General features: G+C 40.4%; 2 protein-coding genes across 3 annotated transcripts; both read right to left on the reverse strand.

The window, feature by feature from the left end:
- Positions 1–14,007: 14,007 nt before the first annotated feature.
- Positions 14,008–15,915, reverse strand: KCNJ11 (potassium inwardly rectifying channel subfamily J member 11). The gene has a single exon (XM_035550152.2). It carries the CDS (start codon positions 15,877–15,879, stop codon positions 14,677–14,679), a length of 1,203 nt encoding a protein of 400 aa, XP_035406045.1. The 5' UTR covers positions 15,880–15,915; the 3' UTR covers positions 14,008–14,676.
- A 5,245-nt stretch (positions 15,916–21,160) lies between these two features.
- ABCC8 (ATP binding cassette subfamily C member 8) lies at positions 21,161–101,858 on the reverse strand. Of its 2 annotated transcripts, none has more exons than XM_035550369.1 (39): positions 101,577–101,858; positions 100,472–100,613; positions 97,759–97,880; positions 88,087–88,253; positions 85,818–86,060; positions 84,791–84,979; positions 79,236–79,400; positions 77,257–77,412; positions 72,149–72,283; positions 70,496–70,658; positions 64,765–64,805; positions 64,304–64,449; positions 59,720–59,825; positions 59,391–59,501; positions 57,610–57,685; positions 57,414–57,519; positions 53,608–53,643; positions 52,427–52,462; positions 49,317–49,415; positions 48,355–48,439; positions 47,057–47,137; positions 45,034–45,171; positions 42,481–42,606; positions 41,671–41,770; positions 40,840–41,087; positions 39,684–39,844; positions 38,487–38,556; positions 37,711–37,868; positions 36,332–36,424; positions 32,624–32,726; positions 31,085–31,198; positions 30,331–30,451; positions 30,045–30,175; positions 29,245–29,323; positions 28,223–28,331; positions 26,705–26,808; positions 25,761–25,894; positions 24,346–24,408; positions 21,161–21,809 (listed from the first exon to the last, which is right to left on the reverse strand). In XM_035550369.1, exons 1-39 carry the CDS (start codon positions 101,764–101,766, stop codon positions 21,672–21,674), a joined length of 4,785 nt encoding a protein of 1,594 aa, XP_035406262.1. In that variant the 5' UTR covers positions 101,767–101,858; the 3' UTR covers positions 21,161–21,671. The 2 variants fall into 2 exon arrangements, with proteins under 2 accessions (XP_035406262.1, XP_035406263.1); XM_035550370.1 differs by having other exon boundaries at positions 40,870–41,087; positions 101,577–101,834.
- Between the last annotated feature and the right edge of the window lie 16,161 nt (positions 101,859–118,019).

Consider the following 118,019-nt stretch of genomic DNA (forward strand, 5'->3'; position numbering starts at 1 on the left):
GACATCAACAATATGAGAGTCACTTAGTATTTTAGACACCCCAAGACAGCAGCCAGGAAAAGATACTGTTTACATTTACAGCTGAAAACCAGAGTCCTTCCAGAGTAGGAGCCTACACATCAAACAGTGCAATAAAAACAAAAACACTCAATGCTGCACTATTTCTGCCAAAAATACAGCTGGGGTAAACAGATTCCAAGTCATTGTCACTCCTGATGCTGCTTAAGGAACAGCTTCTTTGGAGGTAGTTGGTAAGTTATTGCTTTTTGTTTTCCTTTTTTTTTTTTTTTTTCATATTGGCTTCTGTTTTTCCCTTCAGGAACTCTGAACTTAATAATTGTATATATCAGAGCCAGCTTAGGGAAGCTAGTTCATTCAGGCTCTGAAGCTCCCATGGAAGAACAGTTACTAATGGACAGCAAAGCAAACCAGTAAAATCATGATGATAAATATAAGAACTGGGATAAAAGAGTAGGCTGTTGTGATCAAAACCTACCTTATGTTTATGATCAGTTTTTCTGTTTCTCTAGTTTAATTGTCTGTCGTTAGTGTTGTGCTACTTAGTACAACTAAGACTACAGCTCATTTTCAACTACAATAGTTTTACATTTATTTAAGTGCACGCCATGCATTTTTTCTTTTAGCAAGAAGGAAAATCTGCTGTAAATGTTCACTTATTCATATTGACTGAGCATTACAAAATTATCAAGAACTTAATTGCATATGCTATTTATAGTCTTAATATGTATTTTTGCTATGTTCTCACATATAAGAAAATGTTAAATGTAAAAACTCCAATGTCATCGTTGCATGGATCCAAGATTCAGCTAGTATATGCATACATGTACAGACCACTAATGCAAAAAAAAAAAAAAAAAAAACTGCCCATGAAGAAGAACAGGCTCACTGACTCTTATTTCCATGCAACTCGGCCATAACAAGGAAGTCACAATAGAGAGCAGCAAGGTGACCTTGACATGCAAAGTCAGAAAATACTAGCCACATTCACCTGACTTCAGGTGGATTAAGGTTTCCAAGGACAATCAGGTTACTATTGTGACAGGAGAAAATATCTCCCAAGAGGCCTTTCAACAAGTTAAGGGTTCAGCTGTCTTTGTAAAACAACAGCAGTGTTTATTAGATGTGGTGTGATCACTGACCGATAGCACACTGCTGGGTGCTACTTTGACAGTCATGGGTATTCCCACTCTCCAGTGCTGCTCCCCGCATCTTATGCTCATTCACGTACGCTCAACTCAGCTGTTAGGAAGCCGAACCATTTAAGTGCATGTATGTTGGCCTGGATGTCCTTCCCCAAACAGCTGGTGTTCCAGACAAGCTGGAGAGCAGGTGCCACAGCAGTACTTGTGGGGGGCACCGCTTAATGGCAAACATACTGCCAGAACATACTTCCTTTCTTCTGCCCACAGCTAAAGAAATTGTAGAAAGCAAGGGCTGACATGCAGCCATCTGTTTCTTAAGGAATATAGCACTTTTTAAAAAAAAAAAAAAAAAAATAGTTGAAGTGAGAAAAATTATGCTGAGCAAGTAGAGAACTTTTAGGAAGATTTTGTCTTGACTTGTAACACCTTCATTTCCTCACTGATAAGCCATGTTGTCTTCACAACATTTGTGGACACTTAAGATTTCTGTTGATTTAGACCTCTCTTCAGTAAAAGGCCTTTTTTTTTTTAAACCCCAGTTTTCAGTCCTAAATTTGCTGCAAATTTATAAGAACTCAGTGTCCTTTACTTGCATGCTTTTGCTCCCCTTTGCTTACAAGTTGTGGTTTTGTTTGGTACTTTGGTGGCTGCAGTGTGGTTATGTGACACTGCGCACCCATGTTGGCTGTTCTCAGGCTGGATCCCACAGCTGTCTGACACTGCCCACACAGCACCTGCCTCCCTGAGACCCAGGGATCACCCATTGGTATCATATCCCTTTGGTCTCAGCTGCCTCGTACATGCCTCGACGTAGCTCATCTTTCAGTCTAGCTCTGTCCTAAATGTTTCAGATGTCTCTTTTGTCCTTTATGATTTTTGCACTAATTATGTACTGAACATTTTAAACAAAAACCTGCAACATGTCAGTTATGAAATAGGAGAAGAACGGTGCTAGGATCAGATGCACTGCGTTCAGGTACTGCCACAGAAGGACTAGCTGGTAGGATGCAGCTTTACCCAAAGTGGCTCAAACACATTATCCTATGCACACCTGATAGGCTCATGTCACCAGCAGAACTTCAAAACAGTAACTCCTAGCTGCTTGGCATGATCTCTTCTTTATTAAGAAAGAAACAGTGACGTGGCATCTAAGTCACCCTTTCACAAGTAAATTAATGCAGAAGAAACTTCAAAGTTTCCAAGCCCCTCCCAGCAGCATGCATACTGCAGGGTGCAGGTAGCACCTGTGGAGAGGGACAACAATGAGCCTTCATTTCTTTCTGCTATTCATTGTAATTTAATGTGCGTCTAGAAATGTGCGTCTTTTTTTCCCTCCTCAATCTCCTTACGGTTACTCCAAAAACAGTAGCATTCAAAGGAAGTGTAGAAATGAAGCATTTGGAAGAAGCTGTTTTGAATTACCAGATTTTGGGCTTTCATCCTAAACAAGTAACAGTCATTTTATGAAAAGTTATCCCCAAGAGAGAAAGGCGCAAATTTTCTTTTCAAGTAACATACAATGTAATGCTGGAAGAAGCAGCAGCAGTTCTGCTAAAAGATCAGAAGGATCCACGGGTGCTTCCGTTTCAGGTACACGTGGAAGAGGAGAACAGCGCTTTCATGGTTCCACACACTGTTCATGTTTCTCCAGAAATATGTGAGCTCAACAGGGCAGAGCTTTCCACCGAAGTCATTCACAACACTCTTCAGTCACATCTTGAGCCAGCAATGCCACTGACTGCCATAGGTAAGCAAACTGCTTTGCCATGCAGTGAGGGGATGGTTTAATTTCTGGAAGACAGTAGCTGTCTGGATTTACAAATTGGTAGGACTACAGCTCGTGTTAAAACAAGAATTTTTTTTCCCCTCCCCCAAAGTCCACTTTAGGACTCCCAAATTTTTATCTTGCTGTGACAAGGGTGGGTGTTTCCTCATCCCGGAGTTGTGACAATCCTTTCTTCTACCTCAGACACCCTCACATGAATACACAACTATACCTGTGTGATCACACAGGATAGCTCTTTGTAACACTATGTATTTTTCTACATAATCATCATAGCACCCACACTCAGTTCTCTAACAGCTGGTCATTTTCCTCAGAGGCCCTCAGAAACTAAGAGGATGAAAAATATTTTGGTAGATGCTACTTAAGACATCTGGAAAACACTTCCCCAGAGAGGGCACGTTCTCTTTGCAGGAGGTGGCTATGTCCTGGCCATCGAGCTTTACATCCCTAGAAGTGCAGAGAGTTTTAAGATGGCTGATGCTAAGGAAGAGCAAAAGTGCTGCTCCTGGTGAAACTTCACAGGCCTTGTCACAAGCTATCTTAATTAAGCTTTAAAAAAAATAAATCATCCCACCCAGGTCTGATTCACATTTTCTCCCAATTTGAAACACCTACACAGCTCTGCACTTGCAAGCCAATGCATGCAAAGATAAGTAAATAAATAAAATCCAGATGCATATTTAAATCTAGCTGGAGGTCCAGATTGAGTGGGTGAACTAGAGCTAGCTTGGTAATTTCAAGTGTCTGCAGTATTTCCCCTTGAAATCAGGGAGACAGATCCCTTCAGCAGACTTGAAAGGTTTTAAGAGTTTTTAAGAAACTCTTACAAAATATGGAAAAGGCATAGTTATTGGAGTTTATGAAGTATTTTCTTGAGGAGATATTTTGAATAGTATGACACTGATGCTTTACCAGAAAGTAGATTGTTTGCAGGGAAAGTGCTTATACTCCATAATTCACCACCTTTTAAGTTGTGCTGGTGTAGCTGTTTGGGGGACTGTGAGAAGGACTAGCAGACAAACTTCATAAATCAGATTAATTTCCAAGGAAAATATAACATGTAATTACATATTTTGTTACAGAAGCCCTATAGCTGTTTAGTTACTAAATTACATGTACATTTTCTTATACAGAGGACTGGAAATTAGTATTTAAGCTGTCTACAGAACATCACGTCTCATGCTTATTGTATTCCTCAGTGAGACTGCAAGGTGCTTCCTGTATAAATACTCCAATATGTAAACACCAAGGCTGTGAAGAGCTTGATAAATGAGTTTGACCTCCTTTTCACATTCTTATCTGCTTATCTAGCATTAGCAAACACTATATCTGGTTCTTTTGATTATGTAGGTTTTCTAAAAGCCACAGATACTGTTCTTAGTCTGAGTGAGCCAGAGTACGAAAAACACCTGTCTTTGTGAAGTGATTCAAACCCAGTGGTTACTGGAAGAGGATATAATCAAGGATGATGTCAGCCAGGAGCTACTGGGCAACTCAGATGACTGTTTCCACTTTAAATCTGTGCTTCAGATAACTCCTACAGCTTTTAGGTTTGGCAAAAACATTTGCTTTCAAAGTCATGTATAAGTAACGTATAAAACCCTGGAAAAACCATCACAAAAAAAGAGATATTGCTAAGACTTCCAGGTATGTATAATACATCTTTGGGTCCTTTCCCTGTAAAGGAATTATATTTGATTTAACTTGAAGGGAAGTAATTTTGGTTCAGGTGTAAAGAATCATTTGGGACAGGAGAGTATAACTAATGAGTCACAGCACAAGCATGATTCAAGACCTCAGCTGTAGCTATTGAAGTAGTCCATACAGAGCTCAAGCAGATATATTCTCTTGGTGTGTTATTTTGCCACTGAGACTTCATAGAAGTTCCAATGAACAGCTATAAACAATGGTTGAATTTAAGCTTGGATTTTTTATTTCCGTGAATTGTTTCATTTCAAAGTGGTTTATCTCCCACTATTAAATTTGGGTAAAGTGGCTGGTTAAAAAGCAAACAAACAAAAACACATAAAAGAGCTAAAAATTGATGTTCTGTTATCTTTAAATCAGCTATTCCACCACCAGTTAGCTTTCTGTGAGATACCTCATCTCATAGAAACAATTTCAGTTTCCCCTCTCAAGTCCAAGATCTAATTTCACATTTACCCTGCTCTAATATTCTAGTATTGAGAAAATAATACTGATTTTAGATTTATACTTGAGAAGCATTAGCATCATACCCTTGTCTTGGGGTTACTTCTCAACTAGTTTGACACCAAACTATAGAGCTCTCTCTACTCTGACTTTATAGCAAGGTAAGTAACAGAATATTTTAGTTGGTGGAGGTGATGGTGAACGGGCTGGAAACAGCCTGCCTGAGACAAGTGCTTATGTTGATAGAGGATTCATACCTTTGGTCTTACTCCTGCTGCTGAGGTGGTGGAGTGACACACCCACCCACCAACCCACCCCTTAACGGAGAGCAAGATTTCTCAGTTTTAGTATGTGCAGTATCTTAATGAGGTATTGAGGACTCGAAGAGCAGCAGGCAAATACTTTTTCTTTTGCAATTCTTTCTTTTGTAAAGAACCACTCTTGGTTTAGTGTTCCAGGAATATTCTATTCCAGCAGCTTTCTAAAAGAAAGCTCTCTCACTTTAGCAGTCTCCTGTTGTCTCAAAGATGAGAAAAATCTGATACAAAGCACAGTTAATAAGACTGTCTTGAAGTTTCCATATCAAATTTTGTACCCAACAATATTGGAGTTGTATGATATCAAGACTGGACAGAGCTACCCGAAGCCAACCAAGTCAAAAAATTACACCAGAGAAAGTGGATTGTATTTTTTAACATGAGTAAACTACAGCTCCCTCCAAAGGCATACAGCTGTTATATTAGGATGAGAGGTTATTCATCCGACAACATAATACTATAAAGAAAGCTCAAGTTTGCAGGTAAACAGTTTTATTATTTGCTATCTTTCAAAGGTTAGTTTAAATCTAGATTCTAGTTTGCAAATACCTAAACTTCTTTTAAAGCACTTGGATAAGGGGATGAGACACTCCCCGGAGTTATTAAAGGTATTGGAGTCTTACTTAAAAGAGATTACATTTTAAAAGTATTTTTATAATATCATAATAATGTGGAAATCATAGAACTTTGCATCTCACAGTTATGTACTGAATGATCTAGAGCCACTCCTTAAACTTTAAGGAACAAACTGACAGCTTTTCCCTTATAACTCATGAAGGATCAAATCAAACCTCTCAATTAATGCCTATCAGTATTGGTTTTACTTAAGCCCTTTCAGAAAAGGAAAGGATTGCAAGTGCCAGCACATCGTTTTAATCAGACATTCTCTGAACTGCATCCAGGTTTTTAAAGTCAGTAAAAAGACATATGTTGAATTTAACATACTTTAGCATAGTTTCTCTGTGAGTCTATGTGAAAATCAGCAATCACTGAAAACTGGGGAATGAGAACATACTATTCAATATTTTGTGGACTGGTGGTAATTTGGCACTACTTTTTAAAGCACGATTGGGGATTTTTCTATGAATACATTAACTCCCTTTATGATAGGTCAGTAAAAGACTGTTGCTACTGTAAATCATTACAATTCTTCCTGCTTTGTAGGAGCACTTAAAAGTTTATTAGTAGCTTGTTAAGAACCTATCTCTGACTGCGAATCAGGGCCACACTGAACACATAAAGAACAAGTATTAGCTTTAAAATGGAACAAAGTTTAAAAAGGCCATTTCAATAACATCAATCCAGAGCATGATTTTCTTCTCACAAGGCAAACATTACCAGAGACATAAGAGACAAGATAACATATTCCTTTTTTCTTGATTGCCTTTTTTTCCCCCCTCAAGTTCTCTTATTCCCCTCCTTCCCCCCTTTCTTAAAGAAAAAAAATAAAAAAAAATCATAAATTCTGGTCCTTCTAGCCAAGAAGCATCTACCACTTCAAAGATACCATATGTCATTACATATCCAAAGGTTGGTGAGTATATTACACTGCAGTGCTGTGTATCTGGCAGGAACAGAAACAGCATGGGTTTTGTTAGCTGGTTTAAAGGGCCATTCCCAATTCAGAAAGAAGTAACAAATAAGGACTATGAGGACAGATCTAGTTTCATCTCCTGTGCAATTTTCACAGTAAAAAAGCAGAGCAAGAGATATAGTCTCAAATATGATGTTTCTACTGATGATCAAGCTTTTGATGAAACCTGTATATAAACTTGATTATTATCTCCACTTAACATAGGAAGCAGACTCCCTCCAGCAAAGACAGACCTGCACATAACAGTAGGAAGACCTGCGATACCACAGAAATATCTTGAATGGTAGTATTGTCCAAGTTCTGACTGCAGGTCACAGGCCTACGGCACGCCGTGAAACTTGTTTTCCCCCCCCCCTTAAGCTATTCAAGAACACAGCTGAAGTGACATACTTTGCAGGTCCATACAGTAACAAACAAAATAAGTAGAAAAAATCAAACAGAGGAATAAGAATTTATCAGGAATATTAAAAAAAAAAAAAAAATCACACACAACAAGAACACACCTTACAAGCTGCATGATCGTGTTCACACAGATTTGTACATATATATAAATTCATATTGAATACATCAATTAAAGGATGCATTGCAGGTAAATTTTGAATGTAAAGATTTCAGCTATGGATGTCTAGACAACACTTGATAGAAAAGAATCAGGAGAAAATAATGGCTACTTCCTACAGAGGCATTTATGAAGACAGAAATTGCCTTTAGAAAAACATCTGTTTACTGCCTGGAATTCTAGGTAAATGCTCAGCAAACACGAGCTATTCCCATGCTTGGTGAAGCCAACCATCAGTTCTTTCAAGTCAAGCCACCCTTGCGTGTTCAGCAAGTAGTATGCCTGCAGAGTATTTGCCATTCTACGAAAATGTCATTGGAACTAGTTACAGAGGGCAATTTCTTTATTTCCTTAGGGTCTAAGTTTATCAGGATTTTATGTAAAGGAAGCTCTTCTTAGAGCGCACTGCTCTAACAAAACCCACACCTTTCACACACCAGCCTTCCTACTTGTCTCACAGGTCTTCTTTTCCACCCATCACAGAATCATCTAGGTTGGAACAGACCTCCAAGATCACCAAGTCCAACCTCTGACCTAACACTAACAAGTCCTCCACTAAACCATATCACTAAGCTCTAAATCAAGAAGCATTAACTTATCAGCACTATCTCCCCTCAAGTTTTAAAGCTAAAATAGAGCTACCAACAGTTGAAAAGAACATCAGGGGAAAAGCAAGCTGTTGAAAAAAACGTTTCCATTATCCACCCTCCCTGGGAGACAGCAGGAGCTCAACAAACAGATCTCAGACTAAGTCATAAGCATTCAAGTACCTCAACAAATAGACTTATACAAGCTGCATAACATCCATATTTGCTCACATTAGAAAAGAGGAAATAAAACAAGACTTTTTTTTACTTACAAGACCCAGCAAGAAGTTCTCAGGAACTGCTGGATGGGAAGAAGACTTTTAACGCAAAACCTGGGGAACAGCACAGCTGTTGCAGTAAAAACACCATCAAGGCCTGTTTGGGTCAGCTGCATAATCCCACCAATTTAATAGTGCTCAACACCAAGAAGGAAATCCTGGTGCTAATGAACTCCCTGACAAACTCTTTTGGATTTAAAGGCTCAGGATGTAACAGGGGAGTCTGATTTGAGACTTCCTCAAGTCAAGGACTTCTGCTGCCACCACGGGTAGTCAGTGGCACTCTCTATGCCTCAGCTCTGCTCGGCAATAACTGATTACTATAACAACAACAATATTTATACGCTGTGCCAAACCTCTCTTTGACAGAGTAAACAACTACAAAATAATAAGCAGGTGTTTGCCACTTAAAATGGCAAATGCACGAGGGATGGCCAAGGAAAGCAATAGGGAGGAAAAGGGTGACCTACACCCCACGCCATCGTATGACATCAGGAGCAGTGGGACAGGACGGGATGCTTGATGCCTCCTGCCAGGGCTGGCCCCAGCCCTGAGGGGAGGAAAGTGGAGATCTCCTGCTGTAGGGCCACCATTTTGAGGCCTCTGGCTTCACTCCAGTTCATATGGGGTGCATATGGGGTTGCTGGCTTAAGGCTGCTACAGTAGAGGAGCCGATTAGAAAACCTCTCATGGAGTTGCAATCTGCATTTAAACTCAGTAAGTCAGGGACATAAAGCTGAAGGGGGAAGTGGCAAAGAGGGGCTGCAGGGGTTTCAGTATTTTGAAGAAAACTTTTAAATTGAGTCATTCCCCTGTGCTGATTGTTTAAAGTTACATTATGTATCAAAATAGCAGCATAAGTCAGAAAAACATGCAGCCTACTGTCCCCCATATGCACCCAGCAGGGCTGTGAGCAGGATGGAGGCAGCGGTATCTTCAGCCTCTCAAGAACGTCTTCTGCTCTTTTAATAGTTCTTCTTGGGGGGGGTGGGTGGAGGTTTGTATCATGTATCTTTCTCCTGTTGCTGAATCAAAAATAGTACACTGAGTCATTTGTTACAGGCAGCTAGAAAGTCACCAGCCACGCCGAGCACACGCCCCACCAACTGCTCCAGTCCAGCTTACCCAAGGCCTCCTTACACAAGGGTCTTCTCACCTCTACAGCAGCTTTGGTTGAGTGAGGTCTGCAGTACTGACTAAATCCATTTTGCTGCTGCGGCACGTGCTTGTAGCAGGTCAGCAGATTACATCCTTTGATTCAAAAATCCATTGAAATAGGTGGGAGTTTTTCTATTGCCTTACAGGAGCTTTGGGTCAGAGCTATTGAGTTTGAGATACCAGCTTGGAATGTGGCAGCTGGCCCTGGATGAATGCAGGGCAACACAGAAACATGAACTACAAAGAGCATCGATCCTTCCCCTTTTAGTGGCAACACCAGTATGACTCTGAGTGCGGGAAGAGGGAAAGGTGTGTGCCAAGAGTAACCAGGAAGCCTAAAATGCAGCATTTCTGAATCCTCTTCTCCCTCAACCCAAACCTGAAGGGCTAAACCACTTTCCCTTCCACAGGGACCTGCAAAATGAACAGTAAATAATCTACGGTAGTTAATCAATATCCAGTTCCTTGGAATAGGTATTTCCGTGCTTTGTACCAGAAATTGCTATGAAAGTTGCAGGCTTGTCAATTTCACAGACTTTTTGTGTGTGTGTGTTTCTAATATCTTTTTTTTTTTTTTCTCTAAGCACTGTTGTACTTTATCCCACATCAAAAACAATCAGTGCCAGCTGGCCTGCCTGCAAGAATTATCAAGTAGGGGTGACTGACATAAAGAGTGGAAGAGAAAGGAAAACATGAGGAAACAAACTGAACTGTCAGATGACTATTAATTATTCATTAGTTTGATATTATTAATAAGTAACTAACCACAAGAATCAGTCACCAGAAAGCCCTCCTGACACTGCTTCCAGAAGGGCTCTGGTGTGGCTGGTACCTTGCCCGACACACAGCAGTATTTACCCACCAGCTTGGGCAATGCTGATCATTCCCGGCCTGCACTCTTGCCTTACAGGGCAGCCTGAATTTTGACATTGGCCCTGTTGCCAATCTATCCTGGTATGGAAGCCCTGGTCTTGTTAAATACTTTTATGTGAGTCTCCCACATCTACTTTTTAGGTCTCTGCTGTCTCATCTCAGCGTCTTCACACCTTTGCTGGTATGAAGGACTTCAAATGAAAATAGTTTATTACTTCTTGACATTGTCTTCCCACCATGTCACTGGTGAATTTCAAATGCATTTACTTTGTGTCCCTGACCCTCCTTTGCCTCAATATGCAGCCTGTTGAGTTTGCTTCTGGTTTTTATCTGTTTTACAGCGAGGCTTTCCTGCTGAAATACACTGCCGTAATACTATATTTATCATATGCCTTGGGGGATAAAGAGACCAAATCAGCCCTTGTTATCCTCTACTTTCCTACACGTATGTCGCTTGATTTCATTAGGAAATGCAACATGAAACTGATAAGCTCAGTGGCTATGTTCTCACCAGAAGTCACTACAAGCATTTTAAAACTATGGCAAATAACATAAGTGCTCTTCAGCCTCTATTTCTCATTAATAAGCTCTGTGATCCTTTTGTCCATCCAAACACCTTAACAACCTCCAATCTGAATGCACCAAACAGTGTGAACTGTGAGTATAAACTGTTAATGGTCTCCAGACTGCAGAGCACATGAAAAGCAATTTCTATGGATACAGTTGGCTTCACCAAACCCTAAATAAGGGACCAGCGGGTCACTACAAAACTTACAGCTTCCCAGTTCCTCTCTCCATGTCCTCTCCCGGTCAGTGCAAGCCCCAAGCATGTAATTTGCAGGCTCCCTCACACTGGTTGCTGTGCAGAATAAATGTGGGCAGGGAGCAGCAGCGGGAATTGCAGCATGCTTTCCCGAGCTGCTCAGCAGGACCCCAGGATGCCACCCATCAAAAAAAAACGAGTCTGGGAGAGCAAGTTCAAAAGCACTCACTTTGAACTTCGCCTACAGAAAATGGAGCATTCACTCATGGCTAAGAATGAGGATTTTTCTACATCAAAAGATAGCACGTTCTTCAGAACACTTCCTACAGAGCATGTGGGTAGTCAGCATAAATATAACTTTAAGAAAATTTTCAGATATTTATATTCCCAAATACTTTGTAAATGGCAAAACGAAAGGGTACAAATAAGTACCATTCCCTTTTCTTCTTTGTTCTGCCCCTGAAATACTTTTGAATATTGAAATGATGAAGGAACAGAATAATTTAAAATGACAAGAATCCTGAGATTCAAAGTCACCAACAAACTGACTGAAATAATTAGGTACAGTGATTTTAACAGAACAAATCCTGCCTTCCTCATAATATTGTGGTGCCTTTTTATTGCAAGACTTCAGAAAATTAGGCAGATTCTTGTAAAAGAAGTGACTTAAAAGGTAGTCCTGAAACCAGCCCAACGAATACAGGCTGTTTCCTTCCACCTTTCCCCTTTCCATCTCACAGTGAACAAAAACTGTCTACCTCTCTGTAGCACAGATCTCCCTCAGGGAAAAGGAGGCTTGCATCAGTTCCTGAAAATAGTCGCATGGTAGTGCTGCTGAAATTGCTTCACATTTAGGTCAAATCTTGGAAAGAGCTTTAAAACACTATCAGATCTGAAGAGTTTTTAGGTGACAACATTGAATGTATCTTACACACTGATAGAAGGCACTAATGAGATTAAGGAGAAGCCAATGATTTTAAGTCTGTGGAAAGCTAACTCTAAGATTTTATCTATGGTTATTGTAAGAATAGAACAGTAGTATTGTGACAGCTGATAAAGAACAATGAACTTTCAAAGGAACAAGGGTATCTAGGAGAAGCATTTAGCTCTACTTTAAGTGCTCCTTGGGTAGGTGATGGAGCAGAGGCAGAAAAAGGGAAAGCTGGAAAATAATGTGTCAATTGAACTCAGAGAAGAAATTTAATAATCAAAGGCATTGCATAATTCCTTATTTTTTTAAAAAAATGATTTTTTACTATTACAAATGTAAAATATGCCTTTCCCCATTTTCCCTGCTAACTTCTTGCTAATGCTAGTTTCAGTGTCCTTTTGCTGTGAAACACAAAGCACATTTTAAGAGCTGTACACAGAATAGTACATTGGAAACCAAATAGACATTTCTTCACTTAACTGGCAGCCCGATAATGCTGACACAGGCCTTCATAAAACTGAAACAGATAAATATTGACAATATAACTACTATTTTATCATTTTAAAACAATCTGTGATTTTACCCCAATATTCATTTTATTACAGATGCCTGTAAATGTTCTATAGTTAGAAAGGATTTTTGTGACTTTTTTGAATGTTTGTCATATTTTTACACTGATGAGGCATTAAAAAAGTGTCCATATTATTGCTCCTACAAACCAGGAGTGTGTTGTGAACTGCATAACACACAAGAATTTGATACTAGGAACTACTTAAATAAATGCAGTTCAGTGGTGATTTGGTGACCATCTCTCTGCACAACTTGTGTAACCAGGTGTTAGATCAGTTCTGTAAAGCTTATTTAGGTTTTATTTGGACATTATCTTTTTTTTTACCTGAATGGCAGCTTGCCCTGTTAATAGCATACTGTAGTTAAGGCTGCTGCTGTCCCCTAATAACACTGAAATAAAATTGCTGCTGTTACGAACATCCCCAGCTAGAGGATTTCACAGAATCACAGAATCATCTAGGTTGGAAGAGACCTCCAAGATCACCCAGTCCAACCCCTGACCTTACACTACCAAGTCCTCCACTAAACCACTAAACCGTATCACCAAGCTCTAAATCTAAATGTCTTTTAAAGACCTCCAGGGATGGTGACTCAACCACTTCCCTGGGCAGCCTATTCCAATGCCTAACAACCCTTTCAGTAAAGAAGTTCTTCCTAGTACCCAACCTAAATTTTTTGCTGGAGTCTGTTAAGGGCAATCGCTCCTATTGCCCTAGTGGAACTGACACGGTGAACATGGCTCCTTTACCTTTGCCAGTGATCACCTGCTCTTGAATTCAACTAAAAACCATGGCAGGCACCTGCTGTGTAGAGAGGTCGGGATGTTAAATGAGGAAACCATTTCCTCAGCAGTAGTTTTTTGTGACACAGCATCCCTGAAGTGACCACGTTTTCTTGCACATCCCTCCTGTCCCTAAGCAGAAAACCTCTGCTTCTTTCATAAAAGGGAAAGGACTAAGCAGTTTTGCCTACTGAATGCAGATATATTCCAGCATACAGCACTGCCCTTTCAGCTAAAATATCTAATTCTATTTATATTCCCTGATTATCTAACAGAATTCACTCTGACCTAAAGCAGAGATTAATTTTTTTACTGGGTATCCTATTGCTGTGTGGCTCAGTGTGTGGAAGGAGGGGACATTCCTCCTCTCCCTTTAGACAATTAGAATACAGATTTTTTTCCTATTTATAATTAATCTCAGTTCTGCTGCTCTTTTTAAAGGCAACTCATTGCTTACTATCAGAAATATACAGTCCAAAAAGGTATTCTTGAATGTTTTATTTGGGAAGTGTAAAGGGTTTTAAAATAAACAAAATTAAATATTCAAATACATTTCATATTGCATGTAGTAGGAGTGGCTTCATACTATACAATATGGATGAAGCAAATCCACTAGTTAATTTCTTTAAGACATAGAGTGTAATAGCACAAACAGTCCTAGATCTGGTCTTATGTCATACATAGCACTGCCTGACCTTTTTGTTATCATTTAAATTCAGCTGACTTTATTAATTATTTTATTTTGCTATATTGATTGTTCAAGTTAGAAAAATACAGTTAAAATCTACCGACTTTAGGACATACACTGCAAGACCCTAAGTACTGCAATCTCCAAGAATAAATATACATTTATTTTTTGAGAAAAATATGTAATTACCTGCAGATTAATCAATACAAAATGATCGTGCAACTAAATACGACAGTCTGAACTGAAATTTAAAGCTGCAGATCATGATTTTCCTACTCATACAGTGCTGCTTGAAATCTCTTGCACCTTTAAAAAAATATAATTAGCTTTAAATTTATCCCACAATAAATAACACCAGAACATACCTTGTTCTACCAACCTGAATTTTAAAAAAAGCAACAGAGGCCACCTCAGTGTTTTGAGTTTATGAGATCTTTCAGACACAAAGCCCTAACAGAGTTTCCCTGTCAAAAGGCATCAGGAAGGCTCATCGGTTATGGTGAACTTGGGCTTTAGCTTGACAGACCTCTTCCTTATGGTGCCTTTCGGGGATAATGGCATGGTGTCCATGATGCTCCTGTCCTCCTCCAGCTGCCTGGCAGTGCATGAAGGGGTGGGCACTTTCACTGTGTTGCCAAATTTAGAATAGTCCACAGAGTATCGCCCATCTTCCTCTGCCACTATGGGCACGAATCTTTGGCCCCAGAGGATTTCATCTGCCAGGTAGGAGGTTCTGGCTTGAGTGGTGATGCCGGTGGTCTCCACCACCCCTTCCAAGATGACGATGATCTCCAGATCCTCATGGTGGTGCAGGTTCACAGGGGAGATGTCGTAGAGGGGGCTGTTCTTGTCTATCACGTGGTAGATGATGAGTGGGGAGACGAGGAAGATGCTGTTGCCCCCCACGGGGTTCTCCATCTGGATGTCGATCTGGTTGAGGGGCACCACCTCCCCCTCCAGGCTGGCCGTCTTCTTCACCACCTGCATGCGGATGGTGGCGCTGATGATCATGCTCTTCCGGAGGTCGCCCACCCTCAGCATGAAGCAGAGCTTGCCCTCCCGCAGGGCGATGACCGCGTGCTTGCTGAAGATGAGAGTCTCAGCACGGCGGTGGGCCTGCGAGGTCTTCATGAAAATGCAGCCCAGCATAATGGCGTTGATCACCAGCCCCACGATGTTCTGCACAATCAGCACCAGGATGGCGGCCGGGCACTCCTCCGTCACCATGCGTCCTCCAAAGCCGATGGTCACCTGCACCTCGATGGAGAAGAGGAAGGCGGAGGTGAAGGAGTGGATGCTGGTCACGCAGGGCACAAAGCCGTCTGGGGCCCCCTCTGCCCCCCTGGCCGGGTCCCGCTGCAGCCGAGTGCTGTGGTCCAGGTCTCCATGGGCGAAGGCGATGAGCCACCAGACCATGCCAAAGAGCAGCCAGCTGCAGAGGAAGGACATGGTGAAGATGAGCAGCGTGTGGGGCCACTTGAGGTCCACCAGCGTGGTGAAGACATCCTGGAGGAACCTGCCCTGCTCGCGGATGTTCTTGTGGGCCACGTTGCAGGCGCCGTTCTTGCCCACGAAGCGCGCCCGCCGCTCCCGGGCTCGGTACCGGGCGTGCTCCGGCACATCCTCCGCCAGCCGGGTAAGCACGTACTCCTCGGGGATGATCCCCTTCCTCGACAGCATGGCTCCCCGCCGCCGCTCCGCCGCTCAGCGCCGCCCCATGCCCGCTCCCGCTGCCGCCGGGGGCGGGGGCCGAACGGGCTCACGGCGCCGCCGCAGCGGGGAGGGGACGGGGCCGCCAGGGGGCGCCCCGGAGGCCGCGACCGGCCGAGCCCGGCCCCACACGCCGAGAATCTCGGCGTGTGGGGCCGGGTCTCGGCCGGTCGCGGCGGGGGGGCGGTCGGCGAGCCGGGAACGGCCTCGGGGCGGTGAGGGGCGAGGCGCTGAGGGACGAAGCGCTGAGGCGGCGACCCCTGCGCGCGCGCGGAGCTCCGCGTAACGGTCCGCGGGTAACGGGCGCCGCTCCCGATCGTCGTCCCGGGGGGAAACGGCTCCCCGGTGAGCGCCGGGGGCGTTTCTCGTTACGTTTTTACCCCGGGTTTACCTCAGGAAAGGGGAGCGCGGGCGGTGCGAGCGTCCCCCCCGGCCTCTGGAAGCTGTTTCTGTCAATATTTGCTCGAGGTCGGACTCGCCGCCAGTTGCTGGCTTCCATTAGCGCCGGCTACCCGGTGTGATTGCAGGTCGGGTGATAACTGGGTGAAACTGAGGGGAAAATGATTTGGGGGATTCTCTGTAAAATGAAATCTTCAACAGAAGGAAAAAAAAAGTCTCGAATTCCTGCAATTTGCCTATGCATTTTGGTGTAAGCTTTTAGCTAACGAGAAATTCGGGCAGGGAGTGGGAAGAAACTTGCTTGAAGAGGCCAAGGCCAAGGGTGTAACTGTTAAAAAGAGATCTGGAATTAAAGGGCTCATTCCCACTCACTCTCATGAAATTTGCTAGCGTTATTCAGCCTTACTAAGGAAGGATTTTTCTGAACCAAGGATCTGGTGAAATGACTTGAGCTGTAATGGCAGCTGACAGCTCAGGAAAATGTCTACTGCCTAAATAGTGGTAAAAGTTGCAAAGGAGTGAGCTGGCTGCAAATCGGTAACCCATGGTGACAAAGACACCAAAATTGCCAGAAGGCAAAACAAAAAGAGGCAGGACACTATAACTTGTGTGTAATGGTATGGTGCTGGTGTGCGTATAAGTACACGTATATATGTACAGATAAGGACATGTCTTTGGGACAAGATGGGTTATTTAAAAAACACTCTGACATTTTTGTCGTGCTGATTAAATAGCAGTATTCTCCATCACGTTTACTTACTCTGATTAAGTATTTTCTTTCTCTTTCAGTCTACACACCAAAGTTGTAGGTTTGCTAAAGCATTCTAGCATATTCTGGATAAGGGTTTTTTTTCTTAAGTGCTAGTGGATTTAATACTGTGTTTTTCTAATTGCGTATGTTGGTGGACTTTCCCTTCAGTTTTGGCTGTTAAGTGCTCTGGTGTACACCGTAAGCAGTTATTGATTGTGGGGGCAATGCAATTGCCCAGCTGGTGGCTGGGAGCCAGCCAGGTGAGGAGGTTGGAATTAACTTTCACCACCAACAGCTGCTAACTGTAGCCTACTAAGGGATATCAGAATTAGTATTTTCTAAATAATCATTTTGAGGTCTCTAAGCAAGCGTTATAGGACTTGTAATTAATTGCTTACTGTTATTTGAGGCTATTTCTACTACTACTATTCTACTATGACTAGTTGCATGTCCTTGGACACATTCTCTTTCTGACAGGATTGATTTCCCAATACCCCACTTTTTCTCTTGTTCTGGGTCATCTTTCTAGCTGCTTTGATAAATAATACTGAAATGACAACAAGGTGTCCTGGAACCTGGCTGCCAGGCTGCTGAACTTGGCCAAAGATACTTATTCTCTGTATTGTTTTCTCTGCTAGACACTTTGTGTGTTCTTGCTGTGAATGTGCCACCTGCACCAAACAAAGCAAAAGGCTAAAATTTAAATGCTCCAAGTACATGGTTTGTATATACAATTAAACTTTAAAAATGATCTTTTGTACTTTTTTTTCGAAACATTTGAAAAAAAAAAAAAGCCATCTGAAACATTACTTCTGAAAAGTGCGATTCTCCACCTGAAGGCAGTTCACAGTTATTTCCAGCACTTCTGAAGTGATCATAAAGAGGCTCTGCACCATCACGTAGAAATAGTACTTACTGGTAGCATGTCACTCTTTTATAGAGATGGAAATAGACATGCCTTTGCTGCACTTTTTTTCTTGCTTTTCTCTCAGTGTTATCTTATTCTATACCTCTTCCTCCAGAGGGCGGCAACTACATGAGTGTAGAATGAAAAAAATGCATCAAGGTGGCAGTGTATTTTAAAGCACATGTATCAGAAAGGTGAATTGCTTTCTAGGCTGGCGCTAGGAATGACCTGTGCAGCCTACTGCAGCAAGGAGTGCTGCATGAACATGTTTACCCTGTTGGTTTAAGAAATCCTGAACTCTATAGTGCTAGAAGGGTGTTCCCTTGTTTCCCCTTCTGTTCTTTATTGGGACTGTCATCTTCCACTTACCTTCTTTTCCTTCACTGTTTCCTATCCAGCACTTGTTGGTTTAGTTGGGACAATAAAGCAAGTGGCTTCTGCTGAAGAATTTCTAGAGCAGAACAAAAAGAAGCCCTGTCTTTGTGGATCAAGTGACATACTTAAAGGAGAAAAGTGACAGATCTTTGGTGTGAGCCAACATATTTGTGTTAAGAGCTGCTGAACAAATTGGGCTCACAGGAACAAACCCACACTTGAAGGCTGTAGTGTGGAATCATGCAGGGTACATTTTTTCCATCCATGAAATAGTTTTTACATTTCAAAACTTTTTCTTCTGCTTTTTCCTAATTTAATGACTACCAATAAGATATTACTATAACTATTAACTTAAAATTTATTTGGCACCTGTGGAAATAGACCTTTGTTTCAAGCGTTATGTAGTGCTAGCCTTACCTGAACTAAGCCTCACAAATGCCCTCGCTGTATGAGCAGGGAAACAGAGCAGCGATCAGAGCTGGCCTTTCAAAATCGCAGAGGAAGGCATGAGCAGAGATGGAAGAGGGCTAATGTAGCAGGCACGCTGTGCTTCTTGGCCTTCCAAGAAAACCGCATTCCCTTAGAAATGAGTGCAACAGGATGAAGTGGCTGTGGTGAGACAAGGGGATAAAGACAAAAAGATGTTTGTGGAGTGGAAGCCTTTATAGAAGGCAGCAGGGTGGAACAAGCCCTGGTTGCATTGCCAGGGGCAGCCTATCCTGCCAACATCTTTGGGACTGAGCCAAGCCCCATGCTAGAGGAGAAATAAGGTCTAGATGTGACAGCTCCCCATCCTCACATGGCTGCTCTGGGGCTGTCTTGTTCTCATCTAGTGCAATACTTTGCTTAGTAATGAGGTATTGCTGTGCTATGTATGTTTGAGAGCCTGATTCAACAGGGACTTCTGGACCATCCAACCCAAAGCAACAGGTTTAATGACCCAATAACAGCAGTGAGCTTTCCATTGTCTCTGACTTTACAGCTCCCACCATTGAATAATCTTTTTAGATATGGCTTCTGCTCACTGTTGAGATGCCAAGCCTTTGGAGTTAGGGAGCACAAACTCTCTGGGATTTGGCCCCATATAAACAGATAAAAAATACACTGAGGAAACATAAAATGTCTTCTGTCCAAGTGGCAGCTAAGAGGCCTCTATGTTCGCACATTTATCTGGTAGTGTGATACCATGAAAAAGACGTATAATCTTTGGCTACAAACCAACTCTCATACCCTGCTCTCCTGCAATGATGCCTTATGACATGTAAGCCCCATTTACAATGGAAACCTACCCCCAATTACAAAGTCACTTGCACTTTACGATCTTATGTTTTATAACTTCAAGATCTAATACAGTCTTCCACTTCCAAAAATCATGATGAGCTGTGTCTTTTGCTCCCTTGCATCCCTTTCCAGGCAAGTCCTGCAGAGGGGTGATTTCTTAAGTCTTCATGGGATGAGTACTTGCGTTAGGCTGGTGCTGGGCAGCTAGGAGGCAGCACACAGTGGCTGTAGTAGGAACCTATTTGGCACTCACTGTGCCCTCCTGCTGCCCTGGAAGGGTACAGTCACTTGTGTCCAATTTCTCCTTTCCTAGCTTTCACGAGACGCCTGGTGTCTCAGGGTGAACATACACCAATACTAGGGCAGCTATTTTTTCTTTGAAGCTACTCAGCAAAATGATTCCCAGATGTCTCCAGCTACCCCTTTTCTCTCTTCAGCTGGCAATGACAAGAGTTTATGCATTTTGTCTGCGTGACCATATTCTCCCTCTGCACCAGGAGGGAGCACTATTCTCGTGCTGCACCAGGAGTGTAGCACGAGCTACACTCTCCTATTGGTCAAATGTTCCCTGGCCCAAGTTTAATGCCCTTAGGTGCTGTGCAAATGACAGCATCATAGCATCATCTAGGTTGGAAAAGGCCTTCAAGGTCACTGAGCCCGACCATCAACCTGATCTACTCAGTCCTATCACTAAGCTGTTTCACCTGGGGAAGCAGTAACACTGCTTAAACAGCAGCAGTTCTTCTCTTTCCTCTACTTTCTGCTGCAGTGCTAGAAGAGAAGTAATGCATTAAAAATATCATATACCCCATGAGAACATGGAGATGTCTGCCTCTAGGAACTAAACTCTTAAAAATAGATTTCAAATTAATTTAGCTGGCTAAAGAGAGGAGAAAAAAAAAACACCAGAAAGTACTTTCCCCAAATGCTTTGAGTTCTTCAAATAGGGGAAGGCAAAAAGGGATGTGAAAGAAAATGCTATAAAAAGAATACCAGTAAAAAATTGATTTTTATCTTCCATTGGGTCACTGACATTCTAACTGCTTAGTCATTAATTACTCCTAGAATGATTGCCACAGTTAATTGATTGGACGGGAATAAGTAGTTGTCCAGCTAAATTAGGATAATTTCAGTGCTTAAAAGTTATCTTGAGTATATATGGGTGAGGATCACAGTGAATCTAGAAACAGTGTGACAGTGGGTGAATTATGTGAAATTAGGAGAGAATGAATCGAGTCCCTGTGGCTCTGAGCTACAGTGTAAGGTTTAATATCATTTGTTTACCATATTTGGAAGGATAATTTCTAGATGAATTGTTGTACCTGCAGTGCTTTGGAAATAGTGTGCATTAAATACTGATACCTTATCACAGCCTCCGGCCTCTTCGTTTCCTCACTATGTGGGAGGGAGTCTGGCCCTTGGGCATCAATACATGATTCAGTAGGGGTAGAGGCAAGGCAGCCTAAGAAAGACTAAGGGAATTAGACTGTGATTAATTTCTTAAAGGTATTAAAGAACAGACCAGGAGACACAAGCAGTATCAATAAACTGCAATAAAAAGTTTTATAGATTTTATATTTAGATATTAAAGCTTTACATAGTCATATGATTAAAAGAGATACAGGCTTTCCAGAAATACCTTTGGTATATAATTTCTTTCTGCATTAGTCAATAATAAGCATTATCTACAGCAGGGTTACGATGCATAAAAAATAACATGGTAATAAAATGACAAGAGAGATTTATGAGTTACACAGAAAGTCCATGCTGGCTATGTTTTTGTTTGATGTGTATCCTGTTGTACTTCATCCATGTAGGTTCTGTTAACCATATTTCAGGATTCTTTGGCAGCAAAATAGAAAAGAATAGTAGTATACAAAAGAGGAGAGTACATGGATAATTCATTAATGCTTTAGATGGAGAAATAGCTCATTTTATTAAAAAAGGAAAACCTCAGTTTTATTATGAAATAGTATTTATTTACAGGTATTTTACATTTTTAGAAAATAGGTAATACAATTTTACTTTAAAATGCTTCATTTATTTTTACTACTTATCTGCTTGTACAAAAGAAGCAAATACACTGTCTTCTCGTTCTAGCAGAACCTCAGGCTTGTCGTATTCCAAAATAACCCCTCTCTTCATTACAATAACCAAATCTGCATTCAGGATCGTGTGCACGCGGTGCTGAAAACAAATAAAATGCCAGTTCAGTGTACCTACCAAACACATTCCAGGATAAGACAGCCTTCCAGAAATTAATCTTCCCATCAAGTTTGATTAAGATGACTTTATCCTACGTTACATCCTGATTTACTATGCAAATATTGCAGCCAAATATGAAGATCAAGATCCATGTAGATATTCAAATACCTAAACACATATAATACCTGAGTATGAATGGTCACGTGAGTTTAGGCTAAGGACACCCCCAGTCCAGATGCCTGCTACCAAGCATTGCCACCAGAAGGCAGCCAGGAGGAGTGGGAATAGGGCAAGCTCGTGTGGTACTGCTCTCAAGTACTCTCCCAGTCCCAGAGTGCTTCTAGATCAGGGGTTTTCCTGAGCCTGGTGTGGTTTGTCCATTTGTAAAGCTGAAGGGATGTCTCTCCTACGACCCTGCCCATGTTTCCCCTTGAATTTTCATAAAGATTTTCCGTCCACATTCTTTCCACATAAAAATTTGATTAACTTATTTTATTGGGAAGAAACCTCCCCAATTTCTTCCACAGTGAATACTACAAATAATTCATTTAGTTTTTCTGCAATATCTTTCTCTTTCCTGTGTGTTCCTTTCATGTACTCAACATTAAATGGCCCTATAAACCAATGGGTTTCTTGCTCCTGATGTGTTTAAGGGATTCACTATCATTTTTAATGCCTTCTGGAAGTTGCTTTCATATGCTTTATTTTTCCTCTTTTTTTTTTTTTGGCCTGCCTTATTGTAATTGCTATATACTATTATCTGTTATGTATATACGCTTTTGATCATTTCTGTTTTCTTCATTTGGCTATGAGTTCAGGTTTTGCAAGAATGTCTCCTTGTTTCTAATAGCCTTCTTTATTTGTTTAGCCATACCTGCTTCTTTCTCCCCTTACTCAAGCCTTTCCTAATAAAAAGCACGCATTGGCTCTATGATTTTTGAATAAAATCCTTCAGTAATTTTCATGATCCCCATCATATTATTTTCTTCCTTTTTTCTTTTTTTTTAAATTTACAGCAAGCCTCCTAATTTTTACAGAATTCCACTTTTTAAAGGTGAGTGTAACTGCATTACATTTTTGGTTTGTATTCCTCCTGCAGGGATATTTAATCTCAGAACACTATGGTGCCTGTTACACAATAACTCTTCACCCATAAGGTTCTCAATCTGATTCTGGGCACCCTTAGGATCGAAACAAGTCTTCTATTTCCTTCTGTGGCTTCCTAGCCAGGTGTTCTATAAAATAATCACTGATGGCATTTACAAGTCACATGTCTGCTGCAGTCTTTATGTGACATTTATCCAGACCACAGGCAGGGGGAGGGGACCGAAATGTCACATTCCAGTTGTACTCACTGCCCTTGTCTGACCACAATCAGTGCTGCCATCCTGGTGAAGTAACATAGATGATAACATAGACCCAATACTACTTTTCTTCCTAAGCACAAACAACACATTATGTTTCTACCAAAGAACATTTCAAATACAAACCCACCTTCCATAGACTGCATTTACAATTAGAAGTAAAAACATTGAACAACTTTACTTTTACGATTTTACAAAATGCTGTTTGTTTGAATTGTGTGATTTAAAACTAAGAGAATGAAAGGCTAATAAACAGAACTTCCTCAGCCCATCTCCAAACAAAAAGATACACAAATGCACAATGCAGTGCAACTCAGTATTTTCATGCACAGAAACAAGGAAATTTTGTGCTTATTATTCCTTTGCCTTTCTTGTAAAGACACAATGAATGGATACCATGAGATAAATCAGGTTTTCTGTTAGATATCTGCTAAGTGTAAAGAAAAAGATGCTGTACTATTCTTGACCATACATTTTTGGCATTGTGCTTGATCTTTAAATATTAAGAAGCAAAATTACTGTATTTCAGCTCCCTGAAATGTGTATTTTTACAAAATAGAGGACAGAGATGTATTAGTTCTGACATATTTGTCAAGCCAACTGCTTTGATTCAGGTCAATAAACAATTTTATTTATAAATACTTGAGATCTTTGTGTTATCATTTCAAGAACATGCAAACCTAAATTCAATCACTGTCAACAGGGATGGAGTGGTTTTTAGAAGTCAGTAAAATTCTCCTTCGTTTGTTTAAATACTGAATCAAAATTGCTCTATCCTGTGGCAGAACTAATCACGTGATTTTACTCTTTCTTAGTTAAATCATTATTTTAGCTTGAGAAAACTTATATTTCACAATAGTCAAAGTCGTGTTATATTAGAAATTAGCCTAAAATGGGTGAATGAAAATAGACCACAAACTTGTATGCCTTTGCAGGTAATCAGAATTAGCACCAAGCAACACATTTAAGAAACTGTTGTTATGTATCTAAATAAGAAAGTAGTTTAGAATGGAAAAGAAAGCTTAAACACTGCAATAAAAAAAAAAAAAAGATTAATGGCCAAATTCACAAAGCTCTTAGTGTTGACAAGAATGAACAAATGGGGCCTTTCTGATTCTTGTTTGGATTAGAACGGCAGTAGAGACTATACTTACTGCTATTGTAACCACAGTACGGTCAGCAAATGCAGTCATGACTACCTTCTGGAGGATGTTCTCCTATGAAAAGGAAAACATTTGTTGCTTTTCATAGAACAGAAGTTACACAGTAGGCACACAGATACTCTGAAGAAGCCTTAAATAACCGCTGATTATTACATCCTTTGTTGCAGAAATGAAAAATTAACTCCATGCCAGAACTTAAGTCAGTGGTCTCCAGTTAGCCCTGCTTGCTCCTGCCACCTGCATTCCCTCTGGGCTTCTGTGCCATTGTGCTGTGTGCACATGAACTGCACTACGGCTCCCAAAGCCTCACTATCCTGATCTCAGTTTTAGAGTGTAGTAAAGACAAATTCAGGGTGCTGCCAGGCTGCATGCATGCTGACACCTCTGCAGTATATTCTTCACTCTGCTGGAAACCCAGGCATGTCCCCGCACACTGGGGACTCCTAATACCATGGGGTGGCAGGGATAAGCATGGGAGTGTGCTGATCCTGGCATATTTAACAGTGAAGAAGAATTTATGATAGTTTTAACGTGTAGTTCTCACTCAACCAGTACTCATCCATTCCTGTTTAGGAAACACGTTGTGTACCAGACTGCTTACACACCACTAGCAGAGACACCTTTGTTTGCTATCATCTGTTCTTTAGACACATATCCCAAGGGATGAACTGTATCCTTACTTCATCAAAATTCAAAATGCATTTTAACTGGGCTGTGTACAGTGTAATTCCCAACCGTACTGACATTTACCACACTAACATTTTACAGAATTAAAAATCATAACTGTTTTAATAACTGCCATCCAATTACATTATTCACTCATAGACTACTGTCATCACGAAGAACACTGAAACATTTCTCATAACAACATAACCAAGTAAAAAATCCTAAGAATGTACTGTTCTATTTGGCTAAAATCCAGTCAGTGTGCTATTACCATGTGGTTTAACCTCTGTCTAGCAATTTCAGGCAATTAATGCAATAATCCAGTATGTCTTTGTTTATTTCTTTGACCCTGCTTTCAAGACTTCCAACTTCCTGACTTGTCCTGTCCACCATGCTGGGAAAATTTGTCTGCTTGCCAATTTACCCTTCACTGACCACTGCAGCTGACCTTCCAAAGCTTTGTTTACTTTAGGAAATCAAACTGCCAACAAAAATAACACACTTCATTTTCCTAAAGCAAACAATGCTGTAATAACTTTTAAATTCCCAGAAAAAAAATGATTTAAAAGCACTTTAGACTAGTTTGCAATGATGCACAACTACCTGGACTTATAAACAAGTCTGCAATAAATATGGTATAAGCATGTTACAGCGTAGACAATCATCTTCTCAATTTCTTTTCATATTAACATTTGTCTCCCTCTCAAAGAAAAAAGAAATTGGAAACATTCCAAACTCACCGTTGCCATGTCAATAGATGCTGTGGCTTCATCCATGATGAAGATGCTAGTCTTCCGCACAAAAGCCCTTGCTAAGCAGAACAGCTGTCTTTGGCCCTGGCTAAAATTTTCACCCCCTTCTGTGACTATAGCATCTGGAAAGGATACAGCAAAAACATTATTTGTGAGGTGTGGATGAGAGGAATGGATCAGAGCAGAGCATGTGTCTCACCTTCAGCATAAAGATTTTCAAAGTAACATTCCCTACCCTCTGAAGCTGCTGATGGCCCAATTTTGTCTGCTTGTATCTACTGCTCAAAATAACCAGTACTTCTGCGTCACTATGTTCTTTATACCTATTAGACATCAAAGTAGCTAAGGATGTTTAAGAGCGAGTTTCTCTGAGATGCGTGCAGTCTAGAGCACTGCATCACCGTCCACGGGGCAGCCATCATTTCTTTACTCTCAGGCTTTCTAACTTAGCATTTTAAGGGTCTGTGGTTTTTGGGTTTGTGTGTGTGCATCTTTATTGTCAAGTTTTTGCTTGCTTTTGCATAACCAAATAATTCACACCTTTAAACTTTCATTCCCCCTTTGAATTCTTCTCTACGCAATGGAATATTGTAAAATGCAAAATAACATATTCTAGATAACACCTGACTTGTTGACATCTTATCTGAATGCACAAGACGCATGAGCCATAATACTTCATAACAAAGACATACTGAAATAAAAACATTTTACCATTAATTTGAAATAGAAACAGGATTCTGCCCCACAGGTGCAGTTGGTAAGGGAATTAGATGGATCTAGCATCTTTGCCTGCAGGCAAGCACTTTTTGTCACCTTCCAGAAACCTCAGAAGGTTTCCCTACAGCAACTGCCTTTTTAATAGATAGGCAGTGTGAAAGGCTGTTCTGTTGTAAACAGTGGATGCAATCTTCGCAAGAAGGAAGTCTTATTACCTAGGCCCCCAGGTAGCGCTTTCACCACATGCTTGAGCTGTGCTATTTCCAGTGCTTCCCACAGCATGCTGTCAGTGCACTTCTTCTCCGGGTCCAAGTTAAACCTACAGTTAGATGCAATTCAAGAACATTACTTAGTATCAACTTCTGCAATGTATTTCTTCTTTTGGTGTGCCCAGAAACAAACCCACAAATAACTGGAATCATATGCTAAAGACCTGCCATCTCTTACTGGTATAAATCCACTGAATTCAGCAGACTTGGTCAGCAGTTAACATCTCTCATTCTGCCATCTCTCCTTTTAAATCCAGTATGTTCCTTTGTCCCTTAGTGATAAGGAAGTGCTAAAAAGAACAATTAAGCCTCATAATGATTTATGAAATGCAAGTCTTCACTACAACTGAACAGATCTTGGATTTATGAACAGATGAGTGTTATTTTTGCTTACTGGGGCCCCAAATTGATAGTGACAAATGTGAATGTCAGATCATATTAATATACAGAATGATAATCAGAAATAAAAGATTCAGTGATATGGGACACTTTGTTTTTCTGTTTACTGCTACTGTATGTGCTCTGAGTAACCAATGATGGCCCTGAAATAAATTTTTGAATAGGTAAATTATTAAAACAAAGGTATACAGTCACCTTGTCATCTGACATAAATGAATCATGCTTTATTCAGGGAAGTTCAGGAGATAATCTTGGGATCTGTATTAGTCTCAAGTCAGCAAACTGCAGAAACCTCTATCATTTTCAGTGAACTCTAATGACTTTTCTTGTAGAAAATATAACTGCAGGTGATGCTACTCTGTACTGAGGATTATACTGTTCCTTTCTAAGGTGAATGACACTGAGATAGGGAGTGACATTTATTGGAAACCATGGTGTTTTTTTCCACTGTTTTTACTGCATCATCTTCTCAAAGAAGAAGGAAGAGGTGGAAAAAAAAAGCAAAGCATAAACAAGGCGTTTGATCTCGTAGATGAAAGAATATCTCAAAGACTGGAAAAGCAACAGAGGATAGAGGCTCCAAGACAAAACACCCTAGAAGTCCTGCAGTACTTCTCATATAGTTCTGCTGCTTCCCCTTTTTCTACTTTTTATTTAATTATTTTTTTTTTAAGTCTGCATTTTCTCCATCTCATTTTTTAAGGCAGACAGAAGCAAAAACACATAGGAGAAAAAAGGTTTCAGTAAGTGCAGAGCGGTTATGGGTGTTTGATGGTGTGTTTGTTAGTGGGCTAAACTGACGACTCAATCCTGAAGCAGTAGTTATGCTCCCTAGTTCCCAGGCATGGGCTGCCTTCTGCTGACAGTGTGCTGCCCAGGCTCAGGCACTGGGAAGGTGCACTCTGGTAGCAGCAGGTAAAAAGCACAGACAGAAAGCAGCGGTCCTGCCTACTCCAACTGAGGCGACCAAAACTGAACAGTTTGCTGTCAGCGGTTTTGTAGAAGTCATTACATGGGACAATGCAGATAGTCACTATTTTTTTATTGCTAGGGCTCAGTGCTTACCGGATTGTTCCACTGAATAAAATAGGATCTTGGAGAATGATTGACAGCCTGGATCTCAACGTCTGTAAGGGGAGCTTAGCGATATCTATACCATCAATGATAATTCTTCCTATTCAAAAGAAAATGGAGAGTCTGCTGGACTGTTTATCATGCCACACAGCTGCTGGCAAAGACATGGCTCACTTTCAGCTTGCAATACATTACAGCAGGAACAGGCCTTGAATTGCATATCCCTTCATTCACTAATGAAACAAGTTTTGGTTAAGCAGCATGCACAATTCTCTTAAGACTAAGACTCAGCTGTGAAGAATGTGAGGTAGACCTGTACTATTTTAAGGAATGGTTAGACACACTACTTATCTGCTTGACCATTAATAAAAATGTAGCAAACAACAAGGTAAGACTTCACTTCAATTAAGGACTTGTTACCAAGGGAAATGGTCATTTCAGAAAGCCGAATTACTATTGAGCACTTTGAAATTTTATCTTCAAGTACAACAACTGTCTGGCTTCATGTAAGGGCCCTGTAGGCAATGTGACTGGGAAACTGAGGCTAGGATTCTTAAGATGCACAGGAAGACACCCTCTGAGGCACATGGCCATGGCACACACAGCAGCAAATATGGCAGGAAATTCCAGGGCAGCAGGCCAAGCTGCAATCCCCAGTGGAGGAGTCTTCCAGACCCAGTGAATCCTCTCTATGCCTGGTGTTCAGATCCTTGCTTATACTTGAACACTTTTCTCCTTTTATGCTTTGCTCCTACTGCTGTGATTTAGCAGCACAAAAGGCTGTCTTCTGTCACTCCTGAACTCTTGCTTCTGTTATGTAGAGTGAGAATTTTTATTGATCCAGCTAGTCAATGGCACAGCTGTTAGATGACAGATGACACCATACTTAAATGAGGCCAGAGAGTGTATCTCAGATTCAAAAAGTGCACTTCAAAGCTGCTGCTATTCGGGAAAGGAATATCAACGCAGCTTCAGGAACTAAGCTTGACCAACACAAAAAAGTGTAATCTTACCCTCAAACGTGTCAACCATTCTGAAAAATGCAAGAGAGAAGGAAGATTTTCCACTGCCTGTTCGGCCGCAGATCCCAATCTGTGACACAGAAAGAAGATGAACATCAAGTGAGTGGAAATGGACAGTGTCTATATTCGACATTTAAGATGGAGATACTATTCCAATCTACATGATCATCACGTACTCCTGACAGTTCAGTCAAACTGTACTGGCCATAACAGCATCCCTAATTACAGTCTTTGTCTTTAAAGGTCTGAGCATTTAGGGATAAATCAAGGCCAGTCCTATGTACAGAAACAAGTGGAGAGTGACACAGAGGAGCAGAAGGAGGGCTGACCAGTGCTGCCAGCAAAGCTTAGGATCTGGAGGTGGCCTTGTTGAGCAGGAAGGACGCAGGCAAACAGGATTAAGGAGGAGAAAAACAACTGAGAGAAAAGAGACACAACCAGGCAGAAGAGCAACGATGGGAATAACTGCAGGGGGAGCCACATGGGAATGATGGAAAATAGATCCAACACAATAAGGGGTCATTGTCACTTCTTTCATCACTGTGTGCTGACAGCAGTGCACTGGGATACTGATAAGCAGTGTGTAGTTCTAACTTCTCACTGTAATATACTCCTAAGCACAACAAACTAAAAAACCCACAGATCTCTCTCCAGTGCACTACATTCTTTTAGAGAAAAAAAATCTGTAATTCAGTCATTAAAACATACTTTTTTTTTTTTTCTTTTCCAAGTCTGTGGTTTCTATGATATACTAGTCTAAAAAGCTTTTCAAAATCAATTCAGTTATTTACCTTTTGTCCTGGAGAAATGTGGGCATTGACATGCTTTAGCACTGGCTTTAAGTTGCTGTCATATCGGACACTGAGGTTCTGGATTTGGATCTCGCCTCTGTCTGGCCAGTTCTGGGGAATCTGTGAGGAAGCTGTACCAGGAGCATAGGGGAACAAATACAACCACCCTCTCATGATGAATTCATCATCTCATTAAGTGATTTACTGAGTTATTCATGGTAATACACTGCAAAATCATTAGTATTTCAGCAAGCTCTTTCTGCATGCTGCACAAAACTGCACTTACAAAGGAGCCCTTCATAATTTTCAGCTTCTGTTTTGAGAAGGCCATGGATTCTTTTCACTGCACCCAGCTGGATCTCCATATCAGCCAGGTTACGAACCATCCAATTCAGATAGTTAGACACCTGATATAAAGCAAACAAACTCCTAAATTCCAGATTTTTAGCAGTTTGCATCATTCGACCAGCATGCACCTTATATTCCTGAACACTTGTTGAGCCTTAGTAAGCTGAAGTTGTGAATGAACTTCACGGTACACATCAACAGGGTGACAACAATGACTTCAGGTTACATTTCCTGACTGCAGAGCACAGAGAGATTGATACTATGGAGATCTACACCAACAGCAAACAGGAAAGAAAACAGTAAAGACAAGTGGAAAGACATCATTTGGTAACTAAAAAGGTTTGACAGTCTGGAATGATGTATTTGCTCATAATTACGATTGATGCACTGAAACAATATTATTATTCACAATGGAAGACATTATAAAAATATGATGCAACTTGGCAATATTTGATTGACATAGTTGAACTACTGCTTCTGTGAATACTTCATCCTTCATCTAGAAAATGAAAAACAGTACTCTCAAATATGTCAACCACTGAATAGAAATTGAAGTTAACACTTGGTTTCAGTGATGTTACAGTACTGATGGATATATATAGAGACACCTTTGATCTTCTTGTTCATCTTTGCACCCTGAAGAATTACAAAAAAATGTTTGGGAGAGACAAGAAGGGTCCCAATATTCTTACCATAAGAGCATAGGTTAGTCCCAAGCCTACAAGTCCTGAAGAGAGTTTTCTATACAGGCAACTGGTAATAGAAGTGACAGCTGCTATGAGTACCACACATGCTCCAATGTACTCCTGAAGGAATATGAATAAGCTCCATCACTGTAAGTCTACAAATGACTAACATGTTCTCATAACTTTGCATACCAAAAACCAAACCCATTGCACAGTTTGAAAATAGAGGCAGAAGACACCACATAACTCCTCTGACCCTGCCCGTGAATCCATTCGCATTGCCTTTAGCATAGCTGTGCTGTTTGGGAATGCTTTTGTACACAGGAGTTGCACCAGCACTCCTGATCTTCTGGAAAAGTCAACACAGGTATCTTAAGTATGTCATGGAGAAGGCTGAAACGATGCAGTTGTTACCTGTGGTAGGTGAGAGAAATGCTCACATGATCCTCTGTGAGCACAGCCTCTCCATGGCTGATGACAAACTGCTGGGAGGCACGGCAGTTGCTTCTGGGTGGCTACCATCACATTTGTTCAGACAAGCTGTTCTTGCACAGCACGTAACTATTAGTTGGATTGTGTCTACTCAGGATGGACTTTTGTCACTTTAATTAAAATCATTAGTGATTTGACTTCTCAAAGACAAGACTTTGAGTAGAACTATGTAACAGACTAGAAAATGAACTTTTTTGGAGGGAAGTTGTTATTTTTCTATGTTTGTACTGTTTCGTGACACAGGTATTAGAGACAGAATTTGAGACTTCAGATCATCTATGACTGAACATGTAAGACTAGTAAAATCTTATTATACTCACTAGCAGAATTTAAGTAGCAAAAGACATCAGCTAACATGGAGTCCAAAATGGAGGTAGAGAAACACAAAATATGACTTACACTGAGAGCACATAAAGAGCCCACATTACCATTAGCAGCAATACTGCACCTGTATCTATCAAAGCCTGGTACAAACATCATCATCTACAAGATAAAACTCCTTGACTGAACTTCAAAGAATTATTTTTAATAAATATTTTTTATGCCAGTCCACTTTACCAAGCACTCTGAGGAAATGAGCAACTGAGTATGTTTAGCATTCTTCAGATGACCCAAAACAGGCAAAAACCTGTCTGCATCCTTCTGCTTATTAAGAGAGCTTCTGGGATGTTGAAATGTTCCTGGGGGACTGACAACGCAAAGGCCTGCAGTGGCTAACAGTCTCACAAATGCATTCTGGCTGGCAACACAGCCAGAGCAACTCTCTGATCACTCTTCCATACACAAAGGAAGAAATATGACCTTTAAGAATTATTCCTGTCTTGGAGAAACAGCTGCAGGCTACAGGAAAAATTCATACTCCATTCAGTTTTCTGGATGGTTTGGGCACATGTTCAGTGCAGATATCTATCTATCTATGTATCTATCTATATATCTATCTATTTATCTATGGCAAAGAACACAGACAAGGCTGGATAACTGTGGGTGCTTCATCAGATTGCTTGGAATGAAGTTAAATCAATTCATTGCGTATACAAAAAAAAAAGTACTTGCCATGCGAACTTCTAGCCATCGATTAGCAGCTGTAAGGAAAAGGGAAGCAATGTTGTTGGAATCTGTGTATTCAAGAAGCTTTTGTCGAAATTTAGCTTCATACCTTAAAGAAGAAAAAAAAAAACAAAAAAACCCAGAAAACAGTCAGGCCTTAGAATATTGTTAAAACAGTAAGTAATATTTAATTCTGGGGGACCTGTGTTCATGGGGAGTTTGACACAGGTTTAAGTCAGCCTGTCAGTAGTTCAGAGTGACATCACTCATAGATTTGTATTAGACACATGTAAACTGTAGTGTCCTCAGGAGTAAACGGATGTTATTGCACTGATGAAACTCTGTGTAGGACTTCTGATTCACAGGGGGCAGTTTCTAACTGCCTTTTACTACATACTAACTGTGAGAAAGACAAATCTGAGATTAAAAACAAAACAAAACAAAAAAACAAGAGAAACAACACATGCATGTACTTGTGAAAAGAAGTATTAGCACATGCAGAATGTAGTTCATCTTCTCAGTTTATCATATAAGCTAAGGTTTTAAAATTTATATTACTGTAGCGCCTAGAAAATGTAACCATTTTAAAAGCATAAACTCAAAGTACCTCTGGTAATGGTAGCCCTAGTGTTAATTACATGTTTGTCCTTATTACTAATGACTGGAGCACTTTGGAAAACAAAAGGCCAAGCATACGGTGCAACAAAAAGTAACAGAGTGGAAAGAACCATTTTTTTCCTCACAAATGAGCTAGCCAAAAAATACAAAATAAGATTAATGGTAAAAAGTTCTGTTTACAGTTTATTATAGAGGATCTGCACCCACTTATACTCATGAGAAAAACTGCATGAATGAATTCTGCCTTGAACATAACAGATAAGGAAAGTGATTCCCAGCTACATGTATTTAAACTGAGATCTTGGCAGGCACACAAGTCAACCAGTCACTCCTTTAGCTGGGCCTATTTATTTGTACAGGTGTAAATTAATGTGATGTTAATAAAGCGTGTCAATAATTACGCCTAATAATAAAGGAGGAGGGTGGCACAAAAACCTTTTTCAGGGTAGTAACAGAAGCTTGAAGGCCTGAAGATCTAATTTATGCACCCAGAAGCTTGCCTTTTTCCCCCTCTATTACATTAGAAAATTTAAAAGAACTTGCTAACCTCTCTATAAACTTTGCCCTACTTACATCCTTTGATATTGTGGTTGCAGCAAGCAGTACTTATTTATAAACTCAGCTCCCTGTATACTGGTATGAAAGAAAGATATGACAATGTTTTAATATGAACTACATGTCTTAGAGATGCTTTCAGATTCGTCCACTACAAAGTATCTTAATCCTTCTTTTGAGTACAGTATAATAAAGTTCCGACATAAATCATTTATGCTTTTCAGAAAAGGAAGTGTGACTTTGTGGAAATAATTTAACTGTTGACAACTTAGTTATGTGCCAAGACATAATAGACATGTCTGCTGTATGCAACAGAAAATGGTTCTGAGAAGCCAGGGCTGGCTCCGACCATGTTGGTGTGTTTGCATGGCGTAGAATGGTCGCTCCTGAAAGTGAGCACTAGCATCACCCAGTGCAGAGCTAGTGATCCCTGCCTTTCCTCAGGACTAATTATTCTCGGCGCCCTACCATATAGAAATGGCTGTACTGCTTCCAGAAGTCATTCAGTCACATTTAACTTTGGCATCTCCACACCATGAGACGTTATGTGATGTAGGTATGCCTTAAAAGATGCGAGGTATGCATTACGAGTCAGTCATGAGCATGCACGTGGAAAGGCAGTGCAGACAAAGTTACCACTGTTGGTGGGGTACTGCAGAAATACCAGAATTTCTCTTCAGAAAATGTCCCCAGATTACCAGTCTCTCAGAATACAACCCAGTCTTTGAAGAACATTCACCTCTACGTTTATCAATTACTTGGCACCAACCAATACTTTCTGAAGTGCCACAGAGCACCTGCAAACTATAAATTAGGCCTGGGCATCTGCGTGAGGTGTATTTATAGCTGCAGCAGTAGCTGTCTTTCTGACCTCCCTCTGGATTTTTTTGTACATTTCTTCCCTTATGCATTCTGAGTAAGTGCAGGATGGAGAATTGCCAGAGTAAGGACACTTCAGGAACAACTGGCACCTCCTAACTATATGACTAGATTCCTGAATTAGTGTTATTTTTAGGGATGCTCAAGCTAGCAAGTCTGAACTCCACTCCTGCTAATATGTTAGGCAGCTCAAAAGCTTCACAGTCCTAAAAATAGCTAGGTAACCAGCTGATGCAGGAGGCTGGCAGGCAGATGGAATACAGAACCTACTGAAAGCACGTAGCTGTTTGGGTCAGAGACGCATCACTTAGTGCAGGGATTAAGAAAAAAGAGGCACTAAATACAATTCTTTGACAGAGGAATTCATCTTAAGATGACGGGAAGAATCAAGAGGGAATGGTCCAAATGGCTGAAAATATTAGCTAGATAGCATTAAATATAACTTATTATATTAACAATTGAAAATATACAGCCATAATACCCTAAAGATCCTTTTGATAAAGTAAAAGCTTATATGGGTAAATGAGAAAAGCAACAATTAAAATATAAATTAAGTATTTTTAAAAGTGAACATAGACATAGCTACAAACTAGAGAATAATGTTGGCACTTAAGTTAAATATATAATAACAGCAATTAAAAATGGAAATTTGCTGTTCTACCACTCTTTAGGCAGCTATCTTCAGCCAAAAAGAAACAAGATTTTACACTGGTTATTCTTTTATTGAGCTCCTGATATCCCAGTTAGAATTGTTTAAGAATAGTATAATTTTGTGCATTACTTCTGTTATAAAATTAGATCTACAGGTTAAGAAGAATAAATATTTCTGTTTCACAGATAGAATAGTAACAGTATTAACTTGCAAAAGGTGTATACATCTAGATGAGATGGGTGTGGAAGACAGTTGACTGCATTTGAGTCAACTGGAAAAGACAAGAATAGCACTAGTGCAAAGAAAGCATCTGGTTAGCTCAGCAGTGGTAACTCTACTATTGTCAGTGTGACTGCCATTTTTGTAACACAGATACACAACCCAGGCATGTCATCAGGTATTCATAGGCTGCTCCTGTGATCTTATGCAGACAGAAAAATGAATCAAAACAGGTGATAGAAGACTGTGTCTCCAAGTCACATATTTTCAAAACCAATATAAACAACCACATTTTCAGCTAGCAACCTGGAAAATAACTTAAGGTGTGACTGTAGCTTCTGAAGTTGCTAGCATGCACAGTTTATCTTACCAGGACATCGAACCATACACAAATTATTCTGGCACAACACATTACTGCATATTAGTTGTTCCATGGAAACTGTCCAAACACAAAGTCTGCCACACTGCATGCTGCGGTAATTGCAAGCCAATTTAGCTTTTTAAATCACATTTGCCCAAAAAGATTTTTTCAGGCTGCGTGCGACTGTGTGGAGATTTACTGCAGGGCAGCTGACACACATTAGGGTTTTTTTCTACAGTAACTCCTTTACATGCAAAATGCTTAGTGGTAAAGGTCCTTAGCGTCTCACAGTTTCCATTACCAGTGCTTTTGGGACTGTGGATTTCCAGGTGATCCAAATGACAGATTCTTTTATCTACACACTTGCAGAACAGAATCAGAGATGGATATTCAAAAGTGAGGTGATAAATGTTTTCTTATAAAACTATACCTGAAGGCTCGGATGGTGGTCAGACCTTCAACAGTCTCTGAAAAATGGGAAAGTAGTGGTAGCTGAGTGCTGTCATCCAGCTGCTGCAGATCCCTGGAAAGGGTTATGAAAAGAATTTTGTAAAAATCAGTTTTGTTGTGCAGTTATTCTCCTGAAGCAGTTTCAGAAAGTGAAAGGTAACAACATCAACACAAGAATTACATATGTAACATTCAGATGCCTTGAAAGTGCTACCGGTCTCTGAGCAGGAAATGAAGTCTCCAGGAGGACTTTTCTGTTTAAATTTTAGTGCACATGACCCTGGAGTTCTTAACAGGTCTCCTCCTTCACCGCCTTCCCTTGTTTCTCCTATATTACTATGTCTTACATTCAATTGTTTATTCATTTAAACACAATTCTCATTCTATACTGAATATGAATTTAATGGGACAGCTCCATTTAAGAAGAAGGCAGAATGCAAATTCCTCTCTGTTCCTTCTCTGTCCTCAAATGACAGCACAACTTCATACTGAGCTAACAACAGAATTGATACACTCAGTAAATAAGAACCTGCACTGATCTTGCTTCTCACTTTCATGTTTTGTCATCGAATCACTGGAAGCACATGTTGGGTGAAATTCTATGTGGTCTCAAGTCCTTCCAGCAGCAAGTAGAATTGGTTGCAAAGACTCCCTCTTGATCCATGCATAGATGAAGGAAAAAATGCAGTGTTGCTGCAAAGGCTTGTTGAGCACTACCGTGCGGGAAGTAGCACAACCATAGGAGGAGAAAATCACAGATACGTCAGAAATTTTTCAACTTGTTAAAATCTCAAAGACTCCAAGAACAAGTGAGGATGTTCCTGCATGCAGGAGCCACCAGGAACCATGGGCAGCACTACTAGCAGGGTAATGTAATGCTCCATTCTTCAGCCTCTCTCCCTGGCTCTATAGACCTCCATTTCCACTTGGATGGGCAGGTGGAACACCATGTTCTCTGCTCTGTCACCACGTTTCCTTGGACATGTCCATCATGCAGCCCTTGGGGAGGACAGAATCTGTTGTATTTTTTGTTTTGTTATTTTTTGTTTGTTTGTTTATTTTGTGTTCCATGAAATCTAAGAAACTTTGATCATGGACAAAGACCCTGCTCCTGCCTACCAGAAGTTTTGCTCGAAGAGCTGCAGACAGAAGGCACTTGTAAAATGACACATTTTCACTGCAGACAGAAGGCACTTGTAAAATGACACATTTTCACTACAGTGGATTTGGCTTGCTTTCAGACAGGGCCATGTCTTTGACAGGACCAAATGTAAAAATAAAGTTCCTTAGCACTGCAATTCTGCAACTGTGCATTGCAGACGTTTCAATTTCCAGAAGGACAATGGTCTATGTTCTTACCGTGATGCGACTCGGAAGTACTTCTGTATGAAGTAACACATGATTGCAAGGGGAACCAGGGCAATGAGAAACATCGGTGTGACGTATGAAATTACAGCAAGAGCAGATACACACAGCAAAGTGGAGCGACTCAAGCACTCCAGGGTAGCAGGGATATGCTAGATAGATAAAAAAGCACACAGGTTCAGAGAAATAAACACATAACATATCAACTAAAAGATAACATTATTTCATATACTGGTCTCCTAATAACACAAGGAAAAAAAAAGAAGGATCTGAAACACTAAACCTACAGGTCTGCTTTTGAATTGACTGCTGGGTTTGGGAGAGCAGTGCAGTCTGGGGTAAATACGGGCAATTAGAATTTTAGTCATTAATATTTCAGGCCTTTTTCTCATTTCATTTTCTCGTATGTCTCAAATTAATATGTTTACCCACTCATTAAAAAAGTAGAGTAGATGCTCTTAATTTGGGGATATTAATATTGATCTACTTTCTCTTCCCTTTTCACTAAGATGGAAAAAAATTAAGCAAGGCCCCTGCAGGGCATCTTAATCAAATAAGTGTTTTTTCCACTTATTAAATTCCACTTATGTGCATTTAAAGATGAGGAATTCATCCTGAACCTAGAATGTTGTGATACAAATTGATATAATATTAAAAATTACAGATCATCAGTAAACTTCACCTAAATAACAGTATAAGAAATGAAAATCCAATCTTTCCAACTGAGAAAAATAAGATAGCTTGGGAGCTTGAATTTATTTATTCAGTACCTGGTCAATGGTGTTGCAATCAGCTGAAAATCTGTTGAGTATACTTCCCAGAGGTGTTGTTTCAAAAAACCTGAAATGAGAAAATGAATGGGAAAGGTTACAATACTTATATGAGAATATTTTTTCTCTTTCTTTTCAGCTAGGCACTGTGCCACAGACACAATCAACAACCACAGTAAAGTTACTTATTTTTCGATGTTAACCATGGGTTTCCAATAAAACGGCAGTCTTGACTGTACCCCAACAACAGCAAACATCTCCTCAGCTCCCTTTACTGCCTAAGAGCTGTAATCATGTGATTTGCATAGAACAGAATACTTCCAGATTTGCAATCTGAAATCTCTTCAGTTCATGAAAAGCACAAGCAAAATTCAATCGCAAGTCTTGCATTTTTCTGGGAACAGAAATGCATAAGAACAACTCCTGGCATAATACATTAAAAGGCCTTTCCTTTACGTTTGCATATGCAAAATACAAACTTCATTATTGCTTTATTGTTAACTGTCCAATAGCTTATGCTGAATCTGAAGTTTGAAAAAAAAAAAAGTTTTTTACAAAAGCAATGAAGTTCTCCATATTTATACTTCCTTCATGAATTCTGGGTCAAATATCGGTAACTTAAAAATAAGAAGGTCTTTTTCCTAATGTTCAGTAACAGTTGCAAGTTTGAATCAAGCTAAAACTTTAATGTGACAGCATTAGAAATAAAACTTATGCAGGACAACAAAGGCCTTTACTGCTATCTGTGCAATCCCAGTATACACTATTGATGCCTGTGATGACACTTGTCTAGGCTCATTATCTTTCATGGGCTTGCACAATCATTGCCTGACAGTAAATATTTCCAGTGATTAAGATTATGAAGCACACTCTGTATGAACTGCACAACATATTCATCAATAATTGTGTTTTCTCCTTAATTAAAAACAGCAAAGAGAAATGAAAGATGCTAGGAAGTTAGTATCTGAAGTCACAGTCAGATGGGAGAGGCACTTGACTTATTGTCCAGGAACTTGAGCAGCCTGGGTACCGTTTTCAAAAACTGCTCCGTAGTTTGGTACCTGGTGATTATCAATGATGCATTATAACATGTGATTCAGAGTCGCTTCATACTAAAAATGGTGCTTAGAAAGACTGCCTTGAACTAAGGAATACAGAATGTCTACAATACAGTCTGTATTATAATCAGAGGAATACCTCATTGGTGCCAAAATTATCTTATTTAGTAAAGAAGAGTGCAGCTTTTTGGTGACTTTCAAGCCAGTCCACTCCACTGCTATGGATGTGACAAGACATAATACAATTCCAAGACAACAGAGAACGCTGAAAATTTTTGAATATGGAGAATGGTCGAAAATCTAAGAAACAAAGAAAGAACAACCAATTATTCATTGTAAATTATGCTTAAAAATTACTGTAAAAACACAAATGCAGGACTGAAAAATAATGTGAGCAGTAAATCCTTTTTCCTTCCCCAAATCCTCCCTAAATTAAATTGCCAATGATTTTCAACCTTGTTAAACCACAATTTGTTAATCCTTCAGAGAGAGGAGCGTTTGAATGAAAAATAAGAGAGAAATTAGAAGTTTAAAATCACAGAATACTATAAAAAATATTAATATTTTTTGGTAATTTCATCTGAAGGAACAAAACACATCTTTGAAGCATTTATTACAGCTTGGGGGTTGGGTCTCATCTTTGAATGAGAATAGAATACAATAGCTTTTATTTTGAAATATTAATTTCATATTCAAACCAAGCATCAATAAAACATCTTTTAGAGATGATAAAAACGATTCCAGTGAAATCAAACAAAAACCTCCAAACATTCCTGTAGATTATTGGAGGCACTAATTTCCTGTAAACAAAGCAATCCCAGTTCTAATAAAATCCCTCTGCTATTACTTTGTACATACAGAGTACCCTGCTAGGTAACACCGGAGTCAGTTCCATGTGAAATTCACACAAAGAACAACCAAAATAGCATGCTCATCATAAAAATCTGGTTTACCATATATTCCAAAACTTGAATGCCCTACTGCAGTGAGAATGCTGCAGTACAGGAGAAAGATAAAAGAGCTGCAATATCAAAATCACTTTAGAGTCCAAGGTCTAGGCATATCAGTCAAATGATGAAAACATAGGAGAACAGAACAACAATGAACAAAACTTAATTGTTAGCTTTATTGCACTGTGTTCCCAAACATGCATTAACCTTCAAAATGGTTTTGAGTAATAAAGCCACTCCAGTGTGGAATATAGCATGTTGCATACAAACCTTGGAGTAGATTCTGGCAGTGGGAGATTACCACTGGTTAAGTCACAGGAGAAAGGTGAACGAGACTTTACATACCGCACACTGAGAGCAGTTTTTCATCTCTACCTCCGTTTTCTCAGAAATGGCCTCTGAGGTCCATCGCGCCAGGCAGTAGTCAATGGCCACCATCACTGTGTGCTTCAGCAGCTGGGACAGAACCAGCAGTGGCAGAAGGAGGATTCCCGCCGCGCTGAGGTATTTTCCACAGGCTCTCCAGGGCATCTTTGCTCTCTGATGAAGCACAGAAGACAGGTTGTCTTCATCATCACTTTCTGTTACTTCTTCTGCAACATGCAGGAAAAAAAAAGTACAACCTCACTGATTTACTTTTACAGACTTTTCATAGGAACTGGCAAGTGGCAGCTACAAAAGATGAGTTATAATAAAAGATAAAGAATGGCTTAAAATGAAATTATTTACTCAGGCAAACACATATGACTTTGCTAAAGTTAGTAGTAATACATGGTAACGACACAAAAAAAATGTTTTGTCAGTTTAAAAGTGTTGACTTGATTAAAGAAATGCATTTTTTTTTCTAGGTAAAACCTTAAACAAGTGTGCTTAGCTACTGATAGGTTTGAAGCTCACCCAGCATACCAACATAAATTATTCAACGTTAATTCATCTCTTGTTACCAAATTGTGTTCAAGTATAATAAAAAACCCTCAGAAGTTTGACGGAAGCTATGACTTCTGAATGTTCAAAACATTGTAGTCTAGATGTAAACTCAATGGATACAGCACTCTTACAAATCATGACCCACCTAAAAAACAATTCTCTTGCCAGTTTACAAGTTGTTAATTCATTCTAATATAATTTAAGTGTAAAACAGTAATGTAGTGGTACTGGGCCTAAATGGCCTTTTACCTTCATCTTCTTCATCATCTTTCAGCAGAGCTTCACGGGAATACATAGTCCTCCGGAGATTTGTTCTTTCCAGAACAGTTTTTGTTTCAATTATAGTCTCCTAAAAAAGGAAGGGTTAGTGTGCTTTCAACCAGAGAATTAATCAAAAAATTACTAACTGTGAAAAAGCTTGTTTTCAGTCAGAACATCAGTTAAAGATAAAATTAGTGGGAATCTTACAGAAGGCAGTCATAAGTGACTGATATCTTACCACCATGTAAAACCAAAGGGCATAAATTATATAACTGACATTAATTTCAGGTTGTCAGTCCCAGCACTCTCAGAGTCTTGGGTTCCTAACTTGGACAGATATCCCTGCATTAAAAGAACTAAGATGAACATCTTGTTAATTTTCTGTTGTAGTATTAAAGAGATTTGGGATTTGGAGAGCCTGTTACACGTACATCTGGAAAAATTTCACCTAGTGACGTGAGTAAATTCAAGTGTATTTTATAGAAACGGTTGTCAGTATCGCACATTACCAATGCTTTTCCCCTAAAATGGCCCAATTTAATATTCCTTAGACTGGAATATTTTGATAGGACTTCACTATAAGAATAGGCCAGAGTCAACAATATCAATGAAGTGTGAGAAGTCCAGATGCAGGAATTTTCTCTTAATAAATAAAAGATAAAGAAAATGGTAACAGTATAGTACATTCATACTAAGTTAGAAATCACACACAGAATGTCAATCCTGGCTAATATTTTCAACCTAAAAAAAAACTGTTACATTTTTTCACAAATGTTAATTGCCTAGCCCATCAAAAACCTTCTCCAGCTCTTGGTCTTGTCGATTCATTAGCGTCTTCCAGTGTTCAAAAAGCTCAGTCTCAGATTTCTGAATGTCCTTGAGTGTTCCTTCTCTCTGGATGTTTCCATCCTTCATTGCAATTATCTAAAAAGTTAAAAACAGAAGTTGTGGAGTCACGTATATCTCTATTTATTTTAAGGATATGTTGTGCGTGGACAGAATTTCTCTTTTATAAGACTATTTATATGAACAAATTAGTCTTTTGAAAACAGATAGTTATCATTCAACTTTATCCCTTTTACCTGAGGTTCTGCAAAACCAGAAGCTTCCTGCGCTCCAGACTTTCTGAAAGGAAGGTTGCTTTTAAGTAAGAAAAAAGAAGAATGGTGTCCTCTTCAGCAGACAGGAGAATGCATTACTCTTTCTAAATACAAGTCATTAGCAAGATAAGATTTTAGAGTTCTCTTACCTCCTAAAAGGAAAAGGCTTTTAGCAACACACTGTGTGCAATAAATTTTGCCCTCGTTCAGGCAATTAGATATGAGCGTGCTGGCTCCACCGTCTGTTTGATATCATGGACTTGATAAGGAAAAGCTAGGGATTTTGAATCCCTAAAGCTTTTAAAAGCATAAATGGTAGACACAGTCTGAAAAAAAATAATTATATATGCAAGACAAAGTCTGAAGGGTGTGGTTTCCAGGTTTATATCAGTGCAACCACATTATACACATAATGTAACTAACAACTTTAGATCTGACAAGCAGAATTGGAAAATGAGGCGTGTGGATTGTAAACTCATGTGACATCATTAGAAAATGTTTAATACAGTGTTTATTTTTCTCTCTCCCTGGAAACTCAGAAATTTCAATGGAAGAAAAAAAAAGGAAATATATTCCATTTATTGCTGAGAATTTGCACCAGAGGAAAGGAAGAAAAGCAAATGGATCTTTTTGTGGTCTGTTTATTCAGGAAACCCCCAATTGAATAGGACCCTAAACTCTTCTGAGGATGTTGCTATAAAGCTTTAGGAAGGCCGTCACACATACTTCAGATCATATTTTTATTTAAGATTCCTTAAAATAAAACAGAATAAATTATTCCTGCTGCACCACATTGCGTAAAACTTTCTAAGGCTTAATAAGACCTTTGCTTCGGAAAAAAAACACTGAACTCTCTCTTAATAAGCTATTATATTTATAATCTATTAATTATAAACTTAATTAATGCAAACTCTTCCTATCCTACAAGCTGTTTGGAACAGTTTATTTCATAACACATTACTGAAACCCAGTTAGAAGATACTAACAACATTCTCATTGAGTATCTCATATAACAAGAGCACCTAGAAATAAATCTGACATTTGGAAAAGGAAATGAAAAAGCTTATGCTGACACAATATCACAGTTGTGCATATTGAAAAAAAAGAATGCTAACAATTAAAAAAGAGGAAGCTAAGCCAGAACCTCAAATGTAGGGGAAGAAGGCAGAAAATTCCTTTATTCTGAGAGATGTTACAGCAAAAGCAGAACTGTGTTGGGAACAGCAGTAATTCTTACAGGTGTACAACTGAGGGACAAGGTCACGGAAGACACCATAAAGGATAAATGCTTCCCACCAAAAACATGACGAAAGCAAGATTAATGTCTATCTGCAACTTTACAGCAAGCCAATATGAAGAACAGAAAGCAGCTGAAATATGATTATTGCTTGAGACAGAATAACTGCTGCTATAGTCTGTGCAAGCTGAAAATGACAGAGAATCCCTGCTAGGAGGCATAACTGCAGTAATCAATCCTTGTGGGCAAGAAAACCTGTGACACTGGGGCTAGATAACTGCAGGGGAAGTACAAGGCCAGTGTGAACCAATGAACTAAAAAAAAAAATCCAACAAACCAAACAGCCTTATCCTATCTGATTTACTTCATCTTAGACATTTGCAATAGCAAACTGTTAAGAAAGCATACCCTCATTTTTTTTCCTGTAAAACACAAGATACAACAAAGAAACCTAACAAAACACCTAAGTAATAACCATTTCTTAAAAGTTTGTCAACATACAAAGAGGAAAATAGTTATTAATGTTATCTACTGCTACCAAATGCATGGAAGTACTTTTTTTCCTTGAATTTCCCCACACAGCTCACTAACCATGAAAGCGCCTTTTTCTGTGACACCACAGACAACTTCATAGTAACATCACAGCCAGAGGCAATTAATTATGTTACTCCAACATTTCACCATTCTGAGATCAAAAGATGAACATAGTTTTCCAATATAACAATTGGTTTTGGATACTTGATGTATTTTAAATGTGGCCCATTTTCATGAGATTATTAAGTATCAGTTCGAGGAAAATCAGACCTGTTTAGGTGTTTTATAAAATGGGAATTTCAAAATTAAGGCACCCCAACCCCCCTGGCTAACTTTCAAAAGACCTGGATTATACCAAGACATCTTCTCACTAAACTACCACTTGGTAGAAAGATGAAGCGAGAGCCTTGTGTGTAGCAGAAGACATACTTGTGTCACTTTCCTGCCTCCTAAAAAAAAAAAAGGGAAGAGCATTCTTACCCAGTCAGCGTGGGGCAAGTACTGCAGCTTGTGAGTTACTAGCACAACAGTGCGCTTGTCTTCCCGTAGCATTTTCAGTATTCCTTCTTGCATGAGATGGTCACTTAGGTGGATATCCAGTGCAGAAAATGGATCATCCTGTCATGAGGAAAACAGACCAGCTTTTGGAGTCAACATTTATAGGATTTAAGGAATCTTATGGCTTTTAGTACCAGTAAAACCAGTTAGATCAATATAGAAAATCAGAAGAGGTTATCAGAAGATCAAAATTGTTCTGCGGAGCAGTTTTCTTAAAATACCTAACAACAGACCTTGAGCTGTCCTTTTTGCAGTGAGTACTCTACAATGACATACAGTAACATTAGTTGTGTAAATGCCATGATTTCCTGAGTCTTTTTGGGAACTGCTCCTCTCAACTGCCCATGTAACTGCAATATGCGATTTCTGTTAGACGAAAGACAATGGAGCAATGTGCACTGATGGCGTATATTACCCAAACTGCTTCAGGGACAGTGACAAACAGCACATTTTTATTTTCTCTATACATATTTCCTTCTGATGACTTTTTTTTTTAATAATCCATATAATTAAAATCTATTAACAAAGCATCACAAAAGGAAAAATCTTGGTCTCTTTGATGATCCTGTTCAGATACTTGATTTATGCCTATATTAACTTCATCTTATTAAAGCAATGAATTATATGCAATTAATTTAGGAATAAACTAATCTGTATTACCTTTTGTGAAACTTTTTTTTTTGTACTTAATCCTATTTATATGAAATTACAAAGACATTATTTCTGCTTGCACTACTGATAATGGCTGTAGGATTTACTCAGTATTAGTATTTTATGTTATGTTATGCTAATACTAGAATTTCTTAAAGATCAATTTTTGTTTTCTTTTGTCCAGATATTTGCTGAAAATGTAGGGTTGAATTTGGATAAATTCTGCTTTCTTTGACTGAATGATCACAGAATCACAGAATCATCTAGGTTGGAAGAGACCTCCAAGATCATCTAATGATGATGACTTAAAAGAACTGGATGTTTTCAAGTACTAATGTACAGGATTCCTGATTATTTTTGAATGATTAACTGGAAAAATAAGCTTATTTGTAAATGCTTTTATATTGTCAAACCATCAGAGAATCTGCTACTATGATATTATTGAGTGTCCTGTACAAAAGTTCTGGTGTAAAGTAACAATGGAAAAAAACAAGTTAGGGTCCAATAGCGGCCCTTGCAGCGCCCAGCTGCTCTCTACCTCTGCGTTCTCATCATTGCCTGAAACGCCCTGCCTGTGAAACATCACATAATGATCAGCCCAGCTACAGGGAAAGGTCTATCTAAGTAACCTCCCAGACTTTTAGGTATGACTTCAAACGTGCACAGCTTTTCTAACTAATCCCATGTAACTCTCATGTCTGGCTGTCTGTTAAACTGGCTGTCCCTGTTAAAACAGGGTTTAAGAAGGAAGTCCTGATTGGAAAGCCAGCAAGCTCACTAGTAGTGACTGTGTAGGATGCATCTGTTTTCCTACCTACTAGGCTTTTAGAGACTGCTCTCACTCCTTTTTCCATAGTACTTCTATTGAAGTTTGGGCAGGATATACAAAGAGCAGTTCAGGGTGGGAAGAAAGCTTAGTTTGTTGCAGAAAGGAAACACCTTTGACACAGGCCAACATTAATTTTATGCCTGAGACAGCTTAGGAATTTTATAAATACTGCTGAGACTATTCAATTTTTGGTAACAAAAATAAGCACAAGACTCAAAAAGAAACTTCAACAGACTGAGAGGGAAAGCATCAACATTTCAATTTGTATACTAATATCCACCTGTCTGCAGTACTTACAAAATTCTTCTTACCTGCAGGCTAGCTAACAACAGCTATAAAATAAACAGGGGACACTTGGCTCAGCTCAGTGAAGCACAATGTTCAGTGTGTGTTATCCATGAAATACTCTAAATGCTTACATCTTGTGCTTCTGTTTGCAGCATAAGCATACTGGCACCTACTCACCAGGAACACAACATTTGTCTGCTGGTAAAGTGCTCTTGCTACACTGATACGTTGGCGCTGCCCTCCAGACAGATTAATTCCCTGGAGATAAGCAGGAAAAAAAAATCAATCAATTATAAAAACATCAACAAAATATTCATATTTTCATTGAATTATCTAGAAAAAAAAAAAAAACAAAACAGATTTTTTTTCAGAAATGTGGGCCTGCAATTCAGCTAGGAACACAGTATACTAATTGTTAGAGAAGCCAGAGGACTCTGAGCTCCATACATAACAGGGGGTGAGAAATGTGTAATGGTTTGTGGTGACACAATGGTGTAGGCAGCATAGATGTTCTGTAGGCAGTCTAAACTAACCTTCTACTCAAAAGTTATAGTCCGAAGTCTGACTAACCTATTTTTATTTTATGCTTCTATTTCACCATACTGTATTAGTTCCATTGTATACCATATTTGTACCACGACTACTATAGCCAGTCATTGTGAGCTGTGAGATCAGACCACGCTGAGGTGAACATTATGTGCTTGCTACTGCACTTGTTTTCTGCCCTTAGTCCTGCTACCACCCTGCTGAAAGTTACTTATCCTTCCTGTGGTCTGGACGCAGCTTCACAAACACCTTAAGCTCTCATAAGCCAATACTGTTGCCAAAGAAGCTACCACCCCTGCCCCCCTGCCTCTTTTGCTCACCCCTCTACTTTACTCTTTTTGCCAAAAAACACATTTGTTTAGCTACACAATGAATTTTGTTAAGAACTAATGCATTTCAAATCAACATGGTAGCCAGTGTGGAGATTACTCATGGAAACGTATCCTTGGTGGTTGCTGTTGGTTTGGTTTGCTTCTGTGTGTGTGTGCAAGTGCCGCTATATGCTAGAGCACATTGTTTATGGAATTGTGACTTCTGGTTCCTTTCTCATCACGCTCTAGTTTCCCCAGTGAGATAAGGCTTGGTTTGCTCTTTATTAAACAATTTGCCATTTTTTAAATGAAGGTGCTATAAAAAATCGATGAATTATTTATTTTTAGGTTATTCACAAAGAAACCAAAATATGCACTGTCTGCAGAATTAGTCAAACATTCTGATAGCAGCACATTTAAATCATGGCATCTCACATAAATGACAGTGTTTCTATGTTTACCAAGCAACAAGCTTTCAGACTAATGACCCAAACGTACACTTAGCTAAAAGATTACCTTTGTTGCCAAATAACCGGTAAGATTTTAAGAACATGACAAAATAATAAAAAAACTCTACATATTTAAAACAAAAATAGAAGCCCGTAGTTGTTTACTGACCCTCTCTCCAATCTGGGTTTGGTCTCCGTGAGGGAGAATGTCAATATCAGGCTGGAGGGAACAAGCATCAATTACTGCTTTGTACCTGCGGAAACAAAAAAGGTAACACAAAATCCACACAGATACTGCTAAAGAAGCACATTTCCTACCTGCAAAGGAACAAAAATTAACCAGCTGGAAAAATCACACAGTGGAAAACGTATTTGTTAGCCACTAATTGTTCTAATGGGATCTCTTTCAATCGCAGGCAAGCAAATACCATTTCGGCTAAAAAAAAGCATCTTAGGTCAGCTTCCCAACTAAATACATTTAATAGCTAAAAACAGGCAAAACAAGAACAACTTCTCCCACAGTGAATTTTTATTGTTTAGCATTTAACTTTCTTTGTGCCCAGAGCATTTCTTGCTTCTATGTCCAAGGACGACAGAAACAAACAAACAAAAATGTGTGTAGGATGTGAATACATAGTAATAAACTTCTTTCTAGGGTGGTGGGTGGGGGCACAGAATGGAATACCAGCAACAACTTTTGAATCCTTTAGAATGTTTTTGGTCAATTACACAGAATAAAAAGACAGCCCATTAGTCCTTCATGATACACCAGATGTTGAAATCTTAAGGAACAATATTCCCACTCTCAAACTGTTAATATCCTTCTAAGTTAAAATTTGTCAACTTGGTATAAAAAGAAAATACTGCATGCTGCACAAACATGGTCCTTGGAACTGAAAACACTTCCATACTTAAGGTCAAGTGAGTCTCAACCCTCTCTCTTGTGTCATTCAAGAAAACCACAGTCAAAGGGGGACCACCCAGGACTCAGGGTCTTCTGCTGTATTCCAGCAGGTGGATTATGTTTGATGCTGGAGTGAGATGGAGACCCACGTGTGAATGGAGGGGTATGCAACACCATTATTTAGCTAAAAGAAAAGTAAAGCACATAACAGTGCTGAAACCTGTTACCTCTGTTTGTTAAAAGAGCTTTCAAATGTGATATTCTCTTCCACCGTTGCGTTGAGCAACCAAGGCTTCTGTGATGCATACGCTACTGATCCTCTTTTCCTGGAAAAACAAACAAACCAGGAGTTCCCAGCTTACCAGTGCAGTAGGGGTAACTGGAAACCATTCTTCTTGTAAAGGAAGAAACTTGTAATAGATCTTTAAAAATGCTGACTTTCATTTCTGTTCTTTAGGACAATTTCCAACAGAATACTGCAATTGTTCACCTAACTCAAGAGTTGGTTCTTTTGAATTTCAGTTTGTTCCCCCATTTTCTGCTGTGAAGTGGGTTTTGCAGAGGCTAGCTCCATAAACCTGTCTCTTGAGCAGTGCAGATGGCAGGAAGAAAATTACCGAAGACTAAATCCCAGCTCTTTTTGGACAGACTAATAAAAATCACTAGTTAGGCAACACCTTTCAGGAGAAGTGTTTAAAAAAGATATTTTAAAGTATTTTAAAAAAATGTAACAACTCCACACATACACAAAGGCAATTCTCCCCCAAAATGCATTTATTTTCCCCACTACAAGGGGAACTTGAGTCAGAAGGATTCCATGAACAATACTTTTCTATGTCTACGTGAAGACAAGTAAAGAGAACACAGGCAAAAAATACTATTTTCCCTTGTGGAATTGCCCCCATCATGTACCATGGAAAGGAACAATTTATCAGAGAATGGCCTGCAGGATCTCCCCATGCATATTTTATTTCATATGTATTATTCTTATTACTACTTAGGAACTATCTGCCTACTACTGAAGTACTAGTGCTTTTGTGGCTATCTATGCTACCAAGGACCTCTAACGGCAGAGCTGGGAGAAAGGCACGATTTTTTATTAGAGCAACTGACACTGTTGGAAAAAATGGACAAACCCATTGGCATATCACTGTTTCTCAAATAAAAGGGCCAAAAGAGGGATCATATACCTTAAAGCATATCCAGTTTCTTTCCAGTTATACCAGCTAATCCAATAAAAAGATACGACCTCTCACCCAAACAAAGCCTTTGTCTGCTAGACAGCCATTAATTACAGCAGCCTCTGTCTAGTTGGACCAGAATGCAATTCAAACAAGGAGCTGACAAAACAAATTGGGTGCTTTATTTATCTTTTTTTTTTTTTTTTTTAATCAGGAGTTAAGGTCACTTGCCCTGCTCATTTTTTCAGGCTTTCACCAAGTTTGCTTAGAAACCATTATAGGATCCAATTTTCTTTGATGACCTGAAAGAACACACAGTTATGCTATCCTGGTAGCATGCTTCCAAGTTCAAATATCTGATCGCTCATTAGAATTTAATTACGCTTTATAAATTCTCTTACTGAAGAATGAAACACAAACAAACAAAAAAAAATCCCCTATGCAGCCCAGCCTGTAGTCCCAAAATCTAATTCAAAGAGCATTAACTTCTGCCCCAGGAGGAAAGTATTTTTTCAATTAGTATGAAATTCTCATCTCAGTGACTGAGAAAAAATTGCTTTGAGCATTCCAAGATGAACATGTATTCCCTTGTCCTTCTTTTTATTGCTTGAAACTGTGCCTTTGCTACTATTAATTCCCAAAGTGATTGAAAAGTTACTTCTAATTTATTTTTTATTTTTTGAAAAATAATAGCAAAGTTTTGAGGAAAAAGTTTTTAAAAGTTTTGTAAAAAGTGTTCTTTCTTTCAGCGAAGATACAGGTACTGCCTGTAAGATGCACTCCCTGCTGAGAACCAGCACAATGGCTGGGAACACCATTCACACTTTGGCTAAAATTCTGCTTTTAGGCCATCAGTGAGAATTAATTACTGCAAGGAATTTGGGAACAAGCAATGAACTTGCCAAAATTCATTAAAAAATTTAGAATTTAGTAAACCCATCTAATATAATCTTAGGTGCAAATTGACACTTGGATGACATATCAGGGCAGGTCATATTTTGGCATAAATAGGGAGCTTGCAAGTGCTTGATTGTATAAGGAATCTACAGCACATCTACAGTGCTTCGTACAGTAAACAGGCAGTCAAACAAAATTTCTACTGAAACAGTACAATAACAGTGTCAAACATCCAGAGAACAAAACATTCTGAAATGGAGCGTGCAACACTTTCTCTGAAAGCCTGCCATGAATCTACCTAAGATTTCACGCTCAGAAGACTTCATGCAAACAAATGGTTTAGCAGACAAAGACTTACAAGGAATTTATTTTGCAGGTGGAAGTAATTGTCTCTTACCTCTGGACTGCATAAACAAACATATTTTTATCAGTGGACTGTAATTGTTCTCCTTTGATAACAAATGATAAACTGACCTTAGCCTCTTAATTATCACAAAGAGACGGATGGCAAAATCCAACCTTAGAATAAGCAAGGAAACCTTCCCTGAGCTCCCTGGAGAATAAGTGTTTTGACGGGATCAATCCAGTTCATTAATTTAGAACCAGAGACAACATCGTTAAGGCTGCTTGTTTGAAGCTACTAATCTTTCTTCACATTTCACTTTGTAAGTCCAGGAGGCTCAGTATGCATTCAGGATCACTGAAAAAAGACTAGTAGTTGGACATTCAGGCGTGTATCTTGGTGCCTTGATAAACCTATCAACAAGGCTGAAATGTTGGTAATTTCTAAAGGAAAACAGACACACTTTAATGAAGTTATAATGATGGAGGAAATAGTACACTGCAAAGCCTTTCCTATGTGTGTTGGATTGATGACTACAGTTTTACCATGATTATTTTGCACAGTTCATGAATTTCTAGTATCAAACAACAACTCAAAACTGACTTTCTCCAAACACAAGAGAAACATGTCCTATATTATTATTGCATCTACATAAACCAAAAAACATGCTTCCATTATTTTCAGCCTGATGGTAGGTAATGAAACATTCTTATGTTGGCATGCCTGACTATTAAGGAGCATATGTTTTTGCCGTTATTAAATGGCAAGGGTCACCTGCTTGTTTTTACTTCTCCCAAACCTCATGGCAGCTGCATACACAGAGACAGAGACAAACCATTTGGCTTCTAAAGAGGAACAATTCATTACAAGCGGACACTTTTGAAGACTATTCACATTAGTTTTTAAAGAGTTATACCTGAATTCCATCTCAACAGGAGATTCTTTCTCTGGGCTACAGAAGACAAACACAGGTTATTATTGCTGTAAGTAAAAATACAACAATATAACTGCGTAACATAAATAAAGCTCTGCTAAGTGTGCTAAAGCTCTGTACTACATGATATTGATCTAAAACCAGCATGGTTAAAGCTTCAGTTTTGAGAAGTGTTTTAAACAATACTGCAGAAAGTATTCAACACCTTTGAGAAAATGCTCCAGACCTTACAACATTTTGGCTTGAAATAGTCTGTTCTGAGAGCACCAAAAATATTCTATAGGATGCCAGTGCAACAAAACCACTATCCTAGTGCATATAACAAACATGACTAGGACTCCCAGAATCTATGATAACGCAAGCAATTGTTTCATATAGTCTGATATTTCCTCTTTTTTTTTAAATATGATTACCACACTGTTTTCTACGTTATCTTACTGTTTGCTGTATATCCTCGTAACGGTTTCAAACATGTAAATGTCTAATTCTGATCATATTTCTTTTGTACCTTAATACGTTCAAACAGTTTCACTTTTACTCAGCCCATGAACTGTAGTCTCTCTTATGCAGGAAGAACTATGAGATTTCCAAGAATCCTTTACCATGAGATTTAGCTGTTACGCATATGAAAGTCCCTCTATCTACAGGCAGATGGGAAAATAAATTTTGCAGGACTCAGTCTGACAGCCAGGTAACAAATCTGAGACGCATGCTAAGCAGGACAGAAGAGATGATAAATCCAAAGAAAAGGCAGTAAAATAGTTGGTGCTTCACAAGAAAATATTCTGGCCAGTAGAAGACATGCACTTTAGCATCAAGTCAATAAAAGGGCCACCAGATGACATTTTTTCCTCTGCTGATTTTAGTAGGGGGAATGGTTTGAAACTAAAAGAGGGGAGATTTAGATTAGATGTTAGGGGGAAAGTCTTTAATCTGAGGCACTGGCACAGTTTGCCCAGAGTTGCTGTGGATGCCCCATCCCTGGAGATGTTCAAGGCCAGGTTGGATGGGACTTTGAGCAACGTGATCTAGTGGAAGGCATCCCTTCCCATGGCAGGGGTTGGAAATGGATGAGTTTTAAGGTCCCTTCCAACCCAAACCATTCTATGATTCTATTGCGATTGACTTAGTAGAAAGACCAATAATTGCATATAATACCATACCTGACATCTTCCCCAGTCTCGCTGTCAGAAGTACAGCTGCATCACAAACAGAAAGCAAAGATTGTTTACTTAAGTAAGCAAAAGCAATCTGCCCCTGAAAGAAAAACTATTATATTCCACTTAGTGCACAGACTGCAAACAGTATTTATCACAGAGCTGCAGCACAGCATCTGTTCCTTTTTCAGAAATTGCCTTGATTTTAGCAGTCAAAAACTTGGCAGATTTTTTTTCCTTATAAACTTGTTAACTTGACTCAACAAATAAAATCACCTCTACTCTTTCCTAGAAGTGCTAACAGAACTGAAAAGTTCAAATGTGATAAGAATGGAGTTCCACTAAAAATGACGACATTTTCAAGTAAAACCAACAGATAATTTGTGATACTGTTTTTCCATGACAGTAGCTGCACCTTTGCAGTTCCTGTAACAGGTTAGTTTGAAACCAAAATCAGATGACTTCAGCATGCTCCATTCTGTAGCAGCACTAGTCTTTGGAGATGCGTCTGTGTAAGGAAGTGTGGGCAGGTCTGAGGGATGAACAGTTTTTGATTTTGCTACGTTTCAGCATGTGCCAAGATGCTCACAGACGGAGCTGTTTGACAGGATGACTGACCATACTTATTACTGAAGCTAAAATCGCTTCCACTGAAAAAGAATGAAAAATCTGTCTTGAATGATATAAACAAAACGAGGAGGAACACAGCTCTTCATGTTTTAAAGGGAACAGTCTCATTAACTTTATACTAGCACAACTTGTTCGTAAATCCCCAGGCTGGAGAACTATACCCACAGTTTAAAAGGTCAGCTTGAGACACTTCCAAAAAGTTAATGCATAGTAAAGCAATGACTGAATCTAAAATCAGTTTACTGTAGAATGAGAGCCAGCTCACACTAGTACCTTTATTCTGAAGGTTAGAGTACTGAACAAAGCTATTCATTTAAATAAAATCAAATTAAGTTTTTGAAAACTCCAACAGATACATCTTTATAAAAATCTATGTACTTTTTAGGCATCAAGATCACTTCAATATGTTGTCATTTGATGAAAATGGTCAACTCCACATTGAGTACAGAAGGAAGAAAAGCTACTGTGAACAACCTTAATGAATCTACTACTTCCTTCACATTATAAGGACTCCAGATTCACATGAGCGTATATGTTTTGTTTAGAAACAAATAACATTGAGCAAAATATTTCTCACTTAGGTCCACCTTCTGATATTATTTACTCCAAAAAGACTAGTATCTTATACTACTTGAACTGGTACTATTTAAAGTGTGATACTGCCCAGAATAAATCAGCATGGGGTACACTATTATTTACTCAGTAACCAGTCAAATCGATACTATTTACTATGTGTTCAGAATGTAAATAATGATTTCTCTATTTTTATAATCTCTAACAGTATTATAAAATATTTATGCCACAGATGCGCTCAGCCTGCTTTGGAAAATGGGCAGTAATCTGAGTTGGATCTTCCAGGCACACACTGCAATACAAATAACTAAATACAATAAAAAATGAGCCACTGCTAACTTTCAATTAGCCAATTCCTAGCCCAGTAACAAATTATTACTGTACATTTTTAAAGGTTTTGAAAGAAACCATTTTACAGCAAGCAAATAAAGATGATATACTGTTAATCCTATTTTATTGATAGAGCATGGAAGCACAGAGGAGGAAAATGACTTGTGCAAGGTTATCCATTAGACCAAGGGAAGGGCCAGGAATAGAACCCAGATTTCCTGAGCACTGAGTGACATGTCAGCAGGATATATCCTTCACATTCATAGCTATGACCTTGGAGGAAAGGAAGGGGAAGGAAATTTGAAATGAAATAATTCATGACTATTCTGTAACAGGAATTACTACACCTAAGCATTTGTCTCATCCCAAAGAAATAAACGTAAGAAGGATTTTACTGATTTTGGTGATACATGTTATTGGATGAGCTAAGGCTACAAGGTTTGGTGATTACTTGATAAAATCACTCGCCTTGAATCTGGGATAACGTTGCATGTACCTGGTCAGGCATTAGTATTTTCTTATCAAATTAAGGGAGCTCTCATCTGGCAGCTTTACAACACAGGTGTGCAGCCTACACCGAATACATCCATCACTCTGATTAGACCACTACACATCATAGCAGCTCTGGAAAGTGACAAAAAATAATCTGTCCCAGTGCAGCCAGCAGTTACAGTGCTAAGATTGTCTCAGCTGCAAGCCCCTTTATACTTATCTGACAGCTAGCAAAGCAAATGTGATAACAACTGAATTTTACCTTGTGATACTTTGGCACACACAGAAGATAGGAAAACCCATTCTGACCTTTATGCTGTTGTGAAACACATGCTTCTAAACAAATGCTATTTAAAAACACAGTCTGATCAGAACTATCATGTCATCTGTTTTAGTTTAGCATCAGACATTCAAATTACACTTCTTAATCATGTTATGTCATCTATAAAAAATTGCAGCCTTGCGGAAATGAAATTAGTTCACTTAATAAGGCTGCAGGGATTCTGTACTGTTCCTATTATTCCTATTCCAGCCATATTCTGATTTTCTGTTTAGGGACCTTTGTTTTGATGGGTACATCACCATATTCCAGAACTTTGGCATCTGTTCTTCTCTCTCACAAGCCAAAAGGGTCACCTTCCTATGTTTCATTTCCCCCACCTATAAAATGGGGGACCCTCCTCCCTCGTACTAGTAAACTGTGTGAAGTTCTGAGCTGGGTGACCAACTTAGGCATGAAGGCTGAATATAAATAATATCTTTACAAGCACTCAAGGAATTTTTTTGAGAATTGTTTCAAAATCAGTGCAGAAAACATTAGGTGACAATACCCCTCTGTCCATCAGAGTAACTAAGGGTTGTATTGTTGCCATTCCTTCTTTCCCATTCATTTGGAAATAAAATTCTTTCTCTAGATTCTTCTGCACTTCGTCAAGCTTTACCAACAAATAATTGCAGATTACCCATAAATTGCAGATTATTCTGCAATTTGTCAAGCTTTATCGACAAATAATTGTATCCCAAAAGGTAAAGATCAGACAATGGGCTAGAGACGGCAGCAATTACCAGAAAATACATACAGGAGTCGCAATACATTATACAATCTGTCATTTAGTGTAAGGGTTAAAAGAGCAAGCCCTAGCAGCACAGCTGTTGGAGTTTAGTAGCATTTTTCCTCCCTTCATGGCCAGGACAAAAGTTAGACAGAAGTATAGGCTATATCTGTCTGTTGGAGCACAGCTGCTGTGTCCCCTTGAGGAAGGAGAGAAGGACGTGACTATCTCCCTCTTGTCAAATTAAGCAGGATGATACTGGGGGGGTATATCCTGAGATCACTGCCACTTATAAAATGTTCTCCATTTCTCACGCATTAGACCTGTGCTGGGATGGAGTGCACATCTAGAGGCACAGCCAAGGACTACTCCTAGTGAGCCGGTGCCTCTTAACAGTGCTTTTCAAAGTCTTGCTGCTCAAGCCTTAAAGTAGAAATGCCATTCTGTAGCAGCACAACATTTCAGATAATTAATTCTGTTTCTGAAGTATGATTTCATGCACGTAATTTTGCTGGAGTGCCGAATGCCCATCTATTCCACCAAGAGGAATGGATGGCTCATTTGACCCTGGCTGGGGGTTCTTTCTGATGTGCTCTCCTGCTATTAGGGCAAGTTTTTTTCCTCTTGCCTGTGCACCTATAAAATCCTGGATTCCAAAACCAGGTTCCCAGGACAGATTTTTGGTCTTTTGTGCATTACTACTCAACTCAAGTTTGAATTTTTAAATAGTACTACCTGCTCCAGAATATGTTGCCAGAGATCTTCTGCATCTCACCAAGTATGGCTAGCAAGAGAGATGACTTACCACAGCCAACCTGTCCTACAATCATCGTTAGCTGACCTGCAAGAGAGGGGAACATACATAAGCTTCGGATTTTCCAAATGTTCATGAAAAAACATCTTACTCTGTATATCTGACGTCATTTTGTACCTTGAGGGATTCGGATATCAATGTTGGACAATGCTGGAGGACCTTCAGGTGTCCAAGTGAAAAATCCATTTGTGATCTATGCCAAGATGGAGAGAAATACGAAACAGAAAACCAGCTTTAGACTGACTTCTTTTTCTTCAATGTACAAAGACACATCTATTGCTTACATTATACTGAGCATCAGAACAGTTAGCCTTTACTCAGTGAAGGAAACAGATTTTCAAGTGACTGATTTTCTAGAGGTCTGTATTCTCCTGTGCAACAATCTCTGAACTCAAGAAAGCACAGCAATAAGATAATTGTGGAAAAGGGAGAAAAAGTTGCTATTTGGGGTTTGTTTTGTCATTCGTAAGGTGGGCACATGAAATAAGTGAAATGGTGACTAAATTACATACAGGACCATGGTTTGCACTCTGCAAAGCACTGAATGTCAGTCTAGACACATTGCAGCATATAACACAATTATATGGTCTGCATTCTGAGTTGATTTGCGGAATTGTCCTCAAAAACTGCATGTTGCTGCCTATTACAATATTTTCCTTTATATTTCTGATATGATTCTGAGATGATGTAGTCTTCTTTGGATATAAGCAATCTTTTTATTTAAAAAGACTACCAACAAGACACAAGTCTGTTCAGGATTTTAACTGGAGATTTCCACTGGATACTGTGAAAAATGGGAGAGGAAACAATTTTACAGATCTGTATTTATACAGCACTCTATTCTCTCACTTTTTCAGAAGCACTGAAGCTCTCAAAGCCTTCCAGCAACATAAGGTACAACATTTTTTGATATGAGAAAAGAGTGGAATGGGACACTTCTATCCTACCCTGGAGCTAACTTCCACTGAAGAAAAAACGATGGCTTTATCTTGGAAAAAACAAACAAACAAACAAACTTGAAAAAATAAGCAGAAGAAAATATTGCACTGCTCCCTCTAGATTAACGAAACCAGCCAGAGAATCCCCTCTCAAAAAGTGCCCCCTCATGGGCAATAAGCTGCAGACAGACAGCACTCAATAACTGCAGAATTCCTGGCCCCAAGTGCAGCCTGTGACAATGATGTCAGCAGATGGAGCCAAAGATTATATCTGGTCCTCAGCTATTCAAGATCTTAAAAGTACTATCCTCTCAGAGCTTACTCCTCTGGCCCTCCTTTGTCATCACTCCAGGCTGATCTTTTGATCTACCTGTCTATTCCTCCTCCCCACCCAACAGCAATATTCCTTACACTTTCCTGCACCAAAGCAGGATGTCAGACAAAAGCCTCCAAAGAACCCTGAAAGCACTAACCAGTTGTCCTACTTAGACCCAAGAAACCGAATTATTCATTCTTTTGTGCCAGAAATGCAAATGTAATAGGAGACTTCCTAAATAAACAGTGTCATCTGTATAACAACCATCAGGATTTTTATTATTTCTGGCCATTTCTATAGATAATTAAAAGTATCAGTCTTCCAACTGGCATGGACAATTTTAACTTTTCCTCAAAGAAGTTGGAAATTCTTGTCATGAAAACAGGGCTAATAATGTAAACAGTGCCAATGTTAATTTGCTGAGTGAAATCTAGAGGGATATACATAACTAATCACAATATAAAGGCCAGCAGGCAGTTCTGAGAATGGAAAACAGAGAGAGAAAGGTGAGATTAATCTTTGGTACAAGTGTCTGACAGCTTCACATCAAAAGTTGGTTCTTGAATTTGAAACTCAGCTATCAGAATACAAAAGTGACTATTAATGAGCTATAGTAACTGTTATTAGAGTGACCTTCATATCACCTTTACACAAAAATCATCTGCTTCTGTGATATTAATCGGTCTTCTCATATGAGAGCTGTAATTGTTCCAGTCCTCCCTGGCAGGCCTCTTGCGGTTAACAACTTTGAGTGGCTGTGAAAAATCAGAAAGACAGAAATACACAGTAAGTGGTGGCAGTACAAGCAAAGTGCCCTAAACATGAGCAATCATGTTATCACCTATGTAGTACAGGGTACTGAAATGAGTTTTTGCAATTGCACAAAATAATCAGTAGGAAGTAGAAAAGCAGAAAAACTACTCTGGGTACAAATGACTACCCACTTCACCTGCAATTAAACATTATTACTTACCACTGCCTGGTATTTGCTGTGATTATCTGCACTTCTTAGCTCTGGACATTTATCATGCTCTTCTCCAATCTCTTCACTTGACAGGAATTCACTCAGTTTCTGCACACTGAGAGGGAAAAAGAATTACAGCTCAATCCAGAATGCAAAACTTTTGTTCGCTGCAATGTTTATTACGGAGAATCCCTTCTACTACTTCAGCCATTGTCTGCTGTATGGTTTATCTGTTTCCATTTTGGCCTATGTTTTCCATCCAGGCCTATGAAAATATTCCATGAGATGTCACTGCATGGAAGTTGACAAAACGTGCTCTGTTGCCTACTAAGGACTATGATTCTTCAATGGTTTATGCAGGTGCTTCTCAGGTCTTTCCTCTTGTGATGCCAACAGACAAATTGCACAAGATTTTTTCAGGTATTTGGTGTGACAAAGACTATCCCCAGCCGTAGCTGGTTTTGAAGCCATGTGCAGAAGTAGAATTAATGTCATTTACGTTACCAAAATACTGCACAGCCATTTCTTCTGAACAAACACTAGGAGTCTGAAGAAATCTTTACACCCTGAGCTGAAATCAATCCTTCACAAGGAATATAAAGTGTATGAGATAACATGAAAAAGGAGTATACCTTAACATAAAGCATTCAACACATGAGATAGAAAAGGAATGCTAACAGCAGCCCCAAAGAAGAACATATAAAATCTTCCCAAGCTGTTTACATTTAATTAGCTAAGAGATAATGTGTCTGTTTTATGATATTTAACAGAGCATAACAACATTTTCATCTCTTTACCTGACTTTATAAAATTTATGTCTAATCTACTCACAGGGCAAGCAAATGAAATTTGTAAAGTGGGTTGAACATTGAACTTAGTGTCAAAGAGGCTCAATTAGCTGCAAATAAGTTAACTATCAGTATTCAAAACTACAAAAAAATTTTAAAAAAATAAATTTATAGAGGATGACTGAAATAACTGATTATATATATATTAATATATTAATATTAATATATTAATAACTGATCAATATATAGCCTTCGGATAATTGGAGAGCAACAGGCAACATATGCCACTGCAGCATAGTGCGATCTGCCTACCTGTTGGTATGCAAGTTAAAAAAATAACAGTAATAATCAGCATTTATTTTCCTCTACTGGGGATTCCTTCTTCAGAAGGAGATTTAGTTTCTTCTGAGAGCCTCATGGGATGCTCTGCTGGTGCAAAAGCAGTGCTTGGACCAAGGCATTGTAAGTAGAGACTGAGGGCAGCAGGGGCCTTCCTAGGGAAGAATTGGTTCTACAGGTTTTCTGTCAATCCACTGTGGGTAGATTTGCCGAGAAAATGAATTACAATCTAAGTAAATAAAGAGGGGGAGTAACTATTTGGGATGGGACAAGAGGAGTAATAAGTAATTCAGGCCCAATGTTGGACCACAAATTTTTAATGTGACGGTCTGTTATACCAAAAGAAGAAACTAGAAGCCTCAGAGATACTCTTACCTATTTGCACAAAGCTCTAGACCACGGGGCTAGGAACGATCTTGACTTTCTTTGTTCAATGAGCCAGATGTTTAACAGAACATTTTGAGTGTCTTTAAATGGATCAAATGATGGTTTAGCCATTGCCTACACGGGATTGGGATGCAGCTGCACCTACGTTCTTTACAGGCAAACTACACTGACATTTGAATAATTGCTCTGAAGTTGTAAAGAGCAGATACAGAAGTCTTCTATGTATCTGCTCCAGAATCTAGAAAAGGAAGAAGAAAAGACAGCCAACATATTCTTGCACCATGCATATCTAAACAAGACCGGGTCTTTATTAAGCCACTGGATAGATTGATTTGTGCTCTCTGGTTGTGTAGCAAGGTGGCTGTACTCTAAATGTCAAGACTTTTCTCTGCAAGCACTCTGCCTAATTCTCTGCTTAAATCCAATATTGCTGCTCCTGTGGCTATTACTGAAGGAATGCAGTGACTTACAGCTGTGAGAGAGAACTGTTTGTTAGAGGCATCAACTCACACTTCAGGGTGTCACACCATTCTACACTCTTAAAAAATAGTAATAAAAAAAAAAGTATGTTCTCTGCAGAACTTTAGCTGACACAGCAATTTCACCAGAATTCCAATATTTCCACTGAGGAACTTATTTTTAACTCACCCACTAGAGGTATTGATTAAAACACAGTTATTTGCACAGCTGACTGAAAAAGCAGTTTCATATTAAAGCCAGTAAAATATATAATGCCACCCTCGCTACTTGACCTTTGCTGATGGGAAATTGTACACTGTAGTCTTTGTCCTTGAAGACCTCACATTTAAGAAATACATCAATTGGCTGCTTAAATTTTCAGTAGCACAAATACGTACTAAAAGTACTTTTCAGAGAGAACAGAATTTCTTACCTTCCTAAAGACTTCTCAGCAGTTCCCTCCCTCAATCGGAAGTGAACACCCTGACCCCATAACTTGGAAATTTTGTAGTGGCCCTATGTGGAACATAAGCTTTAAGTCTCTTCTATCACTGGAAAGAATCACACCGTTGTTCCAATAGCGTCAATGGCAATCCATGATGATGCTTTGCAATTGGGCACATATGTAAGGATAAAAAGATACTGACAAGTTTATTTGTAGAGATTCTTCTCTTTATGAGCAGCTGGCATCAGAGATTCTGGCCAACATTAACAGAGCAGTGATTGTGAAGTGCCTGAGATGCAAAGCCAGTAACACACTCTCAACATCCTTTTACGTGCGGGTTCCGCTTCTGGTTTATCTCCTGCTTTACTTAGCTGGTTCCTTTCTGTCAGCACAGGATAAGTTGCATTGTATGCTTGCTAAAACCAATTAGAATATCTCAGCCTAACAAAAGCTAAATTATGGCTTTTTAAAGTTAGATTACCTTTATCTGATCTTATTGTTCAGCTAGTTATTAGCAGCAAGGTGTAACAACAGGTATAACATTAATTGTACTCAACTGGCACAAACACAGCTTTTTAGTATCTGTTTGCTTTTTCACATTTACCAAACTATTTAAGCAAGCATGTGTTTGCATAGGTTGAAAATATCTGACACGTGCTTCCAGAGGACTGCACTGAAGGTTGGGGTACGCAGAAGACCCATGCAGAGCAGCACCAGTAGCACTGGGGAGCTATGCACTCTGGAACACTAAGTGAACTACTCAGATACGGATAGCCAAGAAGACAGGGCTTTTGTCAGTTTTGTCACACAGATTCAACTAGGTGGCTCCTGCCTGCATTCCAAATGCCACGGCAATAGCCTGCTTACAAGAAAGTAACTGCGGAATCACTCATGGCTAGCAACAATTAATACTTGGTTGATACTAATTGATTTAGCATTGATACTGTGGCATTAACAGGCACAGAACTGGTTGACAAAAAAATCCTTACACAAGCCAAAATAAATGCCCATTACCAGTATCGGCCCCCAGATACTTTACTGGCTGCAATCTTAGCCTGACAATTTGCCATGGCTCTAGGGACCACCACAGTGCCTGCAAAACGTTTCCTGCCAGCCACTGATGCTCTCAGGTTTCACACGTGTTAGGAGAGAGGATGCAGCTGTGACTTTGCACCGTCAGGGAATTTCTAAATAGTGAGGGCAATATCAGCTTCCTGCTGTAGTCTCCTTTACATCTCCAAAGTGACACAAAGGCAATTAAGCTAGGCAATTAATACAGCTATCTGCCCCATACTTTAGACAAGCTTTTAGACAAGCTATATTTGAGATCACACAGATGTATAATAAAGTAAGAAGCCCATACTCTCTCCTCATTCCTTATCAGTCATGTAGAGTTACACTGAATAACAGAAGTATTAGGAGTTACGTTTTTTTTTCTTTTTTAAGCACAGATTTGCTGATATTCAAAGAAAAACTCCCAGTAAAACACAAGTGCTACCAAAAAAAGACTCAAGTACTGGTTATTATTTCAGGTTTTGAATGCGCAGGCTAATGTGCTCGTAAGAGAGTCAAAATTCATCCAGTCTGGAAGAGACATTCAGTCATTAGCTTACTCCTACACTTAACATTGGAATTTTTGTGTCTACAGTGTTGTGGTTTGGCTTCTGTTGTTGTTTTTGATTTTGTTTTTTAAGTCTAACTTTTGACCAAGAGGCCACCTCTCACATAGACAGGTGGTGGGAGAGCACTGCCCAAGTGATACACACTGAAATACAGGTCCTTCTGGGATTATCTTTTTCCTTTCTACATGCTTCATGTGGGTGGAAACATTTGGGTAATTTACAAAATGAAACCTTCAGTAAGCTTTCACCTCCTTTTTCTGTTACCACATACACGTTGCATGTGGTATTGGCACATCTCAGCCCATTCCACATAATGGAGCAGTAACCATAGGCCATAAAACGTTGCTTGTGACAACTGCACCAGCAAAGAAACTGGCCTGCATGCTACAACCAAGGGCACCACACAAGGCAAAAGGTAGGGAAGCAAATTACAAAAACCACTGATAAATAGTTGCCATGTTATTTCTTAACTTATAATTGGATGACGGAACAATAGCCATAGCTTCAAAAGTCAGAGAGATGGGAACAAAGACATTCATTTTAGAGTTCTCACCTTACTAATGCTTTGACAGTGGATCTAACCACACTGGAGAGCAGGAACAACGGAGACACAAGAATGTGAAACAGGGAGATGGAGGCAAATGCCACAGATGGGGAGAAGTCAGCCTTTCTTGTCAGATGAGCATGGACCACAAATGTCTACAAAGATACAGACGTTATCATCAGCATTTAGCCATAAAGGAAATGCACAAAGACTCTGTATTTCACAAGCATTTCATGTAATGCCTCTTATTTAAGAACTGTAATTTTTGTTCTCTTAACAGTCTGGAGGAGTGCTTCATACTCCTTGCTGCTTCTGGTCACAGACAACAAGTGGGCATTTTCCACTCTCTCCCAGAGGAATTGCAAATGTGCAGGAGCTTTCCATACCTTCCTTCTTCTTCCTCATTTCCACATCACTTACACTTGAAAGCATGGTTGTAATTAAAATTACTTAGAAAAGTCCATACTTACTATAAGTACAGCTGCAATTGGTATTGCTGCATTCATAAAGACTGTGAAGGAAAACATGTAGGAACATTTAGACACAATTTCCATTCAGCCAAGATAAAGACTAAAATACTACTAACTAGCACTGTCTTATAATGGTATTTTCTATGCTTAACATAGCAAAAATGCACAACTATTTACACACAGCATTCTTCTAAATACCTACAGTTTGATTCTCCAGTTACCTCAAAACCCAACTTCTCTTCAGTTACACAGAACCCAGCAATGCACCCTAGAAGAGATGACCAATCTATGCATTTTAAAGTGTGCTCAGCTCACATACAGATCAGGCATGGGGCACTTGCAGGTCTCTGTCTCGTGGCGGACAAAAATGCTGAGCCGATACGAGGTCTGGCAGACAACTTGAACGCCTGACAATGAGAGGAAGGGAGACCCAGCAGAGGCTGTACAGGTCATGCCCTGTGTGTGGCTGCACATCCAGCTCCGACCCATCTCATGGCAAGAGCTCCTGGGAGAGCCACTAGCATATACGTCAAGTTGTGACCTACTTATGTGACACCACTTCTGAAGCGCACGGCTTTGTGGCACTCTCAGGTCTGGGGATGCAGATCGAAGGGCAGTGAAATATTGGCATCTCTGTAGTGCAGCACTGGACCAATGACAAACAGTTTATTCTTATGGAGAATTTACTCGATATATGCTTTTGATGTTGTTGTTTTCCTGGTAGAGTTTGTGCAACCGTGGTATGACAAGTGTTGTACATTTCACTCATTAAAATCTCAAGGTCACAGTCAAGGCTCCTGGTTACTGCTACCCCTAGTTTCACAGTAAAAGCTGCTTCTAAGCAGCTTTTTGTGTGGAGGTAGTCATCCTGAAGCTGAAAAGAAAAGGTTTGGACTGTTTATTCCAGAAGAGAAAGTGGATCCACAGTTACAGAGATGGAGCTAGAGTCCAGTTCAGCTAAGGAATAGAAGATGGGCTTGTGGTAAGGGCAAAATTTCAGGGGCTTGCACATCAGTCTCCACCAAGTTATTTTTTGACCTTGTGCAAGTGACTTATTTTGTTAGAAGGACCTAACAGATTGTGAAACATCCACATTTAGGCTAGTTTTAAGGTAGCTGATTCAAACTGCTAACTAGGTATCAGTCTAAGCACATCACTTCAAGCTGGGAACCTGTGCAAGACCTTGCGCTTCTACACACTAAGGCTATAGAAAGTTAAACTAGGTGGTTTATTCTGTTTAGTTAGGCATAATTACACTTGCTGTATCAGGCTTGGCTACTTAGATTATGATTATCTTCAGGAGACCGATACAGGTTTTAACTCGTAAGCGTGACAGAGCTTTGATTTCAGCTGGGCCTTGAGTTACTAAAATGCAAACAACAAACCAGTTTCCTCCCTGACCTTGAACAGCATTTGTTATGGTGCCCTGGATTCCGCTACTATAGCTCTTCATACACTATTGCATTTCAAGTTTATTAAACAGATGGAGGGGGAGAAGGAAGCAAATAAAATTTGTATATAGGGATCTCTTTGAGGTGGGGCAGGAATATGGGTTGACAATACAATAATAAACAGCTACCCCTGTAGGAGCCTGACTCAGAACCGGAACTATGGTCCTGTCCCACACTGCTGTCCACTCTGTCACATCGTGAGAATATTATTTAACCATCCACCCTTTCGTTTTGATCTTTGCTCAATTTTATTCCATGAAGTAAACAATACAGAGAAAGACTACAGAATCTGTAGATAAGACAGAATTAAGAGATTAGTACATGTTTAACAGAAAAGAAAGAGGCTAGTCACTTTTTAAAACAAATGAAACATCTTTGCTTGTCCCTTTTTGCTGTCAGGTATAGCCAAAGTTCAGGCAGGAAAAGCACTTGCCAGTTTCTTCATCTGAAGTGGAGTGCCATCATTTGACCCACAAATACTTCTAGTGGAATGTATGACCATCCTTTTCTGGGCACAAACTCCATGAATAACTTAACATACTGTCAGAGACTCCTTCTTCCTACGTTTAGAATATTATTAATAAATCCTGTAGTGTAGTTGTAAACTCTACTCAAGCATAAATAAAATAGGTGTGTTATTTCATGTAGCTCTAATTCCTTGACGGATGGGACTGAAAACATAGGTGTATTTATACATAGATTCCTGAGGTAAAAGCTTAGCTTTTGAAAGCTTTCAAGGCTGAGAGATCTGGGGATGTTCAGCCTGGAGAGAAGGCGGCTCTGGGTAGACCCCGTTGTGACCTTTCAATACTTAAAGGGGTCTTATAAAAAAGATGTAGAATGACTCTTTACTCGGGTATATGATGATAGGACAAGGGGGAATGATCTTAAACTAAAAAAAGGATAGATTTAGACTAGACATTAGGAGGAAATTCTTCACTGTAAGAGTAGCGAGGCACTGGAACAGGTTGCCCAGAGAAGCCGTGGATGCCCCATCCTGGAGGTGTTCAAGGCCAGGCTGGGTGGGACCTTGGCCAACCTGACCTAGTGGGTGGCATTCCTGCCCACGGCAGGGGGCTTGGAGTTAGATGATCTTTAAGGTCCCTTCCAACCCAAGCCATTCTATGAATGACAAACATGTATTAAAGCCTAGAAATTCATAGTTTACTACCCACCTTAGAAAAATGTTAATAATTTTCTGAGAAAAAATGTTCTTTTCTGTGTTGGAATACAAAGCAGTTTCTCCTGCAGAGTTGTCACACTTTGGATAAACTTGAAGTAGTTACAACATAGGAAGACTGGAAAATAAAAAGTAAAACTTGCTGCCTGTACCTGTGGAATTCTTAATTCTATTAAATCCTTGCATTTGTGGTTTGCCTTTGAGGCTGCTGCAGTACATGATTTCTCTTTTATGTATGTATCAAATAAGAGAAACTACCAAAGCTGATAAACTTGTCAAGAGAAGGACCATGCTCTTCTGCTGGCAGTATGAGATTATACCTTCTAAAGGTGAAGTTGGAGGGATTAAACATACTGTAGGGCTGGCAAAGACTGCTGTGGTTATGACAGCATGGGTCAGTTGGTGGCTCCCCAGAAGCTGATCTGAATCTTGCTGTTATGAGAGATCACAGGCACATCCAAGGACATCTTATTTTAAGTAAACAAATGCTTATTGAGCCACTGGAATTTCTGGTTTGTTAGTTTTTTGTTTGTTTGTTTTCAATTATGGAAGTGTCTAGTATAATAAAATGATTTCTAAAATGGATTTATTTTGCAGCTAAGATTTTTTTTTCCCCAATTAGATTCTGTCCAAAGTACTTTGTTACTAGAAAAGACAGATAGAAAACTAGCAAAAACTATAAGCTACATGAACTGTTTAGAATAGTAACTACTGTCAATTTCCTGTGAGAAAGCCTGGATTTACTTACTTTCTGACAGATTAGACAAAAATTCACAGAAATAGGAAAACCATTCCTTGCTTTCTCTGCCTTTCCTGAATACATTATACATAAACCCTTATACATAAACCTACAAAGCTGAACATAAGATAATAATAACTGCAAAAAAATGAAAGTCTTCTTGGCCACAGTTAAAGAATACACTGTTGAAACTCGAAAGGTTATCACTATCAACTTTGTAATCCAGTTTTGATTCTGATGGGTACATTTCATTAAAATGATGGTTAATTTCTATAACAGCTTTTTAAGTACGTACAAACAATTTATACACCTACAAACTATATCCAGGCACAAGGGTGAGGCAGATGAGATCCAAATTTCACTCTGTCTTGAAATGGAATTTTCTTGTGGTCTGCTCTGAAACGCTGCTCTGAAATTTGTAGGTATATTTTCTGTAATCAAATGCAAATCTGTTCCTCATGAATAAAAGCAGATCCAGCCACATTCTTCCATTCATGCTAATAGCTAAATATACTTAGAAAAGACTTCCAAAGCCCATTCAAAATGGCACTTAAAAATACATAAAGTTCTCCTGTTTTCTTACTCTTCTAGGACGTCTGCCTTCCTGCAAAATCTTGGTCACCTTCTGCCATTATCTTAATCACAAAAATGAAATCTTAAGTTCACTATTATATCAGCAAGCACACTTTGTGCTGATTATGCCTATCACTCCATTTATACTTATGATAATAATAACAGCAAGTTCTGTATTTATAATCTCTACGCTAATCTGCTAACATGCAAGTTTGTAAGAACCAGTGAACCTTCTGCTACAGACAAAAGGGTGCAAAGAACTCCTAGGCTGAAATTAGAGAAAACCTTTAAAAGCCAAAATGATATGCAATATTGGCATAATAAATTAGTACTGGTTTACCCCAGCTGAAAAACTAATCTATGGTGTCTTACAGACACATAAATATTACAAAGTAAAAATAAAAATGCAAATGTAAACATTGAATATTTCAACAGTTTCAAATAGTATGTATTCAGAATTGTGTGGAATAATACTGTTTCTTATTTATCATGTCACTATTTCTTTACAGAATATTCAGTACAGTTTTCCTAGCTGTTACAAATGAAACTCTGAGGATTTAAAAAACAAATAAGACTGTACGGCTCCTTCAGTCCTATAGCTAAACCTGTGGCCTTGACTATAAATAGACTTTAATGCAATGTGAAGCCCTGCAAACAAAAGGAGCCCACCTACCCTGATCTGGGTGTAGAACAGAGTTTACAGTCATATAATCTACTTCAGCTAAATTCTCTTTTATGCTGAAACGCAAACTACTCTACAAGCACAGAAAGCTCAGGTTCCCCAGAGAGAAAATCTGGTCTCAGAAGTCAATGAAAACCTCAATCTCAGTCAAATTCAGTGGGTACAGGATCTTGCCCTCAGAGTACATTACTCATGTGACTGTTTGGCAGGAAAGAAAGTCAACTACGCACCTCTTGGACAAATGTAATCAAATAATACTACCCAGACTGGAAGTTACTTTTCTAAGGAAAAATCTCTTTTATTAGTCTAGAAGGTACTTGTACAGGTAGCTTGTAGCATTTGATACTTCTTGCTAAAGTTTCCAGTGCATTAATAACTTACAGAATATATCAACAGTATTCTTCAGTATGACTTGACTAATTATTTCCGAAGTACTACAATAGAAACTATAGAGGTGTTGCATATGATCTGCTGAATTAGAGTTCAACTGGCCTTAGATGTTTTTAAAAGGGAAGATAAATGCCTTGAAGCAGCTTGAAATGAGACAAAAGAAGAAATCTGGTTTTGGAAAGATGAAATTGCCAGCACTGTCATATTTTCCTTTCTAGTACATAGTAATGGCCTTAAAAATCACTTGTTTTCATAAGAAATCCAAATTTTGAGTAATAAGTTGTAAGTACCATCTGTTGGAGCTTCAACGCAAAGACATTTCCCATCACATGATATCGTGATATATAGTATTGTGCAAAATGCAGGAGGAGGGTAAAAAGATAAATATCAGCAAGGGCTTCTTCCTGAATGCTATGTCATAGAGGAGAATATTGCTGGGTGGAGCCAGCCTGTGAAACACTTGTCCCTTAAAAGCTTCTCTTGAGAAAGTTAATACTATGAAACATTAATCTGACCTTCTCTTTTAGGCACATTTCCTATATAGGCAAAATTCTACTGAATTAAATGGAACGTCTGACTAAATGGAGAGTGAGAAGTATGGAATCAGAGCCTAGAGCAACAAACAATCGCAACAGAGAAATGGTAAACTCATTAGCACCTAATAATGCAGTGGCACTTCAGCTGAACAGTGGATTAGAATGAGGGAGAAGACTTACTGGATATGGAGGTATAAAGGGCAAACGACTTTAGGCTAGTCATTTCTTTTTGTCTGGTTTCTTCTACACTGCTGTGAAAGATGTGTTCCCAAGCATAGAGTTTAAGGAGCTTAATGCCTCGAAGCATCTCATTTGTTTTCTTCAGTCTCTCATTGGAGTACTCCTGCAACATTTACATACACGTTTAGTTAAAGAGCACCTGGCCCTTAAACTTAAGGATCACACAAAAATTGCATGCAGCCCCTTGTAATCAGTCAGGCATTCTCTACTATGGAGAGATGCTCTGCCCATTCAAGATGCTTTGATGTTTTTTGCGAGGGTTAGACTTCTTTGGTGAATCTCACCTTGCAAAGGCAGGAGGCTGAGTGAAAAGCCAGTAGGTCTGTAATCACCTCCTTCTAAATCACATACCTTATACTGAAAATTTTATTCCTGTTGGCTTTCTGATCACTTGCAAAGAAGCCTCTCATGACTTCTACTGCTCAGCACATTGATTTTCAATAGGCACACTCAATATGTACAGAAGAGATCAGAACAAGCAGACAAGGTACAACTGGACACGCTGCTCTACCCCAGTCACCATGACGTGGAAACAATGGTGTCAGGCGCCAAAGCAGCAACGCTGCAATAGCAAGAAACTGGGACCCTATAGGGAGCCTCGACTGTGCAGGGACAGTTGGCTCTGGCACTACAGAGCACTGGTGAAGTGATCCTCCTTCTAGTTTTCAGGTTAATTCAATGATCTTTGTGCTGCGCTTTACTGCAGAGCAGAGACAGTCCAACCAAAATGCACTGCTCCCATCTACAGGAATTTCTAGGCGATGCTGACTGTCTGCTTGGATGCTACAAGGATGAATGCTGTCTAAATGTCTAGAAGGGTGTATACTGTTGATGTGAAAGCAATACTTTCCCCCCAGGAAGGTGCACAAATTTCACATTACCACCCATGATCTGTGTAAGAAGAGATTTCAACAAGCAAATCCTGCTGTCCAGCATCATTACAGGTTCCTACAGCTTCCTGGGCAGTGTAACAATTGCTGAGTGTGAAGAAAAGGTTCAGAGCAGCTGGGCAAGGCAACTTTCTCAGCACTGCTACAGGCAATTCTGACAAATTATAGACAAGTCAAGTGAGGGATCAAGAAACAACTCATGACTTAGTAGACCTCAAAGTTCACCAGCATACTGTGGGAGAGCTAGGACCATCTAGAGTTATTAAATGAGCCACTTCCACAGATTTCCACATCTGTGATGTATCTGTGATCTGAGGTCGGATGCAGCTTTCCTACTTCATACTTACTTGGACAGATTGCCCTGCATGACTCATTTATTTCTGCATCATTTGGCTGCACATGGCCATTTTAGTCAAAGATTACTGACCATTTACACTTGCAAGTTAGAAAGATCTTAAGTTTTTTCCTGTTAAGGAAACACACACTGGCTGAAAAATATAAACCCCAAGACAAATTGTATCTTTACTACTTAAGCTTATGTTTACACAGTCTTGCATTTGACATTCTTGAGCATCATCAAGTGTTTGAGAATCAGTTTTTGGCTTTGTAATTTGGCTTTTATAGCTTTGCAATTCTAAATACAGGCCGATGCATAAATATCAGAGATGATGTTAATATCATGTGTGAGTGTGAAGACACTTACCAACGTGCTTCTCTGGGCCTGTGACAGTTTTGTTGCTACAAAGTACTGAACAGGTGCAAGTACTATGATTACTGCTGCTCCAATTAAGGCACTGATTCCTAGAAGATAGTAGAGCAGAAGAACTCCTACAATTATCTGTTGGAAGAAAAAGTGAGAAGACGACTTGGGATGACTTCACTTTGTGTACATACCACAAAAAGCAATCACAGGGTAACTGTGCAGCACATTCAAGAACAACCATTGCATCCAACCCTAGCCCAAAACCTCATATGCTCTGCATCACTGCCACAGTGTGGTTTGATCAGCAAGGATATTCTGTCAAAGGATCAAATACACCTAGAGTGTTTCTCCCCAGCTTGTGGATTCTGTGACTTGAATCACACTGCAAGAGATTTAGAAAACTGCTAGCTAGGATTTTCTGTTTCATGGAATCCCCACGGTGATGAACAGTAGACAAGGGTGTACAGGTTTGTATACACCCTTCTATTTATGTTCTATAAAAATCCCACGCCTAAGTAAAGTAACTTTATTTTAAAAGGAAATATATTCGTAAGAAAACTTGAAATAAAATTTATTTTAAAAATGTTTCCAAGTAAGACATTGGGCTACTCCTTCCACAGCTGCTATTAAATATTCTTCCCCATTGACCAGATGACATAGCATGCATTTGCTTTGATTTTTTTTTTCCTTCTTCAACATTTAAGCATTTTTAAACCAAGACAAGCAAATACCTCTCCCAGTTTGATCAGAACCCACTTGTCTACAACACGCTGGAATTCCACAGAGGAATGTTCTTTGCTTACTACAAAAATTAATACGAAATACCAGTAGAAATGCAACTGATATTTTGTAAATGTTAACTTTCTTCAACGTTCATGACATTATTGCGGAAGAGAAAAAAAGGAACATAGTAATTATATCAGTAAGAACCTCCGCTTCAAATAAACACTACAATAAACTCGAAAGAAACTGTTTCAAGGACACACAGTACCAGACAGGCAATGAATGTTAAAGAAGACTAGAGAAGCAGTTTAAAAAAAAAAGTTTGACTTTGAAAAGATAATTTAGAGAGCAGGTCAGAGCCTGGGTAGAAAGAGTGAATATAAGTAGCAAACAAGATGTGCAAGCTACCGATGTTAACTACCACTATTCTAACATCTGACTCCTGAATGACCTAAAGCATTGACACTCTATTATGTAAAATATAGTATAAGCTAATAAATTAGACAAGACACAGCAATAGAAAACTAATTTCATATATTGTTTCCCTTAAGTTAATTAAAAATAATGTAAGTTACAAAATTTCCTTAAAGCATTATCTACTACTCTTGCTACATTTGTATACTCATATAACCCTCCCAGAAACACTACCTTCCGTCATTTCAAAGTTCAGCAGTCACCCATTCCCACAGATATTCATGGGAATTGCGTGCTTCCATGAAGAAAACCAGAGTCCATAGTTTACCCACTTCTATGTCAACATTTTTGTGAATTCAAAAAGAACACAGAGAAAACTATTTTTTCTTAACAATCCTTTGATGACTATCTGCAGATAAACTAAACCAAAATGTGACTCTTACAATGAGTCACAGTATTTATTTAGGAAATATGCGGCATCATGAAAGTAAAGCCCTATTGTACATACAGCACAGATCTAGTAAGAACAAAGGTTAAACGGTAATTTAAAGATCTCTCTATAACGAGTGAGTGAGCAATCTGCTTCCATGTGAAGTTAGGAAATTCATCAATGTGTAAAGCCAATGAACACATGCAAGGCCTCCACCAGAGAGCCCTGACAGAGCTCCCCTCCAGAACAGGAATTGTCTTTACAGATCAAGATATTCATTCCCAACTGCTTCGTCATGGGCAGACAACTCAGGCACTCAAAATACAGGAAAGCACTGAACAGCGTACAGCTAACAGATGCTCAAAAACACGAAGTCAACATGGAACAGTGACTCCCTGCTTTACTGCTACCCCACTACTGGTTGATTGCCAAGGTCATTATGGGACACACTAGCTGTTTCAACAGAGCCTCAGCTTCTCACAAAAACAAGGGTAAATTCTGGCAACTGGATTTGGAGGGACTTGCTAGCACTTGGCTCTAGTTTTCTCCATCCTGGCTACTGAAAGGGTCAATCTTTGCAATAAAAATTCTGTTCTCAATAGATTAAAAATGATCCCATTTGCATCTTCTCTTTTGTATTGTGATAAGGGAAAGCCTTTTTAATATATTCATCATGTGTGGGACAAAAATGTATTCTCAACAGAAGTACATGGATAGAAATATCTGAAAACTGCCAAAACCTATAAACATTTCTGCAAGTGATTCCGTATTTGTCAGATGCACACAACAGTCAAGAATAACCAGTAAGCGGTAATATTCTAACTGCTAGAGGACAGTAACTGACAGATGGGAAGGCTCTCAGTATTTCTGAGAAGGTAATGATCATATTTTTAAACAACTGTGCAATGAAACATTTCGCTTCCTTTTCATCAAAATCCCAAATGCTCTTATCTGCCAGAAATATATCACGAACAAGAAACTTACTGATACCTGTTTGTTATTAAAAATAAATCTACTGTCTAGTCATTTTTTTTTTAATTGAAGATGGAAAATACTGTCAGACAGAAACTGCTTTGTGGCCAGTTTTGAAAGAGACAGATGTCCTTTCATTACCACTGTACACTATCCCTGCCAATGAACCCAAGACATGAGAACACCGGACCTTTAAAAAATGATCACAACGGAATCAAACACAGGTGTTTATAAAACGGAGAGGGAAAAAGCCTTTACAGTGTCTCATTTTGCTCTCAGGGTTTGAGCCAAACCTAACGAGGGCATCTTTCGATTCACAGGCATCCCTGGGCCCCTTTTCATTGATTTCATGACCTTCAAACAGTAACTTAAGGCAATGATCAAGTTCCTATTGACTCCAGTCACAGCAGAGATGGGATTCAAATTATCTGGACTGTATAGAAATGTGATCAATGACTAAGTCTTCTAGTCAAGGACAAATAAAAAATTCACACCAGATGATGAAATACTAATAGGTGATGAGCTACAAAAACACTAAGTCTGTTTTAAATAATACTGAAGCTTGTTCAACTTTTTATTTACCATCTCTGAAGTATCCAGTAATTGCTTTCACTGCCTCATGAAACAGGGTACTGAATGAATGCTGCAGAAACTTGTTTGGGAGAAAACTTTGCATACAACATGACTCATTGGTTTGTATCTTGCAACGCATAAGCCATCCGCAAAACAGGAGCATACTCTGACACTGATTGTCTTGATCTGCTGAAGAGCATTGCAGGATGAATTTTAATGCAAATATAATCAAATTTTCATAAGACTGTCATGAAATCTTTGAGTCCGTGACTTCTGGCACATTAGAGCAAAATGTTGTTAGAGAATATGCAACGAAACTGGCTTAATTCTCAGTTACACTAAAGCTCTCCCTGCACTGAACTGCTAGTGATCTTGGAAAAAGCCCATATGACATTGGTACCTCCCATATAGGTTGTTTTATTAACATATTTACAATGGACACTAAGCATAGGGGATAACTGGACACTAAATATTACCTTTAAAGGGGTGGACTCCTCTAAATGCCTCCTAGCATTTTTTCAGTATGTAACTCACCGACTTCTTACTGCATGGTACTTCTAGTAAATAGACAAAAAATAGCCTGATAACAAGATTAGTACTAACAAACTGCCAACTTGTAGCCACTTTTCATATCAGTTTCGTTTCATTATATTTGTCTTCTCTTTTGCAATTAGAAATTAATATTAGCATATGTTACTTGACTATTGCTTTTTTCACCTACTTCCCCACTTTAAAATAAACTGGTTCCATTTTTTTTTTTTTCCCCTTCATGATTTCAGGGAAAGCATCCTGATGCTAAAAACCTAAGTCAAATCTCTTTCTGAAAAAGATCTGCTGGTAATTGCTATATTCATCGGCCTCTTTCAACTCTAGAAAGTCAAAGGTTTTGAACTGCCGTATTGAAAAAATATGAGTGTCTCCAGGAAATGTGGTCTATACCCCAATGCAGTTAATCCTGCACAAGAAAGAAATACACGCATTTATTGTATAAATGCAGGCACACTATGACTTGTAAAAATATGACTGTAATCTCTGAATCTTTTACTGTAATGGGTATAGTGATATATAGCTCACACATGTAGAGTGAATGCAAACTACAGGCTAAAAAAGCACGGTTTAAGAAAAAGTCATTGTCTAGTAAACAGTCTAGTCAACATTGTCTGTTGACTGTTTACACTTCCAGGTGCTCACTATCCTGACTCAAGGCCTTATACAACTCTCACTGGAGTAAGCCAAAGTTTTACAAAAGATTCAGACAGATTTCTCCTTCCTGCAGGTCCTGCTGCAGTCTCAGAAGCAATCTATCCCTCATTACCATGGAGATACCAGACAGCATACACTAACATACCAGGTTTCAAACACATACAGCACAAGTGCAATGACTCGCAGAGGACACTATCTGGTTTTGCAGAGAATACTCTCCAAAGATTGAAGCTACACAAGAGGAAAAGACATGTTCAAAAACTCAGTCACTGACAATGAAGAAGGTCCTGTTTTGCCTGCACTTACCCTGCATTTTCCTCACTAAGGAAAAAGCCAAATCCAGGGAAAATAATTAAAACAGGTTGTTGGGTTGTGGTTTTTTTTTTTTTCCTTCCATTTGGTCCAAAGGACCATCTCTAAATGATCATGTCTTTGAATCTACTACTGTTTCTCTTACCTCTTCTACTGGGATTCAGAGGACAAATGATTGTAATATATTCCAGTTAACTCCCCTGAGCAAATGAAGCAAAATGAACTGGAATAATATAAACTACTATAAATTCTTGTTAAAAATACAAAGTATGTTTGGCAGCAGTCAAGATCAGTGTCGTAACACAGTCTTAAATACCTAGAGTCCTGTCAAAAATATGAAGTTTGTTACATATGTTTCTAGATATTTGTATCTGTTCTTTAAGTTCTTTGGTATATTTACTTTCATAAAATTCCTAAGCAAACCATCACTACAGATTTATGCACATTAATAACAAAAAGGCACACTGCTCAGTCTCCTTACCTGTACTGGCATAGCCCAAAGGTTAGGGCAGAGGAAAAAGAACCACATCAGCTGGTTTGTGTCTATGGCAACCAGGTTACAGATCTGGCCTGCAGTCATCTCCCCCATAGACATGTTTGAAGTTGAAAGCTGCATAATTTTGTTGTATATTTTTGTCTGGAAGATGGATCAAAAATTGTTAGTATAGAGAAATAAAATAAGACTTCTAGTTCCAACTAAAACGCAGGCATGCTAAGGGAAACCATAAATCCCAGGAACTTGAATGAAGAGACTGAAGTTTGTTCTTCTGTGTTACGATGAGAAATTTTAAGCTACTATCCTATTGTCATCCCACCAAAACCACAGTGCAATTAGGTCCATAATGGTTGTCTAATTACTCCCTTTTTGCATTCCTGTCGATTGGCAAGAGAATGAAACCTTTATTCCCCAACTGGTCCAAGAACAATACCCATAATTTATGCCACGGAGTGCACTTGCTGTAACTAGTGCTAATAAAATAACATTATATCATTATATTAAATATTGAATAGTCAATATATCATAATCCTTTTAATTTTTCTCTGGCAATTAATTTAGGCCTCATCCAACTTCGAAACCGTATTCCTGGCTGAGAATGTTGCTACATATTGGCTAGAAAGCCCAGTCCCATTGCAAATATTAGTTCACAGGCAAATAATGTTAACAGCTCTGATTCTATACTGAATTAGTTACCTCGGTACAGAACCGGGCACCATGTACAAAAATAACTTAATTACACAATATGCAGTAATGAAGGGGTGCTATTACCAGCTTGTTTGGGAAAAGCCTGCCCAACAATGCTTTACAGTCATGAGACTTAACTGATAGGAGGCACCCTGATTAAGGGTCTTCTGGTAAATATCAACCAGCCCTCATGAAGCATAAAGTCATATTGGGCATGCGGAAAAGGTGCAGGTTTATACAAGGGAGTAAAACAGGTAAAAGGTTTAAAGAAAACTGAAAAATTTTAGGAAGAAAGAATTTGTCTATAAATACTGGCAATAAGACTGCCATTAACATTAATTCTGCTGAACAATGGCTAGAAATTTTCTGATTTGAATGGTACAACTGAGCCTCTATGTAATACACAGTGCACAGAACACACAGCTTTTCCTAAACAAAACTGATGGGAATGTAACACCATTTTCTTGCAATTCCCCTTTTACCATTTTCTAGTTGCTGTGGTCCACGTATTTTTCAGTTAGTTGCAGCACTTCTGCTTGATATGTTTTGTACCTTGTATATCTTAGGTCAAATTTTTATTTCTTTAGAAATTTTCTACTTCACTCTAATAGAGAAAACCAACAGACATAATCCAGAAGTCTGGCAGCTGACAACTGTTTCCAAGTGTATGATCAAAAGATGATTAAATAATTATGCTGCTATTGGAAGCATCCAGCTATATCAAGACTCTCACAGGATCTATGCAGTTCAGTGGGTAACCCCTGTTCACATAAGGTTAGCTTTCAAGCTGTCAGAGGATAGATTTCAGCCAGTGCACTTGGCAGTATCCCATTGTAACGTAACACCTAATTCTCTTATTTATTCATCTTTCAGGCACAGATCTTTGTATACTACATACTTTGATCTGTTCATGGTTATGGAAGAATTACAGGCTCCATTTTACCAATCTTACATTCAGTAATTACAAACTCTTCAGTGCCTGGTTATTCTAGGGCATGACCCATAGAACAAATCACTACTCCAAGCACTCAAAATTCAACCTATCCTTTGTCCAAAGTATATCTAAATATTAGTAAGTAATTACAAAAACATCAAATAAGATTTAGATGACAGAGAAATTAGGTCTACATTAACGCAATCTTTAATGGTAATGTGTACATTGAATTTATTTCAGGAGAATTCTTTCAGTTGCTGTAACAGAATTGAACTGCTACAGTTGTATATTCACAAATACAAGTGTGACTGTAAGAAAACAGGTTAATTAATATATTGGCTACCTGTATTGCACCTCTCAAGTTAATTCCTGTTTCAATAGCAACATAGTATGATGCTTGGAGAAATGTCCTTTGCAACAGAAGGGCAAAAAATAGGAGTACAGCCAAAACATATGCATTGGACAGGAACTCTTGAGATGAAATAAAGAAAACACCAAGAATTTTAGTCTAAAAAAAAAAAAAAAAAAGAGAAGTTAGAATTACGTGCAATTGTAATTTAATTACCACTTTTGCATAATTAATAAACAGAGACAACCACAGTTTATTACTTTGAAAATACTCCCAAACGTGATCTGAAACCTCACCATTTATCAGTTCAATGAGACAGCCATATAATGTGCCAACTCAGTAAGCTTAATTTAAATGCGAAATTACATTTATAGGATTTTTGATATCCTTCCAAAATTCTAGGTCACTGAGTAACTCAGTATCATCATTTGCTACCGACATGCACTGCCAGTTGTCAGAAAGGACTAGTTAACATTCATTCAGAGAAATCTGTCTCCTTATTTTGACACCTCAGGCTACTGAACATTAAAATGACCTTCACAACTTGGTGGAAAACCCATCCTCCTTCCATTCTCCTGGAAATACACACATTATTTTTGTTTGCAGCATCTAACAGGTTTGTTCAGCATTGGTTTATTTGTGGTCTTTACCTCCTAGGAAGTTCATGAGATCACTGGAGTGCATTTTGAAACATGTCAATAGTTCCCTAGGACAGCAATGCATTTATTCCAAGTTATATTTAACAAGCAGACACCTTGAGTGCAACAATTAGTTCAGAGTCTGGCTCACCTTGGGAAGCCTTCTGAAATAAAAAGGCCTCTGCCTTTCCCTTTCTCTACTTGGTTCCTTCAAAACTTTGTTGACTTATGCTGCCATTAAAGGCAAAAGGTGTAACCCATCTCTTTCTATTCCCTCTCAGAGGGCTTCTTTGCAATTTGCATTCCTGTTGAGCACACTTCTAGCCTAGACAGTTTCTTTGCCGTTGAATCTTTTAAGACTGCTACAACATTTAATAGATCACATTTCACAAACACTCACTGCCTGTACATTTTATCAGAACCAACCTTGCTATCAATTCTTTATAGAAATCCCACATGACAAATTAATACAGAGGCTAAACCTAGTTTTCAAAGCTGTGGTTTTGCAAGATGAGGCAAGCCAGCTAAAAGAGAAACGGGCTTCTCCTTACCCTTAACTGCACCTGGGTTGCTCCAAGCTGCATGCTTCTGTTGCTTACTGTGTGCTAGCTTGGGACCTTATCGGATCTATCCCTGAGCCAATTCAGATCACTGACAAGAAAATCAGTCCAGGAGAAAAACAACAACAACCACCAAACAAAAAAACACGTGCTGCTAGCTTTTAGTTTAACGGGCCAAGTTAGACCACAAAGGTGTCTGGTGGGTGCCAGAGCTAAACCAAAGGAGGGAACGGGTGCAGGGCCAATGACAAATGTGAAAGGAGGAAGGGCAAGTCCTTTTTGCAGTGGTAACACAGCAGATCACTTCATCTTCCTCAGAAAGCAGAGCTTTAGGGTACTTTTTCCATGTCTTTTTACTCCATCTTCTGACATCCGTGATGGCTACTGCCATTGCTGCAAGAAGCACGCTATCTATCCCCTTGACAACAGTATGGTAATTTACAGTCTTAAAAGCAGATAAATGTATGCTTGCCTTTGCAACAAGTAAATGAAATAATAAACAAAACAGTTTTTGGAAAGATTCCGTGTTTTTCTCTGTGAGAAGAGTGCACACTTTAAAGAATACAACCAGCACAAATTTCCTGACAGTATCTCCCACCTCACATAAGAATATCACTTCTCATAAGAAGAAACTACTCTGACCTGTCTCCACACCACCTTAACGGCCTGCTGAGTTGCATGGGAGATCATCCATGGACACCTCTCCATAAACATCTGGGCACTTCAAAATGAACTGCAGTCGACTCTTAAAACACTGGCTAGACTAAGGAGCTGTTAAAGCACTTCTGTCTATTATGCGGCACAGATGTGTGTAGTATCTGTTCTCCTGGTTATGTGCTATTTGTTACACACTGCTGAGATTCAGACCAAGGCTGTACACAAAGTAAAGCAAGTAATTATGACTGCATTTCTGTCTTTGTTCATGCTTCCTATTTACATTAGGAGACATCTTGATGGCTGTATACTGCACGAATTCAAAAGCCACCTGTTGTTTCTTGTGCAGCATGTAGATACTGAAAGACAAAATAAAATATAACTGCAAAAGTCAGAGTTCTGGGGAAAAAAAAGAAAGAAAGAAAAGGACATTAGGGATTAACATGGCGTCATTTGCATTCGTGATGTAAATTTATGATGTGGCCCCAGGCATATCTTAACTTTCAACAGTGAGAATCTTTCCTCTGAGTTACCCTTTCTCAGGCCAACTATTATTTTAGTTGTCCGTCACTGGAATTTCTTTATAATTCAACACAGGCTCATCCAGGAGAGTGGCATACAACATAAGAACAACATATATCTCTGCAACACTGGAAGACTGTCAAAGATATCCTCTCTCTTTGCTGTCATGTTACTAAGTATTATCACAGCAATGAAGCTTGCAGATTACGTAGTATTGTATCAAGGGCAGAGACTAACCCAGCACAATTTTAATGCTGTCCTACGTACACACGTAGCTAGTACTGCTAATTACTGCAGCTAATACTGCTTTTTTACTGTATGTTAAAAAAAACATTTTTTACATGATCAGATTTTGACAAAACATGTTCTTCTAGCAATGAGATTTTGGTGCAGTGCGGATTCACATTAAAACATTACACAATAGAGGAGCAGGGATGAAAATTGAAACGAACTTGTTATCCTAGTATACAACTTGAAAGAAAAAGAGGACTTGCACTTATACACATAAGCATCACACAGACAGGGACACATTTCACCAAGATATTTACAAGGTTTCATGTGCAGTATTAGGCCATTATGGTTTACAAAGTCAACGAACATCTATGTGACTAGGCTACAATAATCGTCTAAGCACACTTGCAGCAAATATAAGGAAGTAACAGAACATCTACTGAACCTTTCAAACAGAAGAAAAAACATGAGAAGTTGATGGAACTACATTTTGTTTTCAAAAAAATGGCTTTGGGGACATTCAGTATCCCACCTTCCTGATGACTTCAGGATAATATCACTTCTTAAAGTATCAGCTGGCTCTAGCCAGTAAAAGGCTGAGCAAAGGTCACTATTATAAATACTTACAGACCCTTTATTACCACAGTCTAAAGTGTTGATACTGGGCCTTTGGCTACACTGGGACCTATGCCTTCTAGAGCTTTTTAAATGATTCTGCAGATTTGTTGTATCATTTGAATCTGTTATGTCAGCAGATACCTAATGCTAAAATGACCAATCCTAACACTGTGACATGGAAGATGTTACCAGCAAAATATAATCATTCTGCCAGTCTCTTCTTCAGTGTGAAATGGTTGACACTCAGAGAAATTCATGCCATGGGAACGTTCCAGAGGTGGCCATAAATATTGATACTGGAGTTATAAATATACATGAAGAGAGTGACAGAATTTAAGATGCTGTCGTGCTCTGACTAATTGTGGCACTAACTAAAGCAGTTAATACTGCCTGTGACACCCACATGATCTCAGAGTTCCAGCTCCATGACAGTTTTTATCTGTCACTAAGGACCTGAAGGATAGAACAAATATATCTTATGATTTATCTCTTTGCCTTCAGTTTCATAGACAGAATTTCTGTTTGAAAGATACAAATTCATTATGACTTCCCTCCATTCAATTTACAAACAGTTCAAATAGAAAGCCTTTGTAAATTACAGAAAGATATTTCATCTAATTCAACGAAACCTTTCAGATATAAAGATGTATTAGCCTTTTAACAGAAAAACGTTGTATATAAGTCAGGTCAAAACAGAATAAAATGCGTTTCCAGACTCCTTCTATCCGAAGTAAAATACACCCTTAACTGTCACTCAGGGACTGTCACCACCACCAAATACTGCTGTTATGTGATCCTCAAATGGTATCAATTACAACAACCATGAGGCTACCACTTAGCTAGACATGGTGACAATGTCACGGCAGGAGGAGACTCCTTTCAGGGCCTATCTGGACCAGACCTGAGCATTTCTAACAGCAGAACGCTAGCTGACACTACAATAGGAAAATTAAACAGGATAATCTGTTAATAGAGATTTGGTACAAATTCATTTGAAACAATAAGCATTCCAAACAAATTATTAAGAAGCAGCTCAAAAGCTTCCGTAGTACTTTGCCACAGTGTAGCCTCTAGCCTATATAGTTTTTTGTTTGTTTTTAAATTTCCTGCTTTAGCTAGTTTCCATAAGATCTACTTGCTATATTGAAGTCTCCAAATATTAGGATAAAGATTGCAAAATGTATAAATAATTCATTTCAGCTTGAGGCTTTAGTTAATTTTTCTACAATGTATTCAACGTTTTTCAATATGTACTTCAATGGACCTAATCCAAAGCGTACCTGGGTGAACGGGTATCTTTCCATTAGTGTCAACAGACTTCAGAAATCAATCTTACATCAAACAATAAGTGAGTTGAAAAAATAAAGCGATAATTCTCATAAAAATGAGGCCTGAGTGACTTTACCTTTTGAGAAGATGCTTCCTGAACTTTTTTTTTAATGCTTTTAATTTTGTTATTAATCAAGAAGTTTCTTCTTGTGGAGCCTTCAATTAAATAGCACCTTTTAAATAATTATTTCAGTTGATCTTTCAAAACCAATCTGCCCAGAGACACGAGTGGAAATTCTTCGTCAAGGCTAAATCAGTTGGCATAGTATCATGATAATAAAAGCCTGCTTTAATCCTCTTAGACATCCCTCATTTCTGGAAATGAAAAGCCAAGCCTCTTAAAAATACACTTTTTCTTCTCTGAAAAGCACTTACTCACGTACTTGATTAAATCTCTAGTCACAGCTGTACCTAAAATACTTATGATACTAGTGAGATTCTGAACGTGTTTCACCACTACTTTGAACAAGGTTATGTTCCTGAATAACCCAAAGCCTGACTAGATGCGTATGTAACACATTTTGTTCATCATCCAGGTATGAATGTCAGCAGTAGGTAGTAACACACATGCCGTCTCTTCCAGCATTAAAAAATACATTACAGTTGCTTTCTTTACTGAGGAAAAATAATACATAGTTTTAGCGCTGCTTCTTTTGACTCCTTTTGTAATAGGATTTTGACAGTGTGGTGGTTTCACACAGACAACTAAGCTCTGCCAGATCGTTCTTACTCCCCCTCCTCAAAAGGACAGAGGGGAGAAAATATGATGAAAAAAGGCTCATGGGTTGAGACAAGGAGCAGTTTAATTAAAGGAAAAAAAAAGGCACGCGGAAGCAAAAGGAGAAACGGTTAATCTTGCCACTATGGCAGCACTGCTCAAAGTCTATTATTAGTGCGATATCAATGCTGTTCTAGCTACAAGTGCAAAGCACAGCACTATAGGAGGTGCTATGGGGAAAGTTAACTCTGTCCCAGCCAGACCCAGTACAGACAGTACCTGTGGGCGGATGGTGTTATTTCCTTTCCCAACATTGTGAACAATCCCAGAGATGCAGAGGGGACCAGCAAATCCAAGCAAGTCAGCCAGAATACGGAATGTGCTGCTGAGAAGCAAGGGTCTTCCAAAAGCACAGCAGAGAGCACGCCAAATTGATCTGGATCCTTGTGGAGATGGTGACCTTTTGTTCTGTCCAGAATACGAAAAGCAGATATAGTAAAAGGATTATATTATGTATAAACCTCAGATATGAGAAATTATTTTTCCCTTGCTCTAATTCATTGACAGTAATTGCAACCCGTGAGCTAGAACTCAGGTACTACAATTTTTCTTCCATTTGTTTTTATAGAGTCAGAACAAAGCATTAATTTGTATTCTCCTCCATTTCACAAGAATAAACTGTTACCTCTTTCCTATCCTTAGTAGGGATCCATTTAAGTGTGTTGTTTGTGGTTTGCTGGGGGAACAGGAAAAAAAAAAGGATGGGAACTGACAGATTTTGTTTTCTTTTGAACACGGAGACTGAAAAGCTATACTCTTTTAGATAGGCTGCAAAAGACTTCTCTGAATACACTAAGTTCCCGCCTGAAAACTAAGCAGAATCTGAGCTAAGGTAGTTTCAGACCTTGAATTCTCTTACGGACAAACTGTAACTGAAATAACGTTGAAAAATAGTCCTGTGAGACCTCATTAATATTGACTCTGTAATTGAATGGTTCCAGGGTCTTATTAGGAAAAATGATAATGGTGTTTAGTGAATACAGTCCATAATTACTTTCCACATCGTAATAGAGACCATATGGATTTTACATGTCTTTAACTAGTAAGATGTTTGATCTGCATGCTTAGTTAGAGAAAATTCATTATTTGTAAAATGGTTTGATCTCTTTGTTTGTGGAAAACTGTTACTGGTTACTTGGTTTGCATATCTGCTTGCACGATTTTATATCATGCTCATAGCATAAAGAAGCAATGAAAAATGTAAATAGTGAGAAATCAGACTGACATAATTCCATGCTTTGCATACCTTCTGTGCTTCAAAAGCCTCATTAAGGCGAATATAATTGGTCAGAGCTCTCATGGCAATGGGAAGCTTGCCTATGGTTTTCAAGTCTATTGGTTTTTTATGGGCAGTCTTGATGAATGTATTCATCCACCAATATGTTCCTTTGGATAACAGGTTCACAAATGGCTGTAGGAATCGAACACCAAGGTCCTGGAGATCCTCAGGAGGTTTAACTTCTTTAGGACTTTTGAAGAAAACATATCTCTGAAATTCAGAAAAATCCCCCAAAAGAATCACACTAAACATGTAGAAAATAAGTCTGCAAAGTATAGACAAGAGATAAGGACACAGCAGATAATCAATGAATTGAGAACTGCTTGAATTGATGAACTGCTTTCTCAGAAGTACTCAAGGAATTTCAGCATTCAAATTTGACTAATACAACAATCTAGTTTCCTGAGATACTGGGGGATAAGAAGCATCCAACATAAAAATATATAATCCTAAACATTTAATATTATTTTGTTTAAGGGCACAAACTTTTATACCGCAGGAAAAACAAATCACCTTACATTTTGCATAGTACTGACCCTGCCTCTTGCTCTGTGCCAGACAGCACAACACAGGACATAAAATCAGAGAATGGTTTGGGTTGGAAGGGGACTTAAAGGTCACCTATAGTTCCAACCCCCCTGCAAGGACGCCACCTTCTAGACCAGGTTGCTCAAAGCCCCATCCACAATCTGTTCCATGATCTTGCTGGGCACAGAGGTGAGACTCAGTCACATACTTCACTCAATGTCTACTCATGACTGTACCTAAATCATATTGATATTAGTAAGATATCTGGATATGCTTCAATGCTATCTTTCCTCCAGCCATATCTGGAGAAATAATTCTTGTATCCTAGGAAAAAAAGAGTGATGGGTTTGGGAACAAACATTTAGAGGAACAATGGAAGGAAAGGAGAAAGAGTTGGAACTCAAAGTCAAATAAATCAGTCTTCTGCCTTCTGGAAGATCGGTAAGGCAGCAGAAAAAAGCTAAGGCCAATGTCTTCCATTTCTGCTTCATAGAGGCCTTCCCCTTTATTTTTATTTTCTTCTACTTTTTCCCCCCAACTCTGCCTGTTTCTCCACCTATCCCAGCAGTGGCCAGCTCTCCGTTCATCCCAATCCCTTACAGTAGCAGCTGAAGCAACAAGCCTGTGTCTCCTAAGTCTGGCATAGACACAAGAGGCAGTAAAAAAAAATCGATACTTCTGGCTATTTTATTTTATGCAAAGACATCCTTTAATAATTAAATCCAAACAAACAGAAAATAAGAAAGATGACAGTAGGCACTGAGTTTTTTTATTCTTCTTTGTGGCCTATAATTCCACAATGGTCTAACCTCATTTAATTTTGCAGTTTTATTATAAGGAGGTTTATGAGCAATTCTCTTGGATGCTGTATTTGTTTCACTTTTCCCACAAGACAATCCACTGTTTTTCATTTATGAGACAAATACTGAACTTCCAGCACTGAGGCTTTTACTGCACTTATTTCAAAAGTATTATAGCAAAAAAGCTACTTTTAGCCCTATTTTTGTCCTAAATTACCAAATAAACACACAGACACAAACACACACACATAAAAATCACAGAAGAACAAGTACATGACACATGCAATTCATGTTGCTTAATGCATTACTGGAAAGAAATCATATACTACTATCAAGAAAGGAGCAATAAAGTTTACATGGAAAAAATTACTTCCCTCCTGAGACTAAGTTTAATTTACGCACACAATTAAGCAAGGGACAGGTGAAGGCAAGAACTTGGGCAATTATCTATCCAGCAGGTTCCAAAGCCATCTCTCAGTTTGGATTATGACTAAAGGCACTGTAGAGGAAGAAGTGTATATAGCTGGGAGGCTAGATAGCAATCCTATTTGCTCCAATAAATCAGTTACTGTGATTGTCTCCTGGAAAATGAGAGATGTTATTTGTGTCTAATACTCTCTCTTAGAGCAGATGATTACTTTCACCCAGTCTTTCCTTGCTTCAAAAATACTAATTTCTGATGACTGAAACTGTGAATTATAACATACATTTAAAAACACATGAAATTAATCTTAATTTATCTACAGTGGAGTCTGACATTCTTAAATTATGGCCTAAGAAAATTGGGTTAAACTTTAATTCTCAAATATATTTCTAACCGGATTTTCTCTCTCTCCTTTAGAGATGAATTTCATACTAAGTACCCAGTAAGATGAAAGAAAGAACAGGGACTTAGAGTACTAACTTACCCTCACCCTGATGACATTTATTTCTACAGCTAGTAGCATTCCATATAGAACAACCAGGAGTCCCGTGAGGCAAAATCGAAGCTGAGAAAATCCAACCCCATTATCACAGAACTTTACAAATTTGATGGTTTTAGTTATGAAAGCTAAAGTCCAGTAGAATAACAATGCTGTAGGGAGGGAAAAAAAAAGTCAATCAGCTCCACAGTTGCAAAAATATACAATAGTGATATTTATTAAATAGTCATTCAGAAAGAATGCAACACGAATATATAAAACTAGAGTGGCCTTTCTCTTGTCAAAACAGAAGCCTAATTCATTTCTGCTGACACAAAAACATTAAGACAATGTTTATTCCAAATTCCTTTCCCATTAGATTTGGTGATCTTTGGAAAGTTTCACAAAGTGATATCTGCTGAAGGAAATTTCCATCTGTTGTAAACATGCATCCACATGATGAGTTCAAGGGGGAGAGCTGCCTCACAAGGGAAGGTGGGTCTGAATGATGTTCTTCAATTCAAATCGGGTTAACGCTACAAGACTGCTGCGAATTTGGCTTGAAGGAAAATTGACCTTATTCCCCCTACAGATCTCTGGTGCGTATGCAGGAACAGACATTAAAATATCTTCTCCAAACTACTGCTGCTCTTCATTTCTATTGTACCACAAAAACTCCATTTACGTAATTTGTAATGCAGATACACAAGCACATGGAAGAAGTCATGTTCTTAAAATTCTAACTTTTTATAGTTTCTCCTGGAGTGGTTTGGGTTGTAAGGGATCTTAAACACCATCTACTTCCAACCCCCCTGCCACGGGCAGGAACACCTCCGACCAGACCAGGTTGCTTAAAGCCCCATCCAGCCTGGCCTTGAACACTTCTGAGGACAGGGCATCCACAGCTTCTCTGGGCAGGCTGTTCCTGGGCCTCACCACCCTCTGAGTGAAGATTTTTTTTCCCCTTATAAGTAGTCTAAATCTACCCTTTTTTGTTTAAAGTCATCTACCCCTTCTCCTATCACTACATCCCCTGACAAAGAGTCCCTCCCCAGCTTTCTTGAAGGTCCCCTTTAGGTATTTGAAGGCTGCAATAGACACAGACACAGATTTCTAGGTTGGAAGAGACCTCAAGATCATCGAGTCCAACCTCCGACCTAACACTAAGTACTCCACCAAACCATATCGCTAAGCTCTACATCTAAACGTCTTTTAAAGACCTCCAGGGATGGTGACTCCACCACCTCCCTGGGCAGCCCGTTCCAATGCTTAATAACCCTTTCGGTAAAGAAGTACTTCCTAACATCCAACCTAAAACTCCCCTGTCGCAACTTTCGCCCATTCCCCCTCATCCTGTCACCAGGCACGTGGGAGAATAGACCAACCCCCACCTTGCTACAGCCTCCTTTAAGGTACCTGTAGAGAGCGATAAGGTCGCCCCTGAGCCTCCTCTTCTCCAGGCTGAACAAGCCCAGCTCCCTCAGCCGCTCCTCGTAAGACTTGTTCTCCAGACTCCTCACCAGCTTGGTCGCCCTTCTCTGGACTCGCTCGAGCACGTCCATGTCCTTCCTGTAGCGAGGGGCCCAAAACTGAACACAGTACTCGAGGTGCGGCCTCACCAGAGCCGAGTACAGGGGGACAATCACTTCCCTAGCCCTGCTGGCCACACTGCTTCTTATACAGGCCAGGATGCTGTTGGCCTTCTTGGCCACCTGAGCACACTGCTGGCTCATATTCAGCCGACTATCAACCAATACTCCCAGGTCCTTCTCGGCCAGGCAGCTTTCCAGCCACTCAGCTCACAGCCTGTAGCTCTGCTTGGGGTTGTTGCTCCCCAGGTGCAGGACCCGGCACTTGGCCTTGTTGAACTTCATACAGTTGACCTCAGCCCATCGCTCCAGCCTATCCAGATCCTCCTGCAGAGCCTTCCTGCCCTCGAGCAGATCGACACACGCACTTAGCTTGGTGTCATCTGCAAACTTACTGAGGGTGCACTCAATCCCCTCATCCAGATCATCGATAAAGATATTAAAGAGGACCGGCCCCAGTACCGAGCCCTGGGGGACACCACTTGTGACCAGCCTCCAACCAGATTTGACTCCATTCACCACAACTCTCTGGGCCCGGCTATCCAGCCAGTTTCTAACCCAGCGAAGCGTACGCCAGTCCAAGCCCCGAGCAGCCAGTTTCTTGAGGAGAATGTCGTGGGGAACGCTGTCAAAAGCCTTACTGAGGTCAAGGTAAACCACATCCACAGCCCTTCCCTCATCCACCAAGCGCGTCACTTGGTCATAGAAGGAGATCAGGTTCGTCAAGCAGGACCTGCCTTTCATAAACCCATGCTGACTGGGCCTGATCGCCTGCTTGCCCTGCAAGTGCCGCGTGATGACCCTCAAGATAATCTGCTGCATGTGCTTTCCTGGCACTGAGGTCAAACTGACAGGCCTATAGTTCCCTGGGTCTGCCCTCCGGCCCTTCTTATAGATGGGCGTCACATTGGCTAGCCGCCAGTCGACTGGGACCTCCCCCGATAGCCAGGACTGCCGATAAATAATGGAAAGCGGCTCGGCCAGCTCCTCCACCAGTTCTTTCAGTACCCTCAGGTGCATCCCATCCGGCCCCATCGACTTGCGCACATCCAAGCTCCTTAGCAGGTCGCCAACCATTTCCTCATGAATAGCGAAGGCCACATCCTGCTCCCCATCCCCTTCCACCAGCTCAGGGCACTGGGTAGCCAGAGAACAACCGGTATTGCCGCTAAAGACTGAGGCAAAGGCGGCATTAAGCACCTCAGCCTTTTCCTCATCCTTAGTAACTAAGTTTCCCCTCGCATCCAGTAAAGGATGGAGATTCTCCTTAGTCCTCCGTTTCGCATTGATATATTTGTAAAAGGATTTTTTGTTGTCTTTAACGGCAGTAGCCAGGTTGAGCTCCAGATGAGCTTTGGCCTTTCTAATTTTCTCTCTGCACAGCCTCGCTACACCCTTGTAGTCCTCCTCAGTGGCCCGCCCTTTTTTCCAAAGATTATAAACCCTCTTTTTTCTGCTAAGCACAAGCCGCAACTCTCTGTTGAGCCAGGCCGGTCTTCTTCCACACCGGCTCGTCTTTGGGCACGTGGGGACAGACCACTCCTGTGCCGTTAAGATCTCCTTCTTGAGGAGCGCCCAGCCTTCCTGGACTCCTCTGCCCTTCAGAACCGCCTCCCAAGGGACTCGGCCAACCAGCGTCCTGAGCAGCTCAAAGTCAGCCCTCCGGAAGTCCAATACAGCAGTTTTACTGGTCCCCTTCCTGGCCTCGCCAAGAATAGAGAACTCTACCATTTCGTGGTCACTCTGTCCAAGACAGTTTCCGACCACCACATCTCCCACCAGTCCTTCTCTGTTTGTGAAGAGAAGGTCTAGCGGGGCACCATCCCTGGTAGGTTCACTGACCAGCTGCGTCAGGAAGCTATCTCCCACGCTCTCCAGAAACCTCCTAGACTGCTTTCTCTGTGCCGTGTTGTGTTTCCAGGATATATCCGGGAAGTTGAAGTCCCCCACGAGGACAAGCGCCGACGATTTTGCAACTTCTGTCAGTTGCCTATAAAACTCCTCATCCGTCTCCTCATCCTGGTTCGGCGGTCTATAACAGACCCCGACCAGGATGCTAGCCTTGCCGGCCTTCCCGCGGATCCTAACCCACAGGGATTCAACCTTATCATTCCCAGCCTGGAGTTCCACAACATCAAAAGATTCTCTAATGTAGAGAGCCACGCCACCACCCCCTCTGTGCTGCCTGTCCCTCCTGAAGAGCCGATAGCCAGGCATTGCAGCACTCCAGTCGTGGGAACGGTCCCACCACGTCTCCGTGATGGCAACCAAGTCGTAGCCTGCCTGCTGCACAATGGCTTCCAGCTCCTCCTGTTTGTTACCCATGCTGCGTGCATTAGTGTAGATGCACTTCAGCTGGGCCATCGCCTTCTTCCCCAGCCTAGCCATTGTTTCCCCCAGCACAGCTCCAACAAGCCTTGTTTGAGCCCCGTCCCCCTTCTTACCTAGTTTAAAGCGCTCTCTATGAGCCCCGGCAGCTCCTAGCCTAGGATCCGTTTTCCCCTTGGAGATAGGGACCCGTCTGGGGCCATCAGGCCGGGTGCCGAGTAAAGCTCCCCATGGTGAAAAAACCCAAAATTTCTGTGCTGGCACCAGCCTCTGAGCCACCTATTAACCACGTGAGCTTTCCATGTCCTCTCCGTGCCTCTCCCTTCCCCCGTAGGGATAGACGAAAACACCACCTGCACTCCCGCTCCCTCCACCAATCGTCACAGCCCCCTATAGTCCTGTTTGATAGCCTTGAGGCTTCTCTTTTCAAGATCATCACTGCCAGCCTGGACTATCAAAAGCGGGTAATAGTCAGAGAGGCGAACCAGGTTTGGAAGCTTCCTGGTAACGTCTCTGACCCTGGCCCCAGGGAGGCAGCAGACTTCCCTATGTGTGGGGTCAGGCCGACAAATAGGGCCCTCCGTTCCCCTGAGGAGGGAGTCGCCCACAACAATCACCCTTCTTTCTTTCTTGGTGGAGGCAGTCCTGAGGCGTGGAGTCAACTTCCTCACCTCAGGCATCCTCCTGGGTAGGCTTCCTACCTCGTCCTTACCCACCGGTCTCTCAAGCTCCAGGGTCTCAAACCTATTGTTCAAGGGCACCTGGGAAGGCGGCGCTGGAAGGGGAGGGCATCTCCTTCGAGGTCGAGAAGGGACCTGTCTCCATTCCTCCTCAACTCGCAGGTCCCCTCCCTCTGCCCGATGGCGACAGGGCAGGGGGTCCACCCCCCTTTGGGGCGTCTCACCCTGGTAATAGGTCTCCCTGGAGTCTTCTCTTCCCCAGGCTGAACAACAAATCTCTCAGCCTTTCATCAGAGGAGAGGTGCTCCAGCCCTCTGATCATCCTTGTGGCCCTCCTCTGGACTTGGTCCAACAGGTCCATGTCCTGCTTATGTTCGAGGTCCCAGAGCTGAATGCAGTACTCTTGGACAATAAGTTCAGTAGAGGCCTAGAACTTAAAGTGCTCATGCTACTGTCAGTTATAGATAAGTTATCCCTGCAATAAGCTCTGGTGATTTGGGAACGCATTCCATGTCATTCACCACACTGTAAGCCACCTCACGTTCCCAATTCTTAAGGAAATAGCTTATAGGGTTATGCTCTTTCACATGAATTTTTTGTTGCTGGTGTATTTGCCATGGCACTACAGCTGGAATGTGCTGTAACTGCCAAGAAAAACATTGATATGCTTTCTCAGTGTCTTGCTGCAACACCAGGGAAAGTCTTCTACCAAGACACTAGTAATTACAAGTCTATTGCAAATATGGATAACTATCAACAGCCTGCACAACCTCAAATGATGCGTGGTGTTCCAGCTACTCTAAGGTACCCTAGAAAGCCCCATGGGGATGTAGAACAGGGCTACCCTTTCCAAGCCAAACTAAATTCAGCATGGATGGTCCTCATGGGATTTGGGTTGTGGGGGGTCTTCTAATTCTGGTTCTTTGGAAATCTGTTGTAAAACTCTCACTTAAATAAGGACAGTAAAAGGAACAGTACTGCAGTTCCTGTTGGGTATTGCTTGTACAAATGTAGCATGCTAAAAGTTCGCACCAGCAGAGGATACCTAAAAAACAATCAGGCCAACTGATTCCTATGTAGAGCTCTCGGATGAAGAAGTAAGAACTAGCAGAGCCATTCTCCTATTTGGAATTTAACTAAGCGTCTATATGACCAATGGTTTTGATTAGAGAATTCATTTAGTAATGACTACTTGTCTAATCAGTGTTGGAGGGTGCCAAATGCAACATCCTCGGGTGACAACACATCTCCCACTGTTCTACCTCCTAGAAGCATTTGGCCCTAACTACCTTCTCTGTTTCAACAGTAAGTACATATAACCCAACATGGTGAATGTTCACAGGCTCTTCAAGATAAGGTTCCTCCAAAAATATACGTATGGCACCACTTTCTTTTAAGCTGTGTTTTTATCATCTCACTGATGCGTGTATATTGGCTGAGAGTTCCTAAAAACTATCACCCATAACTTCCACTGACCCAAGCTGCCTGGAGACCAGCGCACGGGGTGTACTTCAGTTTATTTCGTCAAGTTGGATCTATTATAGATGTCTGCAGCCTAAATGACCTTGCTTTTTCTTGGACTCTGTAAGTGAGCTCAACCCATACCACCCGTTTGTAGATTCTCACCTGGGGGCCAGATTGCTTAAAATATGGCAATGTAGAACTCACTGTTTTATACCTTTACTGGATTAAGCCCAAGATCTTGAAAATCACACATGGGATTTATTAACTAACCTGTGTACGTTCAGAGAAAAACTTTGTGCACTGAGCACTATAACACAAAGTTCCGCTTTAAACAAATTCCAAAGGAATTAACTATAATACTAAGATACAATACACTTAAATTAGAAAACTAGATTACTGTCAGGAATGGTGAGTCAGTGCTCCAATTAAGATTGGTAAAAAAAAATAAAAAATAGTAGTGTTCCCACACTACTATCCCTGTCATCTTAAAAACTCAGTCCCGTTATTTCACTTTTCTCCTAATGTTTAATTTCTGAGATTTATCTACAAAACAAATATTAATTCCAAAAATAGTGCAATCAGATGCTACTAATCAATTACATATTTTGAACGTCAAGAAAGTTAAGAGATTTTCCATTTCCATATGAAAACTATTCTAAAACATATCGTTATGCATCCATTCTGGAACATTGTGCAAAGAGTACTAAAATGAGCATTATTAAGGGAGCCACACTGTACCAGCATTACATTGGAATAGCTACATTTGTTGAAATACAATTACAAATCAAAACTATACAGAGAAAACCTGACTCAGATCATATCAACAAAGTGTTCCAGTAGTTGGAATGGACACTCAGCTGGGATCCTGGACTCAATCATTCGCTTCAGAGCATAAATACTCTAAACCTTGACAACTTTTTTGATAGGAGATAACGAGAATGACTACTTCAAAATAGCCAACAGCCTGGGCATAAAGCTGTGAGGTGGGATCAGTATAGGAACTTGGCGCCCTTTTCTCACATACCCCAAGGCAACGTGCTAATCCCCAAAGTTGTTATGGTATCTGTCCCTTGCTTGTTTATGAAGAACTACAAATGGTCTTGTTTTCTTTAAGATACAGAGTGAAAAATATTTCAAAAAAAAAAAAAAAAACAAACCTCAAAAGTTTCACAGGATCGGAAACTTTATACTGATTAAAGTTAATGAACAGACCTTTAAGGACCTTCTGCACTGCATCAATGAAGAGTTTCCCTGCTGAATTTAGTAATTTTTGGATGAGGCTTGTTAGCCAAAGAGCCTTAGTTTTATGCTGCTTCCAGTTAGCCTGCTGCTTTATACTGCTACCAACTGCAGCTGTAGGCATCAATCCTCCAGCCGAGGTGCATGATACCCTGCAATTAGGTGGAACCTCGCTAATGCTTGAAGCAGCAGCAGATGCCACACCAGGTCATTTACTGTGTGAGTGTGGAATATTAGATCTCTGCAACACTTTACTAAGGAAGAAACCTCTTTCAGTTTCCTTAAACTTTTCCTCATGATTTCCATTTACTTTATTCATATTAGGCTCTACGAGAAAGCTACTTCACAGCTAAGCTGCGCTCTAGTCAGTTAATACCTGACTATGAGTATAATTAAAACTATCTCATTCTGGACTAATTTATATAAAATTATCATTGCCTGGTCTCAACTGTCAACACAAAGTAGCTTCAATTAACACTGAAAGATGGTGATCCTCAGGGTTGCATAACAAGAAATTTGTGCAGTCAAGAAAACACAATAGAGACTTAAAAACATGCTTATTCAGTATTCTCACAAACAAATGGCAGTGAAAAGAAAAGCAAAAAAAAAAAAAATTAAGACCCTCATCTTATGAGGACCCTGGATTAAATTTCAAATCACATTAACTAAATAGTAAAGAATGTTGTTAGATTTTCTTTTCTTTCTTTTTTTTTTTTTTTTCCCTAAGAGTAAGCTACTAAGATTAGATTTTCTAAAGCAGTCTATTCCTTGGAAATTCTTGCAAAATGAAAATTCCTAATGATTAACTTCAGTACCGTAGTTACTAGCTACATAGTACCAATAACACTTGAGTGTTAGTATTCATTGGCATATCTGATTATTATTCCAACATTGTCCAGAGCTCATCCAGCATCAGCACTCTAAATACTGAACAGAATTATCATAAGGGAGATCTCTAAAGGGAAGAGATTATGCAAAAATAGGTAATCAACTACTAGCTCTACATTTGTGCTACTCTTTGCAGTGATCTAACAGCAGGAATGCGACACTAAATTATTAAACACTGCATTACACATCTGAAACAAACAAAAAATAACCACCACAAAAACACAACAACAGCAAACCCTGCTTGCTTTCTGTACTTGACTGTAACATGCTAGCAATGCTTCCCTGAAATGTAACATCTAAAGCTTTGATAAGGCATTAAATGGGCTCTGCTGACTAATCAAAACATGACTGTATAACCCCACTTGGTCATAAAAGAAAAAAAAGATGTTACTTATGAGAAAAGCACAAGAAAAAAAAAGTCTCAAATGAGAAACCACAGAAGTTGCCACACCTGCACAGAAATCTGAATTTATTTTCCTATTTTCTTGTAGTTGCCTTATTTTTTATCAACAAAATCAGACCTTTTGAAAAGACTTTTTTTTTTTTTTACAGAAGTAACAGACTCCTTCTGCAGGATGCTTGCATATCACAATATGCAGTTCAAAATCATCTTGAGTATTAAAAAACTTTCTCAAATCAAGTTGTTACTTACATTTTACCAGCTGACAAGTATTAGAACAGAATTCCGAGAACAGAGCCACAATGACACAAGACAAACCTTAGCAGAATCCAAAAGTGAATTTGATGAGCCAGGATCAGCCAAGAAATAACAGCTAGCAGGATGGCTAAACATGTATACATCCATTCTGTGATCTACCCTGACAGCAGAGAGCATATCGCCAGCTGCATGACTGTCAGCAGCAACAGATTTTCCATAGCTAGCTATGGCTTATTTACAATCTTGCAGAACGTATTTAGTATACAAGTAGTTCTTACACCTTTCCAATAGCAAAATGCCATGTCTTAAGGCAGTTTAGAAAGGAGGTTTTAGGAACTGGAAGCAAGAACCAGCAGGCAAAGTAACATATTCAAGGTCATACTGAGTCAGTGACATCATTCATTTCCCCTGACTCCGTACATATCTCAACACACACGAAGACAACTTCGATTTTCTATCGTGCTTAAATGCAACATGCTGACAAGTAGGGGGATACAGATAGCTTTTACAGGTAGAGTTTGATTTCTAATGTGTGCTACTTTTCCCACAAACCCAGCTTTTCCTAGGAAAACCTTTGGCCCGATGGATCCCTGAGAACACCATACAGAATTCTACAGGAAGTTAAAAGCATTGTAAATAATGAGCTGTTTCAGGAAAACTCCATTATTGTTCAGAACTGAGTCTGGTCACGGCAACCAGCAGGCCTGCACACAGATGTAGCTTTTCCCCATACAAGTTAGTGCCAAGACTGCAGTGACCTGTCACAGAATGAATACACACACACAGTCATACCACAGTCACAATTCCATGTCTTGTAAGTTGCAAAACGTACCGATCAATAACTTTGGGAAATTGGATGTTTCGATATTATGGTAATAGACAACAGATGTGATGGCTGCCAAGAATGCCATCCCAGCCGGCATGTACAGGTGTAAATGACGGGATTCTGAAACCCTTAAAAAAGAAAAAAGTGAACATCAAATAAAATCAAATATTTACTACTTAAACGTTTCCCTTTTAATTTATGAATTCTGTCCTGTATGCAGCACTGAGATGGGATTTTCTAAAATGTTTTATGGAAGTAAAGTTCTCCAATTTTCAATGGGATTTAAGCTCTTAAATAACATACTTAGATAACAAATTCTTCCCCTGTGCTAAAAATGAAAAGTGTATATCCTTATTTCCTACTGAAATCAACTGAACATTGTTTAAATTAGAATAAGCAGCTCAGCTCCAAAATGAGGGAAGTTAATTTCAGCTAAACTAGTTTGGGAGCTGTCCATCAAAATACGTAGATAACACCAACCGACAGCATAGCTTAAGATTTTCTATAGAAACATTTGGTGAAAATGTTTTTCTTTTTCCAGTTTAGGGAAAAAAACAGCACAACAGCAAGGAACTTACAGTGAGTTCTGTTTTCAGTAACTACTAGCCAACAAATAAAACCTACAACAAAATCATATACCTTGAAGTTTTGTCCTATAAAGCAAAACCTCCGACACTTTTTTTCAGGAAGCAATAGATGGGATCTTTCCAACTAAGCCCTTTGGGGGTACTCTTTGCCAGTGTTGTTGGCTTAGGCAAGAAATAAAAAGGTTTGGGGGATAAAAATCATGTTTTCTTCCTCTTCCCTCCTACTTGACATTTTCCCCTCCTCCCATTTTCCACCTTTTACAAAAATTAATGGAGTGTCCTGTGCTGTCAAGAGGTACAATTTCTTCCATCCCCCATCCATCTCAGTGAGAAGAAGCACCAAGAGGAAGTCTCTAGGGCACAAACACCTGGGGAAATTCACACCTTGTCCTCTGAACCTCATGGAAAATAAATTAGCATCCTTGCCTAAGCTCTTGCTGCAGCAAAAGCTGTTTTTGTGTAGCCAGTAAAGATAAAATGGGCTGTGCAGTAAGGGAGCTGGAGACTGTCACAGGACTTCACCTGACTTAGAGCTGAATACCCCAAACATCAAATCCACAGGAGCTCAGAAGGGCCACCTCCTGCGTCTGTACCTAGGAAAGGGAAGTCCTCCCTCACGTGAACGCTAGAGTGAATTCCACACAGTTGGCTGGAGCCATGCTGACAACCTGTGGCATAAACACTTAACTTCTCTTATTAACAATGACGATTGAATCAACGAGGATACAGAAAAATGAGAAAAGACTCTCCAGTCTCTGAATTCCTAGCAATGACAGGGTTTTTTGTACAACAGGGTTGAATTCTTGGCAGGCAAAAACAAGTAACAAGAACAGATCAGACACCCTAGGCTTTAGAAGGTAACACTGCAGGAGTGGGAGGTGTTTTGCTGTTGTTGTTTTGGTTTAGTTTTAAATTTATTTCACACACAGAATTAAGTTGCTAGAGTTCTCCTATATGAGCTTATCTCCAGCGGACTGCATGTATTCCTGAGGTGCAAAAGACTTAGACAACCAATCACTGTCAAAAGGTCTTATCAACATGACACATTTTGGTCTTAGAAAGCTGGCGAGTCTCAAAACCTGCTTTTATCCACTGCTGCACTTGCTAGCCTGCTGAGTGCTCGGGAGGCACAATTGTGGGTTGGCACTCCCCCTGTATAGCTAGGAGCTTTGATTCTTGTCAGGTGACACTTAACAGCAGTGTTCTGAGCCAATTTAAATAGCAAATAAACATAATGTGAGAGTTTGCTAAAGAACAAAATAAAACAGAAAACTCAAGGCAGGAGATGCTGCTTTGAGCCTCCCACACCCTGATAATTCCAAATAAGCACGAGAAAAACTCTTAAAAACCTGGCACTGAGAAACATTCTATTTATATATATTTAAGATAAGTTATTATTATAACGATATCAGGTTCTACAACAGAATTCTGCAGTGCCTCTCACACTGGCTGGTGGATACTTGTTATATAGGTGGCTTAACAGAGAGATTTTGTTCTATATAATGAAGAGCTTCAACTTTATAACTCAAATCAAGCCACCATCAGTACTGACCAGATCAAATTAAGGCTCTAACACATTTTAATTCTTGGGTAGCCAAATTTTTTCATCAAAGCAGTGAGCTGCCCTGCTTAAGATTACAGATTGGATGTACTGCAAAAACATCAATAGTACCTCAGAAGAAACTATCAGGTGAGATGATGATGCCCATCAAATCTACTCCTCTTAGTAAGAGGGGCAGAACTGAACTTGCAGGGAAATGTTATGACCTACTGTGCACATGGGAGTTCTGCCTGAATAAGGACTGTAGGACTGGGTCTTTGGACATGAAACGTATCATGAAAATGTCACCATCTGCTTGAGTTGTTAGGATTTAACTATGATTACTCTTTGGAAAGATAGTGTCATTAAACTGAACTAAAAATGATTAAGGTCAATTGTGTGTGTGCATACTTGGCAAGGTCTGTGGAATTTTTGATACAAGGTCGGTAGGTTAATCACCAGAAATACAAAATACATGTTTACAACCACAAGGAATATAGTCTAGATGACAATTTAAACAAGGAAACAATACCTACACTGAAATCATTTTGAAATGCTCAGTAATATCAGGAGAAGGTAGACATACACTTACCCATCAGATACTATGCCCTCTGCGATTTCACACACCAGCACAAACAAGAGGATAAAAGTTAGTATCCAGCGTAGGTTGTGGCCGGGAAAATGAAGCCACGTGCTGTGATGGATATGTACTTTGGAACTCTGACTTCCCCATCCTAAACAGGAAAAGAAAGTTACTAAGAGCTTTCTTTACAACAAAATTGATATACAGCTCTCGCATACAGAAAAACATGCATAACAAAGTAGTGTACTAAAGTTGACAGAACTGTGTTGTTACACATGCATCCTTTCAGAACTGTGTTCTTACTGCTTCATTTGTCATACAGAATAAAGTCAACAAAACAGGAGACAACCTTAAATTCCTATACTTATTGTTACCTTGTGACACTCATTAAACATTTATTAAAAATTTTAGCATATGAAATGAACAGCAAATGAAAGTTATGACAAATGCATACAGAAGTGTACTTTTTTCCCACTTCAGTGCATTTAATCGCTAAATAATTTTCATGGTATCTTACAGATTTTTTTTTTTGAAGTAACTGCTTCTCTGATCTAGATAAAGATTAGGAACACTGTGAAAAGCCAGACAAACAGCAGTTAAGCAGCAGTACACGCCAAGCAGTTCTTCAGCTGCACCCGTTTGCGTTATCTCTTACGATCAGCAGATACGAGTACTAAATCACAGCGCACGTACCGCGGCTATATAGAGGACGGGCTGAGCGAAGTGGTTCTCAAAGGCAGCGACAGAAGGATGTATTAAACCACGGAGCCACCTATCGGTAGCCCCAGTTTCAGGTTATCAAACCGAACCCACTGCAGACAGAGAGCTCCAGCAGACGGACAGCCTTCCTCATTACCGCTAACGACGAGGGAGGTCTGCGCGCCTGCTCCAACTCTCCAGGAGCTGCAGCGGGGATTTTCTGAGAGCACCGGCATCGCCTCCAGGTCGCCCGGCTCCTGCAGAGGATTTGCCCTCCCTTCCCGGGCAGGTTTCGCACCGGGGCGCGGGGGCACCACCAAGGCTGGCTGCAGGAGGGCGCAGGGGGCAGCCGGGAGGGTTAAAACGCGAAAGCCAGAGCCAGACGGAGGGGCGAGGCGACCCCAGCGGCACTCACCGATGAAGAGGATGGGGAAGGTGATGAAGAGCAGGAAGACGTGCGGCACCACGTTGAGCGCGTCCACGAAGCAGCCGTTGTTGAGCACGCCGTGGTCCACGTTGTAGGCGGTGGAGTTGCCCTCGTCGCCGCAGAAAGCCAGGGCCATGGCGGGACCCTGCGCGCAGCCCGCCGCCGCCTCCGCGCACATCCAGGCGGGGACGGCGCGGGCTGCCCGGCCGCGGCTCTGCCGGCACCTGACGGCGGCGGCCGCCGAGCGGCCCCGGCCCTGCCCTCACGGCCCGGCCCGCCCCGGCTCCGCCCCGCCGGCTCGCCCCTCCTCGTCCCGCCCGCCTGGGCGGGCTCGGAGGACGCTGAGGCGGCGGTTGGGAGCTGTGGGTGCCGAGGGTCTCCTACGCGGGGATTTGACCTTAGGCTCGGCGCCCCTCTCAGGGCTCCGCTCGGGCCCGGCCGAGCAGAGCCCTCGGAGGGACGGAGCCGTGTCCGAGCGGGCACTGCGTCAAGGCTAACAGAAATTACAGACTGCAAGGAGTAAATCTGGTTTTAGCCTCGTCAGCTCGGCCTTTTCTTCATTATGATGAAGATATTATTAGATTAAATCTTGTAAACAGCTGCAACCCTGTCCTCAACAGAGATTTCAGCATCATAACCAAAACAGCTATTACATTTATACTTTACCTTCTCCCCCCCATGATGAGTTCAAACCTAACTTTTTTTCACTGAGTAGAAGTTAGACTCAGCTGAGCCAAGGCTAAACAAAAACTAATTAAATAACATCATTCTGGGGGATAATACTGAAAATAAAAATGCAGTGTGCTGTCTGCAACTGGCTTACACTTCTAAGCATAGGTTGAGGAGATCCAGCATCTCTTATTGTATGTAGCCATGAAATGCTCAAGATTTTTATCCTGATGCTTTACCATAGAGTTCCTTTCACTGCCAGTCATATTTATCAGTTGTTTAGCCGAGTAACTAATGTAACAGTCATATTCTACAAACAGAAATGCAAAAAAAATAATCATAGAATGGTTAAGGTTGGAAAAGACCTTCAAGATCATCTGGTCCAACCATCACCCTACTACCAATGTCAACCACTAAACCATGGCCCTAAGCACCAGGTCCAACCTTGCCTTGAACACCCCCAGGGATGGTGATGCCACCACCTCCCTGGGCAACCCATTCCAATGCCTGACTACTCTTTCTAAGAAGGAATGTCTCCTCATTTCCCACCTAAACCTCCCCTGGCACAACTTGAGGCCATTCCCTTTTGTCTTGTCGATAGTTACCTGTGAGAAGAGGCCGACCCCCAGCTCCCCACACCTTCCTTTCAGGCAGTTGTAGAGAGCAATGAGGTCTGCCCTGAGCCTCCTCTTCTCCAGACTAAACAACCCCAGTTCCCTCAGCTGCTCCTCACAGGACTTGTGTTCCAGGCCCTTCACCAGCTTCGTAGCCCTTCTCTGGACACATTCCAGGGCCTCAGTGTCCTTTGTGTAGTGAGGGGCTGTCCTGGTTTCAGGTAGGACAGAGTTAATTTTCCTCCTAGTAGCTGGCAGGGTGCTATGTTTTGGATCAGGATGAGAAGAGCGCTGATAACATGCTGATGTTGAATTGTTGTAGAGCAATGCTTACACCAAGCCAAGGACTTTTCAGCTTCTCGCTCTGTCCTGCTAGCGAGCAGGCTGGGGGTGCAGCAGGAGCTGGGAGGGGACAGACCCAGGACAGCTGACCCAAACTGGCCAAAGGGGTATTCCATACCATCTGACGTCATGCTGAACAATATATAGGGGTGGCTAGCCGGGGTGGGGGGGCCGGCTGCTCGGGGATAGGCTGGGCATCGGTCAACGGGTGGTGAGCAATTGCATTGTGCATCACTTTGTACACATTATTACTATTATTATTATTATTATTATTATTATTGTTATTATTTTCCCTGTCTTAATAAACTGTCCTTATCTCAACTCACAGGCTTCACTTTCCCGTTTCTCTCCCCCATCCCGGAGAGGGAGGGGGGAGGGTGAGCGAACGGCTGTGTGGTGTTTGGCTGCCAGCCGGGCTAAACCACAACAGGGGCCCAAAACCGAACACAGCACTCCAGGTGTGGCCTCACCAGAGCAGAGTACAGGGGAACAATCACCTCCCTGGTCCTGCTGGTTACACTATTCCTGATACAAGCCAGGATGCCGTTGGCCTTCTTGGCCACCTGGGCACGCTGATAGCTCAAGTTCAGGCAGCCATTGACCAACACCCCTAGATCCTTTTCTTCTGCACAGCTTTCAAGCCACTCTGCCCCAAGCCTGTAGCGTTACATGGGGTTGTTGTGACCAGAGTACAGGACCTGGCACTTAGCCATGTTGAACCTCAACCCATTGGCCTCTTCCCACCGATCCAACCTGTCCAGGTCCCTCTGCAGGGCCTTCCTACCCTCCAGCAGACTGATACTTCCCCTCAACTTGGTGTCTGCAAATTTACTGAGGGTGCACTCACTTCCCTCATCTAAATCATCAATAAAGATATTACAGAGGGTGGACCCCAACACCGACCCCTGGGGAACACCACTGGTGACTGGTCACCAGCTGGATTTCGCTCCGTTCACCACTACTCTCTGGGCCTGGCCGCCCAGACAGTTTTAAATCCAGCAAAGAGTGTACCTGTCCAAGCCATGGGCCTCCAGCTTCTCCAGGAGAATACTGTGGGAGACCATGTCAAAGGCCTTGCTGAATTCTAGGTAGATTACATCAACAGCTGTTCCCTCATCCACCAGGTGGGTTACCTGGTTGTAGGAGGAGATGAGGTTGATCAGGCAGGACTTGCCTTTTATGAACCCATGCTGACTGGCCCTGCTCCCCAGGTTGTCCCTCACATGCTGTGTGATTGCATTCAAGATGATCTGTTCCATCACCGTTCCTGGCACCGAGGTCAGTCTGATAGGCCTGTAGTTCCCTGGGTCCTTCTTACGACCCTTCTTATAGATGGACATCACATTGGCAAGTTTCCTGTCATCTGGGACCTCTTCAGATGACCATGACCACTGATAGATGATGGAAAGCGACTTGGCAATCACATCCACCAGCTCCCTGAACACCCTCGGGTGGATAAATGCCCATATATCCAGGCCTAACTCTTCAAAATGCAAAAGCTACCTGTTGGCTCATCAACATTATGTTCCTAGGGAAATGACCCCATAAAAGTAAACATTTTCCCTTAGGGAATGTACAGTTTCCTTGTCTTTCTTTTAATGATCTAGCTGCGAATGCTCAACATAAAAGATAGACCATCTGATTTCTAAGACAGACAGCTCCACTAATAGACCTAAAAATTACTGTATTTTCATCATGCTGCTTTTATTGATCTTGCTGTCAGACGAGAGGGAAGAAAAAATAATTGTCTGCATGCAGCATATAGGGTCTTTTTGGGCTACAGCATTTTGATTAAGAATAATAATTAAAAGCCAAATCCCAAGTCAAATAATGTGTACATGTATTTTTAAATAATTTCAAACAAAGTTGCACCCACACTGGAAAGACTATAATTATTTTAAGTTTTGGATGAAACCCATTATATATCTCAGCTTCTGGTTAAGCTTATCTCTGTTATACTAACAGTTATTTAATAAATGAAACAGCATGTGCAGTTTACATGCAGATAGTTTTTAAATTATGTGTATTTTAATATTTCCTGAGGCCCTAAGCAATGCAAGGGCTCTGTATTACAGAGAAACAATTAGTTTCTCTTGACAGTTTACACTCTAGGGTGAAATGATGGGGTTAGATTTGGGGGGACGACTCATCATCACCTTCACTTTGGGGCTGGAGAACTAAACACAGAAACTGAACGGTTTGCCGGAGTCTCCAAAGGAATGCAGGAACAGAACTCAGATCCCTAGCCTCTGCACTCTCTCTGAACCTTGAGATCATCTGCCTTTACTACAAGGTGTCAGTAACAATATTTTAAAAACATCCTTCTTGAACTACAAACCATGAAGAGACTCTATAGCTTAAAATTTGAAATGGTTTTCAAATGCAGCATAGATCAAGTAATTAGTATGGTAGTTAAGTATTTAATGGTCTCAAATCCAGGTCCTAAAACAGACGTGCACCAACCGAAGAGCTAAAGGCATCAGAAATGTGTTGGCAACCTGAGCAGACAGGTGATGGATGAAATGGGGAAGAGTCTTGGATTACAATTTAGTACTTATGAAATACTGGGAAAAACAAACAAACCAACCAACAGTGACAAAAATCAAAACTTTTGGTAAAATTGGTAAACTGAAAATTCTTAGCAACAAACATGGATGTGCACACATACTCAAAAAAAAATAAATTTCCGAAAGGAGTGCCGCAATTTTGTGCCTGCTCTAACAACAGTGAAATCTAAGAATGGTGAATTTGGACTAATACTGTTTTTGCTCACTATAGCATCAAATGCCAATTTCTTTTTCACTCACAAATAGTGAAAGAACTGTTCACTGACTTCAGAAATTAGTTCTCAGAGTTTGATTTTTTTTTTAAGGTTATATATGATTGCCTGTGGTGTCAATGGTCTGGGAACCTGTCCTTAAGGGCATAGGAATGAAACAGAGCTGGCAGCTCTTTAAGGACACCCTTCTGAGAGTGCAAGAGCTCTCCATCCTCCAGCAGAAGAAACTGAGCAAAGGAGGCGGGTGACCGGCATGGCTGAGCAAGGACCTGCAGCTTAAACTGAGGGAGAACTGGCTTCCTCAGACATGGAAAAAGCTGAGGTACTCAATAAATGCTTTGCCTCAGTCTTCACTGGTGGTCAAGTTTCCTATGTCTGTCAGGACCCTGAACATAGAGGAGAGGGTGAGAGGAGCAGATTCCGTCCCACTGTGACAGTGGAACAAGTCCGGGACCGTCTAAGGAAATTGGATGTGTATATAAGTCCATGGGGCCAGATGATATATATCCCAGGGTGCTGAGAGAGATGGCTGATGTGGTTGCCGAGCCACTCTCCATCATATTTGAAAAATCATGGCTGTTGGGTGAAGTCCCCGGTGACTGGAAAAGGGGAAACATTACTCCCATTTTTAAGAAAGGGAGAAAGGAAGACCCAGGGAACCACAGGCTGGTGAGCCTCACCTCTGTGCCTGGGAAGATCATGGAGCACATCCTCCTGGAAGACATGTTAAGGCATGCATGAGATAAAGAGGTGATCCAAGACAGCCAGCATGGCTTCACCAAAGGCAGATCTTGCCTAACCAATCTGTTGGCCATCTATGATGGAGTGACGGCATCGGTGGACAAAAGAAGGGCAATGGATATCATCTACCTGGACTTGAGCAAAGCCTTTGATATAGTCCCTCACCGAATTCTTCTCTCTACATTGGAAAGGTAGGGATTTGAACTGTTTTGGTATGGATTTGGTATGTTTTGGTATGGAAAGGTATGGATTTGGACTGTTAGGTGGATAAAGAATTGGTTGGCTGGTCGCAGCCAAAGTGTTGTTGTCAATGGTTCTATGTCTGGGTGGAGGCCAGTCACAAGTGGTGTCCCTCAGGGCTCGGTCTTGGGACCGGTGCTCTTCAACATCTTTATCAATGACATAGACGATGGAATTGAGTGCACCCTCTGCAAGTTTGCAGATGGCACCAAGCTGGGAGGTGCAGTCGATACAATAGAGGGAAGGGACATCATCCGGAGGGACCTGGACAGGCTGAAGAAGTAGGCCCATGAGAACCTAATGAGGTTCAACAAGGCCAAGTGCAAGGTGTTGCACTTGGGCTGGGGCAATCCCAGGTATTTATATAGACTGGGAGAAGAACTCAAGAGCAGCCCTGCGGAGAAGGTATTGCAGCCTGGAAGGCCAACTATGTCCTGGGCTGCATTAAAAAATGGGTGGCCAGCAGGCAGAGGGAGGTGATTGTCCCCCTCTACTCTGCTCTTGTGAGACCCCACCTGGAATACTGCGTGCAAGCCTGGGGCCCCCAGCACAAGAAGGATGTGGAGCTCTTGGAACAGGTCCAGAGAAGGGCCACTAAGATGATCAGAGGGCTGGAGCATCTCTCCTATATAGAAAGGTAGAGGGAACTGGGCTTGTTTAGCTTGGAGAAGAGAAGGCTCCAGGGAGACCTCATTGCAGCTTTCCAGTACTTGAAGGGTGTGTATAAACAGGAGGGGGAATGCCTGTTTACATGTGTTGATAGTGACAGGACAAGGGGGAATGGTTTTAAAGTAAGACAGGGGAGATTTAGATTAGAAATTAGGAGGAAGTTTTTCACTCAGATGGTGGTGAGGCACTGTAACAGGTTGCCCAGAGAGGTTGTGCATGCCCCATCCCTGGAGGCATTCAAGGCCAGGCTGGATGCGGCTCTGGGCAGCCTGCTCTAGTGGTTGGTAACCCTGCCCAGAGCAGGGGGGTTGAAACTAGATGATCTTTAAGGTCCTTTTCAACCCAGGCCATTCTATGATTCTGTGATTCTGTGACTGAATCTACGTAGCCCAAGTATCTTTCTTAGTCCCATGTCCATTGAGCTTTGGAGCAGGTTACAGAGGAATGCATTGCTTCTCAAAGTTACAATTTTGTGAAGCTCTGTGTGAGCAGAAGTATTTCTCCAAGTACAGAAAAGGCAAAGGAACAAGAGACCAAGAGGTAGACAAGTGAGAAATGAAAAATCGAAATGAGAAATCGAAACCTAGACCATAGGCCTACGGTGTTGTCATGCACATTGCAAATGCAACATTAGTTTTCTAAAAAATCCCATTAGACCTTCCCCCTCTTTTCCGCCTATTACAACACTACAAGAAGTCAGTTTTCTACTTCATGCTTTCAACACATCTATTAGAAATGAGAAATCAAGTTAGATCTTGGCAGCAACCAGCATATTCAGTAGGTGTCTGGAAATACTTTGGAAGCACCTTGATTATTTGAATTCCAGACAGACATGGCAATATTTTCAATTAAAGGAAAAATATGGTTTTACGCTTGCCCTGGAATTTGAATTTGTCTGCAAGATGCAGACAGGTATTGTTTTTTTGCAGTTAATTATTGACACTTTAGAATTTAAAACTTAATAGTTTTCAATCATTAAAGTGATAGTTGTTTTTAACAAATGAGAATACTCATTGGAGAGAAAGCTTTCCCTTCTCTTTCCTACCTTTGTCATTTGTTTCATGTTTCTCTTATTCAGCTGGTTTGCAATGTCCTCTCTTTGTCAACACTGCTATGTAGCAGAAGTGGTCTATCCCTAAAAATTGTGCTTTACAATTTCAGAACATTGTGCGGACTTTTGCTTTTGTTTGCATTTAGAAACAGATACAAAAGAAAAACAAAACTTTTGAAAGTTCTGAGTCCATATTTGAAATTAGTTAGTTAGGCATAGAAGTTTCAGCATCAGGCAGCAAAGTTTTAGTTTCCTGTGTGTTTCAAAGGCCTAAATGGGACCAAGTATCAAGAGGAAATCTTAATCAGAAAAACCTAATTACAACAAGTCCTTATTGTGAATTCAGAATCTGCTAAACAAGATGTACTGATCTATGACTCCTGTTTGCTATTAAATTATGCTCTTAGAAATAGAGAAGAAAAATGATTTACATTCATAGGATGAAACTACCAATCCCTTTCACAAGGGCATTTGGAAAGGTTAAGAAGGGGGAAAAAAATGGAGAAAATTGCCACCAGAGAAAACTGTTACGTTATTCTTGTGGAACAAAGAACTCCATTCTGTAATTTCATAGAAGATACCATTTAACAAAGCAAATGAAATTGTAAAAATTGTCTAAGTTACTGCTATTAAAAATAGTGTAATCGGCATAATAGTATAGTGCAGAAGTTCACAGAAACGACTGTTTTTCCCTAAATAAACCTTATTAATTTTTATTTGCTGGCCGGCATTAAAAATGAAGAAAGAATGTATGAGTAAGCAGATCTATCTCAGAATGAAAACAAAACACAAGCTTTGTTGGACAATGAGCTTCAAACGTTAGGGAAATACTCAGATACGTGTTTTATAACAGCTTATTTTTAAGTGTATGCCAATATATAATAAGTTGGAATAATGGAATAAGTTCCATTTAAATTACTGAATGGGCACTCTCCTGCACCCACTTGTTACATCACCAAAACCAGTGGTGTACATATTACTGACTCAAACATTCATTTTGTTCCCCATCTTTTACATGGCAAGGACAGTTAACACTACTTCTCTCCATCTGATCTTCACAGAATGCCATTCTCCTTTACCAATTGTTTAGGAAGCCATATTATGTTATTGCAGTACAACACACACAAGACCTTCGATACTCTTCCAGCATCTTGTAGCTGTAGATAGCTACACACATGACCTGCATCAAGTTGTTTTATGAAGCATGTTGGCCAACATACAACAGAACGTTCAAGCAGTTCTACTTGCTTTGAACAAACTTCTCAGCTGAAAGCCAGCTTCCTGGTTTGACGTAGCCAGTGCAGTGCTGACTTCGCAATAGCACATGCCACTCAAAACCTGGGAAAACGCTTGCTGTTCTCTTCACTTATTCTGCTTCAAAGTGTTAAGCAAACACTCATGCATTTGGCAATACCAGACAAAGTGCATGGTGAATCAACAGAACAGCTGCAGGGTATTTCCCTTACTAGCATGACGTAAGGCTACACCTGATGCTCCACTGCCTTCCTTTATCACCAGGGTTCCTTACAGCAGGGAGGACAATATTGTATGCAGTGCAGTGCTTTCCCTGAGTGACAGTACTCTGCATTTTGCTCTCATGAGGCAGAGAAAGCAGTCTCACTCTTCAATTTTTTCTCTATCACGGTCATCCACTTCTCATTCCAAAAAAAACAGCCAACATTTTCAATAAAAGGTTTGCTTTTCCTGTTACCTGCCCACTTCTTTACTCCACCTACAGCTCTGATTCTTCCTGTACATTTTTTTGGAGGGTAACCAAGTACCTCAGCTTCAGTTAGCGTGGTTGGTGCTCAACACTTGAAAATATTTCAAGTTGAGCTGAAAAATACTGAAGCTGATGTAAGTGTAGAATTTCCACACGGTCTCATTGATCACATTGTACCTTATTTTCCAGCATTTAAACAGTTAATATTTTTAGTTGCCCTTGTATCTTACTTGTAGTACAAGTGTTGTGTTTTCCTCAGGAGAATAAGTTTAGTGCTGTGAAGTAACTCATGCCAATAAACAACTCACGTACTGGCTCTAATGTGGTATTCTTTAGTAAATGTTATTTTAGTTACTGATTTAGTTAAGTGCCTTTGTGATGCTTGTATATAAAAGATGTTTTTTTGCCTGTTTATACTACAAGAATCACATGCACTAACAAATAAATACATAAGCAGTGTTAATTTCTGAAAGATAATAGGGCTAAAAGTCACTGGCCTTTCTAGGAACTCTTCCAAACCCAGAAACTACTCTGAAACTTTGAATTGTTTTTTAAAGATTTTAGAAGACAAAATGAAGCTACCCTCTTTACTTTTTAGACTAGAAAACACTTTTTTTTTGTTACACACACTCAAGTTGTATTTAGTAGTTTTGTTTATCTACCACCTGGGAATTGGCCCAGGTTATCCTAGATTTATCCAGTAAAACTGACACAACGATCAGAGAAAAACTTAGACCTATTGATTCAGACTTGGGTTTGGAATAGCTCTTGTGCCGCTATTTGACAAATGTACGAGAAAATAATGAAAAGAAAAAGGGTTGCATTGCAGTTTAATGAGCTTTTGCACTACAATATTTTCTTCTATTCACTTTGAATATACTGCAATATGGCATTTATTCTAGCTCTTAAAACAGCAACAAATCACATTGTGGATTTGTTTAAATAAATCACAAGTATGCCCAGAAAAGCTTGATCCTGTAAAGCCAAGACTTTATTCCCTGCTGTGTTTTATCATACCACTAATTAATTGCCAAGGGCCTACAAGTCATATTTCAGAAAGCCTTCCTCTTCAGTTCAGCCCAAATGCAGACTACATTTTGTATTTTAAGAGGCTCAAGGGAGTTAAACAGTACAAAAAAAAATAATATTACTTTTTAGTTAGTAATTTAACTCCCAAGCTAATAAGAATCTTTCCTATTGTTTTGCATTTTTTCCATGAAGATTTTGTGTGTCCAGAGAAGCGCTATGAAGCTGGTGAAGGGCCTGGAACACAAGTCCTGTGAGGAGCAGCTGAGGGAACTGGGGTTGTTTAGTCTGGAGAAGTGGAGGCTCAGGGCAGACCTTATTGCTCTCTACAACTGCCTGAAAGGAAGGTGTGGGGAGCTGGGGGTCGGCCTCTTCTCACAGATAACTATCAACAAGACAAGAGGGAATGGCCTCAAGTTGTGCCAGGGGAGGTTTAGGTGGGAAATGAGGAGACATTCCTTCTTAGAAAGAGTAGTCAGGCATTGGAATGGGTTGCCCAGGGAGGTGGTGGCATCACCATCCCTGGGGGTATTCAAGGCAAGGTTGGACCTGGTGCTTAGGGCCATGGTTTAGTGGTTGACATTGGTAGTAGGGTGATGGTTGGACCAGATGATCTTGAAGGTCTTTTCCAACTTTAATCATTCTATGATTTTAAACTGAAGCTCATTATTTCTTGGAGTAATACATTTTGATTACGCATAGCAAACCACTGTACCTATACCCATAGGTTTGGAGGCCTGCATGGAAGTAACCGTGCTCTGTGTCAGTGTTACCTGGCAGCAAAGTCCTGGGTGTCCTCACTTATGCCAAATGGTTCCACAGGCTCAGCCATCAAATCAGCCAGAGATCTCTGCTCTGGATAGGGAATCTTCATGCTCTCTGTCTTTTGAGAGGATTAAGTGTTTTTTGTCAAAGAGAAAAAGATAACTTTGAAGAAATGATAGCTTCAAAACTTCCCTCTGTTAATGAACCTTGGTACTACTTTCTGCCCTCAATAGCGGGAAAAAAATAATTTTTGCCATTAAATGTCCATAGATCCTGCCCACAAATTTATAAAAAGCTTGAATATCAAACCCTTAAATCAGTGTACACTAACAATACTAAAATTGGGCAAAAAACATGCAGCATCAAGGGAGATAAAACTATTTGCATATTTGGGTCACATTCAATCACTATTTTTTTTGCCAAAACAAAGAGGAAAAGAATCTAAATATAGAGTGTTTTGTTTTGTTTTTGAGGGAGTGAAATAAATGAATCTTTTCATTCAGTAACATTTCCCTCCCCACCTGGGATTTGACATTTTTCTGTGGAAAAACGAACATTTTCTTTTCACATTAACTCCCACTGATTCCATTAAGCAGTCCAGCCACTGAACTAGAAAAAAAAAAATTGTAGTCTACACCTGGGATTTGTCCTTGTGTGACAGGAAAACAAACTGCCATCTGACAGACATGCTCAGTGGCCCCGTAGAGTTCCTGAGAAGAGGATTAGTTCATTCGAGAATTAAACACCAACTTTGCAGCAGAGCTCCACTTCAGCTGCACCAAAAAGCCCCACGAACTGCTAGAAAAGAGCAGCTCAACATGCCCAAAAATGGGAACTGTGTGAGGACCATAGGGAAAGAAAATTGGCGGGATGCTTCCATTAATAGGAGTCAACAATAAATTAAAGCAACAATATAGATATCTCCATACAGCAAACAACTGACTCGTCACAGGGTTGTTCCTTGAAAAAATTAATTTTGGAGCTTCTAACTAATGATGGGTTCTACAGCAAAACTCTGTAATTCTGTGCTGTAATTCTGGAAACTACAAGGCCCTGAGATGTGAACTTTAAATAGATGACACTTTTTCTAATACAACTGGGTATCACATTTAAAGTCAAAAAGAAGGAAGAGAGAAAAAGACAATTCCCGTGAGTTTACAAGAAAATTCTTACAGCAGCAGCAGCTTCAAATACATGGAAAATCAAAGCCAGAACTGCAGTTGTACTGCCATTATGTCCAGCTGGGACATGAAGAAATGTTGTGTAGCAGGCTCACACGGAGGATTGGCTGTTGATTGGGATGGGGTCTCTTCCAGGCCGCTACAGCTGAGCAATAGGACCAGTAGAAACATCTACCACATTCACAGCAGTACTATGGCAACATGAAGCTCACGCCAGTGCTTTACAAAGGACAGCTACTTTTTGCATGAAGGTGAAGCAAGAAAAAGCAACAGCCCAGCATGTAACATTATGACAAGCCTGGGGCACTGCTTTTAGTATGCAGAAAAATGGCTTCAGTCAGAGGGACGCAGCTTCCTGTCCATGATCAGCAAATAGCTCATCCATTGGAGTCCCTTGGCAATGCCAGAGAAACCTCAGCTGTTCAAGCTAATGCCATAGATCCTTCATGCCATGAGTAACACAAAGGACTTACCTCAGAGAATGATCCTGCCCTGATATGTTGAACTCGTGCTCAGATATTTACATAGACTGGGAGAAGAACTCAAGAGCAGCCCTGCGGAGAAGGACTTGGGGGTCCTGATGGACGAGAAGCTGGGCATGAGCCAGCAGTGCATGCTTGCAGCCTGGAAGGCCACCTATGTCCTGGGCTGCATTAAAAAAGGGGTGGCCAGCAGGCAGAGGGAGGTGATTGTCCCCCTCTACTCTGCTCTTGTGAGACCCCACCTGGAATACTGCGTGCAGGCCTGGGGCCCCCAGCACAAGAAGGATGTGGAGCTCTTGGAATGGGTCCAGAGAAGGGCCACTAAGATGATCAGAGGGCTGCAGCACCTCTCGTAATGGTTCCTACAACGCGTTGAAGATAATTTTCTGACACAAGTGGTGGAGGGGCTGACGAGGCGGGGGGTGCTTCTGGACCTTGTTGTTACCAACAGGGATGGGCTTGTTAGGGATGTGAAGGTTGGGGGCAGCTTGGGATGCAGCGACCATGAGATGGTGGAGTTCAAGATGGAACTTGGTGGAAGAAGTAAGGCAAAAAGTAGGATTGCTACCCTGGACTTTCGGAGAGCCAACTTTGACCTCTTCCAGGACCTACTTGGGAGTATCTCATGGGCTAGGTTGCTAGAAGGAAAGGGTGCTTGTGAGAGCTGGGCGACATTTAAACAGCACTTCTTCCAAGCTCAGGATCGGTGCATCCCTAAGAGTAGGAAATTGGGGAAGGGGGGCAGGAGACCTGCATAGATGAGCAAGGAGCTCATCGAGAAGAACAAAAGGAAGAAGAAGGTCTATGAAATGTGGAAAAAGGGCCTGTCCCCTTTGAAGGAGTATAGGAGTGTTGTCAGGGTCTGCAGGGATGCGATGAGGAAGGCTAAAGCCCACCTGGAGATGAAGCTGGCAAAGGAGTTAAAGGATAATAAGGTTTTGTTTTAAGTATGTAAACAGTAAAAGGAAGACTACGGATAATGTGGGTCCCCTGCTGAATGAGGGGGGTGTCCTGGTAATGGGGGATGCTGAGAAGGTGGAGATACTGAATGCTTTCTTTGCTTCAGTCTTTGCTTCAAAGACTACCTCCCGGGACTCCTGGACCCTGGAGGGAGGAGAAAGAGTCTGGGAAATGGAGAGCTCCCCCCTGGTTGATGAGGGAGTGGTTTGGGAGCATCTGAGTGGGGTCAATGCACACAAATCCATGGGCCCTGATGGAATGCATCCACATGTGCTGAGGGAGCTAGCAAAGGTGATCGCCAAGCCATTCTCTATCATCTTTGAAAGGTCTTGGAGAACAGGAGAGGTGCCTGAGGACTGCAGGATAGCCAATGTCACTCCGGTCCTCAAAAAGGGCAAGAAGGAGGATCCAGGAAACTACAGGCCAGTCAGTCTCACCTCTGTCCCTGGAAAGGTGTTGGAACAGCTTGTTCTGGATGCCATCTCCAAGCAATTGGAAGAGAAGAAGGTTATGAGGAGTAGTCAGCATGGATTCACCAAGGGGAAATCGTGCTCGACCAACCTCGTAGCCTTCTATGATGGCATCACCAGCTGGGTAGATGGGGGGAGAACAGTGGATGTCATCTACCTTGACTTCAGCACGGCTTTTGATACTGTCTCCCACGACATCCTGCTAGCAAAGTTGAGAAAGTGTGGGATAGACGAGTGGACAGTAAGGTGGGTTGAGAACTGGCTGACTGGCCGAGCTCAGAGGGTGGTGATTGGTGGCGCAGAGTCCGGCTGGAGACCTGTGACTAGCGATGTTCCCCAGGGGCTGGTGCTGGGTCTGGAGTTGTTCAACATTTTCATCGACGACCTTGATGAGGGAATAGTGTCCACCTTCAGCAAGTACACTGATGATACAAAGCTGGGAGGAGTGGCCAACAGGCCAGAAGGCTGTGCTGCCATTCAGCGAGACCTGGACAGGCTGGAGAGATGGGCAGGAAGAAACCAAATGAGGTTTAACAAGAGCAAGTGTAGAGTCCTGCACCTGGGAAGGAACAACTGCATGTTGTACAGGCTGGAGGATGACCTGCTAGAGAGGAGCTCTGCGAAGAAGGACCTGGGGGTCCTGGTGGACAACAGGTTGGCCATGAGCCAGCAGTGTGCCCTGGTGGCCAAGAGGGCCAATGGGATCCTGGCGTGCATTAAAAGGAGCGTGGTCAGCAGGTCAAGGGAGATAATCCTCCCCCTCTACTCTGCCCTGGTCAGGCCTCACCTGGAGTACTGTGTCCAGTTCTGGGCTCCCCGGTACAGAAAAGACAGGGATCTCCTGGAAAGAGTCCAGCGGAGGGTAACAAAGATGATACAGGGCCTGGAGCGTCTCCCCTATGAGGAAAGGCTGAGAGACCTGGGTCTGTTCAGCCTTGAGAGAAGAAGACTAAGGGGGGATCTTATCAATGTTTATAAGTACCTGAAGTGTGGGAGACAGAGGGATTTGGCCAACCTCTTTTCAGTGGTTTGTGGGGACAGGACAAGGGGCAATGGCCACAAAAATGGAGCACAGGAAGTTCCGCACCAACATGCGAAAGAACTTCTTCATGGTGAGGGTGACAGAGCACTGGAACAGGCTGCCCAGGGAGGTTGTGGAGTCTCCTTCTCTGGACGCCTGGACGCCTACCTTCTCCCATCTGGACGCCTACCTGGGCAACCTGCTCTAGGGAACCTTCTTTGGCAGGGGGGTCGGATCCGATCATCTCTCAAGGTCCCTTCCAACCCCTACAATTCTGTGATTCTGTGACTCCTATGAAGAAAGGTAGAGGGAACTGGGCTTGTTTAGCTTGGAGAAGAGAAGGCTCCAGGGAGACCTCATTGCAGCTTTCCAGTACTTGAAGGGTGTGTATAAACAGGAGGGGGAATGCCTGTTTACATGTGTTGATAGTGACAGGACAAGGGGGAATGGTTTTAAAGTAAGACAGGGGAGATTTAGATTAGAAATTAGGAGGAAGTTTTTCACTCAGATGGTGGTGAGGCACTGTAACAGGTTGCCCAGAGAGGTTGTGCATGCCCCATCCCTGGAGGCATTCAAGGCCAGGCTGGATGCGGCTCTGGGCAGCCTGCTCTAGTGGTTGGTAACCCTGCCCAGAGCAGGGGGGTTGAAACTAGATGATCTTTAAGGTCCTTTTCAACCCAGGCCATTCTATGATTCTAATACAGTGCCAGGTACCTCTCAGCCTAGTCCATGGCTCCTCAGTAGGCACCTGGTCAGCTGCATGCAGGCACAAATGCTTTGCCTTCCTACTTGATATCACTTACAAGCATGTCATAACCATCTATACAGGGCACAATTCCCAGACTCTAATCTTCCTTCCTGTTTGAAATCATTCCCAATTCTTTCTTGTGGTTGTAAGTAGCCTGTCTCGGAATGCTTTCGCCAGGCTATATTTGTCTTTTGTGATAAGAAGGCAATGTAAGAGTGGAAACTTTCTGCATGTCTTCCTTTTAGCAGTCCAAATGTGAAGGGGGATGTTATGCACTGAAACTCAGCCATAGAAGATTTTAATATACAATCATCTACAGTCTGATTTTCATCTACAGAGAAGCAGCAATAAAGTGAGCAAAAGAAGAACAACCACGTCCAGCTGGAGAGCACTGATAAGCAATTATTTTCTCATATGTGCCCAGGACGCATCCTCAGCACAAGCTCTGTGTAATTGACCAGAACAAGGAACAGATTTCTACATATTCCCAATCCACAAACTGTCCATGGCTTCTTTAACAGTTGCAAACCTGCCTAGCCTATGATATAGGATATCACCACATCTTAAAAGAGCACTGGCCATTTCCTCATCTACTTGCATTTCTGGGACATGAAGGCTAAAGATACTGTCAGCTGAAGAATGGCTCATGCTAGAATTAGATTAAAACTCTGCCCTCACCAACTGCTTGGCAACACAGCTCACTGCACTGATCACTGCCCCATGATTAAGAGAATACATCAATAATGAGTAAGGAATAGTTGAGATTCAATCCTTGATTATAATTTGCTTTCTAGCAAAATGGTGACATGCCTCATATAAGTCACTTGCATTGTCCTAGAGTAAGGAAGGGGAAGTGTTTTGTTCCTTTGTGTCATTTATAGAGCTGGGTGCTTTTCTCCATTTAGATACTATGCTGTTTCAAACATGTCTGTTCATTTACAAATGGGTTT

The sequence above is a fragment of the Cygnus atratus genome, chromosome 5 (genome assembly GCF_013377495.2).
Source record: "Cygnus atratus isolate AKBS03 ecotype Queensland, Australia chromosome 5, CAtr_DNAZoo_HiC_assembly, whole genome shotgun sequence".
Taxonomy (NCBI): Eukaryota; Metazoa; Chordata; class Aves; order Anseriformes; family Anatidae; genus Cygnus; species Cygnus atratus.

What these genes read in the sequence shown, in the direction of transcription:
- KCNJ11 (XM_035550152.2), bottom strand. Translation starts at nt 15,879, where the DNA reads ATGCTGTCGAGGAAGGGGATCATCCCCGAGGAGTACGTGCTTACCCGG.
- ABCC8 (XM_035550369.1), bottom strand. Translation starts at nt 101,766, where the DNA reads ATGTGCGCGGAGGCGGCGGCGGGCTGCGCGCAGGGTCCCGCCATGGCC. An exon ending in AGATGATGAAGAAGATGAAG is followed by an intron (nt 41,088 to 41,670) that starts GTAAAAGGCCAT and finishes TGCATGTTGCAG; the next exon opens with AAGAAGTAACAGAAAGTGAT. An exon ending in GTACTGTGGTTACAATAGCA is followed by an intron (nt 21,810 to 24,345) that starts GTAAGTATAGTC and finishes ATTTGTTTTCAG; the next exon opens with CACCGCGTGCACACGATCCT.